This window comes from Pinus tabuliformis, chromosome 1_1, assembly GCF_031772625.1.
Source record: "Pinus tabuliformis cultivar Carrire ecotype Pingquan chromosome 1_1, CPIR1, whole genome shotgun sequence".
Lineage (NCBI taxonomy): Eukaryota > Viridiplantae > Streptophyta > Pinopsida > Pinales > Pinaceae > Pinus > Pinus tabuliformis.
This window is the reverse complement of record NC_142297.1, coordinates 41,477,558-41,621,736: the sequence shown is the minus strand read 5'-3', so window position 1 is coordinate 41,621,736 and position 144,179 is coordinate 41,477,558.

Genomic DNA, 144,179 nt, shown 5'->3' with positions numbered 1-144,179 from the left:
GCACTTTGCAACGTTGTCATGGAAGTACACTGGTTAGCAGCGCCGAGCCAATTTCGGAACTCTTCGCAACTGTTAGGAAATTTAACCACGCCAGACAGTAAAAGGCTTAACCCAGAAGACAGCGCAGGCATGACTACTTCGCAATTGTTAGAAAAATAAACAGTGATGACCTCAGATCAAAGGAAAAAAATGAAAGTTTGGTTGGGGCAAGGCTAGATCTATCACTCATGAGACTGGGAAGACTACATGAGTAGTCTAACAACTTCCAGAATAGAGGATTCTACCCAAACAATGAGGGAGACAATAAACAAACAAAACTAATCAAAACAAAAGACAAAAGACTAATTCCCCAGTCTGGTCCCCAACTTGTGACACCAGCAAGTTCCCTCTGTGGACAGAGGCAATCCCTCTAGCCCTAGAGTGGGTCTAGTCACTGCAAAGACAATACCAAAGAAAATTTCCTTAGAAAGTTGGTGTTATGAAGGCCTACCTTCAGATCGTCGTTCGATGAAGTCCTTGTCATGTTGCTTCAGCTCTTGTTCTTCTAGTCGCTTATACTTGAAAACAACATGTAGAGAAACACCACAAACGCAATAGAAAACGACCAAACAATCTACCTGAAGAGTCAAGGAACCTCAAGCTATCGACATACAATTCAACATACGATATAGGAAACAAACTATTGATTTGTATTAATATAAATCAAGGTAAAACTTACAACAAAGCCTTGACGTCGTAAGTCTCCTCGAAGGGTCCTTTTGGCATGTCTTCGTAAGCATTCACTTGTGAACCGTCTCCAAAGGGAACAAATAACTCTCTCTTTCATCCAAAAGTTTGATACTAGAAAATTCTCAAGCCAAATTACATGTGAGGCTACTTCCACACTCTAATAAAACTCTCTAACTCTACTCCTCTCTTAGAATCTTGAAGCTACCAAATTGCATCTAGCTATCATCAAATTACATCCAAGCTAGCTGATCTCATTCATGGAGGAGACATTTATAGGAGGGAGAGGTTCCATAAGAGATGGGAGGAAGAGCTTATCTCTTAGGTAGGTTGCACAAAAGGTGGAACAACTATCCCAAAGGAGAGAAACGAGCTCATTTGACCCAACAACCAGCCCTAGGACCACCCATGAAGCAGTTTCATCTCGAAGCTTCGATGAGTTGTTAAAAAACTTGCCAAAAGTAGATCATCACGGGTGAAACACAAGGACAGAGCGATGACTTCGCTAGGGCTAGTGCAAACTTGACCATCTTCATGGGTGGGACAACTGATGACCCACGACGACCTAGAAACTTAGGTAAAAAGGGGTCTGCTTCAGGGATAATGAACTGAAACATTCTTCCTAAGATTACAAGGAAGGTATTGACACATAATTGGCAACATGACACATAATAGATGTCAGTAATATGGACCGGCAGTATCCGGGATTAGGGAATGCGGGGTCGGTGACAAATTACTATGTAACAAAGAGAGTTGAAGTATTTTATTGGTTCTTTAGGTTCAACTTTCAAATTGGAGAGATCATTGATTAGGGTAGCCATGGATCTATCATCTCCAAATTTAGTTAAGAACTGCTCTTGAAAAGCATCCCAACTATTAATAGAACCTGATGGTAATGAGAAGTACCATGATCCTGCTGCTCCTTGTAAAGTATATGGAAATAATATTACAACTACATCTTCTTCTACTACTTCATTCAAGTTAATGGACAACATAAAATTGTTTATGTGTTCCTCAACAAGTAGGCCATTATCAGGATTGAACTTTGGTAACCATTTCTTTGGATGGGCTGGCAACGGATGTAAAGGTGCAACCATCCTAACAGCTCCTGGATTTTTCCATGGCCTTTGAGGATTTTGAGCCATTGTTGGTATCCGAGAAGAGGAAGATGTTGCAGTGTTTGAAGGTGATTGGGTAGAGGAAGATGGAGTTCCAGTACTTGTGTGAATCACGATCTGGGGCTTTGTTGAGATGGATGATTGGTCTTGTGATGATATGGATGGAATGAATGAATATGATGGTTGTGTTGATGAAAGAACCTCGATGTGAGATTTAAATGGTGTCTTCTTAGCTTTCTTACGGCTTGGTAGAGGGAATTTGAATGGTGGGATTCTAAACTTTTCACTCTTTTCTCTAGTTAACCGTTAAGATGGGGTAAACGGAGACATAACACTATCTTGGGATAACTCAGATTCCTCTTGAGATATTGAAATCCCCTGTAATTTATGAACCAAAGATTGGAATTCAGGGGCTTCAGTAGAAGAAGAATGATTTGGCTTCTTTGGGATTTCAACAGTGGGCTCTGTAGTTGTCTTTACAACTTCTCGCTTAGGATTAGGAGATTTGGAATGCGATCGAGAAGTTGGAGGTGATGGTGAGGGAGTTTTACTCTTAGAATGGCCTGTTAATTTGGATTTACTTGCCATTCACAGTCAGGCCCTCCTTCTAGCGCCAAAATGTTGAAGCCTCAAAAATCGTTTCTTACAACATGGGGGAAAACCACCTAGTCTAGACCTTGGTTGGTAGTTCCTTTTCCGTTTGGTGTAGTGGCTCTAACTGGGGATAATGGGACCAGTTTCCCAATATAAATTATGATAGTGTTGATGGGGTGATATATGATAGTTCAGAGGAATGTTTAAGCTAAAATTAATCTAATCTAAACTAATAATCACATGCATGTATCCTAATTTAAACACTCTCTAGCTATGACTATACAGGGGATTAAAATTGAAATATGTGATCTACAATAATGTCCTAGAGCAATTGGTAATAAAGATCATTCAACTGCAATAAGAACTGAAATCATTTTAACAATAATTGTTTCAGATAAATAGTTATCCGAAACGATTGTATCGCATAATAAATTATTTATGTATTCAACATAAAATTCAGGCCATCACCATACAAAAGTGCAATAATGCTAACCAAGATTTAAACTTTCATATATAAACAATTTGAAGAAACAAAATATTGATTAATACATACATAAAACAAAATCACAAGATAAAAGTATTATTTGTAATAAGTTATGCTCATGTGTTTCAGCAATATCGACCTACTTCCAATAAATCCAACATCATCTAGAAGTACAAAAGTGCAATTTTAGTAGAATATGCTAGATAAAATGAAAATAAATCATGTTCCATTCATTTCACCAGAACGTCCTCAAAGGGACATAAGTGCATGTTTTGAAGATTGTTTCTGATAAAATTTCTGGACCCCTCTCTAAATGCATGAGAGGGGTTTAAATACTAAATTATAAATCTTAAGAATAGATTATTACAAAAATAGTTGAGGAGGTTTAAACGACCTTCCTCAAATTATGCGAAACAAAAATAAAATAGAAATAAAACATGGTGACTAACTCCTTTGTGTTTGATCTTTGAGATCGAATATGTCTGTCATTATTTTGAGCTGTGTTGGTTGGTCGATTGCATATTTCAACTGCCCCATGAACATGGCATCGGTCAGTGCTGGCACCATTTTCTGCGTGGAAGTGGTTAGGCATCACAGGGTCATCCACTGGCTGTAAGGTTTAACTAAATATTGCCAGTATGCTTCCCAGTTTAACTTGGTCATTTGCCTAATTTCTTCATCTTTTTCCTCTATTTCCTGCCTCCACTATTGTTCGAGCTATTTGAAATTTGGAAGAAAACCTGGTACAGACTCTGCCACCAGGTTGGTGCTGTGTAAATTCTCATTGATGTTTTCAATAACGCTATTTGTCGCTACTGCTGCGACTATTGTTTCCTTTTCTTCTTGTCTAAGCTGAGATTCCCAATCTGAAAATAGAATTTCTCTATGTGACTCCTCCAGTTTAAGCAAATTGGCTTTCCTCCCATTGTGGAGGTTTGTCGTTACACCAAAACCCGCAGGTGTTGGTAAACATTACAAGCTAGTAATCCCCAGGGTGGAAATTACGGATTCTATAGAGGTGCGGTGATTCTTCCAACACCCTCCCTCAAACGCAACTTGGGGGAATCGAACCTGGGTCCAAGCTCTGATACCATGTGGAGGTTTGCCGTTACACCAAAACCCGCAGGTGTTGGTAAACATTACAAGCCAGTAATCCCCAGGGTGGAAATTACGGATTCTATAGAGGTGCGGTGATTCTTCCAACACCCATCCTCTGAATTCTGCCAGGTGATGAAGTCAGAAACTCTTTTCAAGACTTCATCATATTCAAGTCTCATGTCAATGACTTGACTCGTTAACTTGTCATTGGTCTCGCAATAAGAACTCAACTGCGAGACCTTCTGGCATAGAAGTTATTTTTGGTGCATTAGCTGGGAGTTAAGGTTGAGAACTTCAATTATAAACTGATCAATTTTCAGGTTGTCCTTATGCTTATCTATTATTGCTTGTATCTGCACTTCCTTTTCTACTAAGATTGCTTGATGTTTTATTTGCATCTTCTCAAATACTTGCTGGAGCTTGGCTATTTGCAATTCTGCTTGCTCTAACTGTTGTTCCAACAACAGAATTTTATTTTCCTTTTCTCTGAGCAACATTTGTATCTCTGTTGCTTTATCAATAGTCGTTGTAGCATAGTCTCCTACAAACTGCGATAGTTTAGTAAGGTTCTCAGATGGGTTGATGGGTGAATCTTTCCAGACAATATCCATTGATTCGTTATTGAGAGTAGTAGCAATTGTAGCATCCAAATTCCTCTTCTTTCTTTGCCTTTTCACAACAGCTTTGTGGGCTAGGCTATAGAACACATCTAAAGGAGGAATCTCCTCAATTCTCAAAATAATTTCAGAGGTAGGAGTGGCAGGAATGTGCTCTACCTCTTGAGTACTTACAATTTTCTCTACTATAATTTCTTGAGTTTCTTTATGTTGTGGAGTCTGTAGCTCAAGTGCTTGTCCCTCTGTATGGATATTTTTATTAAAATGTGCCCATTCTTTCTCTAAATCAATCACCGAGGGTTTTGTTGATTGGGTAGGGGTGGAGTGAATTTCAGTGTGTTTTTTAGCTGAGGTTTGCTTAGTTTCATTTTATGTAGATCTGAATGTATCCTTTTCTGACTCCTTTCCTTTACTTCCCCCATTCTGTGAATATTTTTCTAAGTGCTCTGACTCCCTGATAGACTTCTCTTGGGACTCTGCTTCAGAATCATCTTTAGAAGTTTCTCTGGAGCTCTCTTCTAGGCTTACGCTGGGACTTGGCTCCGTTATTGGCTCAATCTATAATTGGTCCAATGTGACCTCTAACAATCTCTTTTCTCTGTATTCATGAATGGCTTCAAGATCTTCTGGGTCAAAAAGTAGTGATTCCATGTGCTTCACATCTGTGAATGTTTCTTTCTATAGGAAGACGTCATCAAATGCATCTTCCTCATGAGTGAATGCCTTCACTTTCACCAGGGTAGTGAAGTCTTTGACAGTGCCATTTAGTTCATACTGCCTTCCTGGGAATTTAGGTAATTTTAGAGATTTCATGATATTCACTTCTTTGCATGCATGCCCAAAATCGTGTAGTGCAAATGCTCCATAGTGCAATGGAAATGTAGGCCAAATGGCCTTTTTCTGCTCCTTCAATCCTTTTCTCAGCCCACCCTCACTCGTTGTTTGGTAGGCTATCTCTCTAGCCATCAATTTTTTGGGGACATAGTATGGGAGGACATGCGGTGAGGCAATGCTCCCAAATACTCTGATATATGTGAATGTTTCCTCCCCAAACCATCTGGCCACTGGGAGGATATCTACTTCAGCTTCCTTAGAAAACCTAGGGGCATTTTGGTTGTAAACTTGTTTATGGATAGGCAGCATGACTCCATGACAAATTTTGTAAAAATGGGGGTGAAACTGAGACTCCCACATGTCCTTATGATATATATGAATGGGAAGTGGATCCTTCACAGTCCACTTCCATCCCATGATAGGAAATTTTGAACCAAAACAAATTGCATCCATCACATAGGCACTCATAAAAAATGGAGGGTAAACCCTCGAAGAGATACTCCTTTTCCTCCTATAATCCATTATCGCCTTTGCTAAATTATCAGACAAAATTTGGGCCCAATTCATTATGGTTGTGTTTATGGCTGCATCTATTAATGGCAGCCATTTTGGGGAAAATTTAGTGCTATAAAGCTTGCTGAACATCCTACATAGCATGGCTATTGCAAAACTATTAGGGGGAGAAATAGATGCAGTAGAGTACATAACTGTTTTGTCCTTTTTGACCTTGCCTTCATCTTTTGAGCAGGTCCACGTGACATCTGTTCGGTCCTCGTTCTCTTTGGAAAACATCTCGAGAAAATATTTGTTCTAGAGTGTTTGTGGCTCTGGTAGGTTGTACATAAGTCGTAGGTTGTCTGGAGAGAAAGATCACACAACCTCTTGGCTGCTATTCTTAAATTCTCTGTTTGAGATATCGACCTGATTAATTATCCACTTGACCATATATGTATAAGGGATTATGTTTGGTCACGCAGCTATGTGATGCATAAATGAACATGTCGTCTCAAAAATGGAGGCATTTGAGGAAAAATTACCGACAACTGTAACCTTTGTTTTCAGAGGTCTTGGTTCCTCTTCTTCAAATAAATCATACATGATTTCCTATGCAGAGGTTCCTCCTTCTCTGATGCACATAGTATCTGTGAATAAAGGAGTCATTTTTTATTTCTCAAACACAACTGCCTTATCCTTCTTTTCCATTGTTCTCAAAGAATCCTTTTGTGGATTTTTCCAAAAAATGGAGAAAAACAGCAGCTATCAGATATACAAAGATAATACTGAACGTAAGATGGAATAATACAGATAACTTGAAAAGGTGATAAGAAAGGATTTTTATTTGAACGCAATTGAGAAGATATCATATCACGTTGAACGACTTTTCACACATAAATGCCATTAACCTTTATTAAATGCCCACTAATGGTTTGTTATCTCTTAGCTTTATTTCTCATTAATGTCCGCATCGTAATTCGGGAAGAAAGCTTCTAGGGTGGTGAGCCTTAAATTGCGAAAATTTTGATTTTGCGATTGTGATGAAATATCACAGATCGCATTATGTTTATACGCTTTCCTTATCGTTTATTTTGTTTGTACGAGATGTGAAATGCAAGCCTTTTTCTATCATTTCCAAAACCTAGCTTATTTGTCAAGTTTTTTGTGTAAAGCCCTTTTTATTAATAAGCGAACCTAAATACTCATTTGTAACATATCCCGAGATTGGGTCCAGGTGTCGGATGGTATGTTTGCAGTGTTCTTTTTAATGTTGGAAATGCGATGCAATAAGGGAGATGATGTCATTGCAATTTCACATCTTGTACATTTTAAGGTAACTCATTAAGGTGTGCCTTCTATAAATAGCGATATGCGATGCGGGCCTTAGTTTTAATAAGAAATGCCTTAGGAATTAGTTTATATAAGAAACATAGAAGTTTTGAAGTGTTTAGCGTGGAGTCCTATTTTGATCGCTTTCTGCTAGTTTTTGTGGATTAGCAAGGCTTTCAATCATGCTTGTTCGTGCGATATGTGGGAAAGGCAGACATTTACTAGTTTTTGAAAAGATGTTTGATTAATATCTTGTTTTATTCCAAAATTTAATAAGGAAAATGCCTAAATCTTAAACTTATTTTTGGAAGGATTTTTTAAAGGGTCCCCATATATTAATATAATATTGGCTACTACTATTAACAAATGGGGGGTTGTTGAATAGCACAATAGATCCCTAAAAATTATTCCCTTAGCTTTTTCTCCATTGCAGTTTTAATGGACCTATACTATAAGATCACATTCCCTCAAAGAGCTTAGATCTTTGAAATATTTCTCCCAGAAGATGTTGAACTTCCTAAAAAGAATCCTCCCTATCCAGCATCCATGTTCCCTGAGAGAGCTAAATATATTACTTCCCTAGTTTCTTGCTTGTTAGGCTACCACTCAGATCAATGGGTAGATAAATCCATCTTAGGTTATCTATCCATTTTCTCTAAAGAAAATAAACCTTCCTTCATATATAATTGCACTCAATTCTTAGATGAAATTATGCATGACCAATTGATGAAAATTACTAATGAAGGAGTGTTTAAATACTCCTCTATGCTAGTACATATGATTATTTTTCAGCAGGGAGACAACTTACCTATTGTTCTACACAAGAAGGATGATCAACAAGTGAATCAAGCAGTCACACATTGGACTTCATTGATTAGGAAGAACTCAACTGAGTTCAAATTTTCAGACTTCATTAACTGTTTCATTCACCCAGTTGCATAGTTTCTCAGTAGCCAAAGTGAGCCTAGGATTAGTACAAAAATCAAAAGGATCATGCATCTCAGTGATCAAGTTAGAACAGGAGACTGGTATCTTTACCAGAATTATACAGAGATTAGAGTATATGGTTGTGAATTGGCTCCATATAAATTGCCCAAATATGTTCCAATGAGAATTTTCTCTCTGGAATATATTAGGCAAATGATTAATATGGATGAACTTCATTTTATTTCAGGGAAGAGGAAATCTCAGTTTAAGATAAAGTCACAGGTAGGATCATTCATTTGTAATGCTAGATCAGTAGGTATAGAAGCAAATGCAATCCTCAAACAAATGGGTTTCCAACCAAGCTTCACCTGGTCTTATGACCCATTCAACATTGTCTCCAAACGGGTGGAACTCAAAACCACACCTTACAATCATACTCCAAGACCAGAGATTGATAAGTATAGTAACCAAGAACAATGGGAGGAGAATACACTTCAAGAAGTAGAAAAACATATTTTATCTCCTTCTAAACTCTAGACTCCTACTTCTCAAACCAAGCATGACAAGAGGCCTAGAGAAGGATCTTCATCATCGAAAATGGGAGAAAATGAATTCATTCATTATCAAAAGAAATCAAGGATTGACTCCAAAGGCACTACCATTACTCAGAGATAGAAGGAGCATATTATCATCAATTTGGATGATACACAGGTTTCTACAGGGATAGAAGAAGCTGCAATCACAACTCCATCTTCTTCTTCAACTTCACAGAATTTGTTAGAAATTACCCAATCTGCAGGAGTTAGTGAACCAGAGGAGTCAAACATTTTTACTAATTTCCTTGAAATTAAGCAGAAGAATGAATCTTTAAAGGAAAATGTTTATGCATAGTTTTGGAAATAGACTTCTACTTCACAACATAGGTTTTTGACAACTTTTGAAAATGAAAACGGTAGAATGCAAATGGAATTTCTACAGGCTCAAGTGTCGTTTCCCAAGGCTTCTTCTGATTATAAGAAGACTGTATCTTCTTTTGATGCTAATCAAATACACCCAATTGATCAAATGGACATGCATAGGCAGTCTAGTAAGATGCATTTCTCCACCATGACCAACACTGCTATGGCATTATCAAAACTCATAACTTCTCTTTCAAACGTGCAGTCACAATTGAAGATTGAAAATATATCCCCTTTAGCAAAAGATAACAAGGTCAAATCATTAGAATATTTAGTGATTAAAATTGGGTGTGACCCCACTGATGTTAAAGCTGCAAAGGACATTATCAAAAAGAAGAATGCAGACATTACATCATTAAGGAAGTAGCTCAAATTGCCTTCTATAGAGGATCCTCAAACCAAGGAGATTGTAGAAAGTGAACAACATAAGGAATAAATGCTCAAGTTGATAATTGATAAGGATGTACAGATAAAGACCATGGAAGAGAAAATTGAGAAATTTCTTAAGGAAAAAGAGAAATCTACTCAAGTAGTTCTAGCTCCCATTACAACTATTCCTATTACAGTGTCAAGAATAGCAAGGAATCGACATCAGCAACAACATAATCTACATCAACATCAGGAAATCTAAATAAATTCATATAAGAGTTGTCTCTCCAGAGACAAGAGAATGAAAATATTCACAATAAATTCAAGAATCTGGAGACTCAGAAGATAAAAAATGACACTCTGCATATTGAAGAAATGCATAAGACCCACAAGTTGACCAAAAGGATAGAAGAGTTGCAAAGTGAGTCATTAATGGCTCAAACCTTGGCCCAAGCCAAGGAAAACATTTGGGCAGATATTAGGCAGGCCATAACTGAAGTATGGCCCTCCATACAGATCATTTTTTAGCAGGAAGAACTTATAAATAGATGTTAGATAACTATTGAATAAGTTAGAGAACTTCTTAAAGACAAATCGGGTGAAGCTACATACATGGTCAGAGTTCTTAATTCAAAAACTAGGGCCAAGTTGGAGCAGATTCAGATTCTGGATAGAACAGAAACCATTTTGGAGATCGATAAGGTTTTGAAGAAAAAGACTTCGTTAATTAGTTGGAGACCAAGTGCCAAGCCTTGAATACTATTGTTCGAAGGTTTCATTGTAAGTTTAATTTACTAAATCAGAGAGGACTACCAGGATTAGTGGCACCAAATGAAAGGTTGATCAGTTTGGAGGAATATTGCTAAAAGCTTTATGCAATAGCTACTAATAAAGAATTTTTTGTGGGTATAAAGGGTCATCTTACAGGGAAGCAAATGTTAAAGGCTTTAGATTAAACGCATTTTTGTAAATAAGCCCACTTTTGAAAAGTACACTGAGGTTGATGAAGTTTATAGGAAATTGGTAAATCTTTCCATACCAAGTGAAGATAGATGGGATCACTAATGTGAAATCATCAAGTAACTTCATCAACAACTGACAGACAGCTGGGCAACACTTTTTGGGGATCACATCATCAACAGATTCCTAAAATATAGTGCCAACACTTAGTAGTTTCTAGATTCCTATAGTTTTGTACTATTTTTGTAATTTTTGTTAGAAATATCTCTAGAACATTTTTATTTTTGTATAAATAACTCCTCCTTCGAGTTATTAAGGATAGAACCCTTGGATGAGCTTTCGAAGCATAATTGTAATCAAGTTGGAGATTTTCTATAGTTAATGAAAGGATTCTAAATTTTCCTTCTATAGTGTGTCTCCTTGTGAGTTTTTCTTATGTGCTTATTTCATTATGTCTTTCTTCATGTATTTAAGCCTTTATGTAGAAATCTGGGTAAGATCATACTGAGTATCAGTCAGTCTTAAATCCCTTGTGAAGTTATAAACATTAATTAGCGAATATTTTATAAAACTATCTGTTATTATAAACTCCTCTATATCAATTAATTGTCACAACCATTTGCATTAGTGTTGGAAATAATACTGAGAGGGGGGTGAATCAGTATTATCTAGCAATTTACCAAATCTTCCTTTTTTGATCTTTTGAAATATTCTTGCATATCAGTACCATAAAACAATGAGCATGAATAAAGAAAATAGACAGTCACACCAAAGAACACAAGATGTAAGGTGGAAACCCAATGCGGGAGAAAAACCACCTGCTGCAATAATGTCTCTATCTTCTTTCAAGAAATTCTTTTTACAATGATTTTGTACTGGTGCAGTCCTTTACCAGCACGCAGGCTGCAACCTGCAAAGAGCTACAACTCTTTCTCGTTTTCAGACTTCTCCTGGAAGGGAGCTACAACCCCCTACTTCTTTTTATGAAGAATCAAATGATCAACAAGTATACAACAGATACAGTCTACTACAGATATCAGATCAGTAATTACAGAAACAACCCAGAACACCTTATGAACAGAAATATACAGTCAACAGATCATCTTAAGACAGGGACGCATATTTTCTTTCTGTGGCCTGCGACTGGACGCAGTATACCTTATGCTGTTCTGCGTGCAGACACACTGTTCCTTTTTGCTTGTCTGCGACCGATGCACACATCAACACTATCGCGCCGCGTCTTTCACTTCAGAGACGCACCCAATACCACAGTCGCGCCGCGTCCTTCGCTTCAGAGACGCACCTGATCCTTTACTGTACTGCGTCCCGGCGCACTTTCCCTTCACTGAAACTGCGTCCCTTCAGATATAGAAGATAAGAGGACTTCAGAACCAACCCAAACACTCAGATCCACAGATCTGATCATGCGCCATATAGATCGTAGTCCATTAGAAGATTCGCCCTTATAGATTTGGACTAGATCTCACCAAGAGATATTCAACCAAGATGATACAAAATCCAAATGAACTCCTTTGCTTTATATAGGCAAGCTTCTCCCCAAAACGTGGAACAATACCACGAGCCGACACCATAGAAACACAAAACCGTCGGCTAGATACCACACAAGAAACCCCCACGTGCTTTTCTCTGCCTTGAAATGAGTGCACTGGGCGGACGCACCTCCTGAACGGCTGGCCTGCGTCCCTGGACGCGGGTTCTGTAGGGTATACCTGCGGGGACGCACTTTCTGAACATATTTCCTGCGTCCTTCTTGATTTACCACCTGAAAGAGTTTGCCATCAAGGACAACACCTGAATCATAATGCCAACAAACTCCCCCTTTGGACTTGATGGCAACCACATAATCTTCAGCTTCATCATTCCACATAATCTTCAGCTTCATCATTCTCCCCCTTTGACATCAAGGGCAAAGGGTATGCTCCCCCTATGCTCATGCTTCTCCAGATCTGTAACCAGAAATCCATCATGAAGGAGACAGAGACATATTGCAGCTTATTTCAAAGATCTCCTTCTCCATAATGCCAACAATGCATTATGTGCTCCCCCTGAGCCTATACCATCAATAGGAGGATGATCAACAGTGAGATGATGCATCAACAACCCCCAGCTTTTGCCTGAGGTATTCAAAAGTGTCCCTGGGCAATGGTTTGGTGAAAATATCAGCAACTTGTTCCTTAGAAGGAACATACTCCAACTTGACCTTCTGTTCAAGTACTTGTTCCCGGAGAAAATGGTACTTGATTGGTATGTGCTTGGTTTTTGAATGCATAACCGGATTCTTTGAGATGCTGATTGCACTTGTGTTGTCACATAAGATAGGAATAGGAGGAGTACAAGTGATTTGATAATCCTGCAAAGTCTGCATCATCCAAAGAAGTTGGGTGCAACAAGATGCAGCAGCAACATATTCCGCTTCAGCTGTAGACAAGGCAATTGAACTCTGTTTCTTGCTGAACCAAGATACCAGTCTGGGACCCATAAAGAATGCACCACCACTTGTGCTTTTCCTGTCATCCACGCTTCCGGCCCAATCTGCATCTGTATAAGCATGAAGAGTGAGATCTGTATCTCTAGGATACCATAGGCCATAATTTTGAGTCCCTTGAAGATATTTGAAGATTCTCTTCACTGCTTGAAGATGAGTCTCCTTTGGATTTGCCTGAAACCTTCCAACTATCCCAACTGCATGCATGATGTCTGGTCGGGTACCTGTCAAATATAGTAGACTTCCAATCATAGATCTGTAGGTTGGTTGATGTACTGCTGCAGATTCATCATTTGCACTGAGACTACATCCTGTGACCATGGGTGTACATACTGGTTTTGCATCTTCCATGCCATATTTCTTCAAAATCTGCTTGAGATACTTGGTTTGAGATAAAAGGATTCCTCCTTTCTTTTGTTGGATTTGCAAACCAAGGAAGTATGTCAGTTCTCCTAGCAAGGACATCTCAAATTCTTTCTGCATGATCGAGGCAAAGCTTTGACTCATAGCTTCTTCATTACTGCCAAAAATAATGTCATCTACATACACAACAAGTATTAGTAATTTGTCATTTTCAACTTTTATATAAAGATTGCTATCTGCTGAACCTTTTGAAAAACCTTGTTGATGAAGATATTTGTCCAACCGGTAGTACCAAGCCCTTGGAGCTTGTTTGAGGCCATAGAGGGCCTTTTTAAATCAGCATACAAGATTTGGATCGTTTCCAAGAATGAAACCATCTGGCTGTTCAATGTACACTTCTTCATCCAAGTCTCCATTCAGAAAGGCTGATTTCACATCCATTTGAAATACTTTGAAGTTCTGACAACTTGAGAGAGCAAGAAACATTCGGATGGCCTCAAGTCTTGCAACAGGAGCAAAAGTTTCTTCAAAGTCTATTCCTTCTTGCTGTGCATACCCTTTACAAACAAGTCTGGCTTTGTTTCTAATTACTTCTCCATTTTCATTCAATTTATTTTTGAAAACCCATTTTGTTCCGATAACATTCTTATCCTTTGGTCTAGGAACCAGCTCCCAAGTGTTGTTCTTTTCGATTTGCTCAAGTTCTTCATCCATTGCTTTCACCCAACATTCATCTTTGCATGCCTCTTTCACATTTTGTGGTTCAGTAGAGGAGAGTAATGCCAAATAACTTGAAGCTTCTGCAACCGTTCTTCTAGTTTGTATACCTGCTTCTTTTTGTCCCATGATCTGAGATTCTGGATGGTTCTTTTGAACATATCTGGATGGAGTCTTTTCTTCTATTCTTGTTCTTTCTTCTGCTTCTTCGTGAGGTCCGTCTTGAAATTGTTCTTGCGGTTCTTCTTCTTCATCATTCTGTCTTTGAGGGTAGCTTTCATCTTCTTCAATGTCTTCACGATGTATTTGCCTAGGAATGTATCCTTTCTCATCAACCACTACATCAATGCTGTCAACAATTCTGCCAAGTCTTTTATTGTAGCATTTGTATGCTTTGCTATGTGGAGAGTAGCCAAGAAGAATTCCTTCATCTGCTCTAGGATCAAGTTTGCCAAGCTTCTCCTCAGTATTCTTGATATAGCATTTGCTCCCAAAGATTTTGAAGTGCTTTACCGAAGGAGTTTTACCACTCCAGAGCTCATGAGGAGTTTGAGTGCTGTTCACTCGGACATTTGTCTTGTTGAGAATAATAACTGCCGCATGTGCAGCTTCACCCCAGAAGGTTGCAGGAGTTCCTGATTCATCAAGCATAGCACGAGCCATTTGCTGGATTGTTCTGTTCATTCTTTCCACTACTCCATTTTGCTGAGGAGTTCTAGCTGTAGAAAATTCTCTCCTTATTCCATGTTCATCACAGAAATCGAAAAATTCATTTGAAGTAAATTCTCCACCTCTGTCGGATCTGAGGCACTTAATCTTGTGACCTGATTCATTTTCAGCCAAGGCTTTGAAGGATTTGAATTTTTCGAAAGCTTCATCTTTGTGCTTCATAAGTCCTAACCAAACAAACCTGGAGAAATCGTCAATAAATAATATCAAGTATTCCTCTCCTCTAGGTGTTCTTTTTCTGAATGGTCCACATACATCTGTATGTACTAGCTCAAGAGGCATGCTGGCTGATCCTTCTTTCTCTGGAAAGTTAGTTCTGGTCTGTTTTCCAAACTGACATGATCTGCACATGGTGTTGTCAGGAATTTTGATATCTGGAAGATCGCGAACTGCCTGATATTTGCAAGCTTTCCTTATTTGTGAGAAGCTTAGATGTCCCAACCTTCGATGCCATAACCAGTGCTCTTCATCCTTGCTTAGATAGCATTGTTGTTGTTCTTCATCAAAAATGTATAGATTATTTGGAGTTCTTTTTCCTTTGAGAACTGTTTTACCTGTATCAAGATCACGAACAAGACATCCATTCGATCTGAATATAACCTCGGTTCTTTGATCACACATCTGGCTTACACTTAGAAGATTATGCTTTAGTCCATCAACAAACAAAACATTTCCAGCCTTAACATCTTCTTTTAAAGGAGCAATACCTTTTCCTTTTATAGTTGCAGGAGTATCATTTCCAAAAGAGACTTTCTTTCCCTTTTCTAAATTAGAATAAGATTCAAGTTTTTCTTTATCACCTGTCATATGCTTTGAACATCCACTGTCAATGTACCATAGATTTTCTTGTCCTTCTGCATAGAATGCTATCCCACATCTTTCTGTTTGAGGTTCCTTTATTTTCCATGTTTTGGTGCCTGAGGTTTGTTCCCTTTTTTGTTCTTGTACCTTTCTTTCAGGAAACCTGCTTCTGCATTCAAAATCTTCATGTCCAAAATTATTGCAAATAGAGCATTCAACTTCATTTTCAAGAGCTGAAAAATTGTTATAGGTCCTTTTTGTAATCCCTGTCATACTTCTTTGTTTTTGAGCTTCCCTAGTCATGATTGTTTTATACGCAACACATTGAGCTGCTTTGTGACCAAAGTTATGGCAAGAAAAGCATTGTCCATTGAAGAAGTTTCTGCGATTATTGAATCTACCAGCCAACTGATTGTAATTTCTATTTTCATCTATTCTTGAACCAAATTGAGAAGATTTTACCTGTGGCTGGTTGTGGCTTTTGTTCACCCTTAAGCTGGATTGCCCCTGATAGTTTCTGTTTGACGTTTGTCCCTGCTTTACCTGATGATCTTCCTTGTGCTCTTGCTCATTTCTTCTCGCTGCATCAAGATAACTTTTTGAAGTGGATGCTTGAGAAGTTTCTCCATTATAGCCCAGACCTGTCTTATTTAGAGGAGATCGTTGCACACTGATAATCTCATTCAACGTTTCAGATCCTTTGACAAACTTGAGATTAATAGTTTTTGTTTTCTCAATTTCTTTTCTAAGACCAACAATTTCACCTTCTAATTTTTCAAGATGTTTTTCCTTTTCATCAATCTGAAATTGTAGAGTATCAATAATCATGTTCTTTTCTTCTATACATCTCTTGAGTCTAGTAATTTCATCATAAAGGTTATCCACATCTACAGCATCCTCATAATCATCATCTTCAAATGCCATTAACAATCTATATTTGTTACCTTGTTCATCTTCATCACTGTTTGATAAGCCATCACTATCTTCATGGGTGTAGTAGCTTTTCTTATTTGTACCCTGTTTCTTGTTCCATCTAACTGGTTCCTTTCCTTTATCCTTATAAGAGCATTTTGCAGCATAATGACCTACTCTTCCACAAGCAAAACATTTGAAAGGTAGCTTACCTCTGAACCTTCCAGAACCCCTTTGAAGATTTCTGACAAAATTTGATTCTTCTTCCTCTTCTTCTGGAACATGACTTGCTTCATAGTGATCTTCTTTGCCTGATGCTTTAAAAGCAGCTTCCCTTCTGTCTGATGGACCTCCCTTTCTCATTTCATAAGCAGTTAGAATTCCATGCAGCTGAGACATAGTGAGAACACGGAGATTTTCCTTTTCTTCTACTGCAGATATTTTAGATTCAAACTTGGGAGATAAAGATCTTAGAATCTTTTGAACTACTATAGTCTCTTTTATTTCTTCACCCAAATTTTTCATACAATTAACAATCTCATCTACCCGAAGAAAATAATTAGCCACACTTTCATCATTATACATCTTGAGAGTCTCATATTGAATCCTGAGAGTTTGAAGTTTAGCTTCTTTTACCTGTTCATCTCCTTCATAGCTAGTGATCATTTTGTCCCATATCTCTTTTGCTGATTTGAAGTGCACGACCTTCATGAACTCTGTTTGAGATATACTTCCTAATAGAGTACTGACTGCTTTTGCATTTGTTTCATACTGCTTTTTCTCAGCTGGATCTGTAGGAGTAACTGAAGGAAAGGCATAGCCTGATTCTACAATGTTCCAAACTTCTGTACCAAGAGATTGAAGATATGCAGTAACTCTTACCTTCCAATAATTGAAGTTTGTCCCATCGAAGACGGGTGGCCTGATTGATGCTTCTCTCTCGTAGTTGCTCATGATGAACGATCTACCTTCAAGCGATCAAGCTGTTCTGAAGGACCTGCTCTGATACCAATTGTTGGAAATAATACTGAGAGGGGGGTGAATCAGTATTATCTAGCAATTTACCAAATCTTCCTTTTTTGATCTTTTGAAATATTCTTGCATATCAGTACCATAAAACAATGAGCATGAATAAAGAAAATAGACAGTCACACCAAAGAACACAAGATGTAAGGTGGAAACCCAATGCGGGAGAAAAACCACCTGCTGCAATAATGTCTCTATCTTCTTTCAAGAAATTCTTTTTACAATGATTTTGTACTGGTGCAGTCCTTTACCAGCACGCAGGCTGCAACCTGCAAAGAGCTACAACTCTTTCTCGTTTTCAGACTTCTCCTGGAAGGGAGCTACAACCCCCTACTTCTTTTTATGAAGAATCAAATGATCAACAAGTATACAACAGATACAGTCTACTACAGATATCAGATCAGTAATTACAGAAACAACCCAGAACACCTTATGAACAGAAATATACAGTCAACAGATCATCTTAAGACAGGGACGCATATTTTCTTTCTGTGGCCTGCGACTTGACGCAGTATACCTTATGCTGTTCTGCGTGCAGACGCACTGTTCCTTTTTGCTTGTCTGCGACCGACGCACACATCAACACTATCGCGCCGCGTCTTTCACTTCAGAGACGCACCCAATACCACAGTCGCGCCGTGTCCTTCGCTTCAGAGACGCACCTGATCCTTTATTGTACTGCGTCCCGGCGCACTTTCCCTTCACTGAAACTGCGTCCCTTCAGATATAGAAGATAAGAGGACTTCAGAACCAACCCAAACACTCAGATCCACAGATCTGATCATGCGCCATATAGATCGTAGTCCATTAGAAGATTCGCCCTTATAGATTTGGACTAGATCTCACCAAGAGATATTCAACCAAGATGATACAAAATCCAAATGAACTCCTTTGCTTTATATAGGCAAGCTTCTCCCCAAAACGTGGAACAATACCACGAGCCGACACCATAGAAACACAAAACCGTCGGCTAGATACCACACAAGAAACCCCCACGTGCTTTTCTCTGCCTTGAAATGAGTGCACTGGGCGGACGCACCTCCTGAACGGCTGGCCTGCGTCCCTGGACGCGGGTTCTGTAGGGTATACCTGCGGGGACGCACTTGCTGAACATATTTCCTGCGTCCTTCTTGATTTACCACCTGAAAGAGTTTGCCATCAAGGACAACACCTGAATCATAATGCCAACAATTAGATTAAATATATTTTGTTGTACAGGTAAACATCGTTTACTTGTATTTTTTCTTATAGCCAGTCAGATATTTTGTTTGAATATTTATCAAGTTATATTTCATCAAGTCTCTGCTAACCACCTACTTTAAATCAATTTACTATTTTATACAAATAAACAACCCTTTCATTCTATTAGACAAGTGTTAAGGTTCAAGCACCTGTTTTCAAAATTGTTCATTGCTATTGTGCAGCTACGACCACACTCCAAAATTTTGGCCTACACCCAATTTCACAGCCTCCCTTGAGAGTTTCACTTGATGACTGCACAGACTCGAGTTCACTTCGTGAGCTCGTGTGAGTCTTCGCACCCACCTTGCTTGATCATTTCACCCAAATTTTTGCATGTTGATGTCAAAGTCATGCTTGCGACCATGTTTTGGATATACTCAAAGTATTTTCTTCATGTGTACTTGTTGTGTTTGTATGAAAACATCTGTTGCACTCACAGACGGAGACACATTAACTGTTGCACAAGCTTCGTCATGGTTGACCAATGATCAATCACAAGTGTCGCGCTTGTCACTTACACCACCGGTCACTCATGTTGAGCATGTGTGTCTGGATGGTTGGAGTCGTCTCGTCTTCAAGTCATGTAAGTGTGTGTTTGCAAGATCATGTATGAATATTTTTCTCATTCACACACTGAGTCACTTTGTTGAAGTTCTGATGACTGGATTCTCCTCTGACAGTCGGACCATCGCCCTGCCATTGACTCAATTGACCGTTACATAGAACAATGCAGAAGCACCAAGCAAGCCATTTCAATCTGCGATGTCTGCAAGAAAATCAATCAACCTTCATGCTGGTCAACCAGAGAGTTTGACCTGGTAGCCACTTGAGGACAGACTCCCCTCAAAATTTTCACAGAGGCTGCAAACCTTGCTCTCTCTGCTGACTGATAAAATTGCGTAGATAGGCCGAACAGACACCCAGTGCTCGTCCCTGTATCCCTCATAAAATTGCACAGTTTTCCAACCAGCCCTCTCGACAGTCGACTGGCTATTGACCCAGAAAATTGTGCAATTTTCATGAGCAATTCCTCTACTGCCCAACCATCTGCTCAACTCAGAAACTTCCCAGAGGTGACCAACAGGCCAACCTCCCAACATCAATGCATTTTTTCTTGCCAACAACTCTCGACAACCGATTGACAATTCCCTCCTATTATAGACATATTTGGGCACTGCAACCCCAATCATATATGTAGATAAACCAAGGGATCTTTAACCCTTAAAAGTGTTGTTTCATACCCTAAAGTATCATGGTCAACTGATTACATCATTTCCCATAAGTTCCACCTGAAAAACCACTCAGAACTAGCCAAAACTGGATCATACTGACTGCTCCATGGTCAAGGTGAAATGCATACTAGCTGCTACACTAGCCAGGTGTGATGCATACTAAAAGAGACTTCTATGGGGTGCGATGAGCAAGAATAGACAAATGGCAGAGACAGTTTGCTAAGTGGATACCCAGGGAATCTTCTTGAAACTTCTCATATGACACTTGCCTCTCTGAATTCGCCCAGGGATGAATAAGAGATCAAAGAAATCTCCAAATGGAACCAAGAACTATCATTGGAATGACACTAATCAGAAACCCAGAGCTGACTCACACCCTTGCAAGACATTTATAAATGGATCCCTCATCTGAGAGATCTAGGGGCCAGAATTTTGTAATTTGTAAGGAAGTGTTGTTGGTTTATCTTTGAGAAGAGACATTGTATTGTTGGGTGATCTTGCTTTTCATGAGGTGAAGAGGGCTTTGACGCTGGGAGGATGATGCTGGATCAGATAGCTGGGTTGTAATCCTCTCTTCTACTATTAATAAATTTATTTGAGTTTTCCTCCATATAATCATGTATTTGTGAATCTTGTTATTTGTGAATGCAATTGTATGGTCAATGTATTTCTGATTCTGCATTGTTTATGGTATTATAGATCGAGATGCTTTGATGGTGTTTTGTTGCTTTGCCTCTACAGGTATTCTCTAAAGCGGGACAAGTAGGAGAGGAGTGGCAAGCTCTATCAAGGGAGAGAGGAAACAAGCAAGGAGCCAAGCGGAAGATCCAGGTTGGTCCCCTTTGCTTCTCTCTTATCTATCATACGTAAAGGAAATCGCAATTTGCTTTGATTGTTTGTTTCTAAGATAGCTACCCATCTTAGTGGGACTAGTAGATCGAAAAGACACTAGTTTTCACGGAAACACCTCCAAGAATTGTGTAGTTTCTGCTACCAAGCTCCAGCAGAGGACTGCCAGTTCCCTCCAGGAATTACACAGTTTTTGCTATCAGTGACCCAATAGCTAATTACTGGTTCCCTTTAGGAAATGCGTAGTTTTTGTTGCTAGTGACCCAACAGCTGACTTCTAGTTCCCCTCAGGAATTGCATAGTTTTTGCTACCAAGTTCCCGATCCCAGCTCGTTCCAGAAATTGTGCAGATTTTTCCTACCTAGCCTTCCCACAGCCCAGATTGTTCCTCCCAAAAATCCGCAGTTTTTTCCTCCAGATGAGCCAGACCTCATGGACAGTCATTGTTGATCCAAATTTCCCATATTCCACACCCAATGACTCTTGCACAGTTTTCATCAACAGTTTCTAGAGCCTCCATCCCGCCTCGCAACCTTGTGACCTCTCTCGGTCACCTACATCCAAAACGATCATGCATCATGGTAGACTAGGAGGTTTATGGATTTGATGTCATCTCTTCATCAGTGACTACAGACACAGGTACACAAAAAAACATGGCACAACAATGGATGGGATGAACAAAGGGAGCACATGCAGAAGGACAGGTTCTCTAATGGATGAACAGACAATGCATGCAAAGATATGTGCTTGCGAACAGATGATCATGCAAAGATGTGTTCATAGATGGATGGATGAGCAAACATGCAAGATGTGTTCATGGATATACGAACGAACGAACATGCACCTTTCGTGAATGGACGAACCAGTCAAGCTTACCAACATACAAGCAAGGAGAAATATGTGATTGCAACATCAAGCGAACCAATGACCATCAAAGACTCTGCGCACTTTGCCATGTGGAGGTGAAGCTGTGACACACCATGAGTACATCCATCACCCAACAACACTACAGCTCGACATGCACACCAACAACAGCCCGAATGTACCAAGACTGTCATTTTGAGTCATGTCACGAGTCATGTTTTCCACATCTCTACTGTGGGCCATACTATCAGTCAATGTAATCTAATGTGGAAGTCCAAGAGACCCACTTGTTGTATGAAGAGTCATGTAAAGTGGAAAATTCATGGGAGTTAAACAATCATGAGGGTAGTCTAACAACCACAAAGGTCAGTTTCACCCTTGGTTATAAATACCCCCTCATTTGTACATGGAGGATACTTTTCACCTCATCTCCTCCCACATAACCTTGAGAGTCTATAATATTTTATTTGAGGAGTAAGTAGTGGCTCCAACGCCCCTCACATGGGGTTAGTGATGTATGGTGCAACGACGTGTCTTGGAACTTTCGCTTAATTCAAAAGCCTGCTCATAGGCCAACACGTTTTCTCACATGTATTGTAACTTTTGTAAGACTAATATTTAACACTTGTAACGCATGTTTCTTTAACCTGTGTTTAACACTTGATCTAATTCACTTGTTGTAATACATATATGTTAATGAGAATGTGTTGCATATGCTATTAACATTGTCTCGCCCATGTAGACTACTCTCTTGGACATCAGGCAAACCTTTCACATAAAACTTGCTATAACAACCGTCTGTTATGCTCTTAACCTACAAAAAGATACCCAAATACAAAATATGCGAAGAAAGATACCCAGAACATAGAATAGTGAGAGACAACAACAAATATTTTATTATTCAGAAAGCAATGTTCACTGGCCTCTTCGAGGGGGCAACCTCCAATAGAGCAGAGCTCGATTCAAAAATAAGACACGATGCTCCTCGCAGGGAGTCTCTATCCTTTATATATGACTCATACATGCAATACCATGGGTTTTATTAATACCATCTATCTAATACTACGGCCCATTTGCAACTAACTGTGGTCCCGTCATTAATTGCGGGTTAACCACTTACAATTATTAATATGGGCTTTATTGACTCTTGACTATGACTTGATCCCATTACATAAATAAGGGGGTTAGGGTGGGACCCTAACACCGTCACACTCACATTGTTAACATTGTCTCCCCCATGTGCTCTCCCGAACATCAGACAGACCTTTCACATAAAACTTGCTATAACAACCATCACACTCATGCGAACTAATCCGTTGAGTGTTATACATGTTATCATCCCTTGTGAATTTTGACTGCCACATTCATGTGGACTATTCCATCAGAAGCTGCACATGTCTTGTTGTGTTGTGTGTTCCTAGCAGAGTTGGGACTTCTTCCAACCGACTTGGGACTCACTCCCACCCTCTCCCTCTACGTGAAAGAACCATTGACACAAGTGTCACTTACATTCACCAGGAATGCGAACCTCACTTCTCAAAAGACAAAGTAGACCACTTTCCTGTGCTTATAGGTAAGAGTTGAGGCAAATCTTTAAGATAATGGAAACCATGCCATCATACCGAATGGGACTACCACACCAAACGGTGTGAGGTCTAGTTGGGACTTCATACTAGGATGATCCCCTAAATGTTGGCGAGACTAGCACCGTCAACATTTCTGGTGCTAGAAGGAGGGCCAGATGACAAGTTGTACCCTCTCATCCTATTTTGAACCTTTTCACATCTATCTTGGAGTCTTGCACACTCAATCCTCCACGATGTTTTTCACATGCCCAACCTCTTTACATCACGAGGGAGTTTGTTAGGCCCCTATACTACTAGTGTAACCCCTTATTGTTATTACTACAACCCACTTATTATATTGATGTACCCATGTAGTGCCCATATTTTTACTATTGTGCCCCATAGAAGCCCACTATTGTTATTATTGTGCCCTTACATTATTATTGTTATGTCGGCTCTGATTATGTTATGACCCCTTAGACTTCTATATATAGAAAGGAGGTCTTTTCATTTGTATCATCGAAGAATTGTTCATTTATGTAATGTAAAGGAGGTTGCCCCCTCGAAGAGGCTGAATTCTAAGGAGTTGATCTATCTTTTCTATCTTTTCTTGAGCTGGTTTCATAACAGAGTTTTTTGATCTCTTGTCCAAATACACGTATGATTGTGAAGGCGAAGTGGCCTGGCCTATGTTCTTACATGACTTCCTTGCCATGCTTCATGAGGAAGCTGGATGTTCTGACAAACAGGCCAACTTGTTGCTTGCATACACACTTCGCGAATCCCCACTATGATGGCTTTGTAGCCTACCGGCTGACAACATGCTCTCACTCGACCATTTCTATGATCTCATTGAAGATACTTTCCATCATTTTGATCCAGAACATCTTGACCACAAACTGTTACAACAACAGAAGGTTCTGCATGAATTGCTTGATGATTTTTTGGCAGTGCTTCCGTGTTTTGCAGTTTCAAGCTCTGAAGATTTAGATGAAATTTCAGTATCTCATGGACAGATTTGAATATTTCCTTATCCAATCTGTCAATCCCAAGAATAAGTTCAAGCTAAAATGCTACTCAACATACTTCAGTGATGGAGCTGCGTAATCATAGATAGACACGGTCAGTGTCAGAAGTGACTGTGCGCCATCCCCTCATCAAACAGATCCACTATCGCAGAGTGATGTGCGAGAGCATGAACACACATTTTTTGAATAGTCACGTCCTCCTGATATTGCTCCTTCCGATTTTCACGTAGACTTGGTTGTGAGTCCCATACCTCGTCACATGTATTTTGTACCTCAACCTCTGTCTTCATATTCTCATCATCCTCTGGATGAAATTGTCTTGTGTTCATCCATTCTGGAATCTATACTTATTTTGAACAAGGATCGATCTATCAATGGAGTTGGTGTTTCACAACCAACATGCGCTATCATTCAAGAAGAGTGTGACTAGGAGTTTGAACATCCATCGACAGTAGAGAACCATCCCTATCCGTCTGTACCTCCTCCATTTTTTCCTAACATCCTTAGTGATCCTGCCATCCCTGATTGTTCATGTGTATCTTCATCCACGGATGCACCCATTTTTGATCATTCACAGGACACATCATATGTCTTCCCATCATCTGACAACAGAGAGTACCAATCATTCATTGAAAATCCACTTGATCTTTCATCTGTCTTTTCTGAAAATGCAGAGGATGAATATTCTTGCTTCTCATTTACCCCTTTGTGCGATCCATCAAATCATGAGGATGCCGACCAACATCCTGAGTTTTTTGATCTTGGTTGTCGTGATCTATTTACCTTATTATCCGATCAGGATGTTGATTCACTCATTGTTAATCCGTCTAAACCACTAGTCTACGATGATCGATCCGTCAATAAATTTGAAACCCCATAGACTATCGAGTCACTTTAGCCCGAGTTGATGGTTATATCAGGCCTTCGCTCTCTTGAGGTTTGTTTCACTTCTGATTAGAAAATTGTTCAAACATGTAAGTCTCCTCATCACTCATCTGTATGCATTGAAGATCAATCTAACACTCATATTTCACTTCTGCCATTTGAACTACACAATCCCATCGCTCATGCATTGGAGGAATCTTACACAACAAGCGCACTTGTGCAACATAAGTGGGCTACCTTTCTTGCATTTGCTTACACATCACAGTCAAGGGAATGCATACATTCAACATCTACACACATAGTAGCACAACACCATGGCAAGTCCATAGAATTCATGTCATGCGCTTTCACTCATTTTTCTTCTATGGATGCCTGTAAGCTCGGAGTGTGTCTGTCTTCATTGTTGTATCTTTCACATATGCTGGTTCGCACAGTTGTGTTGTTCGCGAACCATGCCTTCACTGACATGGGTCAACCAATGCGCCAATGGCTGCATTGGAAGTATCACTTCACATGAGACGACCCATGCACTGTTAGTTTAGGAGTAGGAGTAGTGTATGTTTTTTGAGTTTTCTTACACGTTTTGCATATGCATTTGCTTCTGCTTCTTGATTCTCTTTTTGGTTTGTCTAATTTTTTATGTCCATAGGTTAGTTTCGCATGGACCGTGTGTGACTCTTAAAATAAGCTAGGTGAAGTACATGAGGACTTGTACAACTATCAATACTTGGTTATTTGTCGTCCTGCCTCTTATGTAAGAACTTGTTGCCTTCAGTCCATGATAATGGAAAATACGTACACAGTCTAGGAGAAGCTTGGCCCACACATGTACCAGCTACAATCACTTGACAAGAGGGTTGACAACCTTCCTGTCAACGGCCAAGATCTCAAGCATTATTTACAATAGGCTGAGCCGTGCCCCGTGCCATGTACATAGTCTGCTTATTGCTTGTTGTTTTCATTTTGTTTGCCTTGCTTACTATCTTTGTTCTTATTTGGTTTGTTCTGCTTACTATTTTTGTTTACGTTTGTTTTGTTTGCTTGATACCTTACTATTTTTGTTTCCGAAAATAAGTGCTGCCAACTACTACGTTCTGGCTTTTGAATAGAGTATGTGGTTGAGATTTGAAGAAACTTGTGGCACTACAACACTTGGTGAGTCTTGTGTCCGTCTTCTTTATGCTTGGTTATAACCTTCATTAGATGAAGTATTCATAGAAAATACGAGCCATCTGTGAGGGAATTTTTTGTACAACCATGAACCTATGTCCACACTGGGGAGCCCCATGCCTGCACTTAGCCTTCTGCTCTGTGTGTTCAAGCTCATCCAACTAGTAGAAACAGAGAAGGGGAAAATCTAAATGAGAAAACCTATGTCAGAGGTCTTACATGCTTCTTTGAAGGAACAATCTCTTCTGATCTAAATAATTCGGGATCCCTCTTCTGCCCCAAAAATGAATAAGTACCTATGCAAAGTCTTCTTGAAAAATACAAAGGTGAAAGAAGAGAAAGGCTTCCTGCGTAGAGAGGTGAAGCATGCAACTCCACCGGGGTACTGACCAGGCTCGCTGGAAGTGGAGAAATGCATGTGTTCATGTGTGACTCGTCCCAGTACTGTCCAGGCCTGTTGGCAGTAGAGCAACACCAGAGATGAAAACATATACTCTGAAAATCTTCAACTCGCTATCTAAACTACCCATCCTGAATTTGAAACACTATGATCAAGCTAAAATTTTAATTGTGTTTGACTGAGTTGGCAAAAGGTGAACCATGCGTGTCCATGAGGTAAGTGGGGAAGTCAGAGTAACCTACACAACAATTCCATACTCCCCGAAGGACCAAGGCCCTGTGCTATCAATGAGCCAAAATAGAGAATTTGGAGTTCTACCAGTGTGTCTCCAAGTGTTGTATCAGCTACAACCATCCTCCAAAATTTTGGCCTGCACCCAATTTCAGAGCCTCCCTTGAGAGTTTCACTTGATGACTACACACACTCGGGTTTACTCCATGAGCTCGTGTGAGTCTTCACACCCACCTTGGTTGATCATTTCACCCAAGTTTTTGCATGTTGATTTCAAAGTCATGCTTGTGACCATGTTCTGGTTATACTCAAAGTCTTCTTTTCATGCGTACTTGTTGTGTTTGCTATGAAAACATCTGTCGCACTCATACACGAAATCACATTCACTGTCGTGCAAGCATCATCACGGTCGACCAACGATCAATCACAACTGTCGCGCTTGTTGCTTACACCATTGGTCATTCATGTTGAGCATGTGTGTCTAGATGGTTTGAGTCGTCTTGTCGTCAAGTCATGCATGCGTTTGTTTGCAAGACCACATATGCATCTTTCACTCGTTCACACACTTAGTCACTTTGTTGAAGTTCTCACAACTGGATTCCCCTCTCATAGCCAGACCATCACTCTGCCATCAACTCGATCGACTGCCACCCAGAACAACACAGAAGCACCAAGAAAACCACTTCAAGCTGCGTTGTTTGCAAGCAAATCAATCAACCTTCATGCTAGTCAACATGAGAGTTTGACCCGGTAGCCACCCTGGGATTGACTCCCCTCAAAATTTGCGCATAGGTTGCAGACCTTGACCCATCTGCTAACTAAGAAAATTGTGTAGATAGGCTGGATAGACACCCAATGCCCATCCCTATCTCCCTCATAAAATTGCGCATTTTTTCCAGCTAGCCCTCTCAACAGTCGACTGACTGCTCACCTAGAAAATTGCACAATTTCCATGAGCAAGTCCTCTGCTACCCAACAGTCCGCTCAGCTCAAAACTACGCATAGGTGACCAGCATTCCAACCTCCCAGTATCAACATAGTTTTTGTTGCTAGAAGCTTCCGGTAGCTGAATAATAGTTCCCTCCAGGAATTGCGCAGTTTCTGCTGCCAAGCTCCAACAATGGACTGCCAGTTCCCTCCAGGAATTGCGTAGTTTTTGTTGCTAGTGACCCAGCAGCTGACTGCCAATTCCAGTCGGAATTACACATTTTTTGCTGCTATTGACCCATCAGTTGATTGCTAGTTCCCCTAAGGAATTGTGCAAGTTTTGTTGCCAAACTCTCGTTGCCCATTCATTCCGAAAACTACACAGATTTTTCCTGCCCAACCTTCCCGTAGCTCGGACTATTCCTCCCAAAAACTGTGCAGTTTTTTCCTCCAGCTGAGCCAGACCTCGCAGACAGTCACTGTTAATCTGCATTACCCATCTTCATCACCCAATGACTCCTACGTAGTTTTCATCAGCAGTGCTAGGAGCCTCCATCCCATCTCGCAACATTGTCACCTCTCCCGGTCACCTACATCTGAACGATCATGCATCATGGTAGACTAGGAGGTTTGTGGATTTGATGTCGTCTCTTCATGAGTGACTGCAGACATAGGTACACAAACAAACATGGCGTGAAGACAGATGGGATGAACAAAGGGAGAACATGCAGAAGGACAGGTTCGTCAATGGATGAACAGACGATGCATGCAAAGGGATGTGCTCACGAATGCATGATCATGCAAAGATGTGTTCGCGGATGGATGGATGAGAAAACATGCAAGATGTGTTGACGGACGGATGGACAGATGAACATGCACCTTTCAGGAACAGACAAACCTGTCAATCTTACCAACATACAAGCAAGGAGCAATGTGTGATTGCAACATCAAGTGAACTAATGATTGTCGAAGTGTTACACAGTAATTTGTCGTTGACCCTGTATCCCCTGATCTTGGATAAAGTCAATCCATGAGCGACATATTCTCTGTGTCATACCTCAAACAAATGTGTCCACATCTTCCCACTCATTCAAGAAAATGAACAAATTCTCTTTAATCCTGAAGATTGATCCTTTTTACCCATGTTTCAAGATCATCGCAAGTAAACCTCATTTTGCCTACGATGGTTTCCTGTAATGAACTAGAGCGTTGCGTCATAGTCGCAGGGGTACATTTGTTCTCAGCGACAGTCGGATTTTAGGGCTCGTCACAAGTCCTCAATATCCTTCTTGCGACAATAGCTCTGAATACACTGTTTCCTCGCAACGTTGTCTCTGAGTCCTAGTGTTTGACTCATGACAATCTAGAGATGGAGAATTAGTTCGAATAGAATGCTTCTGGGTGGTTCTGGAACTGGTTGTTGGGTCAAGGAAGTTTGTCTTTCCTCCTCTGGGATGGTGGTTCCGCCTTTTGAGAAACCTCCCTTGGGGATAAGCTCCCTCTCCCTCATTTATGGAGGCTCCTCCTCTTATAAAAGCATTCCCCATTGCTATGATCAGCTAGTTTTTTGGTTTGGAGCAAATTAGCTAGCTTTGGTGTGAGATTGATAGTTTGTAGTGTGAATTATTGACAGTCTAGCAATTGGTTGTGGATTGCCTTAGCCTTGTACTAGTGCTTTTGAGTGAGAGAGAGAGTTATCAGCCTCTTGGGAGACCCTTTTGAGAGTGAATGCTTGAAGAAACATACTGGTTGGACCCTTCAAGGAAGCTTGCGACGTCAAGGCTTAGTTGTAAGCTTTGCTTTTATTCATTTTAATACAATCAATGGTGATTTCCTATGTCACGTGTAAATTATACTCGATAGCTTATGGTTCCTTGACTCTGTAAGTGAATAGTTCATTGTTGTGCTCTATTACTTATTTTGTTGTTCTCTTGTGTTGTTTTAGGTGAATCACTCATCGAGGAAAAGGAAATGATAGCTGAAGCGGTACAACAAAAGCTCCAACGAATACTGGTTTGAGGTAGGCTCTTTCCACAATGACTGTTTAAGGAAATTAGTTGTTGTTTTGTCTTGCTGTGACTAGACCCACTCTAGGGCTAGAGGGGTTGCCTCTGTCTGTAGAGGGAACATTACCTACATCACAAGTTGGCGACTCCATTGGGGAAATAGTGTATTCAGAGCTATCGTTGCAAGAAGGATATTGAGGACTTGCGATGAGCCCTAAAATCCAACTGTCGCAGAGAATAGATGTACCCCTGCAACGACGTCACGACGTTCTAGTTCATTACAGGAAATTGTTACAGGCATAATGAGGTTTACTTGCAACGATCTTGAAACATGGGTAAAAAGGGTCAATCTTCAGGATTAAAGAGCATTTGTTAATCTTCTTGAATGATTGGGAAGATGTGGACACATTTGTTTGAGGTATGACACAGAGAAGATGTCGCTCAGGGACTGACTTTATCCGAGATCAGGGGATACAGGGTCAGTGACAAATTACTGTGTAACAGAGAACAAATGTACCCCTACAACGATTCGAGAAATTGTAAACTGTCCAAATCAGATCGTTGCAGTTGTTTTAGAAACAGTTGCAACAAGCGTGAAAACACAAAAAATTAATTTTTACACCATTGTAGTGTATAAAAATGGATCAAACAATTTCTAATAAGAGAATGTTTGTATGTGCAGGGTGAAAAATGGCATTCTCATGGCAAGAACGCACACATGATGCAGATGACGAGAGAGGGGCAACTGATCCTCAATGCTTGCAGGTCCTTCGGAACTATGGACTGCTCAAATTCTTCCTAACACTGCTATTGAGAGTGCAATTAGACCTCCTAGAATTCTTAATTCGATCATGGAACCCAACAGAGGGTAAATTCATCATCCGAGGGTAGGAGGTTGAGTTTGACTCCACAGATATATATTTTCTGACTGGTTTATCATGACGAGGGGAGAGACCCCGCATGGGCAGTGTGTGAATCATCAGAGAGTCCTTAGACATGCTGATTGCATGAGCGTGCCCAGGGGCACGAAAATCATCCACCAGCGGTAAGTTACAGATTCCAACAGTGAACGATCTGTCACTGCGTGTATTGTTGTTCACGATCACGAGAGCAGCTGGTTCTCAGGCTCAACATGAGGCAACTAAAACACAACTGTGGTTGGCTTTAGATTGCCTCAATCCTACTATGTTTGATTGGGTAGAGGCAGTGTCTCTGAATATGAAGAGGCAACTGACTAAATTCTAGAGAGGTGAGACGAAGCAGTTCGAGTATGGGTCGATTATGATATCGCTCATGTTGGAGCAGGTACCCTTAATTCAGTTGCACGACATGTGCGTAGGGTGGCCCGGACCATGAGAGACCCAAATCACTCGGTGGGCCCATGTGATGCCGCGAGGAGGCAGCGGCCAGCCAGTATCATGGGGTCCTGACTTCATGGAGTGGCTACATCATCAACAGGTGGTGGTTGAGGATTGGCCTTATGCAGGGACAGATTTCAGGGGAGACCCGAACATGCTGCTTCCACCCGGAGAGCAGTGGGACGAGAGAGGTAACATACTTGGGTTGACCACCAAACTTTTATATTTTAGTTTTTATTGTTTTTTGAATTTTAAACGTATATGCCCTAATAATTATGCTCAACTTTTACAGATATCGGACCTGAGAGACCGATGGGTCTCGCTCCTACGGCTTGGAGGGAGAACAGAGAACTTTCCTTGCCACCTCCAGGTGGAGATGCGGAGGAGGAGATATCTCGGAACTTGGACGGCTTGACCGAGGGGATTCCTGATTACCAAAGGTTCGAGGAGATCCTGAGACAGTACCAATGACACATCGCGGGTGTGTTGAACAGGATTCATATACTGCTCAGATGAGTAGTTCAAGCAGTGGTCTACTATAGAGAGCACCACCCACAATAGTCTCCTAGGTTTCCTTTTCTGGAGTTTTGAGAGACATGTGTCTCAGATTGTAACCTGAACATATACATTATTTTTTGGACATATACACTATTTTTTGAGTGCCTCAATGCGCAACACATGATATACAGTTATCTATGTTTTATGGTCTCTTCTTGTTATGTATGAATGTTTGTCTATGATTTATAATTTGTGAAAATTTCCACTTAATACATAATTTACTAATGCATCAGCTAATATTCATAACATCTACATAAAAAACAAAAGACACAATAAGCAAGAAATCACTTAATGCACCAAACCAACAAGGGTACATCGGCGCACGGGTTCATTTCTACACAAGCTTGAACCATGGAGAACTATGATTGACCAAGGTTCGCATGCCCCCAACGTAATAATCCAATCGAGGTACATGCCCCCCAAGCTTCATTGCATTCAACAAAGTGGATGTAATGAAGGTTCAAGGACGAGATCGAAGAAAGACTCAATTGACAAAAGGGAATTGTTTCATTTTTTAATGAGGTTGACACAATGAAAGAACTCTCCTCAAGACTCCTTGATTCATTTTTTAACGAGCATGACACAAGATCTGGAACTATGCTCCACACCCCTTGTTTCATTGTTTAGCGAGGTTGACACAAGAACAAACAACCCTTGAACTCCTTGTTTCATTTTCGACACAAGATTAGAACTATCCTTAGACTCTTGTTCATGGGCCATACGAGAACATGACTCCCAAGAGGTATTCACTGGAAGGAAGAACCATGCTTTGGGAGGAACACATGTCATTGGGCACCAACGACAGATCTGGTTCCAATGCCCCCAGTACATGATGTACGAGACCATCTGCATCATGTGTGTGTTCTTTCCACGAGAATGCCATTTTGCACCCTGCACATACAAACATTCTCTTATTAGAAATTGTTTGATCCATTTTTATATGCTACAATGGTGTAAAAATTAATTTTTTTTGTTTTCCGCATTCATCGCAGCTGTTTCTAAAACAACTGCAACGGTCTGATTTGGACAGTTTACAATTTCTCGAATCGTTGCAGGGGTACAACACTTTCCTGCGACAATGCTGATTTTGTCCTGTTGGAAATTCGCGGTCGTCACAACCTCAAGGGGAGAATCTGCAACGACTGGGGCGAATCTTTGAAACAAAAATTCTCCCCAAGCTCGGCCAAAACGTTGAAATTACGGTTAAAATGAACTCAAAACACAAAGGAAAAGGCATAATACTTACTTGGAGAAGGTTTGGAACGCAATGAACCACCACAGCTCTGGAAATCGACACCCAATTTCGCAAGGTACGCGTTGTTTGGAGTTTTACCACGGTTAAAAATAAAACAAAGTGAATTATGTTTTTACCATATGCCTTGTTATAGCTTTTCTTTTGAAATTTAGGGATTTAACTATAGTTTTTTGGGTTTTTACTATAGTTTTTTGGGTTTTTACTATAGTTTTTAGGGTTTTGGCAATGGTTTTTAGGGTTTTTGACTTAGGTTTTCGAACATTAATCATGTATCCTTGTGGAATGGGTCTTATGCTTGGGTTTCTCTGTGCAGGAACAAGTGTGTCGGATGTGAGTACTGATCGATGGATGCTTGGTAAATACCGCGAAAATTTCTCATGAGTTCCCCTTAAGCTCTTTTTTGACGCGTAAAAGATGAAAAGATTGCCAAGTATTTTTCCTTTTTTGACTCGTTAAAGAGAATAAAAATGGAGGTCTACTTTCAGCTCTTTTCCGACCGTTTAAAAATGAAAAGATGGTTGAGCTCTTGTCATTTCGAGCTCGTTCTTGGTTACGAAACGTCGTGTCTCTAGTAAGTTTTCTACTTTTTCGGACTTGAAACACTATTTACAAAAAGTACTCCTTGACCGAAATGGTCAAGCGGTTCTCTTGAGTATCATTTTCTACCTTTTCGAGCTTGAGGGACACAAACTTATGAAAAGAGCCCCCCTGGAGTTTTCTTTTCCATGTCTTTTTCAAACTCTCCAAACATGAAAAGGACTTCAAGTTTTACCTATTTCGGACTCGTTAAACTCTGACGACATTGGACTCGTCACCATGATGAGACCCAAGCTTCTCCATGCTATCCCCTTCAAGCTTGTTTTTCAAAAATAATTGGGGTACTCCCCAGCAATAGTAGGGGAAAAATTTGGAAATATTCCATTGGTTACCTATGGCAGCTAGTCACTCTTGAACATCGACACTTTTTCCTCTCGCCAGGTTTGGGATATCCTCACATCGTCATTGGCCTTTTGGGGTTTGGGTTTGTCATTTTGCCTCATTCCATTTGATCCTTGTCATCTCCACCGGACCTTCGATCCCTTGGTACCAAAATGCTACCGCATTCTGGAGTCGTGTCGCTGATATGTTCAAGAGTTTAATCCTTCTGCAGTTTGCACCCTTACATCCTCCTCTGATTCTCTGTTTCATTCATCTTCATCTTGTTCCTTGTCTCGTGTCATTGATGTGGGAAACATTATGGCCCTCCTGTGATGGGTCACTTCCTGTCGACATCAACTCATTATCCAGGAAGTTGATCTAGAGATTCCTTTCGGGTACCTTGGAGCTTGCATGCCTCAATGGCAAGTTCTTCGCACTCGACGATAGGCTTGCATTATTGGTCTTTGATTAGGTGATTCCACAAGTGTTCAACTCTAGATCATTCTTCACACTTTGTGGATTGTACTGATGGCATCTTGAGAACCATTGACATTACTGGTGGTCTCTCTTGCGCTTGTTAATGGTTTACATCATTGGCCAGTAATCAAGAGATTTTCTGGTATGCTCAACTTCAATACATCTATTCGCATATTAGAAATTGTACTATGATCGGTTGGGATTCAAGACCCCGGACTAACATTACATAAGTTCGGGTTGTATGGATTGGTTCGTAATTGCGTACATGACTCTTTATTGGATGGTTGTGACCATACTTGAGTCTTTCTGGATGGCTGTGATGATACCTCTATTTTTATATGGTCTTATCAACTGGATGGTTGCATCCATACCATAGACCTATTCTATCTATCTTTTGGATGGCTACGCCCATGCCTAGACTACATGTATTTCTTTCACTGTTAGAGATATTAGTTGTACTTGCGCCTACAGGTTCTCAGTGATGGTGTTCTGATTCGGTTATGGTTTTGTAAAGCTTTTCACCCCTCCCACTCTCTTGGCCTTCATGCTTTGGGGGGCATCTGTTACACAGTAATTTGTCACTGACCCTGTATCCCCTAATCTTGGCTAAAGTCAATCGCTGAGCGACATCTTCTCTGTGTCATACCTCAAACAAATGTGTCCACATCTTCCCACTCATTCAAGAGGATTAACAAATTCTCTTTAATCTTGAAGATTGACCCTTTTTACCCATGTTTCAAGATCGTTGCAAGTAAACCTCATTCCGCCTGTGACGATTTCCTGTAATGAACTAGAGCATCACGACGTCGCCGTAGGGGTACATCTATTCTCTGCGACGATCAAATTTTAGGGCTCATCTCAAGTCCACAATATCCTTCTTGCGACGATAGCTCTGAATACACTATTTCCCCACGACGTCATCTCTGAGTCCTAGTGTTTGACTCGCGACGATCCAGAGATGGCGAATTAGTTCGAACAAAATGCTTCTGGGTGGTTCTGGAACTGGTTGTTAGGTCAAGGAAGTTTGCCTTTCCTCCTCTGGGATGGTGGTTGCCTTTTGAGAAACTGCCCTTGGGGATAAGCTCCCTCTCCCTCATTTATGGAGGCTCCTCCTCTTATAAAAGCATTCCCCATTGCTATGATTAGATAGTTTTTTGGTGGAGAAAATTAGCTAGCTTGGTGTGAGATTGATAGTTTGTAGTGTGAATTATTGACAGTCTAGCAATTGGTTATGGATTGCCTTAGCCTTGTACTAGTGCTTTTGAGTGAGAGAGAGAGTTATCAGCCTCTTGGGAGACCCTTTTGAGAGTGAATGCTTGAAGAAACATACTAGCTAGACCCTTCGAGGAAGCTTGCGACGTCAAGGCTTGGTTGTAAGCTTTGCTTTTATTCATTTTAATACAATCAATGGTGATTTCCTATGTCTTGTGTAAATTATACTTGATAGCTTATGGTTCCTTGACTCTGTAAGTGAATAGTTCATTGTTGTACTTTATTACATGTTTTGTTGTTCTCTTGCGTTGTTTCAGGTGAATTGCTCATTGAGGAAAAGGAAACGATAGCTGAAGCGGTACAGCGAAAGCTCCATCGAACACCGATTTGAGGTAGGCTCTTTCAACAATGACTATTTAAGGAAATTAGTTGTTGTTTTGTCTTGCTGTGACTAGACCCACCCTAGGGCTAGAGGGGTTGCCTCTGTCTGCAGAGGGAACATTACCTACATCACATGAAGACTCCATGCACTTTGCCATGTAGAGGTGAAGCTATGACACACGATGAGGACATTCATCACCCAACAGCACTATAGCTCGACATGCACACCAGCAGTAGCCCGAATGTACCAACACTGTCATGTCGAGTAATGCCGTCCACATCTTTATTGTGAGCCATACTGTCAATCAATGAAATGTAAGGTGGAAGTCCAAGAGACCTACTTGTTGTATGAAGAGTCATGTAAAGTCAAAAAGTTATGGAAGTTAAACAGTCATGAGGGTAGTCGAACAACCACAAGGGTCAATTTCACCCTTGGTTATAAATACCCCCTCATTTGTACATGGAAAGGACTTTTCACCTTGTCTCCTCCCAGATAGTATTGAGAGTCTATAATATTTTCTTTGAGGAGTAAGTAGTGGCTCCAACGCCCCTCACACGAGGTTAGTGATGTATGGTGAGGATTTCTCGGGTTGACAGGGTATTATCACAAGTTTAATAAAAATTATGAGAGAATAGCAGCACCTCTAACATTATTATTGAAGAAAGATGCATTTTATTGGAATCCAGAAGCAAGTAATACCTTTGAACATCTTAAAGAGACAATGTGCTAAGCACTGGTCTTAGTTATGCCAGAGTTCACAAAAACCTTTATTGTGGAATGTGATCCCTCAGGAAATGGAATTGGTGTTGCTTTAATGCAAGAAGGAAGACTCATTTCTTTTGAAAGTCATCCAATCAAAGAAAATTATTTACACAAACCTATTTATGAGAAGGAAATGTTGGCAATACTACATGCATTAAAGCAATGTCGACCTTACCTAATGGGAAGACACTTCAAGGTAAAAACAGAGCATGATAGCCTTAAATAATTTTTGGAAAAAAAATTATCTTTAGAAGAACAAAAAAAATGGGTTAAAAACATATTGGATTATGACTTTGAAACCATCTACAGAAAAGGGAAGAAAATTGTTGTTGCAGATGCACTCTCAAGAAAGGATGAGGACGTGGAAGGATTTCTTTGTGCCATTTCTATTATCCAACCAGATTGGATAACCGAAGCAAGGGATGAATCGAAGAATTATGAAGAAGTGCGGATGCTCATTCAAATGTTGCAGCAAGATCCCATTATACCTTATACATTTAGATGAAAAAATGATTCATTATGGTACAAATATTGCTTATAACTTTGTAATAATTATGAACTCAAACAAAATATTCTTTTGGAATTGCACACCTCTCCCTTAGGAGGGCACTCAAGATTTTTAAAAACTTACCAGAGGGTCAAGAAGGAATTTTTTTAGGAAGGCCTTAAATTTGATGTTCAAAATTTTGTGGCGGAAATTTTGGTTTGACAACAAAATAAAGTTCAGACAATTAAGACCCTGACTCTGTGTTGTGGTGAAAACACAGCCCCCCCATTATTGATTTGTTCACTTCAATTAATGGGGACCCTTTCTATAAAAATTTTGGCAAAACACCTTCTAAGATTTTTATTTTGATTATCCTACGCTTTTGTTAATTTTCCATTTTCTTTGGATTCTTGTTTTGATTTCTTTGTTAAAATCGATTTTTTATAAGCTTCCCATTGATGCTTGTTTCCCCTCATTTGATCAACTGGTTTGAAAATGGTATTCCTTTGAAGTCTCATAATTTATCTAGCCTGGGTTAAAAATGCATAAAATGTACAATATTACATTTTGTAAATAGATTAGTTCGATGATGCATTTATTTTAAATATTAACCCCTAGTTAGTTCTAACAAACATTTTTTCGTTTTTTTACTTATACAGCCAAATCATGAAGCAACTTGATTTTAATAATTTACTCCAATAAATTACTAATCTCAAAAAATCATAATTTCAAAGTAGCTGTAATTTATTTTTTCATTTAGTTTCAAAATAGCTATAATTTAATTTTCATTTTTATTAACAATGGCTGTAGTTTATAAAATAAACTTAAAAATAAAGCCAAAATAAAAATTAATCTTTAATATTAAATCTTAAATTAATTATTATTTAAAATATAATTAATTTAATTTAATTAAAATTTAACAGATATAATATATATATATATATAATTTATTTCGCAGTCGGAGAATCACATTCAGAATTTTTAATAAACACATCTCTTAAATCCCCGATACCCCTCCCAACGCCGATTGCGAAAAGGCATGTCACATGTGATCGGATCGGGACTCTCAAATGCAAACAAGTTTTATAAACATTCATTCCCCGATTTGCCGATGCGAAGGGGCATAAGGCACTAACCAAAGTTTCATAACCCATTTGTTTTTAAGTTTTAAAACTCATTCATACGAATGAGTTAAAAGTAGAGTGGTAGGTTAGTTTATTTTTTTTAATAGTTTAAAATATTTAATATTTAATATTTAATATTTAATATATCATATTAATTAAATTAATTAATATATAATATTTAATTAAATTAAAATTTAAATATTATTTTAAAACTCATTCATACGAATGAGTTAAAAGTAGAGTGATAGGTTAGTTTATTTTTTTAATAGTTTAAAATATTTAATATTTAATATATCATATTAACTAAATTAATTAATATATAATATTTAATTAATTTAATTAAATTAAAATTTAAATATTATTTATATTAATATTAATTAGTTTATATATAGTTAATATAAATATTATTTATATTAATACTAATTAGTTTATATATAGTTAATATTTTAGTTAGTTAGATATTAATTAATAAATAGTTTATTAATTAATTAGTTTAGTTCATAGTTAATAATTAAATTAGAATTAATTATTAGTTAATTAGAATTATAATTTAGGATTAATTTTTTAATTAAAATTTTGATTTTTAGTCCAGAAACAGAAATTCCAGAATTGTGCCAGTTTTGACTCATCAACTTTGGAGGCTCATAGATTGAGTTATACTTGGCCAAATGAGGCTCAGGATGGCTCATTGGAAAGATAAAATCAATGAGAACATTTCTGAGGAGGTTTCACTAATAGATTTGGTCATTAATTGGGTCTAAAATTATGCAGAAGATCAAGCTCCGAATTTCTAAAACAAAATTAAATTTCTGAGTTATTTTCTGCATTTTCATTTGTACTAAGCCTCTTCTAATTGCAGATTCGCTCATCAATAATATCCTTGGCCAATTAAACCATCCCAGACATCAATAGAGCTTATATTTTATTTTCAATTAAATTTGATTGGATTTGTTTTAATGCCAGAAATAATATTTTGATTTTATTGTTGCATTTTAATTCATTTTGATTTCTTTTTGCAGGAAAACAGTAGAAGAGATATGGAGAAAAAAAGATCTCAATCAATGAGAAAGCTCTAGCAATTAAAGATTGGAATTTTGAGCAAATAAAATTGGATTGGACAGATTTTTCTTCAACAAACTTTCCTCTCAAGAATTCCTTTGCAAATATTATAAATAGCAGATTGCAGAATGTAATAGAGGGCTGCTCTCCTCTGCAATTCTGGAATTCTAAAAGCACTTTTGTAATAGGGATTTAGAGTTGTAGGTGGGAGGAGTGGAATCTCAGATCTGGGGATTATTGAGGTTTTTCTTCTACATTCTAAGTTATGTATAATGAACAGAGTTTGCACTATTGTAGCTCTGGTTTTGAAAGCAGAAGCTTAGGCATTGTAAAGGACTATTAGAGACCAAAGCTGGAGAAATGGATTCAATAAATTGGTATTTCAAATACTATTATTTTAAATGCTGGTTTTATTTTATGATAACAAGAATGGTGTCAATTTACTTACATATTTGTGCACTTTTGTCGGTATGGGTAATTTGCTTCTATTTTATGTTGTTATTTATCTCTGCTCTTATGGGTTGAATTCTGATTTCTGAGTAACTATTTACTCATAAATCTGTCTTTTAATATTGGATGAATAAATAGTGATATGTTGTGAACTTCTTCCGCATATTATTGTTTAATAATTCAAGTTACTGATTAAATGATCAATATCATTTTGTGAACTTCTTCTTGAGTGTTGTTGATTGATTATTTTAGTTAAAAGGTCTCAATAGGATGTGTTTGGTATCCATAATGTTAGTTAATTGAACTACTTCATTAACTTGATATTGATTATAAATGAGACATTTAAATTTCAATATTTTAAATATTTGCTTTTGGTTGGGTTAGATTTATATCTGTCTAATTGAGATAGGATTAAGATAGTTTCTTTTGCTTGCATCTTAGAATAAGTTTGCATGTAGATTAATTTCACATAACTCTTCGTTAGAGAATCCAATTTGGCTCAGACTTGTGGCATTGGAAAGAGGACACAGAAAGCTACTACAGGTAGCAATTTCAGAATTGGATGATTTGAAATTACAGAGATACATCAGATTCAATATCAGGCTTCTATAAAGTGAAAAAAGGTGTGTAGTTTTTTTTTAATTTTTGTGTAAGCTTGGTTTAACGGAATTCAAAGGGCATAGTAAAGCATTATTATCGGTAACTGATGCCCCGAGGAAAGAAAATGCAAACACCTAGTAAGGAACCTGAAAGCTCTAGCATGACTCATGAAGAAGAGGAAGAAATGCTACATGATATATCAAAATTACAAGAACAAGTGCAACAAATGTCACGCTCACAAAAGCTAACAGAAGCTAAGATAAATGGCGTGGAATCTAAGATAAAGGGCATGGAAGCTAAGATGGAGGATTCGATGGCAAATTTGAAGATAGATTTGAAGACAGACATGGAAGAATTGAAGAAGTTGCTACAAGAAAGGGTCACTAATGGTGAAAAGGTAGTAAAGGAAACTCATGATGAGAACAAAAGAAATGTTAATCATGATTCCATAGACTCTAATGTTGGATCGAAGACTCACCATGTTTCAAAAATCGATATGAGGAAGTTTGATGGCAAGGATCCCGCCACATGGATATTACAGATGGAGCAATTCTTTGATCTCAATAATGTGCAAAACACACAAAAAGTATGTATGGCAACTTTATATTTGGAACCAAATCAGTTTGTATGGTATCAATGGCTTTGTTCTCGTAAACAATTTATCACTTGGGCAATTTTTACGGAAGAATTGATAGCACATTATGAGAATAAAAAAATAACACTTTTTTTAGCCAATTGATAAGTCTCAAACAAAAGGGTTCAATAATGGAGCACATTGAGGAGTTCCAAAAATTGAACATAAGGGTAAAAGATATTCCAGAGGAGCATAGGATTGATGTGTTCATAGGGTCTTTAAAGGATAATATCCAACATGATGTGCGCCTTTGGGAACCTGATTCATTAGAGAAGGCATTCAGGTTAGCAAGAAAAATGGAAAGCAAAATTATGGCAACTAGGAAGCATACCATTCACAACTATAAAGACGGAAGTGTTGTTGCCCATAGTCTTCCACAACCTACAAGGTTGACACCACAACAATTGGAAGAAAAAAGAGCAAAAGGGCTTTGTTACAATTGTGATAGCAAATACACAAAAGGTCATAAGTGTGCTGAGAAGAAATTATTCTACATAGATTGTGAAGAGGAAGAAGAAAAGGAGCAAGAAAGGTCAAAAGAAGAGGATATATTCCAGGAACAAAGCCTAGATGAAGAACAAATAAATCTGACCATATCTTGTAATGCATTGGCGGGAATTACCACTCCTCAAACCATCAAGATAGAAGGACAAATCAAGAAGAAAAAGGTAATAGTGTTGATTGATTCAGGAAGCACCCACAATTTTATTCATTGTAGGGTAGCAAAAGAATTGAATTGCTTCCTATATCCAGCACCAGAGTGTCAAGTGATGATTGCAAATGGAGGAACAATAAATTGTTCTGGAAAGTGCCATAATATCAAGCTATCCATGGGAGAATATGTATTGACTAGCACAATGCTTTCCATTCCAATGGGAGGTGCTGATGTTGTACTAGGAGTCCAATGGCTACAATCCTTGGGTACAATAGCTTTTAATTTTCAAGAACTTTTCATGAAATTTTCTGTGGAAGGAAAGGAAGTTGAATTAAGGGGTATTGCAGGGAAACCAGGAAAGATAATCAGCTCTAATGGCATGACAAAGCTTCTAAAAAAGGAGCAAAGAGGTGTAATTGCACAATTATGTTCGCTAGATGTTTCCACATTGGAATCATCTATTTCTCCAGATCTCCAAAAAGTCTTGGACAATCATTCCAAGGTATTTGAGACTCCCAAAGGTCTCCCACCTATGCGTGATCATGATCATGCTATTCATCTGATTCCAGGAAGTGTTCCTCCAAACATCAGGCCGTACAGATATCCATATGTCCAAAAAAGTGAAATTGAACGTATGGTTGCAGAAATGCTAGAGGCTGGTATAATTCAACCGAGTCAAAGTTCTTTCTCAGCTCCAGTAGTATTGGTGCACAAGAAGGATGGATCATGGCGCATGTGTCCAGATTATAGGGAGCTCAACAAGCTCACTATTAAAGATAAGTTCCCCATTCCTGTTATTGATGAATTACTGGATGAATTGCATGGATCAATTTACTTCACCAAGTTGGATCTTCGTTCGGGATATCATCAAATTAGAATGAAGATTGAAGACATTCCGAAAACGACATTTAGAACTCATGAGGGTCATTATGAATTTTTGGTCATGCCTTTTGGCCTTACCAATGCACCTTCAACATTTCAAGGTTTGATGAATTCAATTTTCAAACCATTCCTTAGAAAATTTGTGTTAGTATTTTTTGATGATATACTAATCTACAGCAAGTCTTGGAAGGATCATGTTGAACATGTTGACAGGGTGCTACAACTATTGGAGGAGAAACAATTATATGCAAAAAGATCCAAATGTTTCTTTGGAGTCCAGGAGGTGGAATATTTGGGTCATATTGTATCTCATGAAGGAGTTAAGGTAGACCCTAGCAAAATTAAAGCCATTAAGGAATGGAAAATCCCCACATCCATAAAGCATCTGCGAGGATTTCTTGGGTTGACAGGGTATTATCGCAAGTTTGTTAAGAATTATGGGAGAATAGCAGCACCTCTAACAACATTATTGAAGAAAGATTCATTTTCATGGACTTCGGAAGCAACAAAGGCCTTTGAACATCTTAAAGAGGCAATGTGCCAAGCACCGGTCTTAGCTACACCGGACTTCACAAAAACCTTTATTGTGGAATGTGATGCTTCAGGAAATGGAATTGGTGTTGTTCTAATGCAAGATGAAAGACCCATTGCTTTTGAAAGTCGTCCAATCAAGGGAAAGTTTTTAAGCAAAGCTATTTATGAGAAGGAAATGTTGGCAATACTCCATGCACTTAAGAAATGGCGACCCTACCTAATGGGAAGACACTTCAAGGTAAAAACGGATCATGATAGCCTTAAATACTTTTTAGAACAAAGATTATCCTCTGAAGAGCAACAAAAGTGGGTCACAAAGATGTTGGGTTATGACTTTGAAATCATCTACAAAAAAGGGAAGCAAAATGTGGTGGCAGATGCACTCTCAAGAAAGGATGAGGATGTGGAAGCATTGTTGTGTGCCATTTCTATTATCCAACCAGATTGGATAAACGAAGCAAGGGAGGAATGGAAGAATGACGAAGAAGTGTGGGCACTTATTCAAAAGCTACAACAAGATTCCAGTACTTCTGATACATTTAGCTGGCAAAATGATTCGTTATGGTACAAAGATCGCTTATACCTCTGTAAGAATTCCCAGCTAAAACAAAAGATTCTTATGGAATTGCACACTTCTCCCTTAGGAGGGCACTCAGGATTTTTAAAAACTTACCACAGGGTTAAGAAGGAATTTTTTTGGGATGGCCTTAAATCAGATATTCAAAAGTTTGTGGCGGAATGTTTGGTTTGCCAGCAAAATAAAGTTGAAACAATTAAGACACCAGGTCTATTACAACCTTTATCCATTCCAAGCCAACGTTGGGAGGAGGTTTCAATGGATTTTATCACAGGTTTACCCAAGTCTGAGGGAAAGAGTGTCATCATGGTGGTAGTTGACAGACTTACCAAGTATGCACACTTTTGTGCATTATCACATCCATTTAAAGCCAGTACAGTTTCTACTGCATTTATGGAAACAGTTCAAAAGCTACATGGAAACCCAAAGATTATTGTAAGTGACAGAGATCCCATTTTCACTGGAAATTTTTGGACAGAATTATTTTCTTGTCTTGGTACTCAGTTAGCTCATAGCTCATCTTATCATCCTCAATCTGATGGGCAAACTGAGATAGTAAACAAATGTTTGGAAGGATATCTTCGTTGCTTTGTATCTGATAAACAGACACAATGGGTCAAATGGTTGCCTCTGGCTGAATGGTGGTATAACACTTCCTTCCATACAGCATTTATGGCACTTTATGGGTATCAACCACCATCCATCACATCATATTTAAGAGAAAATTCTAAGGTTCAGGCAGTGGAACATCACATCGAACATCAACAACAAGTCCTCCAACTCTTAAAGGATAACCTCGTGTTGGCACAAAATAGAATGAAACAACAGGCAGATCAACATCGCAGTGAAAGAAGTTTTGATGTAGGTGATTGGGTATTCCTACGGCTACAACCATATAAGCAAATGTCCCTAAAGCAAGCTAAGAAGGATAATAAATTATCACCAAAGTATTATGGTCCGTACAAGGTGTTGGAAAAGATTGGTACTATGGCATACAAATTGGAGCTTCCTGCAGCTTCTCGATTGCACCCAGTTTTCCATGTTTCATGTTTAAAGAAGGTTATAGGTGACAAGCTCCCAATTCAAACAATATTGCCAGAACTTGACGAGGAAGGAAAAATTATATTTGAACCGGAAGCAATCACAGAAACAAGAACTCGACAGCTACGAAATCGATCAATTTCAGAGTATCTTATCAAGTGGAAGAACTTATCCGCTGAAGATTCCACATGGGAGGATGAGAATTTTATGCAGAAGTATCCAGAACTGCTCAAGCGTTGAGGACAACACTTTTTTGAAGGAGAGGGGCATGTTGGGTCCCTATAATACTAGTGATTACCCCATTACTATTGTAGTTATACCCCCTATTTATATTGTTGTGCCCCTATTACCCCCATATTGTTATTTATGTGCCCCATAGAATCCCTCTATTATTATTTTTGTGGCTTTATATTATTATTGTTAGGTCGGCTGGATTATATTGTGACTCCTTAGACTCCTATATATAGAAAGGAGGTTTTGTCATTTGTATCATCCAAGAATTGTTCATTTATGTAATGTAAAGGAGGTTGCCCCCTCGAAGAGGCTGAATTCTAAGGCGTGGATCTCTCTTTTCTATCTTTTTGTGAGCTGGTTTCATAACACATTTGCTACTGCATTTATGGAAACAATTCAAAAACTACATGGAAACCTAAAGATTATTATAAGCGACAAAGATCCTATTTTCACTGGAAATTTTTGGATGAAATTATTTTCTTGTCTCGGTAATCAATTAGCTCATAGATCATCTTATCATCCTCAATCTAATGGACAAATGGAGATAGTGAACAAGTGTTTGGAAGGATATCTGGAAGGATATCTTTGTTGCTTTGTATTTGATAAACAAACACAATGGGTCAAGTGGCTACCTCTAGCTGAATGGTGGTATAACATGTCCTTCCATAATGCAACAAAAAGGACCCCATTTATGGAATTTTAAAGATATCATCCACCATCCATCACATCATATTGAAGAAAAAATTATAAGGTTCAATCTGTGGCCACATCAAGAATCAACAACAAGTTCTACAACTATTAAATCACAACCTCATTTTGGCGCAAAATTGAATGAAACAACAAGAAGATCAACATCGTAGCAAAAGAAGTTTTGATGTATGTGGTTGGGTATTTTTACAGTATAACCATACAAACAAATGTCCCTCAAGAAAGCTAAGAAGGATAATAAATTATAACCAAAGTACTATGGTCCATACAAGGTTTTGCAAAAGATTGGTACTATGGCATACAAATTGGAGCTTCTTGCATCTTCCCGAGTGCACCCCGTTTTCCATGTTTCATGCTTAAAGAAGGTTATAGGTGACAAGCTCCCAGTTCAAACAATATTGTTGGAACTTGATGAGCAAGGAAAAATAATATTGGAACCTGAAGAAGTCACGGAAATAAGAACTCGATAGCTATGAAATCGATCAACTTCAAATTATCTCATCAAGTGGAAGAACTTATCCGTTGAAGATTCCACATGGGAGGATGAGAATTTTACACATAAGCATCCATAACTACTCAAACGCTGAGGACAACACTTTTTTGAAGGAGAGGGGCATGTTCTGTCCCTATACTACTAGTGTAAACCCTTATTGTTATTAGTGCAACCCCATTATTGTTTTGTTGTGTCCATGTAGTCCCCATATTGTTATTATTGTGCCCCATAGAAGCCCACTATTGTTATTGTTGTGCCCTTACAATATTACTTTTATGTAGGCTCTGATTATATTGTGACTCCTTAGAATCCTATATATAGAAATGAGGTCTTTTCATTTGTATCATCCAACAATTGTTCATTTGTGTAATGTAAAGGAGCTTTTCACCTCAAAGAGGATAATTTTGAATTCGTTGATCTATCTCTTCTTCTATTTTGTGAGTGGGTTGCATAACAAAATTTCGACGCAATGGAGGAGGAGAATTAAACCATTGCATATTGGAAAATAGAAATGCAGGTTATAGGAAGGATTTTTGAGGCTACCAACATAGTTTTGAGAGAGGAGATTAGTTAAAAATCCTAACGAACATAAATTTGGGGAAATTTTACAATGAAAATAATTTATGGTGGTTAAAGATATTTATGAAAGCTAAGCCCTTGAGCAACCCATAATATGACATACCAATAGAGTAACTCATTTTCCTAAGCTCTCTCTATGTGCCTCGTTTCAACATATTTTCATAGTCATCAAGATGACCTTTCTCTATGTGTGAATGGGGGTGAAGTAAATATGGTGTAAAACTTGACACCATCCAAGTAAATGAGAGAAATTGTACACCTTCTAAGACACAGAAAGTTGAACCTTGTGTACATGGACAAATTTTTGTGTGTTTGGGTGAAGTGAATATGTGATACAACTTGACTCCATGCAAAGTAAATGAGAATATGTAAACCTTTGTTGGGACCCGAGTGTAGCCTAGGGTACATATAGGTGGATTTGTGGTTATTGAGAAAATTAAATGTAAAGAAAATGAAATGTAAATTAAATGCACATCAATTTTTAATTAAGGGAAAAGTATGTGGCCTGAGCTTTTTATTTTAAAATATTCTCCTGCCCTCTCAAGTATGGTTTTAGAGTTTTTCATTCTATGATTTTACTGCTCGAGGAGTTTTTGGAGGTAATGTTGCCTCCCTATTTCCATGGCAAGGAAAGCCTAGTTGTTATGTAATTTTTTTAATGTAATGAAAGAGGAATCTAGTCTCCATATCTATGTTTTATTTGTAGTAGTTTTTACTAGTTAATATGTTTTTTAATTTGTTTATGGTTTTGTAATTCCTGGGTTAAACTTTTGCAATACTTTTTCTTTTTGTTGGCCCTCTTAGCGAGAGGGTTCCCTAACAAATTTGCACCAGCTCGGAAAAACTTGGTTCCCCTTGTTAAGGGAAAATTTCACGTTAGCCAAATGGTTTTTACCCAGTAGATCAAATGATGATCTACCCATATGTAAGTGTGTGACCATGAAAAGAGATCAATGGATCATGGGCCTCTAAATTAGATATAAATTAAGGAAAATGCCTCTAAATTAAACATTAATTAAGGCACATCTAACCATCCTTCAGCATATTAAACCTCTCTTTTTGCATTAAATAATGTATTTTTAACTTTAATATGTTCATTATGAAGGTTTATGAATAATTGCATATTTGTGCCTAATATTATTTATTTTTGTGGAATATTATGAGAATATTGGGCAGATTATGAAGATTTGGAGGATGAGATAATTTAGGGACTTTCTCCCTACTATAGGAGGATCAATATTAAATAATAAATCAACAAGATATTATCGAATTATGGCACAAATTGTGGAACTCCAATGATTGAGAAAATCTAGGAATGTGTTCCCTACCAATTAATGTAAATTCCTATTATTGGGAACCAAATCCACTAATCAAGGGGTTTTGGTCAGGGAAAATTTTAAGAACCCCCCCTAAATTTATAAATATAATAAATGGGCGAATCTCCATGGTATATAGGAAAAATGGAAGGAGATTTTATCAATAATATAATATGTATATATAATTTTTTGGCGAATCTCTCACCAGGCATGGCGAATATTTTACTTAATTATAAAATCTTGTAAGATCTTGGCGAGTCTTTCACTAAATAATAAAACTTTGTAAAGTCCTAGTGAATCTTAGCATAGGCTACATGTTGGTTTAATTCCCCCATTTAAATAGGCTACATTCCAGGTGAATACCATGGGTCAATACCATGTGCCCTTTTGGTGAATACCATGGGTCAATACCATGTGCCATTTTTATTTTTATTAATTCTAATATTAGCGTTAATAATGGTTTTTTGCATGGTATTAATAACAATCTAGTCCATGGTATTTGTCCCATAGTATTTTGGCCATAGGTTTCACCTAAATATAACCCATTTTTTGAGTGTTTGTAAATATAAGGTGTCTTATGGAGTAAATATAAAAAATGTTTTATTTGTTTACCATACTTCTCGTTTATTTATATTTTTATTAATTTACCATACCTCTTTTACAAATATGGTATTTGGCCCATAGGATTCAATTAAATAAAACCTCTTTCTTGAGCCTTCATAAATAGAACGAGGTTTATGGACTAAATATAAAAAGAGGTTTTATTTATTTACGATACGTCTAGTTTATTTATATTTTTATTTATTTACCATACCTTTTGAGTAAGTACAAAAAGACGTTTTATTTATTTACCATACCTCCACTTTACTTATATTTTTATTTGTTTACACCCTTACATGTATATAAGATGACTTATGGAGTAAATATAAAAAATGTTTTATTTATTTACCATACCTCTCATTTATTTATATTTTTATTAATTTACCATACCTCTCATTTATTTATATTTTTATTAATTTACCATACCTCTTTTATAAATATGGTATTTGGCCCATAGGATTCACTTAAATAAAACCTATTCTTGAAAATGGGCGAATGGATTCACTTAAAGAAAACCTATTCTTGAAAATGAGCGAATGGAAGGTTGTAAGTCCTAATTTCAAGGGCTACATTTACCTTTTTTACCCTCTCCCTTAAAATAAGGTGGGCTATTTGAGGTGATTTGTAAAAATGTACTATGATACAAAATATTCGCCCACTAATAATTTAAAACCCCTTAATTTCGCCAAAGGGCGAACATTCGCCCCTAAAATTATCCTTGGTTTTGGTGGGGAAAGCTTCCTCCTTTCATGGGGAATTATTCCTAATCATTTTGTATAAGTACCAAGCCAAATTTTCATCTAGTGGATTTCTATTAGTCTTCTTGTGGAGAGAACTCGTATTTTTGAAACTTCATTTTATTTTCTTGCAGGGATGTAATTGTATTGATGGAAATAATGAAGATTGGTGTCATGTTCAGATTCTAAGTCTTGGTCTCCTCCATAGGACTATGATTTTCCTTGGGCTTGGCCATCCCAGGAGCCTTAGAGCCCTTTTGTATCATTTTCTTTTCTTCTTGTCACTTCTTATTCACATTTATCTCTTGTTCTTGTTTCTTTCTATTTCTGCATTTAGGATTAATGATTTCTTGTTGTAGGATTGGGTTAAATGGTTGATGTAAATTTTTTTGCAATATCACAAGCATCATTTCATCATTGGAAAATATTTCGAAGGTCATAGTAATCATTGATCTATTTGGATTAGTCTTCTTATTCCCAAATCTAGATTTCTTAAACTCCTTTGTAGCAAAAAACAATAAATTTCTGCTATTTTTTAGAGCTTGCTAACGAGCTTCAATCGAGTTGGGTCCACTTGCACTAGATAAAAAAAACATTCTATTTAATAATAAAATTTCCCCATTGCATTTTCACTTGATTAGGTTATGCATTTGATAGATTTACTAGCTCACTAGTTCTCAAATTTCTGGATTTTAGACTAGTAATTTTCCGTTATTTAATAAATATTTCCCATGTATAGATGACTTTATGGATAGATGCAGACAATAATGTGTGTTGTTGCAGGAGCTTCTACGTTTAAGGGAGAACTCATCTCGTTCGCCTCATCCAAGCCTCATCCATCCATGTTCCTAATATCCACTAAAATCTCAATTTGAATTCTTGTTTTATAAGTAACAATTGTCATTTCCATTGAGAAAATCTACCTGTCTTGAAGCCTTTGCTTGAGTTTTGGGTGTTTCCACCACCTCCATGTCTTATTCTTCCATTATCCACCTTTCCCAAGATCCATTCCACCTTCTAGGCCACTTCTTAATCTTTCGGCCTATTTTTTGTAATAAAACAGGGGATCCTGTACGAACTAGTACATCCTCTAGACATCTTGTAGGAAATCCTATAGCAGCATGTTTTGAGCACGAATTGAGAAAAATCATCATTGAAGCTGGGATTAGGCCTCTACTTGACCTCCAAGCCATCAAAACCATTGTACCCCTCTTCCTCCACACCTGTCTCCCATGCCAAAGAACAAGAAAAGATTAGCATTTGCATTTATAAAATGAAAATATAAAGAAAAATAATTTTTTTTATTTCTTAATTAGTGCATGCATGCAGCAGTTAATACTCCATAGATCAGATTCCATTCTCAGTTAGTTTAAATCATCACATGTGATAAATAGGTTTAAGTTAGGTTTGTTTTACATTCAGTTCATGATCTTTATGCAATTAGAATATGTTTCTTTCCTTGTAATTTATTTCTTGCAATAGGTTAGGGTTTCCATTTCGAGCAGTTCATTTTCTGCAATTAGTTTACGATTTGATTTCAGTACATGCACTCCATTACATCATGACAACAAAGCAAGGACACATTGTATGTTTCACATATAGTGTCGATACCTCTTAAGTCTATACGAACCCCGGGTTGATAATTAAAGTCAGTAGCCTTGGGAGTTGCAACATTCTTGTTGTAATACCGAGACTCATCACTTTTTGGCGCTGTTGTCGGGTCGCTGTCAAAGTATGCTTTGTTTTCTTCCCTAGTTGATTAATTTGTTTTTACTTTTTGCAAAAACAGAAAATATTTGCATTAGGCATATTTCATTTCAAAAATAGAAAAGTGCATTGCATTAGTGTTTTCATTCAATCAAAAATAAAAAATAAAAAAAATCCAACACCAACCCACCCCCCCATTTGATCACATGGTGCAGTAAGAGCCATATCACCATCCACTTTTGCAGGTAGAATAAGAATAGATTGCAAATAATGGAGAAGAAATGGATGGAGAAGATAACATTTAGGAAGATCCTCTCGGATTCCCCATTCAAAATACTAATGTTAGTGTGCACATGAAGAACATCCCTCCATCTTTTCTTCCAAACTTTCATGGTCTAAGGTCAGAGGATCCGGAAACCTTTCTCTTTGAATTTGAAATTTTTTGTAGATCTTATGGTTACTTATTAAAAATTCAAAAATTGAGATTGTTTCCAGCAACATTGAAGGATAGAGCTCTTAAATGGTTCATGAGTTTAGGGACTAATTCACTACAATCATGGAATGATATGCAAAATATATTTTTAGAAAAATATAAAGATCATGATCTTAAAGAAGAAATCTTTAGAATGAATAAAAAGAGATGAGAGTCTAGAGGATCTAACATATAGGTTTATGTATAATGTTAAGAGGGAAAAACTACATCATTTAGGATTCGACACACTAAAAACCCTCTTACTTAGAACAATTAGGGATGAGTGGATTGATCTCCTTAATCTCATGAGTGGAGGTGATGTATACCAACTATCATTTGAAGAAATTAATGAAACTTGCAAACACATATCAAGAGGGAGTAAATCAACATCAAGATCGGTAATTCAAGCTATATTTGGAAATTTGCTTGATAACTTTAAAATAGAAATTCTTAGCAATCTAAGTGAACAAGTAGAAATGTTAAGAATTCAAAATGAGAAAAAAGAAGATACTAATATTTTTGTCATCCATGCAGAATGACATGATGTTAAATATTGCCCCTCATTACCAAGGTTGAAGGAAGTTTACCAAGAGGACAATTGAGCAAGTCAATTGCCAATGAAGCTATGTTATGTAGCTCCAAGAGGACCATGGCTGTATATTCAACCTAGTATGATGCAAGAACATAATCGACAATTTCAAGTTTATGCACATCCACCTAAAATTAATTGGAACACACCCTTTCCTTGGCAACATTGGCCATCTCAACCCCAAAAACAATCTTGGCAACAAGGTTGGTAATGAACTTATGGGAGTCATCGACAATATCCTCAATATTTTCCTCAATATCCTCCATACCCAACTCCATGTTATCCCTACCATTCACCTCCACCACTACCACATCCATCTCAAATATCCACTTCCACTCAACTACCTGTACCGCCATTTCCAAACCCACACAATGAAGTAGCTCAACCCACTTACAATGTTGAGGTACAACACTTCTAAATATCTCCTTTTGATCTCAATGGTATTCATCTCAGCTCAGGACGAACATTAAAAAAATAAGATTCTCTTGATGCCATTGAAGGACAACATGCAGAAAAAAAAGATTCAAAAGAGAAGATCAAATAACCATGGCCTTCACTTGATGAAGAGCAAACAAGAAAATCAGAGATTGAGAAAGCTCCCTCATGGTTACCATCAAATCCTCCATGTGCTCAAGAGAACAATTAGAAAAAAGAGAAAAAATTGAATTTCATGGAAGAAGAAGACATTCAAGATAGTCCAAATTAGCAAGTGGACTAAGGGCATCACAACTATATTGACATATGGTTCCAGACAGCCATTAAGTTGCAACAACACTCTCTTCTTCAATTGTTCTTGATCATTTCAAAGTCAAATCATTTGATATCTGAAATCCAAGTACATGTCATATCATATATTGTAAACCTACACATCAGTTTATCTATCATCTTGATGGGCACATGGCTCCATCGGAAGTATTCTTATACTTGAAAGTAATTTTGTTTTTCAAGAATGGTAGGGTAGAAAAAAATGAAAAATAAGAGAAAAAAAATAAAACCTGAGGTGAAAACCTCCATTGAAGTGCCTGAGTTTGGCTCATTGATGGAAAACCTCCATGAGGTGGTCAATAGGTTGGGAAAAAAAGAAAAAAGAGAAGAAAAAAAAAAGATCTTAGGTGAAAACCTCCTTTGAGGCACCTAGACAGACCTACTAGTTGAAAACCTCATTGAGACGACTAGCAAGCCTAAAAGAAAAAAAGATAAAATAAAAAATTATGTGCTCCATGTATCTCTCTGATGAATGTAGGTGCCCTTCAATATCTGCAAGGAACAAAAACAAGTTGGCACCAACAAAAGAAAATATTGGTCAAACCTAGTCAAAAGAAGTCAAATTTTAACTTTATCCTCCTTTGCAAAAATTCTACAACATGACCAAGGCCATGCAAATTCATCACCCTCATCTCTTTCCACTATCCACTCATCATTTCCAAGCTTCTACCGCTCATTTTCCTTGATGTCCTAAAAAACTATAGGAATGCTCTATTTTACTACATGAAACAGAAATACATAAACTAGTAAACAAATTTTGCCATATCTTGCAAACCATGTATCCATTGCCAAGCCGTTTTAGGGGGATATACATATGGATGATGGTAACATGCTCAAGCAATTTCAGCAAATTCTAGTGCACAATTTTCGCAAAATCAGTCTCCATCATCTACAACCATTTTTTAATTTTCTTGATATTCGTGCATCCATTTCAAAAAAATAAATCATGGGGAGATGCCTATGGATGTTGGTAAATTTCCCCAGAAATTTCATCAAATTCCCATACACAGTTTCTAAGAAATCAACCTCCATCACCTTCAGCCAGTTTTCGTTTTTCTCAATCTTTGTGCATCTATTGGCCAATATTGTTCTATGGGGAGGTGCATAATGATGATGGAAACATGCTAAAAAAATTTCAGGTCAATCCATTCTACCATTTGGGAGATATGGAAAAAACAAGTCTACTACAAGAGGTTGACCTGAATTACTACAGGATCTCTACATGAAGGCCGAGAAGAAGCTACAAGAGGCAATGTGATGGAGAAATGGGTCAAAAGGTCAGGTATTCTTTAGGGAAGGATGATATAGGTCCCCCAACACCTGCACGTCAACAAGAAGACAACCCATCAACAAATTAGATCAACAAAAAAAAAGGGCAGTCAAAAAGATGTACTTCAGTCATCAGTAGCACAACAACATCAACTCAGCAGTAGCATGCATGTCTCTCCGACAACCATTAGGTAGGTATAGGTATGAAACATTCTTGACCTCTTATTTTGAGCATGTTATAGTTAGAAATTTGTTTTCAATGCATGAGAGATGAGGTTTTATAAGTTAAGGATGGGTCAGCACTCTCGGCCACCTTCAACTAGTTAATTTCAGCTCACTAATTCACTCATGCAATGTGGAAAAGTCAAATTATGAAGGGTGATGATTTGAAAGAAAGGGGAAAATAGTTAAAAGAATAAATTTTTGCAAATGCCGAGTCACCACAGCACTCCAAGCCCTCCATCCACTTCATATTCACTATCTATTAATCATTCATCCATCCCATTTCATAATTTCAAGAACAAACCCTACACTCTGTCTCACCCTGAAAATTTCTTTAAAGAAAACAAAAAAAACATCCTCTCCATTTTCACAAACCTACACTACTCCCTTTGAGCCCTCGCATCATCCTCCAAACCCTCTACTTCATTTCTCATCACTCCCATACAGTTAAAAGACTCTAAAAGAGAAGGAATGACTGTTACAAGAAGACAAAATGTTGATACAAGAAGGAAGAAAGGAACAAATAGTGCTAAAACCAACAAAAAAGGTAGTGCCTAAGAAATACCTAATCAAAACAGAAAAATCCAAGGCCATTAGGCAATCATCTAGGCCACAAAAGAAAAGAAGAAGGCAAGCTAATGGTCTCAAGAAACAATGATTTTTATATGCACAAATATATTTTTGGGCTTGTCGTTGCAGAACTTACAACTAAGATTCTTAAGAGAAAGGATTGAGGAATGCACAAGAGAGAAGCCACCAGGGCCATGAATGAGGCATAATGAGGTCACTAAGTTTTTCAGAGGTATAAGTACCAAGTCAAATTCACCTCTAGTGGATTTTTATTAGTTTCCTTGTAGAGAGAACTCGTATTTTTGTAGCTCCATTGTATTTTCTTGCAGGGATGTAATTGTATTGATGGAAATAATGAAGATTGGTGTCATGTTCAGCTTCTAAGTCTTGGTCTCCTCCATAAGACACTGAGTTTCCTTGGTTTTGGCCATCCCAGGAGCCTCAGAGCCCTTTTATATAATTTTCTTTTCTTCTTGTCGCTTTTTATTCACATGCATCTCTTGTTCTTGTTTCATTCTATTTCTTCAATTAGTATTAATGATTTCTTGTTGTAGGATTGGGTTAAATGGTTGATGTAAATTATTTTGTAGGATCACAAGCATTATTTCATCATTGGAAAATATTTTGAAGGTCATAGTAATCATTGAGCTACTTGGATTAGTCTTCTTACTCCCAAATCTAGATTTCTAGAACTCCTTTGTAGCAAAGAACAATAAATTTCTACTATTTTATAGAGCATGCTAACGAAATTCAATTGAGTTGGTTCCACTTACATTAGATCACAAAAACATTCTATTTAATAAAAAAAATTACCCCATTGTATTTGCACTTGATTAGGTTAGGCATTTGATAGATTTACTAGCTCACTAGTTCTCGCATTTCTGGATTTTAGACTAGTAATTTTCTGTTATTTAATAAATCTTTCCCATGTATAAATGAATTTGTAGATACATGCAGACAGTAATATGTGTTGTTGTATGAGCTTCTACATTGCCAGGAGACCTCATCGCGTTTGCCTCATCCAAGCTTCATGCACCCATGTCGCCAAAATCCACTAAAATATCAATCTGAATTCTTGTTTTATAAGCAAAAAATTGTCATTTCCATTGAGAAAAACTACCCATCTTGAAGCCCTTGCTTGAGTTCTGGGTAGTTTCCACCACCTCCTCCATGCTTTATTCTTCCATTATACACCTTTCCAAAGTTCCATTCCACCTTCTAAACCACTTCCTATGCTTTCAACTTGTTTTTTGTAATAAAACAAGGTATCCTATAGGAACTAGTACATCCTATAGACATCTTGTAGGAAATCCTGTAGTGGCCTATTTTGAGCCCAAAATGAGAAAAATCATCATGGAAGCTGGGATTAGGCCTCTACTTGACCTCCAAACCATCAAAACCAGTGTACCCCTCTTCCTCCACTCTTGTCTCCCCTGCCAAAGAACAAGGAAAAATTAGCATTTGCATTTATAAAATAAAAAGATAAAGAAAAATAGTTCTTTTTATTTCTTAATTAGCACATGCATGCAACAGTTAATACTCCCTAGATAAGATTCCATGCTCAGTTAGTTTAAATCATCACATGTGATAAATAAGGTTAAGTTAGGTTTCTTTTACATTTAGTTCATGATCTATATGCAATTAGAATATGTTCCTTTCCTTGTACTTTATTTCTTGCAATAGGTTAGGGTTTTCATTTCGAGCAATTTATTTTCTGTAATTAGTTTAGGATTTAATTTCAGTACATGCACTCCATTAAATCATGACAGCAAAGGAAGGACATTACATGTTGCACATATAGTGTCGATACCTCTTAAGTTTGTACAAACCCCAGGTTGATAATTAAAGTCAGTAGCCTTGGGAGTTGCAACATTCTTATTGCAATACCGAGGCTCATTACTATCCCTTACTCCTTTCTACACAAGCAATCACATTCCCCACACTTGTATAAGATGTTGAAAAAGAATGGTTTGAGGGATGGTACCAGGCACCCTCACAGATCGGTGATGTCACTTGGGCCTAATATAGAAGAAAATCGGATCCTATTCGAAGATCTCACTTCCTCTTACAATAATACAAGACCCTGCACACATACACCACCAAAAAAACCCACAATAGCCTTCCGTGGTGGGCTTATCAATCTAAAAACAAGCATAAAACATAATCAAATCATAGATATAGGAAAGGAGCATAGATCTATTAATCAACAAATGGTAATATAAAGAATGTATACCTCCAAGCAATAAGCTCCTCTCCTCTAACTTGCAACTTGGCTTCCTTCTCCCAATATAACAAAGCTCTTGCACTATAATATGGATGTTAGCTCCTTCCCCCTTTCCTCTTGTTGAGATTATATAGGTTCATTCTATCCTCCAAGAGAATGTATCTAGGCACCTAGGGGCTTGAGAAGTTAGGAAACTTCTACAATAATGGACCACTAGTCAACTCATACACAAAGGGGTCAAGTTGATCTCCTTTGGAATGGAAAAATCTAGAAACATTTTTCATAATTATGATCTTTTTCTCAATTATCTCAATTATGAAATAATTATTATCTCGTAACTATAAAATTTTGACAAATTAATTATGGGAAATAACTCAATAATGTAATTCCACTCTTTTAACATGGAATAAATCTCACATAAGTAAAATAAAAGGTGAAAGTGGACGCATTCTAGCCAACAACTAACATAAGTTGAACTTGTATTTCTCTCAATATAATGGAGAGAAAAATAGGGTTATAACAAATGCCCCCTAGTGCATGAGGTCAAAAGAGAAACTTATGGCTAAAATTCATTACAACAAAACTCAAAGCTCAAAATGGGAGGAAGGAGCCAAGACTACGAAGCTGGATTGGAGGAACTCAAGTGTTGAAGTCTCAACTATGCTTATAACATCCCCGAGGTGGGCACACCCATGCTTGGTCATAAAGAGATATTGAACATGGACACCAAAAATACACTATGAATCCATGACATAAAATGGTAAGACATGGCAACGAACAATACGCACTGGATCCATGTGACACATCAGAAAGGTCATAGCCACCAGCAATATAATGTGGATATATGTCACAGTATACATCAATAGTACTATGGAACATTTGTCAAAGGTGGGCTGTAAATTATCCCCCATCAATTGATGTACAACAAATCAGAAATGACGTGAATGGATGAAGTCATGAGATGATGTAGCATAACTGACACAGGGATGACCGATACAAAAAGGTCATCAAGGATTGCAAATGAGAAACATTGTTGAGACTACCCTTGAACACATAATGGCATGACACAAAAGTGACATAGCAACATGACTAATGAGCACCATGTGATATTGTGCAACAACACAAGAGGCATTGAAGCACACTCCATAGTGACTAGAAGAGTAACCAACCATAGGAGTAGAAAAACTCATATGTATGGTACGACACCTAAGCAAGGTAAAACCCAACTGTAAGATAATGACATAGACAAGTGCAATTTTCAAGGGTAGTGTGATTGACGTTGCATTTTGATGACTGACAAAAATAAATGTTCCCTTCCCATTTTCTCTTTTCAATCTCCTTCATGGTTTAATGAGCACAAAAGAGAATACAAGTATGCTCAATAAGTTCCTTTTTCATAAATTTTAATGAGGCTGAAAAAGAGATAAAAGTACACTCGTACCCTTCTTGTGGTTGAATGATATTTAAGAATGGAAAAAAAATCACTCACTAGATTTCAAATTAATTAATGAGAAAGAAAAGACAAAATTTACTCAACATTTTCATATAGTTTTTACGATCATGAAAAGATGGGAAAAAGAAGCTTAGGATTATCATAAGTTTAATGAGCCATGAAAAGAAGACCAAAATGAACTTGACATTTTCATTGATTAACAAAGATGAAAACATGACTTAAAGCAAATCGATGCTTTATAGGGTTTAATGAGCATAAGAAGGGCACAAAGGAAGCTCGTCTTGGAGGAAAAAGTGGTATAAGGGTAGCAACTAGTTTCGATATGTTGGAACCACTCAAATCATAAAGAAGTAGAGATGATGGAAAATAAGACCACTCATCATAGTGGTTCTTCCAAGAAATGGTAAAACACCAAGTGAAAGTGAATGATAGGACAAACAGATGATGACAACGATGGTGAAACAAAACTAAGGCTCATCATGAAAAAGTAGGCTAATAAAATGTGGCAATCACAAGGGATAAAGTTTGGAATCCTCTTGGGGTAAGGCCAAAAAGTGATGAAGAAGAGAAGAATGTGGTTCATATTGTAAGTCATGGTGGGGCAGAAGGAGGATTTTGAAAAGGAGATAAATGAGACACTACATGGACACCAATAGGAAAAGAGGTGTTAAACTAGGGCATCCATGTACAGGTAATATTTATCGCCAAGTTACAATGTGAATATAAGAGATGGGATAATGTCACAACTAGACGGGGTCAAACCTAAGGCACATTGAAGAAGGCAGTGACAGTGAATAATGCAATGAAGATGGCGATATGTGACTTATCCTACATGGCAAGTTCAAGAGAAACACACCTAAGGTCCAATCGATGTCAGAATATAAACACCACCCGATCCTATAAAAACCATCTAGAGAGAGTAGATCCATGGTTAAATCAAATGATAAAAGAAATAAAACATGGATTAGGTAAAAGCAATACCATATATTTTGGGTTTTTTTGGTTTTAAAATTTTTTGGATTTTTTGGCATATATGATATACTATAATTTTTGTCACATAACACACCAAACCAAAAAGAAATAAAATATCACATTCCTATGTACAATGTGTACAAGCGCAACCTAGTCTAATATGTCACGTGAAGGTGTGCCCACTATCTGGCACATGCCAAGAATTTGCATACATGAACTCATGGAGAAATGGAAGTACCATGATGGGGCCATACTATTGAAAGTTGAATTGGCTGAATCCTAAAGGTTGATGATATCAAGGAAAGCATAAAACCATAGTGTTTTCAGGAATGACCCAAGGACATACACGATGAGTGGTCATGTGAGCTAGTGTAGGCTCTTGACAAGGATTATAAATACATAAAGAAGGTACAATACACTTGTTGATAGGTGGATGTGAGCTAGAAAATTCAATGGTTAGTTCAGCATTATAAACCCAAGACTTGACTTGGTCCATGGGTGGCACTTCTAAGGAGGGTCGAGAAGATGCTCCTTAGGTCGATTCAAGGTTTTGTGTTCCAATATCTACCCTTTTTGAATTTGGGAGACTAGATGCAAGAACATGCATAATCTCCCTAGGATTATCAATAGGTGAATCCATGACTTCCAAGATGACTTGTCGAGAAGAAGAATTGTCGTCAAGGGAGTCATGTGGAAAAGGAGGAGTGACGATCCATGTGGGAAAAGTGTCCTGGTCATATTCCATAGTCGGATGGAGTTTATGACCAGCGTTAGTTGGTACTTACGGGGCTTCCAAGGAGGAAATATCTTCCCCTAAGGGTGGCATATGATGACCATGTAGATCTACATCTATAGAAGAAGGAACCTCCAAATGGTTAGGTGACAGATGGGGTCCACAGGTGATAGAAGAGACCATGTGTGTGGGAATAGTGTTAGAAGAAGAAGGAATGTTAGGTGAGGGTAAAGGATATATTCACGTATGAGACAAATTTTTAAACAAATTTGCCCCAACACTCTTGTAGTTACTAGGGTTATCTCCAACGAATCATACAATAGTACCCGTAGTGGTAGTCTTAGTCGATGGTATACAATATTCAAGTTGGTCAATCGTGACAATATTTCCTTCATGGGGAAAGCAAAGCACATGAAATATCAAAGGCACAATAACACACATGGCATAAAATCAACTACGGCCAAGGAGTAGATTATAATCTAAGGGAGAGTTTACAACTTTGACATCAATATAGGTAGTTTTCCCCCCTAGCTCGATGGCAAACTTTGGAAGAACCCTCTTAGGGACAAAATGGTTTTTTTCAAAGACTTGTAAAGTGGTGGTAGACTTCATGAATGCCAGATATTCGATAGATTTCCAGCATGATGCTGACATGACACAGGTGGAAGACCCTTCACCCACCAGAATGCGATATATATCTCGATTAAAGACACACACTACAATATAAAAGGAAACTTGGTGGGAGAGTATATGACGAGGAGCATCAACATAAAAAGTGATCAGAATAGACTCTAAGGGATCCACCCTTCTGATGGCAGTCAACAAGGCCTTGCAGTTTTGAAGGAAAATTTGCAAAACCTCCAGGGCACACATGGCACATGGTACTTGGACAAGATTCTCAACAATACCATAGTGTTCGATAGTGCACACATTAGGTTTGTTTGTTGAATTTCAAACTACACCCTTAGATGGGCAATATATTGGTTCTATAGGATTATCAAACATAAGAGGTCCATGAGAAGCACTAGGGGTGGTCGAGTTTTGATCCGTAAACTGTCATGGATATTCCATTGGAAAGTTCGTCACAACAAATCTGATAATATTATATTAAAAATCTGAGATTCTACACTATTATAGTTTTATTTAATTTCTAGATCTATAAAATTAATTGTAATTAGTGCATGCCTGTGAAAGTAAATCAAGTAGAAAAGTAGAGAATGAAAAAATAAGCTCACACACACATAATAATCAAGATATGCTCTCTGGAAAACCCTTTCGGGAGAAAACCCAACTGGAAGGTGAGGTCACTTCGCTCTCTTTCTCTATCTGGAAATATGGCTGCAGATACAAAGAAGTAATGCATGTGGCCCGTGGGCTGCTATAGTGCACAAATCCTCTCTATGTGCTCTACCTCCTATTTCTCCTGTCTATATTTTCTTGGCTATGGAACAAAATTCTCTCGAAAGAATGGAATGCCTCTTCCTCCTAGTGGCCTAGTTATAACATAGCCCGATAGCCTACTAGTGGTTAATTTTGACTACATCAACTCTTAAATGGAGTTACAAAATAGAATCTTCTAGAGTCTTTTTACATCACAAACACGTGGCTATCCCCTTTTCAGTGAATAATGGGGGCTGACACGACATCCTCCCGAACTATAGGTGTGAAAACAGGAAGGTCAACTTCTGAGTGGCATAACTTTTGCATACGAACTCCAATTGACATGATTCTTACACCATTGGAAAGCGCTCTATGTGTAGAATAGCATGAAAAGTCACTACATTAAGGAGAGAAAATTTACCCCTAAAAAACTTCGTTTGAAGCCTCAAAACACTGCTGGAAGGTTTCGAACCCCGTTTTGCCAAACTGGGTCCCGCTAGTAAAAATGGTCCCGTGAGCTGATTCCTCCACTTTTTCCACTCCAAAGACATAAAGATGGATGAAAAATAATATAATGATCCAATTCATATCATACCTCCCCATTTTTGGAGGCATTTGGTTCCCAAAAGCTTTTACTGGATGAGGTGTAGAAAATTTGTGTAGGTTAACCCGATAATGCAATATAAATCAAAGCAAGATACCATAACCTACTTCTACTATCAATTTGCGGAAGCTTAAAGATCGAGCTGAACAATATAACCAGAAGAAGAAGAATCAATGGCACAATACACATGAAACTACTTTTGGGGAAATCCTCAGCTAAAAACCTCACACTATTGTATTATCATACATGGTGGAAATACATAGGAATTATACAAAGCCTTAGCTCTCACAGCTAGCCAGCTCTGAGTACAATCCTCACAGATGCTCACAGGAAATCTTGGCTTCTCTCAAGCCTTCCTCTCTGCCCTCCAAGCTCCTATTTCCTTGCGTTGTACCTCGTGGATGATTCTCCTATTACCAAGTGGAAAATAATCCTCCAAAACTACGCAATCCTCAAGGATAAATCCTTGACTGCATGCATGAGTTTTATCCATCTGAAAACACATGAAATTGATAGTACACTATCCTTGAACATTTATCTCGACTGGGTCGTTCTCAGAATAGACATGCATGAGTTTCTGATGAGGGAATCTTTAGTTAACTCGAGTAGCACTAGTTGTGTGCATTAATGCATCAACTGACTGTTAACTCACTATTAGTTCCTCAAATAGTTTGGAACTAATTTAACTGGACTTAACTCAATAAATTGAGTTAACTAATTACAACTCAAATATAACTCAATATTATCTCCTTAATTTAAGGGATAACTCTTGCATGACTTCAAAAATACTTCTAACTTGAATTTCTCCAACTAATTAATTTAAATTAAATTAATTAATTATTTCCAAGTAGCTGTTAAGACTAAATTCAATTTTAATTCAAAATTTAATTCAAGGACAAATTAAATTGGAATATTCTTGTTGCCATATTTCAACACTCCCTCTCAACAAGAAAGGGATTATTTGCCACCCCGATCTTGTCTCTATGGAACTCGAATTTACACTTTGACAATGCCTTTGTCAAAATGTCAACATCTTGCTCCTCTGTCGAAAGATACTGCAGCAACATGATCCTCTCAACCTGTGAAAAGCCACGGGCAACAAATCTTGCCTTATGCTTCTTCACACTACCATCGGTAGCTTGCTTTACCTTGTAAAGCCAACGGGAACTGACAACTCACTTGTTCTCTGGTCTCGGAATCACGTCCCAAACACTGTTACAAACTATGGAGTCATACTCCTTTACCATAGCATCAACCCAAATCGGTTGCTGCACTGCTTCCTCAAAGTAAGATGGCTCGGTCTCAACACATTCCCTAGCAAGGGCCATGTATCCATTGTACCTCTCAGGTGACCTCCTTTGTCTGCGCTGAGAAGATGGTGCTCCCACATTCTCTCTCGCATCCTTCAACAATCTATCAGCTTCATTTGTGCACTTTTTTCCATCTCTGGAAGACTCCGCTTGAGTGGATGTCTCCACTCCTGGAACCTTTGCACATGGCTACTCCACATTAGTCTGAGGCTCCTCCTCCTTAGAAACCAATAGTTCCTCCACAGCCTGTAGTTGGAGCTCCCTCTGAAGGGAAACTTGCATGGCCTTCTGCTGATCAAACTTGATATCTCTGTGAACCACTGTCCTCTGACTGGTAGGCAAGTACACCTAATAGTTGTGAGGCGTATCAGTGTACCCCACAAATATCCCCAACTCTGTTGTCGGCTCAAGCTTCTTCCGTACATCCTTTGTCACATGGAAATATACCGATGAGCCAAAGATCCTGAAGTGATCCACATCTAGTCTCTTACCGGAGAACGCTTCCTCTGGTGTCTTCATCCCAAGTATATAGTGTGGGTTTCTATTCTACAAATAGACTGCTGTGTTGCATGCCTCAGCCCACAAGTTAAGTGGTAGGCCTTGGTCATGAGACATTTCCTGTGTTGCCCCTACAATAGTTATGTTCTTCCTCTCGGCCACCCCATTCTGCTATGGGTTATGAGGTGCCGTCAACTCTCATTTAATTCCTTCTGCTGCACAGAAGTCCTTAAACTCTTGAGAGACATATTCTCCACCGTTGTCACTTCTCAAGGCCTTGATCTTCTTCCCTGACTCTTTCTCGACCAAAGCTTTGAACTCAAAAAACTTTGTGAAAGTTTGGTCCTTCTTCTGCATGAAATAAATCTAGCATTTACGAGAATAGTCATCAATGAAAATCACATAATACCTTTGCTTCGTTGTGGATGCCATTGAGAATGGTCCACACAAATCAGTATGAACTTGCTCTAAGATAGCCTCTGCTCGACTGTCTCGATCATGAAAGGAAGACTTGGTGTACTTTCCCAAGGTACAACCTTTGCATGTGTCAACTTGCTCAAGTTTACCTTTGGGAAGTCTTGTAGATATATGTTGCATTATCTTCAAAGCCCCATGATGCAAATGGCCCAACCGCCTATGCCACAACTCGCCAATGTCTTGGCTTTGCACCAATTCTTCTTTTGTACTCAATGTTTCACAATCATCTACCTCTAGTTTATAGAGATTCTTCACTCGAATCCCTATCCTCTTGGTCTAACCCGTGGCTATGTGTCTTAGGAACGCCTTTCCTTTACTGAAGAGAACATCGTAGACTTTGTCCTCCAACATCGCGACTGATACCAAGTTCTTCTTCAGTCCAGGCACATACATCACATCTGTCAAGGTGAGAGGAGCTCCATGCTCCCTCTAAAAAGCAACCGTGCCCACTCCTGAAACACTATACCTTCTGTCATCACCCATCTCTATGTGCATCTTGAGGTCTTTCTCCTCCAAGGCACTGAATAAACTTTTATCACCGATCATGTGGAATGAGGCACCACTGTCAAGATACCAAACACAACCCATCATCGATGACACCATGCATGCAATGAGGGTAAAGTCCATTTCGAACTGAGAGGCTAATGCCTCACCTTCTGATACTTCCGAGGATCCCTTCTTGCACTTCTTCAATGGAAAATTCGTCGCATAATGTCCCATCTTGTGATAATTAAAGCATCTTACTTTAGACACGTCACCCTTCTTCCCTCCATGAGAAGAATTCGATTTGAAATGGGAAGCCTTCCCCTTCCCTTTCCTTTCCTTACTTGCTAAGGCCAGATTTTCTTCATCATCATTCTTGGATGAAGAACCATCTCATGTGCTCCTCCTGATCTCTTCCTGCATAAGATCTAACCACAATCGTTCCCAATCCAGTAGTTTCTCCCTTCCATTCACAGAGTCCTGGTAGCTATACCAACTCTTTGGAAGGCAAAGGAGAGTGAGGCTCACCATATCATCATCATCAGTAATTATTCCCACACTTCCAAGCTCATCTCTGCAGGTGGTGAGCTTGTTTAGATATGTGGAAATAGTATCGCCCTTCTCCGTCTTGATTGTTCGAAGTTTATCCTTGAGCACCAATTTCCTCTGGTTGCTACTATTCTGGTAGAGGTCCTTCAATGTCTTCCATATTGAAAATGGAGTATCCTTCCCATGGAGACTCGAGACAATATGGTCTCGAACTCCCTCAAGGATGATCCTTCTTGCCTTTGCCACACATTTCTTCCACTTAGCCAACTCTTATCCATTAGTTGAAGCTCGCTTTTGGATTTCTTGATCAATGAATTCCTTCAAGCCATTGTCTTCTAATACAACCTCCCTTCTATCTTTCCATGTTATGTAATTTGAGCTACCTTCCAAGGCATACTCGAGTCTCAAGCCATAGAATTCCATTGGCCAACCTTGAAGTATGATATGAATTCGATTTGCACCTGTAACCCCGAACTTCAAACTTCAAATTCTCTTCTCAGTATACTGTTCACAGCTCCGATACCATGTAAAAAATCTGTGTAGGTTAACCCGATAATGCAATATAAATCAAAGCAGAATACTATAACCTACTTCTACTATCAATTTGCGGAAGCTTAAAGATCGAGCTGAACAATATAACTAGAAGAAGAAGAATCAATGGCACAATACACATGAAAATACTTTTGGGGAAATCCTCAGCTAAAAAACCCACACTATTGTATTATCATACATGGTGGAAATACATAGGAATTATACAAGCCTTAGCTCTCATAGCTAGCCAGCTCTCAGTACAATCCTCACAGAAGCTCACAGGAAATCTTGGCTTCTCTCCAGCCTTCCTCTCTGCCCTCCAAGCTCTCATTTCCTTGCTTTGTTCCTTGTGGATGATTCTCCTATTACCAAGTGGAAAATAATCCTCCAAAATTGCGCAATCCTCAAGGATAAATCCTTGACTGCATGCATGAGTTTTCTCCATGAGAAAACACATGCAACTAATAGTACACTGTCCTTGAACATTTATCTCAACTGGGTCTTTCTCATAATAGACATGCATGAGTTTCTGATGAGGGAAGCTTTAGTTAACTGGAGTAGCACTAGTTGAGTGCATTAATGCATCAACTGACTGTTAACTCATTATTAGTTCCTCAAACAGTTTGGAACTAATTTAACTGGAATTAACTCAGTGAAATGAGTTAACTAATTACAACTCAAATATAACTCAATCTTATCTCCTTAATTTAAGGGATAACTCTTGCATGACTTCAAAAAGACTTCTAACTTGAATTTCTCCAACTAATTAATTTAAAATAAATTAATTAATTATTTCCAAGTAGCTGTTAAGACTAAATTCGATTTTAATTCAAGGAAAAATTAAATTGGAATATTCTTGTTGCCATATTTCAACATGAAGTGAGGAAATGTTTCCTCCACCTTCTCTTTGGTGTACCATTTACCTTTTCCTAGAAGTTTTCCCTTTAACCCAATATGCCAAAGGTCTTGTTTCCCTTGTATTGTAGTTTTGGACCTCTTCTGCAAAATTGTATCTTTTCTCAACTCTGTGTGAGCATCTGGTGCCAAATCCTCTACAGAAGGTAGGACCTGTTCCTCATCCTAATTTAGCATGTAAGGCTCATAAAGTTTCAAATTCTCTACATTTACAACTGAGTAAATGCGCATATATGGTGGTAAAATGAGTCGATAGGCATTATCACCCACCTTTTCCAGTATCTCAAAGGGACCATACCTTAGAGCCTTGATTTTCTTACCAGGCCCCTACAACCTCTCCTTGTTCAACTATAGCCATACTCTGTCTCCCACCTTGAATGATTTCTCTATTCTATGTTGATCATTCCTAGCCTTATACTTCACCTACGACTTCTGCAGTGTTTCCTGTACCTGTAGATGGATCTGCCTAATATTCTCTATAAAATTTTCAACCCTCAAAGCATCTCCTATAAGGTCTTCCTTCACTCCTCCTTGCTGCCCATATGTAATATCCAAAGGTGAAGGTGGAAAATATCCAAAAAAAAATTTCAAATGGGGACTTTCCTATAGAAGTGTGGATTGCTCATTATAAGAATGTTGTATATATACTAGATTTTCATCCCAAGTCTTCGGATGCTTCTGGTTGTAACCCCTCAGAAGCTGCACCAAGGTCCTATTTACTACTTTTGTTTGCCCATCTGTATGTGGATGGAATTATGTCGATATTTTAAACTCCGTGTCCATCTTGTCCCACAATGTAGTCCAGAATGCACTGAGAAATCTTGTATCCTTGTCTGAAATGATGCTCCTTGGTATCCCAAAGTGTACCCAGACCTATCCAAAGAACAATTTTATTGCTTATTGTCCACTAATGGTATTTTTATAGGGCGTCATAACACACATCTTGCTGACCCTGTCAAATACCATGAATAGGTGTTCATGTCCCTTCCTGGTTGTTGGTAAACCTCCCACAAAGTCCATGGAAATAATTTCCCAAGGACAAGTAGGTACAGGTAATGGATGATACAGAACCTATTTCCAGTTGCTAGGCTTGCTGGTACAACAAAGCATGCATCCTCTTATGAACCTAACTACCTTCTCTTGCATCTTAGGCCAATACACATACCTCTGCAAGATAGCCACGGTCTTCCCTACATCAAAGTGCCCTGCAACCTTGGAGGTGTGAGCCTCTCTAATCAACTGCAAACACTCATATTTAGGAACACATAGCTTATCCAACATGTAGAGTAGCCCATCCTGGAGATGGTAGTCAATGGTGTTATCGCCATCATGTAAATGATTGTGACTTTGCAACTGCTAATACACCTCCTTGAAGTCCTCATCTTCTAAATATGCCTCTATGTATGCATCATGGGTGAATGGATCCATGTGCATAAGAGTCCCCAATGTTGTAACCTTTTATGTGGGTGGCCTTGAAATCATATCAGCCAACTTGTTTGTGATACACTTCTTATACCTAATCACCAAATGAAACTATTGTAAAAAACCCATCCACTTGTAGTGCCTGGTCTGTTGTATCTTATTCTAGCCCTGCAAGTATGGTAACAACTGGTGATCTGTGTGGATTATTGCCTCCTTTCCCATCAGATAGTGCTTCCACTTGTTCACAGCATTCACCATGGCATAGAGCTCCTTATCGTAGGTAGGGTAGTTAAGAATTTCCCCATGAAATACTTCAAAATGGTAGCAAACAAGCCTTCCTCCTTGCATCAAGAAAACTCCCATATCATACCCACTCATATTTGTCTCCACTTCAAAGGGTCATTGCAAGTTTGGAAATGCCATAATTGGTGCTTCATTGATCTTCTTCTTTAACTCACCGAAAGCCTTCTGCTACCCTTTTCCCCACTGGAAACTCTTGCCACTTTATGTTATGGAATGGAGTTGTGCTACTACCGTTGAAAACGAGGCTATGAATATCCTCAAGTACTGTGATACCCCAGTGAAACTCCTAACCTCAATAACATTAGTAGGCACCAGCCATTTCATGATGGAATCCATCTTGGAAGGATCTATATTCAATTCTCCTCCACCAATCACATATCCCAAATACACCAAGGATTGTTGTGCAAACTCGCACTTCTTGAGATTTGCTAGCAGATGGTGCTTCTTAAATGTTTCCAGCACCTACGTCAAATGTGAAATATGTTCCTCCCAGGTAGCACTATATACCAGTATGTCATCCAAATAGACAATAACAAATGAATCTATAAAAGGGTGCAGTACATCATTTATTAATCTCATAAATGTAGTTGGTGCATTATGTTATCACTGGGCTAGAAAGAGTTGGGTTGTCTCAACCTCTAACCTAGTGCAACTATTTCAGACCACTTGGACTGGAAGTTAGCCCTTCCAATCTGAGAGGGATCTCTCAAATGTTTATCAAATTCACTTGAAACAACTCAAACTACAAATGACTAACTCTGATTTATTTTTTGTGGTTTTGCAGGTGAAGAAAAATGTGATGATTGCCACCATTAGGCATGGAGTCAAATTAAAACAAATTATTGATCCGGATTTAAACAGGAATGCAACAAATTACAGAGATAACCATAAACACAGATATGCAGCAGAAATAATACTTCATTTCATTAATGTAAAAACACTGAAATATGCTTACAAACAGTAATTGAAATAAACTAGCTAGGGCAATGGTAGCTTATCTCTGAGAAGAGATGTGGCAGCGACATGCCTTTGAACTATCTTACAATGAGGCTTGAAGGCATATTTATTGTTTAGAAACAATGGAAAACCATAAACATCCAAAAACCTAACCCTAGAAGATGAAACGCCAAACTGTGGGCCCCATTTGGGTAAATTGGTACATCAACTTCCCGGGGTCGTAACTTTGGCATATGATCTCCGTTTGACGTGCACAATATCTCGTTAGAAAGATCTATCTGAGAACTACAAATTTAGAGAAACATCAGTCCATGAACCCATGTTGCTCCCATTTTTCCCAAAAAACGTCGTTTAGGGCCTCAAAACGACTCTGTAAGTTCAAGACCCGAAACACTGCTAAAAATAGTAAGTTGTGCTACAATTAAGGAAATTGAAAATGTTGAGAGAAACAATGGTGGGGGTCCAAGTTAACTTGGCAGGTGGCCACCAATGTCCACCTGGATCATTCCTCCCCCCTTAGGAAGCAATGGTCCCCATTGCGTTGAGTTCCTCCATGAGATGAGGAAACTTCTGCTAAACTTGGTCCCTGGTGAGCCACTTGCCCTGGTGAAGGAGTTGGCCTGCTTTGACAACTCGATACAGTTGGATATTCTGTTGGTGAGTGTTTTTGATCTGTGTGTCCATGATCTGATCAGTTGCAGCTTGTTCCATGCAATCTGGATTTAATTCTATGGGTGTGAGCTATTCTGCAATGTCGGATGTGTCTAGTAATGGTGGAAAGTATGGCTGAAGGCGGTCCACATTGAACACTGGGTGTAGGCCAAGGAATGGGGGAATGCTGAGCTCAAATGCATTGTCTCCCATAGCCTTAGTAATCGTGTAAGGACCATATCAAAGTGGTCTCAATTTCTGATAGGCTCCAGTAAGGCGTTCCTTTTGCAAATGCAACCATACTTTGTCGCCCACCTAAAACTTGTGTGGCACCCGATGTTGATCATGTCGCTGCTTGTACTTGGCATTTGATTTCTCCAAAATGTCATGGACCTGATGGCGAATATGTTGGATGTGCTCAATGAAGCTGGTTGCCTTGTCTGTTTCAAACTGGACATGAGCCGAATCTGTGTGAGTAGCTGCAAGTGGCATGGCCACATTAATGGGGCATAGTGGCTGGAATCCCAAGCCCACCTAAAAAGGGTTGTGGCCAATCGAGCTGTGAAGAGCTCAGTTGTAGCTGTGTTGAACATAGGGGAGGCTCTCGTCCCATGTGCGTGGATGAATTGAGTTGTACATGCGCAAAATGTGTACAATCATCTTGTTGACAACCTCTGTCTGGCCATAAGTTTGAGGATGGAAGGCTATGGACTTAGAGAGTTTGGTGTCCAGCATTGACCAGAGACTGGACCAAAATGTACTGAGGAACCGACTATCCCGATCTTAGATGATAGACTATCGGATCCCAAAGTGCACCCACACTCGTTCAAAGAAGAGTTTAGCAGTGGCTTCTGCTGTGATATTCTTCTTGCAGGCTTCCATAATGGCCATCTTTGAGAACCTATCAACCACCACAAAAACACAGTCATTTCCATTCTTAGTGGAAGGAAGGCCTGACATGTAATCCATGGAGATGGATTCCCAAGGTCGACTAGGGGTAGGCAGTGGGGTATAGAGGCCTTGCTTCTTGATGGTCGGTTTGGCAATGGCGCAAGCAGTACATGATCTGATGTACTTCCCGACATCCTATCGAAGATTCGGCCAATAGAAATACTTTTGCAGTATTGCCACCGTTTTCTCGATCCTGAAATGCCCAACAGCCCGACTGTAGTGTGCTTCCCAAATCATCTTGGCATGCTCACTTGAAGGAACACAAAGGTGACCCAGGTGGCATAACAGGGCAGCCTCGAGGTGAAAATCTTGAACATGCCGACCCTCCAAGAGTATCTAGTATGTGTGGCCGAATTCTGGGTTGCTTTTGTAGAGAAGTGGCTAATCATAAGTCTCATGTCCACAAGAGTTGAGCATGGTGGTTAACGCCATGATCGGTGGTCGACTGAGGCAATCTGCAACATTATTGGTGCTACCCTTCTTATACTTGATATTCAAATGGAACTGTTGCAGGTATGTAGACCACTTCTGATGGCGATCATTCTGCAATTTCCCTTGGGTCTGTATGAACTGCAGAGGTCGGTGGTCTGTGTGGATGATCGTTTCCTTCCCCAAAATGTAATGCTTCCATTATCGGCAGGCTTGCACAATGGAATACATCTCTTTGTCATAAGTGGGATATTTTTGGACTGTGTCTGAAAGTGTCTCACTATGATATGCCACTGGATTCCCGTGTTGAGTAAGGACTGCCCCAATAGCATAGTTAGAGGCATCTGTCTCGACCTCAAATGGTTGTTGCAAATCTGGTAACGCGAGCACTGGTGCCGTGTAGAGGCGATCTTTCAACTCTGTGAATGCCTTCTGTTGAGATTCAGACCAAAAGAATTTTGCTTTCGCTCCTCCCTTGGTGACTTGACTCAAGGGCAAAGTGATATGAGAAAACCCCAACACGAACCTGCGGTAGAAGTTGGAAAGACCTAGAAAGTTGCGGAGCTCTGTCAGAGTGGTTGGAGATGGCCAATCCCGAATGACTTGGATCTTGGCTGGATCCACATGCACCCCCTGTTCATCAATAATGTATCCCAAATACTGAACCTGGGTCAAGCCAAAAGTACATCTCTCCAAATTGGCACATAGCTTGTGTTGTCGCAGTGTTTGGAGAACCTGCCGGATGTGGTGGAGGTGCTCTTCCAAACTTTGGTTGAAGATCAAAATGTCATCCAAGTATACCACTACAAATGAGTTGGTGAATGGCCGCAAGATGTCATCCATTAGCCTCATGAAGGTTGTAGGGGCATTCGTCAATCCGAAAGGCATAACCAACCATTTGAAAAGGCCCTCCTTGGCTTTGAAGGCAGTCTTCCACACATAAGAGGGTTCGATTGGTACCTAGTGATATCCTGACTTCAGATCGATCTTACTGAAATATTTTTCCCCCTTTAGTTGGTCCAGGAGGTCATCAATCCGCGGGATCGGGTACCTATTACAGGCAGTGATCTTGTTCAGTGCCCGATAGTCAATACAAAGTCTCCAAGTCCCATCCTTCTTCTGTTCCAACACGATTGGGCTCCCACAAGGTGATGAACTCGGACGGATGTGAGCTTTCTGCAGTAGCTCCCGAATCTGACTCTTGATTTCATTGTTCTCCATAATGGAGCGCCGGTAGATTGGTCCATTGGGTAGCGGTGCACCTGGGATCAGATCGATGGAGTGCTTGATCTGACGGTGCAGAGGAACCCCTGCGAGGGAGGTGAAGATGTCCTCGTACTCCTCCACGACCTTGTCCATCTGTAGTTGTCATGCGGAGGGGCCCTATTTGGAGGTCGTGGGCACCGTCTTCTTCTTTCCTTGAGGGCGTATCATCAGGAAAATAAATTTCCTGATTTTGGAAATGAGCTTACTGCATTGTTTTGCAGTAACCAAAGAGATGGTGGTAGGCGGTGCTACCTCCGGTATCCTGTACAGCTTATTTCCCAATGTAACAATAACAGCACAGGGCCATGATTCATACACAACATGTCGCTTCCACAAGTATGGTTGTCCTAATAATAAATCACAAACTTCAAGAGGAATAATACTTCATTTCATTAATGTAAAAACACTGAAATATGCTTACAAACAGTAATTGAAATAAACTAGCTAGGGCAATGGTAGCTTATCTCTGAGAAGAGATGTGGCGGCGACATGCCTTTGAACTATCTTACAATGAGGCTTGAAGGCCTATTTATTGTTGAGAAACAATGGAAAACCCTAAACATCCAAAAACCTAACCCTAGAAGATGAAACGCCAAACTGTGGACCCCATTTGGGTAAATTGGTACATCAACTTCCCGAGGTCGTAACTTTGGCATATGATCTCCATTTGACGTGCACAATATCTCGTTAGAAAGATCTATCTGAGAACTACAACTTTGGGAAGAGAAACATTGATCCATGGACCGATGTTGCTCCCAGTTTTCCCAAAAAACGTCGTTTAGGGCCTCAAAACGGCTCCGAAAGTTTAGGACCCGAAAAACTGCTAAAAATAGTAAGTTGTGCTACAATTAAGGAAATTGAAAATGTTGAGAGAAACAATGGTGGGGGTCCAAGTGGACTTGGAAGGTGGTCACCAATGTCCACCTGGATCATTCCTCCCTATTTAGGAAGCAATAGTCCCCATTGCGTTGAGTTCCTCCATGAGATGAGGAAACTTCTGCTGAACTTGGTCCCTGGTGAGCCACTTGCCCTGATGAAGGAGTTGGCCTGCTTTGACAACTCGATACAGTTGGATATTCTGTTGGCAAGTGTTCTTGATCTGTGTGTCCATGATCTGATCAATTGCAACTTGTTCCATGCAATATGGATTTAATTCTGTGGGTGTGAGCTGTTCTGCAATGTCGGATGTGTCTAGTAATGGTGGAAAGTATGGCCAAAGGCGGTCAACATTGAACAATGGGTGTAGTCCAAGGAATGGGGGAATGCTGAGCTCAAATGCATTGTCTCCCACGTCCTTAGTAATTGTGTAAGGACCATATCGCAGTGGTCTCAGTTTTTGATAGGCTCTAGTAAGGCGTTCCTTTTGCAAATGCAACCATACTTTGTCGCCCACCTGAAACTTGTGTGGCACCCAATGATGATCATGTCGTTGCTTGTACTTGGCATTTGATTTCTCCAGAATGTCATGGCCTTGCTGGTGAATATGTTGGATGTGCTCAATTAAGTTGGTTGCCTTGTCTGTTTCGGATTGGACATGAGCTGAATCTGTGTGAGTAGCTGCAAGTGGCATGGCCCCATCAATGGGGCATAGTGGCTGGAATCCCAAGCCCACCTAAAAGGGGTTGTGGCCAGTCAAGCTGTGAAGAGCTCAGTTGTAGCTGTGTTGAACATAGGGGAGGCTCTCATCCCATGTGTGTGGATGCTTTGAGTTGTACATGCGCAGAATGTGTACAATCATCTTGTTGACAACCTCTGTCTGGCCATCAATTTGAGGATGGAAGGCTATGGACTTAGTGAGTTTGGTGTCCAGCATTGACCAGAGACTGGACCAAAATGTACTGAGGAACCGACTATCCTGATCTGAGATGGTAGACTGTGGGATCCCCAAGTGCACCCACACTCGTTCAAAGAAGAGTTTAGCAGTGGCTTCTGCTATGATATTCTTCTTGCAAGCTGCCATAACGGCCATCTTTGAGAACCTGTCGACGACCACAAAAACACAGTCGTTTCCATGCTTAGTGGAAGGAAGGCCTGACATGTAATCCATAGAGATGGATTCCCAACTTCGACTAGGGGTAGGTAGTGGGGTATAGAGGCCTTAATTCTTGATGGTCAGTTTGGCAATGGCGCAGGCAGTACATGATCTGATGTGCTTCCCAACATCCTATCGAAGATTCGGCCAATAGAAATACTTTTGCAGTACTGCCACCATTTTCTTAACCCTGAAATGCCCAACGGCCTTACTGTAGTGTGCTTCCCAAATCATCTTGGCACGCTCGGTTGAAGGAACACAAAGGTTACCTGGGTGGCATAACAGGGCATCCTAGAGGTGAAAATCTGGAACATGCTGACCCTCCAAGAGTATCTGGTATGTGTGGCCGAATTCTGGGTCACTTTTGTAGAGAAGTGGCCAATCAGAAGTCTCGTGCCCACAAGAGTTGAGCACGGTGGTTAACGCCATGATTGGTGGTTGACTGAGGCAATCTGCAACATTATTGGTGCTGCCCTTATTATATTTGATATTCAAATGGAACTGTTGCAGGTATGTAGACCACTTCTGATGGCAATCATTCTGCAATTTCCCTTGGGTTTGTATGAACTATAGAGGTCAGTGGTCTATGTGGATGATCGTTTCCTTCCCCAAAATGTAATGCTTCCATTGTCGGCAGGCCTGCACAATGGAATACATCTCTTTGTCATAAGTGGGATACTTCCGGACTATGTCTGAAAGTGTCTCACTATGATATGCCACTGGATGCCCGTGTTGAGTAAGGACTGCCCCAATAGCATAGTCAGAGGCATCTGTCTCGACCTCAAATGGTTGTTGCAAATCTAGTAACGCGAGCACTGGTGTCATGCAGAGGTGATCTTTCAACTCTATGAATGCCTTCTGTTGAGATTTAGACCAAAAGAATTTTGCTTTCGCTCCTCCCTTGGTGACTTGACTCAAGGGCCAAGTGATATGAGAAAACCCCAACACGAACTTGTGGTAGAAGTTGGCAAGACCTAGAAAGCTGCGGAGCTCTGTCAAAGTGGTTGGAGATGGCCAATCTTGAATGACTTGGATCTTGGCTAGGTCCACATGCACCCCCTGTTCATCAATAATGTATCCCAGATACTGAACCTGGGTCATGCCAAAAGTACATTTCTCCAAATTGGCACATAGCTTGTGTTGCCGCAATGTTTGGAGAACCTGTCGGATGTGATGGAGGTGCTCTTCCCAACTTTGGCTGAAGATCAAAATTTCATCCAAGTATACCACTACAAATGAGTTGGTGAATGGCCACAAGATGTCATCCATTAGCCTCATGAAGGTTATAGGAGCATTCGTCAATTTGAAAGGCATAACCAACCATTCGAAAAGGCCCTCCTTGGCTTTGAAGGCCATCTTCCACACATCAGAGGGTTCGATTGGTACCTGGTGATATCCTAACCTTAGATCGGTCTTACTGAAATATTTTTCCCCCTTTAGTTGGTCCAAGAGGTCATCAATCTACTGGATCGGGTACCTATTACAGGCAGTGATCTTGTTCAGCGCCCGATAGTCAATACATATTCTCCAAGTCCCATCCTTCTTCTGTACCAACACGATCGGGCTCCCATAAGGTGATGAACTTGGACAGATGTGAGCTTTCTGCAGTAGCTCCTGAATCTGCCTCTTGATTTCATCATTCTCCAAAATGGAGCGCCGATAGATTTGTCCATTGGGTAGTGGTGCACCTGGGGTCAGATCGATGGAGTGCTTGACCTGACAATGCAGGGGAACCCTTGCTGGGGAGGTGAAGATGTTCTCGTACTCCTCCACGACCTTGTCCATCTGTAGTTGTCGTGCGAAGGGGCCCTATTTGGAGGTCGTGGCCACCGTTTTCTTCTTTCCTTGAGGGTGTATCATCAAGAAAATAAATTTCCCGGTTTTGGAAATGAGCTTACTGCATTGTTTTGCAATAACCAAAGAGATGGCGGTAGGTGGTGCTACCTCCGGTATCTTGTACAACTTATTTCCCAATGTAGCAATAATAGCATGGGGCCGTGATTCATACATAGCATGTCGCTTCCACAAGTATGGTTGTCCTAATAATACATCACAAACTTCAAGGGGAGCAATGTCACACAATATCTTATCCGTGAAGGGCTTGATGTTGTATGGAAGGCGGCACTACTGGATCACGCGAAGATCCCATCCTTGGTGAAGCCACCTAATGGTGTACGGTTATGGATGTGATGTGGTCGGTAGGCCCAACCGCTTCATGACCTCTGCCAAAATGAGGTTCTTTTGGCTCCCGCTATCGATAATGAACTGTAGTGGGGAGCCCCTTGCCCACATCTGGGAGTGGAAGAGATGCTCCTCCTCCTCTGGATCTTTGGGTTCCTCCTTCTGTATCTTCGTGGTGGCAACGGTGGTGTTGGGCTTCGCATTGATAATCTGCTTCCCTTTGCCACTCCCCTTGTTGAGTTCTGACTCAGAGTCGGAACATGCATCTGATTCTGAAACCTTTAGCTCAGCCACCAGTGATTGCTTGGCCCGACACTCACTTGTGTTGTGAGTGGAGCTCTTATGGAACTCATACCATTTTCCCGTGTCCTTTTTCGGCTTCGCATCACTGTTCTTTACTTGCAGCTTTGGCGGGTTGTCTTGGGCTGCCCCACATTGGCTTTGTCCTTTGTTCTGTGGTTTAGGGGCACCTTTCCCTTGCTTCAGATTCATAGATCCAATGTCTCGCTTCTTCTGTTTAAACTTTTGCTCGACCTTGATGGCATATCGGTATGTTGTACCGAGCAAGGAGATGTTCAACTATTTTAGTATCAAATGTTGCTCCAAATCCTTGATACACAACTTTGTGTGAAGGGTATGGAAAAGATTGGTAAACTTCGGCATGTCTTGGTCCCTTCCTTGCCACAGCATGGTCCACTTTATGTATTAATCCTCATAGCTTCTGACAGGGTAGTACTGCTCCTTGATGGCATCCCGGAATGAATTCCAGGTGCGTGCGGCTGAAAATAGTGAGCTAATATTTTCATACTTTTTCTCGCAGTAGGTTTCCCACCAGTGCTTGACATGGGGGGCTGCTTTGAGAAGAGCGAAAACAATATTTTCCCGACTCGAAAATTCATGAACAGAAAAATAACCCTCTAGCAAATTTAACCATTTATCTATGGCATCTGGGTCTATATGACCCTCGAATATGTGGATTTCAAAATTAACTTGTACCTTAAAGGGTGTGGCATTTCCAGAGTAGCTGCTGGAAGCCGATGCGTCACTTCTGGGTAGCCGCTGAAGGATCTAGGCAAAGCTGTCCATCATAGCATTCCTTTGTCGCTCTAGGGCTTCTTCGAGCAAGATTTTGATAGGATCTCCTGCCCCCTCGTCTTTCTTCTCATCCGCCATGGGAGGTCGTCGGGATTTGCGAGGCTGGTCTTACAAAGGTTCGACCAATTCAAGCCCTAACTCCTTATATCCCGACCTCGTTGGGGACATGCAAAGAAAAACTAGAGAAAAAGCAGACCGCTCTGATACCACCTGCCAAGACCACTTGGATCAATTATGGCCAACAATAATTTTTAATGGAAGCTTATGCATCTATAGCTTTAAAACATATATCAAATTAACATCCAGAATCATACATAGTAAATGAACGAAATTGGAGTAGTTTGACAAGATTTCCAAGTAATCAAGATACTATGTAAAACAGAAAACAACATGGTAAGAACACACGAAAGCCATGACATGAATCTCAGGTACAAAAAATAGAGTTGCTAGAAATTTTCTATTAACAGGATTGTTTGGGTTTCAAAATGTCATGCAAATATCACTCATTACCATACATTTTTCACCCATGCTTCCATTATATCACTCAATATTCACCACCTTGTCACTCCATTTTCCCTATTATTCACCATTAATGGGTCTCATTTATATTTTCCAAATATTGTTTATTTTTAAGCATTTTTGAGAGAAATTCTTGATTAAATATTAGAAAATAATATATTTTACTTTATATATGGAAAGTGGGTTGTTTTTGTGACATGTGTAGGTGCCAAGGAAGCTTCCAAGACACCTTTATGTGGCCTTGAAGGATCAAATTCGAATTTGAAGAGATAAACCTCATGGAGAAAATGATGATCTCATGGAGAAGATCAAGAACAAAAGAGGGTTATGTGTCTAGATGGTTGAGAGATGTATGGAACTAAAAGAAAGATTAGTGGATGATCATTATGAGTTTGTTACTCATCCCATTGTATAAATAGGAGTATAATCTCCTCCATTTGGTAATGTTGAAGTTTTTGTAATCTTAGAATCTTGAAGTTTTTGTAATCTTAGAATTTTGGAGTATGTAATCTTAGAAGCTTAGAGTTGTAATCTTAGAGTTGGTTTGTAATGGAGATTTTGGAATAAAGGATCATACTTCAATTTTGCTTCTACATTTGAGTCTCCATTGAAGTGGTGTGCTTGTGGAGTTATGGAGGGCCCCCATGGCCTCAATTGCATGCTTATTTGCTTATTTTAGGTATAATTTATTTTATGTTTTTGTTTGATTTCAGCTTTCAAGTTTTGTTAAATGTTCTAATATTGGAAGAATCTTATTTGAAAGTGTTCTTGTAAGAGAACCGTAAGATCTCATACAATTATTCGATCTAGGTTTATTTCATTTCATCTTTTAATTTCTTATTAGATGTTCTAATGTTGGAAGAGATCTTGTAGAATATGTTCTTGTAAGAGAATCATAGATCTCAAACAATTGTTAGATCTAATTTTGATTAGTTATTGAAAGAGATCTTAATGAATATGTTCTTGTAAGGGGACTTTAAGATCTTGGACAAATTAGGAATCTTTCTAGATCTATATATTTTAGATAAGCACTTCTAAGTTTACCTTCCCGGGTTGACATTAATTGAACTCTGATTTGCATCCGCATTTTAGACCAAACATTTTGGCGCCGCTGCCAGGGAAGTGCAACTAGAAGGATTTAGTAATTATTTTATGCATTTGTTTTCAATGGGCTAATTTGTGGAACTCGGTGACAGCAAGTTCATAAAGGAGTTCAAAGTTTGGAGCAATTTTATTTTCACACCTAGCTAATTTAAATTCGGTTTTTATTTTAAACCCCCCATTTCTCACTAATCCATCTACGGATGATGAATTTGACAATGTTGAATAGGTACTTCTTGGAGAGCAAGGACAATAACCTTGAGCCAACTCTAAGACATGATTCTCACATACTTGCAAAACATAATGTAAAATTTTTAAATCTTGATGTGAGCATGTTCGAATTTTTAGTCCGTAGATGGCTTCATTGGAAGCATTCTTTTACTTAGAAAATAAAACATATTTCAAGTTAATGTAGAATATATTAAAAAAAAAAAAAAATGAGATCTTGTAGAATTTCATCATAGAATTTCATCGTAGAATTTCCTCATAGAATTTTCTTTTAGTCTTGTTTTTTTTAAAAATATCATCATGAATAAAAAGAGCTGCTTCATCTTTGCATTTCTATGTCTTGTTTCTGTATCACGGGTGAGCCAGGAGCCTGATTATCAGAAAGATTTGTCTTCCGAGAGTCTAAATGCCCCCACGACATTGCAGAAAGAGTATAGATAATGCAAGGTTTTGTCGCAGATCTTAATTGTGTTTTTTGTCGCAGATTTTAATGGTGTTTTATCCATCCACGCTAACCTGCATAAATAAAAAAAATCAAGAGATTAGTATGCTCTCTTCCTGTGCTTCGTGCAATCAGGAAGATCAAAAAATCTATTGATTTATTTCAAATAAAAATACTCTTGGTGGAAAACTAATCTGCAATGCGACAATAAAGAATTTTGTGAGTAAAAAAAACACACACACACACACACACACACACAAACCAACATCACGATTTGCTTAAACATAATGGGTTAAACTTGTTTGCAACCAGATTGTGAAGATTCTTATCATAACCAGATTCAACGCCTTCACAAATATCATTCTAGTGCTTGTTTCTTTGTGTAGATTTCTTCTCCTCCACGTATGTTACTCAGAAATTTTGCAGAACCAGAGGATTTTCAGTGCCAATCAACAAGCATCTAACCATTGATTTCTGATATCTGAGGATTGATAATGGATATCTGCAGCTGCAGCTGGAGAGGAAAAGTAGATGCTTAGTTGACGGAAGTGCTCACGGTGTCCCAGATCCAATTGAAGAATACACCAGGAAAAGACGCCATGAATGTTGCTGTAAAAATTTTCCAGCAAACCATCTATCATGAAGAGCACGTTGTGCACCAATTGCAGATGTTGAACCATCAAAATGCAGAATTGAACCACTCAGCACCTATGCCCCATGAAATCACTTAGCGGTCAGAGCTTTGGTGTTTGCTGAGATTAAAGGTCGTTGCCACAGAATTTGCAGTGCAGTTTGTGGAAACAGTAATTGCTAGCTCATTAAATCAGTAATTGTTGTGAGCTCTCCGCCAGGCCCAGCTTTCTGCAGCACTGAAGCCTCCTTATCATCCTTATCCAACTGATTAGAATTTTCTTTCATCGATTTTTCTTGAATCGACCCACGATTTTGTGGATTTGTTCCTATCACCCCAAAGTTCACGGACATGTCAGATATTTCACATGCTTTGAGTTTTTCACTTTTTTGTTTTGCGTTGAGTTTTTGTTTTGTGTTTTTAGTTTTGATTTGTATTTATTTTTGTTATTATATTTATTTTTATTTTTGTTCTATATTTAGTTTTAATTTGTTTTGATATATATTTTTAGTTGTAATTTGTTATTATGTTTGTTATGTAATTTGTTATTTAATGTTTGTTATCTTATTTAATTTTTATGTTTGTTATATTTGTATTAATATATTAATATATTAATTGTATTAACATATTAATATATTTATATAATTGTATTAATTGTTATAGTTGTAGTTTGTTATTATTTGTTATATTTAATTGTAATTTGTTATATATATAATTGTTGTTATGTTTGTTATGTTATATGATTGTATTAATATATTGTTTTATATTAGATATGATTGTCATGTTATGATTTAAAAATAAAAAATAAAAATTGTTATGTGTTTTGTGATTGTTTTGAAGCATTTAAAGAGTAAATATTGGCATGTGAAGGATATTGGCATAAAACAAAATTTTGGTGATATGCAAATTGAGAGAATAATGGAACTGGATGAAACTGCAACAGTTGGTACAAGGGCAAAATTAAAAAAAAAAACAAACACACTTTTCACAAAATTCACGCAGGTTTGAAAATAAATAATGGAACACTTGGAAACAAATTTTGAGGATCGATTTATCAAACATTTGGAGGATTCTATAGATGATGATTATCTTGTTTCGATAGCTTCAAGTTGGCATTAAACTCATAACATATTCATGTTGAATGCTTTTATATCACATACTAATATGCAGAACACAACAGATCTTTCTAATGCCAATCTTTTTGCCGAGCATATTTCATCTGACACAAACAGGGAGTATTACTTTTCATGGTTATTTTTAAGAATGGATTGATTTTAATATCATGATTAAGTCAATTTCAACACTTTGATTGTCCTTAATATGTTTTATTTGGTATGAAATTTTTGCGTAAGAATCATGAAGGAACTGGCCATTTCTTCTAGAGCACACTTATGTTTTCTTTGTATCAAGTTTTTTTACAGGTTACAGGATAATCAAGTATTCATTAAGGAGATTACATTGTGCACACAATTGGTCTTCAAACGACTAAATTCATGAAAAATTATAAACACAAATCCATTTCCACAACCACTACCTTGCACCTCCCTTTTTGCAAAAGATTTTTCCACCAATTGTCAATCCATAAAGCATACCATTTCCATGTCCATTTTTTTTTACAGCAAGAGTTCTTGTTCATTCACCATGTATTCCCATTCATCTATTCCTAACCCATCAATAAAATCCATTTTTCATTTCCATTTCATTTTTCCTACCATTTTTAATTTTCGCTAATAAAACCCTGCTTCTATGTATATCATTGAGTCAAAGTCCTAGAGTCTAATTATCTTTGTAAAAACACCTAGAGGCTTGCATGCCTTAATGGCAAGTACTCTTGCCAATGAACAATGGGAGTACATTAATATCCCTTGTTCGTTGGATCTTGTAGGTGACTCGACTACAACAAACTTATTCATACCTACAAAGATGTGTTAGGCATCTTGACTCCCATTGGAATCAATGGTGGGAGCTCTCGTGTTGGCTAGTGGCATCCATTAATGGCCACTAAGTCAACAACTTCTTGCTATGTTCGACACCAGCACATTTAATCACATAGTAAGATTTGTGCCATCGATCGTTGAAGACTTGAAGACCCATATTTTGTAGCAGATGAAGCAGATTTCCTTTCATTGTTTTTTAGTTTGTCATGACTTGAGGACAAGTCAATAAATAAGGTTGGGGGGAGGAAAATGTAACTTATATATTTTGTATACCTTCCAAGCCTTATAGATTTTCAGCCATATTCAGCAGACTCATCAGATTCATCAGACTATCCAGTAGCAGATACGACAATACAGATCCATCTTTCATCCACAACTTGCAGAAGAAGCTTCAGATCAGAATTGTAGCAGCTGAACATGCATGATTCATCCACTTTTGTAGGTAAGTAAGGTATGATGTTTTCTAACCTTTAATCTTGAAATTCTTTTTAGATGCTAAAATGATGATATTTGGAAAATATTCCACTATTTCACTATTCCCTTTCTCATTAAAAATTGCCAAAAACCATCAGTTGGGGAGGGGGGAATTTCACACTTCATTTTTTCCCTCATTCATATTACATCTTAACCCACATAGTCTTCCCACAATAAAAACTACTACAAAATGATGAGCATATTAAATGACTTCTTAAAATGATTGATCTCAACAAAGTAAATAATGATTGTAAACACAAGAACCAATCATTAAAAAGAGATCTCAACAAAGTAAATAATGATTGTAACACAAGAACCAATCATTAAAAGATGCAAATTCTTTGCAAAAATAAAAGTTATCCAAAGATGTGAAAAGTCAAAAGGAAGTCCATGATTGAAAGATGCTTATTACAGATGTGCAAAGTTAAAAGGAAGTCCATGATTGAAAGATGCTTGTTACACAAGAACCAAACATCTTCTAAAAGGAAGCTCATCCAAGAATCAAATTAAACAAGTCATTGTAGTATCTTGCATGAGGACATGCAAGAGCTTCAGTTGGGGAGTATGTTTGGGTTTCAAAATGTCATGCAAATATCACTCATTACCATACATTTTTCACCTATGCTTCCATTATATCACTCACTATTCACCACCTTGTCACTCCATTTTCCCTATTATTCACCATTAATGGGTCTCATTTATATTTTCCAAATATTATTTATTTTTAAGCATTTTTGAGAGAAATTCTTGATTAAATATTAGAAAATAATATATTTTACTTTATATATGGAAAGTGGGTTGTTTTTGTGACATGTGTAGGTGCCAAGGAAGCTTCCAAGACACCTTTATGTGGCCTTGAAGGATCAAATTCGAATTTGAAGAGATAAACCTCATGGAGAAGATGATGATCTCATGGAGAAGATCAAGGACAAAAGGGGGTTATGTGTCTAGATGGTTGAGAGATGTATGGAACTAAAAGAGAGATTAGTGGATGATCATTATGAGTTTGTTACTCATCCCATTGTATAAATAGGAGTATAATCTCCTCCATTTGGTAATGTTGAAGTTTTTGTAATCTTAGAATCTTGAAGTTTTTGTAATCTTAGAATTTTGGAGTATGTAATCTTAGAAGCTTAGAGTTGTAATCTTAGAGTTGGTTTGTAATGGAGATTTTGGAATAAAGGATCATACTTCAATTTTTCTTCTACATTTGAGTCTCCATTGAAGTGGTGTGCTTGTGGAGTTATGGAGGGCCCCCATGGCCTCACTTGCATGCTTATTTGCTTATTTTAGGTATAATTTATTTTATGTTTTTGTTTGATTTCAGCTTTCAAGTTTTGTTAAATGTTCTAATATTGGAAGAATCTTATTTGAAAGTGTTCTTGTAAGAGAACCGTAAGATCTCATACAATTATTAGATCTAGGTTTATTTCATTTCAGCTTTTAATTTCTTATTAGATGTTCTAATGTTGGAAGAGATCTTGTAGAATATGTTCTTGTAAGAGAATCATAGATCTCAAACAATTGTTAGATCTAATTTTGATTAGTTATTGAAAGAGATCTTAATGAATATGTTCTTGTAAGGGGACTTTAAGATCTTGGACAAATTAGGAATCTTTCTAGATCTATATATTTTAGATAAGCACTTCTAAGTTTACCTTCCCGGGTTGACATTAATTGAACTCTGATTTGCATCCGCATTTTAGACCAAACATTTTGGCGCCGCTGCCAGGGAAGTGCAACTAGAAGGATTTAGTAATTATTTTATGCATTTGTTTTTAATGGGCTAATTTGTGGAACTCGGTGACAGCAAGTTCATAAAGGAGTTCAAAGTTTGGAGCAATTTTATTTTCACACCTAGCTAATTTAAATTCAGTTTTTATTTTAAACCCCCCATTTCTCACTAATCCATCTACGGATGATGAATTTGAAGATGTTGAATAGGTACTTCTTGGAGAGCAAGGACAATAACCTTGAGCCAACTCTAAGACATGATTCTCACATACTTGCAAAACATAACGTAAAATTTTTAAATCTTGATGTGAGCATGTTCGAATTTTTAGTCCGTAGATGGCTTCATTGGAAGCATTCTTTTACTTAGAAAATAAAACATCTTTCAAGTTAATGTAGAATAGATTAAAAATAAAAATAAAACGAGATCTCGTAGAATTTCGTCATAGAATTTCATCGTAGAATTTCCTTGTAGAATTTTCTTTTAGTCTTGTTTTTTTTAAAAATATCATCATGAATAAAAAGAGCTGCTTCATCTTTGCATTTCTATGTCTTGTTTCTGTATCACGGGTGAGCCAGGAGCCTGATTATCAGAAAGATTTGTCTTCCGAGAGTCTAAATGCCCCCACGACATTGCAGAAAGAGTATAGATAATGCAAGGTTTTGTCGCAGATGTTAATTGTGTTTTTTGTCGCAGATTTTAATGGTGTTTTATCCATCCACGCTAACCTGCATAAATAAAAAAAATCAAGAGATTAGTATGCTCTCTTCCTGTGCTTCGTGCAATCAGGAAGATCAGAAAATCTATTGATTTATTTCAAATAAAAATACTCTTGGTGGAAAACTAATCTGCAATGCGACAATAAAGAATTTTGTGAGTAAAAATAAACACACACACACAAACCAACATCACGATTTGCTTAAACATAATGGGTTAAACTTGTTTGCAACCAGATTGTGAAGATTCTTATCATAACCAGATTCAACGCCTTCACAAATATCATTCTAGTGCTTGTTTCTTTGTGTAGATTTCTTCTCCTCCACGTATGTTACTCAGAAATTTTGCAGAATCAGAGGATTTTCAGTGCCAATCAACAAGCATCTAACCATTGATTTCTGATATCTGAGGATTGATAATGGAGATCTGCAGCTGCAGCTGGAGAGGAAAAGTAGATGCTTAGTTGACGGAAGTGCTCACGGTGTCCCGGATCCAATTGAAGAATACACCAGGAAAAGACGCCATGAATGTTGCTGTAAAAATTTTCCAGCAAACCATCTATCATGAAGAGCACGTTGTGCACCAATTGCAGATGTTGAACCATCAAAATGCAGAATTGAACCACTCAGCACTTGTGCCCCATGAAATCACTTAGCGGTCAGAGCTTTGGTGTTTGCTGAGATTAAAGGTCGTTGCCACAGAATTTGCAGTGCAGTTTGTGGAAACAGTAATTGCTAGCTCATTAAATCAGTAATTGTTGTGAGCTCTCCGCCAAGCCCAGCTTTCTGCAGCACTGAAGCCTCCTTATCATCCTTATCCAACTGAATAGAATTTTCTTTCATCGATTTTTCTTGAATCGACCCACGATTTTGTGGATTTGTTCCTATCACCCCAAAGTTCACGGACATGTCAGATATTTCACATGCTTTGAGTTTTTCACTTTTTTGTTTTGCGTTGAGTTTTTGTTTTGTGTTTTTAGTTTTGATTTGTATTTATTTTTGTTATTATATTTATTTTTATTTTTGTTCTATATTTAGTTTTAATTTGTTTTGATATATATTTTTAGTTGTAATTTGTTATTATGTTTGTTATGTAATTTGTTATTTAATGTTTGTTATCTTATTTAATTTTTATGTTTGTTATATTTGTATTAATATATTAATATATTAATTGTATTAACATATTAATATATTTATATAATTGTATTAATTGTTATAGTTGTAGTTTGTTATTATTTGTTATATTTAATTGTAATTTGTTATATATATAATTGTTGTTATGTTTGTTATGTTATATGATTGTATTAATATATTGTTTTATATTAGATATGATTGTCATGTTATGATTTAAAAATAAAAAATAAAAATTGTTATGTGTTTTGTGATTGTTTTGAAGCATTTAAAGAGTAAATATTGGCATGTGAAGGATATAGGCATAAAACAAAATTTTGGTGATATGAAAATTGAGAGAATAATGGAACTGGATGAAACTGCAACAGTTGGTACAAGGGCAAAATTAAAGAAAAAAACAAACACACTTTTCACAAAATTCACGCAGGTTTGAAAATAAATAATGGAACACTTGGAAACAAATTTTGAGGATCGATTTATCAAACATTTGGAGGATTCTATAGATGATGATTATCTTGTTTTGATAGCATCAAGTTGGCATTAAACTCATAACATATTCATGTTGAATGCTTTTATATCACATACTAATATGCAGAACACAACAGATCTTTCTAATGCCAATCTTTTGAACGAGCATATTTCATCTGACACAAACAGGGAGTATTACTTTTCATGGTTATTTTTAAGAATGGATTGATTTTAATATCATGATTAAGTCAATTTCAACACTTTGATTGTCCTTAATATGTTTTATTTGGTATGAAATTTTTGCGTAAGAATCATGAAGGAACTGGCCATTTCTTCTAGAGCACACTTATGTTTTCTTTGTACCAAGTTTTTTTACAGGTTACAGGATAATCAAGTATTCATTAAGGAGATTACATTGTGCACACAATTGGTCTTCAAACGACTAAATTCATGAAAAATTATAAACACAAATCCATTTCCACAACCACTACCTTGCACCTCCCTTTTTGCAAAAGATTTTTCCACCAATTGTCAATCCATAAAGCATACCATTTCCATGTCCATTTTTTTTTACAGCAAGAGTTCTTGTTCATTCACCATGTATTCCCATTCATCTATTCCTAACCCATCAATAAAATCCATTTTTCATTTCCATTTCATTTTTCCTACCATTTTTCATTTTCGCTAAGAAAACCCTGCTTCTATGTATATCATTGAGTCAAAGTCCTAGAGTCTAATTATCTTTGTAAAAACACCTAGAGGCTTGCATGCCTTAATGGCAAGTACTCTTGCCAATGAACAATGGGAGTACATTAATATCCCTTGTTCGTTGGATCTTGTAGGTGACTCGACTACAACAAACTTATTCATACCTACAAAGATGTTTTAGGCATCTTGACTCCCATTGGAATCAATGGTGGGAGCTCTCGTGTTGGCTAGTGGCATCCATTAATGGCCACTAAGTCAACAACTTCTTGCTATGTTCGACACCAGCACATTTAATCACATAGTAAGATTTGTGCCATCGATAGTTGAAGACTTGAAGGCCCATATTTTGTAGCAGATGAAGCAGATTTCCTTTCATTGTTTTTTAGTTTGTCATGACTTGAGGACAAGTCAATAAATAAGGTTGGGGGGAGGAAAATGTAACTTATATATTTTGTATACCTTCCAAGCCTTATAGATTTTCAGACATATTCAGCAGACTCATCAGATGCATCAGACTATCTAGTAGCAGATACGACAATACATATCCATCTTTCATCCACAACTTGCAGAAGAGGCTTCAGATCAGAATTGTAGCAGCTGAACATGCATGATTCATCCACTTTTGTAGGTAAGTAAGGTATGATGTTTTCTAACCTTTAATCTTGAAATTCTTTTTAGATGCTAAAATGATGATATTTGGAAAATGTTCCACTATTTCACTATTCCCTTTCTCATTAAAAATTGCCAAAAACCATCAGTTGGGGAGGGGGGAATTTCACACTTCATTTTTTCCCTCATTCATATTACATCTTAACCCACATAGTCTTCCCACAATAAAAACTATTACAAAATGATGAGCATATTAAATGACTTCTTAAAATGATTGATCTCAACAAAGTAAATAATGATTGTAAACACAAGAACCAATCATTAAAATGAGATCTCAACAAAGTAAATAATGATTGTAACACGAGAACCAATCATTAAAAGATGCAAATTCTTTGCAAAAATAAAAGTTATCCAAAGATGTGAAAAGTCAAAAGGAAGTCCATGATTGAAAGATGCTTATTACAGATGTGCAAAGTTAAAAGGAAGTCCATGATTGAAAGATGCTTGTTACACAAGAACCAAACATCTTCTAAAAGGAAGCTCATCCAAGAATCAAATTAAACAAGTCATTGTAGTATCTTGCATGAGGACATGCAAGAGCTTCAGTTGGGGAGTATGTTTGGGTTTCAAAATGTCATGCAAATATCACTCATTACCATACATTTTTCACCTATGCTTCCATTATATCACTCACTATTCACCACCTTGTCACTCCATTTTCCCTATTATTCACCATTAATGGGTCTCATTTATATTTTCCAAATATTATTTATTTTTAAGCATTTTTGAGAGAAATTCTTGATTAAATATTAGAAAATAATATATTTTACTTTATATATGGAAAGTGGGTTGTTTTTGTGACATGTGTAGGTGCCAAGGAAGCTTCCAAGACACCTTTATGTGGCCTTGAAGGATCAAATTCGAATTTGAAGAGATAAACCTCATGGAGAAGATGATGATCTCATGGAGAAGATCAAGGACAAAAGGGGGTTATGTGTCTAGATGGTTGAGAGATGTATGGAACTAAAAGAGAGATTAGTGGATGATCATTATGAGTTTGTTACTCATCCCATTGTATAAATAGGAGTATAATCTCCTCCATTTGGTAATGTTGAAGTTTTTGTAATCTTAGAATCTTGAAGTTTTTGTAATCTTAGAATTTTGGAGTATGTAATCTTAGAAGCTTAGAGTTGTAATCTTAGAGTTGGTTTGTAATGGAGATTTTGGAATAAAGGATCATACTTCAATTTTTCTTCTACATTTGAGTCTCCATTGAAGTGGTGTGCTTGTGGAGTTATGGAGGGCCCCCATGGCCTCACTTGCATGCTTATTTGCTTATTTTAGGTATAATTTATTTTATGTTTTTGTTTGATTTCAGCTTTCAAGTTTTGTTAAATGTTCTAATATTGGAAGAATCTTATTTGAAAGTGTTCTTGTAAGAGAACCGTAAGATCTCATACAATTATTAGATCTAGGTTTATTTCATTTCAGCTTTTAATTTCTTATTAGATGTTCTAATGTTGGAAGAGATCTTGTAGAATATGTTCTTGTAAGAGAATCATAGATCTCAAACAATTGTTAGATCTAATTTTGATTAGTTATTGAAAGAGATCTTAATGAATATGTTCTTGTAAGGGGACTTTAAGATCTTGGACAAATTAGGAATCTTTCTAGATCTATATATTTTAGATAAGCACTTCTAAGTTTACCTTCCCGGGTTGACATTAATTGAACTCTGATTTGCATCCGCATTTTAGACCAAACATTTTGGCGCCGCTGCCAGGGAAGTGCAACTAGAAGGATTTAGTAATTATTTTATGCATTTGTTTTTAATGGGCTAATTTGTGGAACTCGGTGACAGCAAGTTCATAAAGGAGTTCATAGTTTGGAGCAATTTTATTTTCACACCTAGCTAATTTAAATTCGGTTTTTATTTTAAACCCCCCATTTCTCACTAATCCATCTACGGATGATGAATTTGACAATGTTGAATAGGTACTTCTTGGAGAGCAAGGACAATAACCTTGAGCCAACTCTAAGACATGATTCTCACATACTTGCAAAACATAATGTAAAATTGTTAAATCTTGATGTGAGCATGTTCGAATTTTTAGTCCGTAGATGGCTTCATTGGAAGCATTCTTTTACTTAGAAAATAAAACATCTTTCAAGTTAATGTAGAATATATTAAAAAAAAAAAAAAAACGAGATCTTGTAGAATTTCATCATAGAATTTCATCGTAGAATTTCCTCATAGAATTTTCTTTTAGTCTTGTTTTTCTTAAAAATATCATCATGAATAAAAAGAGCTGCTTCATCTTTGCATTTCTATGTCTTGTTTTTGTATCACGGGTGAGCCAGGAGCCTGATTATCAAAAAGATTTGTCTTCCGAGAGTCTAAATGCCCCCACGACATTGCCAAAAGAGTATAGATAATGCAAGGTTTTGTCGCAGATGTTAATTGTGTTTTTTGTCGCAGATTTTAATGGTGTTTTATCCATCCACGCTAACCTGCATAAATAAAAAAAATCAAGAGATTAGTATGCTCTCTTCCTGTGCTTCGTGCAATCAGGAAGATCAGAAAATCTATTGATTTATTTCAAATAAAAATACTCTTGGTGGAAAACTAATCTGCAATGCGACAATAAAGAATTTTGTGAGTAAAAAAAAACACACACACACAAACCAACATCACGATTTGCTTAAACATAATGGGTTAAACTTGTTTGCAACCAGATTGTGAAGATTCTTATCATAACCAGATTCAACGCCTTCACAAATATCATTCTAGTGCTTGTTTCTTTGTGTAGATTTCTTCTCCTCCACGTATGTTACTCAGAAATTTTGCAGAACCAGAGGATTTTCAGTGCCAATCAACAAGCATCTAACCATTGATTTCTGATATCTGAGGATTGATAATGGAGATCTGCAGCTACAGCTGGAGAGGAAAAGTAGATGCTTAGTTGACGGAAGTGCTCACGGTGTCCCAGATCCAATTGAAGAATACACCAGGAAAAGACGCCATGAATGTTGCTGTAAAAATTTTCCAGCAAACCATCTATCATGAAGAGCACGTTGTGCACCAATTGCAGATGTTGAACCATCAAAATGCAGAATTGAACCACTCAGCACTTGTGCCCCATGAAATCACTTAGCGGTCAGAGCTTTGGTGTTTGCTGAGATTAAAGGTCGCTGCCACAGAATTTGCAGTGCAGTTTGTGGAAACAGTAATTGCTGGCTCATTAAATCAGTAATTGTTGTGAGCTCTCCGCCAGGCCCAGCTTTCTGCAGCACTGAAGCCTCCTTATCATCCTTATCCAATTGATTAGAATTTTCTTTCATCGATTTTTCTTGAATCGACCCACGATTTTGTGGATTCGTTCCTATCACCCCAAAGTTCACGGACATGTCAGATATTTCACATGCTTTGAGTTTTTCATTTTTTTGTTTTGCGTTGAGTTTTTGTTTTGTGTTTTTAGTTTTGATTTGTATTTATTTTTGTTATTGTATTTATTTTTATTTTTGTTCTATATTTAGTTTTAATTTGTTTTGATATATATTTTTAGTTGTAATTTGTTATTATGTTTGTTATGTAATTTGTTATTTAATGTTTGTTATCTTATTTAATTTTTATGTTTGTTATATTTGTATTAATATATTAATATATTAATTGTATTAACATATTAATATATTTATATAATTGTATTAATTGTTATAGTTGTAGTTTGTTATTATTTGTTATATTTAATTGTAATTTGTTATATATATAATTGTTGTTATGTTTGTTATGTTATATGATTGTATTAATATATTGTTTTATATTAGATATGATTGTCATGTTATGATTTAAAAATAAAAAATAAAAATTGTTATGTGTTTTGTGATTGTTTTGAAGCATTTAAAGAGTAAATATTGGCATGTGAAGGATATTGGCATAAAACAAAATTTGGTGATATGCAAATTGAGAGAATAATGGAACTGGATGAAACTGCAACAGTTGGTACAAGGGCAAAATTAAAGAAAAAAACAAACACACTTTTCACAAAATTCACGCAAGTTTGAAAATAAATAATGGAACACTTGGAAACAAATTTTGAGGATCGATTTATCAAACATTTGGAGGATTCTATAGATGATGGTTATCTTGTTTCGATAGCTTCAAGTTGGCATTAAACTCATAACATATTCATGTTGAATGCTTTTATATCACATACTAATATGCAGAACACAACAGATCTTTCTAATGCCAATCTTTTGAACGAGCATATTTCATCTGACACAAACAGGGAGTATTACTTTTCATGGTTATTTTTAGGAATGGATTGATTTTAATATCATGATTAAGTCAATTTCAACACTTTGATTGTCCTTAATATGTTTTATTTGGTATGAAATTTTTGCGTAAGAATCATGAAGGAACTGGCCATTTCTTCTAGAGCACACTTATGTTTTCTTTGTACCAAGTTTTTTTACAGGTTACAGGATAATCAAGTATTCATTAAGGAGATTACATTGTGCACACAATTGGTCTTCAAACGACTAAATTCATGAAAAATTATAAAGACAAATCCATGTCCACAACCACTACCTTGCACCTCCCTTTTTGCAAAAGATTTTTCCACCAATTGTCAATCCATAAAGCATACCATTTCCATGTCCATTTTTTACAGCAAGAGTTCTTGTTCATTCACCATGTATTTCCATTCATCTATTCCTAACCCATCAATAAAATCCATTTTTCATTTCCATTTCATTTTTCCTACCATTTTTCATTTCCGCTAATAAAACCCTGCTTCTATGTATATCATTGAGTCAAAGTCCTAGAGTCTAATTATCTTTGTAAAAACACCTAGAGGCTTGCATGCCTTAATGGCAAGTACTCTTGCCAATGAACAATGGGAGTACATTAATATCCCTTGTTCGTTGGATCTTGTAGGTGACTCGACTACAACAAACTTATTCATACCTACAAAGATGTGTTAGGCATCTTGACTCCCATTGGAATCAATGGTGGGAGCTCTCGTGTTGGCTAGTGGCATCCATTAATGGCCACTAAGTCAACAACTTCTTGCTATGTTCGACACCAGCACATTTAATCACATAGTAAGATTTGTGCCATCAATAGTTGAAGACTTGAAGGCCCATATTTTGTAGCAGATGAAGCAGATTTCCTTTCATTGTTTTTTAGTTTGTCATGACTTGAGGACAAGTCAATAAATAAGGTTGGGGGGAGGAAAATGTAACTTATATATTTTGTATACCTTCCAAGCCTTGTAGATTTTCAGACATATTCAGCAGACTCATCAGATGCATCAGACTATCCAGTAGCAGATACGACAATACATATCCATCTTTCATCCACAACTTGCAGAAGAGGCTTCAGATCAGAATTGTAGCAGCTGAACATGCATGATTCATCCACTTTTGTAGGTAAGTAAGGTATGATGTTTTCTAACCTTTAATCTTGAAATTCTTTTTAGATGCTAAAATGATGATATTTGGAAAATTTTCCACTATTTCACTATTCCCTTTCTCATAAAAAATTGCCAAAAACCATCAGTTGGGGAGGGGGGAATTTCACACTTCATATTTTCCCTCATTCATATTACATCTTAACCCACATAGTCTTCCCACAATAAAAACTATTACAAAATGATGAGCATATTAAATGACTTCTTAAAATGATTGATCTCAACAAAGTAAATAATGATTGTAAACACAAGAACCAATCATTAAAATGAGATCTCAACAAAGTAAATAATGATTGTAACACGAGAACCAATCATTAAAAGATGCAAATTCTTTGCAAAAATAAAAGTTATCCAAAGATGTGAAAAGTCAAAAGGAAGTCCATGATTGAAAGATGCTTATTACAGATGTGCAAAGTTAAAAGGAAGTCCATGATTGAAAGATGCTTGTTACACAAGAACCAAACATCTTCTAAAAGGAAGCTCGTCCAAGAATCAAATTAAACAAGTCATTGTAGTATCTTGCATGAGGACATGCAAGAGCTTCAGTTGGGGAGTATGTTTGTGTTTCAAAATGTCATGCAAATATCACTCATTACCATACATTTTTCACCTATGCTTCCATTATATCATTCACTATTCACCACCTTGTCACTCCATTTTCCCTATTATTCACCATTAATGGGTCTCATTTATATTTTCCAAATATTGTTTATTTTTAAGCATTTTTGAGAGAAATTCTTGATTAAATATTAGAAAATAATATATTTTACTTTATATATGGAAAGTGGGTTGTTTTTGTGACATGTGTAGGTGCCAAGGAAGCTTCCAAGACACCTTTATGTGGCCTTGAAGGATCAAATTCGAATTTGAAGAGATAAACCTCATGGAGAAGATGATGATCTCATGGAGAAGATCAAGGACAAAAGGGGGTTATGTGTCTAGATGGTTGAGAGATGTATGGAACTAAAAGAGAGATTAGTGGATGATCATTATGAGTTTATTACTCATCCCATTGTATAAATAGAAGTATAATCTCCTCCATTTGGTAATGTTGAAGTTTTTGTAATCTTAGAATCTTGAAGTTTTTGTAATCTTAGAATTTTGGAGTATGTAATCTTAGAAGCTTAGAGTTGTAATCTTAGAGTTGGTTTGTAATGGAGATTTTGGAATAAAGGATCATACTTCAATTTTTCTTCTATATTTGAGTCTCCATTGAAGTGGTGTGCTTGTGGAGTTATGGAGGGCCCCCATGGCCTCACTTGCATGCTTATTTGCTTATTTTAGGTATAATTTATTTTATGTTTTTGTTTGATTTCAGCTTTCAAGTTTTATTAAATGTTCTAATATTGGAAGAATCTTATTTGAAAGTGTTCTTGTAAGAGAACCGTAAGATCTCATACAATTATTTGATCTAGGTTTATTTCATTTCAGCTTTTAATTTCTTATTAGATGTTCTAATGTTGGAAGAGATCTTGTAGAATATGTTCTTGTAAGAGAATCATAGATCTCAAACAATTGTTAGATCTAATTTTGATTAGTTATTGAAAGAGATCTTAATGAATATGTTCTTGTAAGGGGACTTTAAGATCTTGGACAAATTAGGAATCTTTCTAGATCTATATATTTTAGATAAGCACTTCTAAGTTTACCTTCCCGGGTTGACATTAATTGAACTCTGATTTGGATCCGCATTTTAGACCAAACAAGGATCAAAAGATTACATAAGGTTAGTTCTTCGCATTATCCATCAACCCTTCTCAAAGTAAAAAAACTACCTATTTATAGAGAAAAGATCTCTTTACATCAACTTGCCACTTGGGCCAGATTCGATCCATTATCTAAGAGACCTATTCCTATTTTTCTTCTAACTAACAGAGTCGTCATAGGGATTTTCTATTTTACATAGTTGGTGTTATCACTTAAGAATTTTTATTTTTTTTAATTCTGAGCATCAGCTTGATTCCAAAGGATTGATGTTAGTTTTGGTCTAGTCTTTCCTTGGTTGTTTTAGAGTCTAATATCTAGAAAAGAGTCTTGTTGGTATGGTCAAATAAGGTCAACACTCTGTTCTTGCCTATCATTGGTCCCACATCACACATAAATTTCCATGTGTCAAACTTGTGTCAAGGTTTCCATGTTCTACGAAACTGTCTAGGATTTTTCGTAGCGCAAAACCCAGTCTAGGAGTTTTCGTAGCGAAAAACCCGGAATTTGCACTGGTTGTGCTACGAAATCGGGGATTCGTGTTGATTCGTGTTAAATTTCACCTAGTTGTCCAATTTATCTGACTCTGTTAGTCTTACATCATCAACTGTCAGTTCATACACCATGCCTATCACATTCAACCACTCATTCTCATCATTAGTTTCGTTAGGTGTCTTGGTATGCTCAAGTTTCAAATTTCAAAAAAAAGGATCCAAGTGTTTTCAGTTATGATTATGTTTGGGTTCATGCATGAGAAGAAAATTGAAAGGCATTTAATCCGAATTCTCTGAAGTTCAAGCGAGGCAGTTTCCTTGTTTATTTCAAGCAAGGCAGTGATCGAGATTAAGACGGTGTAAGCTCTTCAATATTTGTTTTGCAGCAATTCCATGGAGGTATCTACAGAAAGGAATGATCATAGGTTGGGCAGGTGTCTAAGGAATGAGCCTGAAGGATTAGATGTTCTCCTAAAGAACAATGAAGTTGAACGAGCTTTCAAATAGGTTGTCTATTGGAGATTTTGTAAAAAACTTCAAGGAGGCCACACGCAAGTCACCAAAGAATTCACTCTCAATTTCACAGGATTGAAATTGAAGGTTGGAGTGCTTGAATTACCAATCTCTCCAGAGGTCATATCTGCAGTCACTGAAATTCCAAGGGGATAGGAGAGGTGGTTCAAAAACTTCAAGTTTGATATGAATCCTTGCAAGGAATTCTTGAAGCCAGAGTTCATTGATTCAGACTTAAACAAGTCAGTGCCCAGGAGCTTTCTCAAGGATTCATATGCCAATTTACTTACCTGCATACAAAGATACTTCACCTGTGAGGGGAGGTATCATAAGGTGTATTCCTATCACTTCAAGCTTCTGCTTCATTTCACTAGAAAGATATCTCTGGATTTTCCTTTCTATTTGTTTCGTAGCCTAGGCAAAATGCGTGACAAGGTTCAGTTGAAGAAGGAAGCCTGTGAGACCTCGTTGTTTCATTGTGGTTTAGTCAAATTGATTGTTTTGCATGAGCTCCAGAAAATAGATAGGGAATGGTCCATTTTCTTGTTTATGTCTGGCTTCAAGAATGAAATTGGTCTCAACCCTCACGCTACAAAGATTTCTTCACCAGCAGTTAGTCATCGTGAAGAAACAAAATCAAGGAGATTCGTGAAATTGAAAGCTAGGAAATAGGTAAAGGAGCCCATGAGACCACTAGTAATCCAAGACACACCCCAACAGTCATAAAAAAGGAAAGGCCAGATCAAAGAGGGTGTACAAGAGCAATCCACAGGTGAAACGGTCTGAAGAAGAGTAACCAGGAGCCAGCTAGCTAGAGAAAAAGGTAAGACAGTGGTTACCGAAGGAAGCCCAATTTCAAAAGGAAGTTTGAATGATTTGCTTCAAGCTATTGACAATGAAGAATCTCTGTTAGGCCCCTATACTACTAGTGTAACCCCTTATTGTTATTAGTACAACCCACTTATTATATCGTTGTACCCATGTAGTGCCCATATTGTTACTATTGTGCCCCATAGAAGTCCATTATTGTTATTATTGTGCCCTTACATTATTATTGTTATGTCGGCTCTAATTATGTTATGACCCCTTAGACTCCTATATATAGAAAGGAGGTCTTTTCATTTGTATCATCCAAGAATTGTTCATTTATGTAATGTAAAGGAGGTTGCCCCCTCAAAGAGGCTGAATTCTAAGGCGTTGATCTATCTTTTCTATCTTTTTCTTGAGCTGGTTTCATAACATTTGGTATCAGAGCTTTGGATTCTAGGGTTTCGTTGCTCCAAACAAGTCATCGTGGCATTTTCGCTATAACTTTTTTTCTGCGACATTTCAGAAGTTGCAAAAAAAAACTCATTTGAGAAAAAATCACGCTGAACCTTGGGTCTGAATTTCAGAGCTGTTCGCGCTATATTTGCGGAGATATGATCTGAGGAAGTTGGTCTTTTTGCAGACTCTTGAATTACATTCCAAATAGGTGACCTAGGGAAAATCGTCATAACTTTGTCTCTGGGCATTGGATTGAAAATTCATAAGAAGCTACAGAAAGAGGACAGACTAATGTTTTTCAGAGCCAAAGGTCAAAACAGTGACACGTGGCATGTCGTACAAGTTCGCTCTACTGAACTAGTCTATAATCAGGTCACTGTGGGAGATTTGGCATAACTCTTCCTTGGAGAATCCAATTTGGGTCAGACTTGTGGCATTGGAAAGAGGACGCAGAGGGCTACTGCAAGTCACAATTTCAAAACTTAAAGATCCAAAAGTACAGAGTTACAGTCGTTTCAAGATCGAGCTCCTAAAATCAAGAAAAAGCAAGATGAGGAAGTTTGATGGCAAGGATCTGGTAAATTGGATACTTCAGATGGAGCAATATTTTGATCTACATGGTGTACCACTGTTACAAAAGGTATGTATTGCATCTTCATATTTAGAACCGGATCAATTTTTATGGTATAAAGGGCTTTGTTCTCGTAAACAACTTGTTACGTGGTCAATTTTCACGGAGGAAATGATAGCACATTATGAGGATACAAAGAGCAACACCTTCTTTAGAGCAACACCACAACAATTGGAAATAGTAAAAGGGCTTTGTTACATAATGGAAAGTAAAATTATGGCAACAAGGAAGTCTACCCCTCACAACTATAAAGATGGAAGTGTTGTTTCTCCTAGCCTTCCACAACCTACAAGGGTTACACCACAACAATTGGAAGAAAAAAGAGAAAAAGGGCTTTGTTACAATTGTGATAGCAAATGCACTAAAGGTCATAAGTGTACTGAGAAGAAATTATTTTACATAGAGTATGAAGAGGAGGAAGAAAAGGATCAAGAAACATCAAAAGAAGAGGATATACACCAGGACCCAACCCCAGAGAAAGAAGAAATGAACCAGGCCATATCTTGTAAAGCATTGGCAAGAATTACCACTCCTCAAACTCTCAAGATAGAAGGACATATCAAGAATAAAAAGGTGCAAGAAGTGAAAGATCACATCGAGAAAGAAGAAATGAATCCAACCATATCTTGTAATTCATTGGTTGGAATTACCACCCCTCAAACTATCAAGATAAAAGGACATATCAAGAAGAAAAATGTTCAAGAAGTGAAAGATCACATCGAGCATCACGAAATGAATCCGACCATATCTTGTAAAGGATTGGAAGAAATTACCACTCCTCAAACTCTAAAGATAGAAGGACATATCAAGGAGAAAAAGGTTCAAGCAGTGAAAGATCACATCGAGCATCAACAACAAGTTCTCCAACTTTTAAAGGATAACGCCATTTCGGTGCAAAATCAAATGAAACAACAGGTAGATCAACATCGTAATGAAAAATGTTTTGATGTAGGTGATTGGGTATTTTTACTACTACATCTCAAGCAAGCTATTTATGAGAAGGAAATGTTGGCAACAATACATGCACTTAAAAATGGCGACCTTACCGAATGGGAAGACTCTTCAAGGATGAGGATGTGGAAGCATTGTTTTGTGCTATTTCTATTATCCAACCAGATTGGATAAATGAAGCAAGGAATGAATGGAAGAAGGATGAAGAAGTATGGCCACTTATTCAAAAGTTGCAAAAGATCCCAATTCAAACAATATTGCTAGAAATTGAAGAGGAAGGAAAAATCATATTGGAACCTGGAGCATTCATAGAAACAAGAACCCGACAGCTACGAAATCGACCAATTTCAGAGTATCTCATCAAGTGGAAGAACTTACCCGTTGAAGATTCCTCATGGGAGGACAAGAATTTTCTACAGAAGTATCAAGAACTACTCAAGCGTTGAGGACAACGCTTTTTGAAGGAGAGGGGCATGTTAGGCCCCTATACTACTAGTGTAACCCCTTATTGTTATTAGTACAACCCACTTATTATATCGCTGTACCCATGTAGTGCCCATATTGTTACTATTGTGCCCCATAGAAGCCCACTATTGTTATTATTGTGCCCTTACATTATTATTGTTATGTTGGCTCTGATTATGTTATGACCCCTTAGACTCCTATATATAGAAAGGAGGTCTTTTCATTTGTATCATCCAAGAATTGTTCATTTATGTAATGTAAATGAGGTTGCCCCCTCGAAGAGGCTAAATTCTAAGGCGTTGATCTATCTTTTCTATCTTTTTCTTGAGCTGGTTTCATAACAATCTCCTTTGGTTTGAGCAGACTTAATGGAAGCAAGTAAAGGCAAAACCAAAAAAAGCCAAAACCTCTAAAAAGCTCAAATTTGATGATCAGACTTCTGAATTTGTTTTTAATCCAAGAAGACTCGTGACAAGGTGTTCAAAAGAGATACAAGAGGCATTTCCAAAAGCAAGTGAAACAAGGGAGGTAGTAAAATTTCATGAAGGACCTATGGTTTCATTAGAAACATCATCACAACTGCATAAAAATGACAGAGGTAAGGTAGTTATCTCTCAACAAGAGGAATGTAGTTTTGAAGAGTTGGAAAGGAAACTGAAGCTGGCAAATCTTGAAATTGCCAAACTGAGAAAAACCTCAAGGAAACATGCAATAAAAGAAGCTTATTTAAATAAAATGCAGGCTCTATGGGAAGATAGAACAATTTCAATACCCGAAGTGGTTAGCTGTAATGCTCGATACTTCACCTGGACAATCCCTTCCATAAAAGAAGCAAGATACATCAGAAAGGTCAATGCAAAGCTGAGAGCTAGAATTCGAATTATGAAGAGGCAAATCGAAGATCTGAAGATACAATTGAACCAGCCTGAAGGACATCCTCAACTAAGGAAAACTACATAGCAAGTAAGGATAAATCCTAAATTTTGATGTGGACCACCTTTTGAAGAAAGATATCAGTTTATTCAGTTTTGAATAGCTTCATGGCATATGCAAGAGCCATTTCAAAGGAAATAAAGCTCAAGGGAGTTAAATTTTAGCCTTAAAATGTGTTTTTTAAATTACACACCAGTTTCGTAGTGCGTTATGAAACTGCTGTAGGTGATGCCTAATGCACAGCAGTTTCGTAGCACACTACAAAACTACTGTAGCTGCATGTAATTATTTGGTGGACCAATTTTGAGAGACAAAAAGAAATCTTTTTGAAGAGGGGCTTCTAAAAAGGATTACTTACAAGGTGTAAACATCTAGCAAGGGAAAAACAAGTAAAGGAAGGACATCTATGAACTCTAAGCTCTATGTTATGAAAGTGGTCATTATTTCATAGCTAGTATTGTTCATGATGCTTCAAGCAGCATTAAAGAAGTTTTTGTCTTACCACGTGTATATGGGAAAGGTCTACAACATATGGAAAACAAGCTAATCCAATGCATTTTTATGTAATTAAGAAGAACAACAGGGATAATAGACTTCGAAGATCCTTTTGGAGACCAAAAGTAGAAAAACAGGAACGGCTTCCTAATTTCCAGGAACAGTCAAAGGATGAAGCATCAAGGGTCAGTAGGGAGTTTAAAGCCACCACCAAAGCTAAACTGAAGAAGGCCACTTGTTAGAGAACGAGTTTGAATTGTAATCAATGCTACTACCAACATAATGAGGAGTTACACTCCTAATTGTTTTAGGTCTCTAGAACTGCCAGTTAACAGTCAGTTACATTAAATAGTTGGTTTTAAGTGTCAATAGGTGTCAAAGTAGGAAAAATTCGAATTCCCCTCATGCTGGAGGAGGAATCTAAGTCATGTAATGAACTCTATATATGGGAGAAAATCTAATGTATCAAGGGTTGGAAATTTTCAGAGAAACTCTCATATTGTGCTTTGTGTAAGACTCTGTTTTAAGTAATACAGTATTTGGCTTTGCTTCTCAGGAATCAGAAGGAATTCAATGTTTAGAATGTCTTGTATTGTCCTCTTCTCATTATTTACAGTGGTATGAATGTGTGATTACTTAGAAATCACTGATTGTGCTCTAACTTCCTTCATACATTTATAAATTGTGTTGTCCTATATGTTTCTGATGTATTCTCCATGTGTTGAATTCTAGATGCCCTGACTTCCATGTAAAGTTAACATTATTGTCATACTGAAACATTTTTGACTCCATAAGCCCAATGAATATTTTCTAACTATGTTTCAACCATTTACACTTCTTCATTTGTTTCATAGACTTAGCCATCTTATTCATTATCAAAATCTTTAATCTAGTGAGAGAGCCCTCTCAGGTTGAGGAGGCTAAGACTCAGCCAAAAGTTGGTTTGAAATAGTTACTCAAGGTCTACCTAATCAACAGCTTGTTAGGGTTAGGTTTTGTGATAACATTTTGGTGCGTCTGCTGGAAGCCTGACGATTATTCATTTCCGAAATCAAGAAGTTGAACTTTTGAAGGTACCAGGAGCTTAGAAAACTTTTCGAAGCTGCAATCTACCTTGGTGACTCCATACGTTTTCAAAATATTAAAAGGTGGCTTCGAGAGGGAGATATACAAGGAGAAATCATGACCCAAATCCACCTACTCCTATGGAAAATCTTAACACTCTTTTGTTGTAGGGAAAAGTATCCAATGCGGAATGACCCTATCCCACTCTAAGGGTGATAGTACCTCAGCAACAACTGAAAGCAAAGCTATCTAAGATTTCTTCTTTGTGAAAGTAAAAAGGGGAGAAAGGGATCCACCAACCGATGTCTTTCGCTTAGTGCTTGATCCAATCTTCTCTCCTTGCTGCTTGCTCCTAGCTCCTTGCTCTTTCACCGGCCCAGCTACACAAAGATCCTGCAAGAGAACAAGAGATAGAAACTACAAGAAGCATACATTCACAACTGATTCAAGGATTAGAATAAATCAAATACAAAAGTATAGAAATACATCATTGAAACACATGTATATAGAAGAACCTCAAATGCTTTATTAATGGAAGAAGTAAAGTTCTGAGAGAGTTACAACCATAAGAGGCCCAATCCAGCAACACCTCCCAGCAGAAAGAAATCTCCTCTTCACCTCCTTCAAAGCAATCACCCAATAGTTCTAACCACAAACCAACAGCACTTCCTTACATACACAAAATTCCAGCCTCCTTAGACCTCATGAGAGAGCTCTATATATAGGAGGGAAGGAGAAAGGATGAGTCAGCTGGAGGCTGGCATGAAGCTGACTAGTGTCCTCTCCCACTTCAGTTAATCTTCAGTTCTTGAGTCCACTTGGAGATCCTTGCTTCCACTTGGAGTTTAAGAACCTCTTACTCATCATAGGGCGAATTCCCTGATCCAAGTGTCATTTTGGAAGCTTCCTGGGCATTTGACACCTTGCAGAATGACTGTGCCACTTGGCCAATCTCGCCCAGCGCAGGTAGCCTTCATTGGAGTTGACATTCAGCGCAGGTACAGAGTGGAGCAGTTGACATTCAGCGCAGATGCTCAGTGGAGCAGTTGACATGATCCTGAAATTGCTTGTTTTTGAGTGTTTTCAAGTGGAGAACTGTTTTGAAGTGCTGTGGTTTGCTGACCTTGTTCCTCTAGGGGTAGGAACATCATGTTTAGGGACTTTGGATCCCTCAAATTATGGACATTTCATGCTTCATGCTCTAAGGCACAAAAATGTCTATAACAGATGCCCCCTAAAGTATGAGGTCGTTTATCAGGTGAAATGCTTTATCCAGAGGATCCGAAGTTCATTCAATTGCTGAGAGGTGCCCTGTAATAAGATACAATACAATACATTATTTTTCATTCTGCTTTCATGATCTAGCTGAGGCGGGCATTCCCATGCTCAGCTTTATAAATTCATTTTAGTACATAGAACAGACAATCGTCTGATGGTAGACTGATAATTCTCTGCTGAAATTATCATCCTTTGAGTAGGATGATCATCTGCTGCAATGATGTACATGTCAAATGTCTTCATATTTCCTGAATATATATCGCAGCCCGGATGGATGAAACTAGATCCGGGGTCTTCAACTCGTTCGATCTTCACTCTAAGTACAAGTCGATCCATGTGAGAATTGCGCTGAAGTCGAACATGGAAAGACATCGCTTGATTACTGGTCAATAATGTAAACCGTTAACAAGCGCGAGAGGAATCACCGATAATGATAATGACCCTCAAGGTACTGCAGTACAATTCACGTGGTGTGAATAAAGGACTTGGCGTCGAACACCACGCAAAATCTTTCGGTCGAAGGTCATTGACGTATACCTGTCGCCGGAAGTGAGAAACTTGCCATTGAGGCATGCAAGCTTCAAAGTACTGAGGGGGGTGTTCCTAGATCAACTTCTTGGATAATGAGCTGGAGTCGACAAGAAGTGATCCGTCAAAGGAGGGCCTTAATGAATCCCACATCAGTGACACGGAACGGAGCTAATGATTTTAGTGGAGGTGAAAACAATCTGTGAGATATGATTCAGGGTGGCGATCATGGGTGGATGAAGGATAATGTATGGCAGTGGATGGGACACGGTTGACTCTTTCTGAACACTATCTCTTGAACATATAACGACACTAATGTGATGGATCGGTACCATTACCCCAAATGGATGGTGTGGCGAGGACCATGGTGATGAGACCGGTGAATGAAACAACCCAACCCGATGTGATACGGAAGACAAAGTGTCATGTTCAAGAGCGACTTGCTACCATTAAAGCTTTGAGGTTCTCCCAATTTTTCCCCAGTCATTTCTGACCAGTACCTCTTTATTTTTGTCAAGCTTGAGGAGGATAACATATGCTTGTTCTATAACCTGCCCTTCGGGCAAGCCCATCGCTATGTTTTAACGAGCCTAGCGATAGGGAAACTCGTTCTCGTCTAAAGACAAGTTTGTCGCTATTTAATCATTTTAACGAGTCTATCGACAAGGAAAACTCGGTCCTTTTCATTTTTAGAGAGTCTGAAAAGGTATAGAAAGTTAACTCCAAAATTCCTTTTTCGTCATCTAATCCCTTAGGTCCGAAAAAGTATAAAACAATACAGAAGGGATGAGTTTTCGGTACTTTTAACGAGCCGAACAAAACAAGCGCTCGATCTTTTTGTGCAATAATCCCTCAGGTCCAAAAAGATTAAAATCTAGAGGAGGGATAGCTCTTCCGGTCGTTTAACGAGCTGGAAGGCCAAAACTCGGCAAACTTTTCATATTTTACGAGTCAGGAGAAAAGAGCTCAAAGAAGACTCGTCTTTTGAGGAACGAGTGATAAACAAGGATAGCAGCAGATTCCAGGTACAGGTTGGAATTTTCCAATCACGGCAGTGTCACAAGGATGGCTAAGTGAAATCACTCTTCGCAGCTGTTCCTCAAAATGGGTAAACAATCATATGGAGGTGAACGATCGACCAAATGACGGTGGAGGTGGCGGGTGAAAACACGACCAAGGCTTTTATGGCTGATAAAATGATCACACAGGTTATTTACCGGGATAAGTTCGTTTTTTAAAGAGCTTGAACACTGCTCAAACTTATGTTTATTTTTTAACGAGCATGAACTATGATGCTAAAACTGCTCGGATCTTGCGTTTATTTTTTAACGAGCATGAACTTTATGCTAAAACTGCTCGTAATACCAGTCATAGGATAAGAAATGTCTTCCTGCAAGATTCCAATTTTTATAGAGCTTGCACCTCACATAAGCTATGCTCTTTGGCAAATTTTGACCTTTGCCCCACATCCTTTCTTTATGCAAGTTCGGAAACGACTAATCCAAAAAGCAGATAAATAACCGTTCTTTGCTTGCACTCCAAAAGGTTTGCATGCCCCCAGGTATAAAATACAATCTCAAGGTTGCCCCTCCTCTCCCCCACCTCTGTTTTTCTTTGGGTGTTCCCAACTACTTGTCGTCTTGCCAATCTAATGTTAACGATACTTGTCTTCTCATTATTTTAAGGGGTCTTACGCGGTACTTGTCTTCCCGTCGGCCCAACTTTTGACGAACAGCTATTTGCGACAAGAGAAGAACACTACTCAAAGACAAAACATTAATGTTATTGAGGGAGGCTTGCCTCTTTCTGGTTACCCAAAAAATGGTTTTATTTGCTGCCGCAAATGAAACTCTTTCTTCGGCGATGTCTATCATTAGGTTACTCAAAGATGGTTACAATTTGCTGCCGCAAACGGATCCCCTTCTTTGGCAGAGCCTACCTATTTAGACAAAGATGAATGACCTTTGTCAAACAAGTAACCTTGACAAAAGAATCCTGTTCCAGAACAACCCCTCTTCCTTCTTTCGGATGGGGTACGGACTAGTCATATTCTTTCGCGGAAATTCTACCTTATACCCAGGGTTTCTTCTGCCCGAAGAAGACCATGGTGCATGCCCCCTGGGTTCCAGTTCATCTTTCTGAATCACTCGCACTCATCGGGAAGAAGAACTGGGGGTGGAGACATTTCTTGAGTGAATAGACCATTGAGGGTTGGTATGTGACTATTTGCGATGCGAGATCCTGGAAATGAAAGTTGGTCTACGAGCTTGACCATCCTTCCTTCGTGTGGAAAACACATTACTCTAAAGAGTGAGGAGACTATAGCTCCCATGCAATATATATAGTCTCGTCCAAGGAGTAGGTTATAATCCAAGGGTCCTTGAACGACCATCACGTTCATTTGAACGGTCTTCCCTTTCAATGTAACAGGTACATTGGGGAGGATCCCTAACGGTCGACTGGTTCCTTTGTCAAAACCCGAGAGATTTCTTATCTCAGGTAAAAGCGCCTGGGAACCCAGTGCTTTCCAAGCAATAGAGGAAAGGATACTCACAGATGCCCCTTCATCAATGATAGTTCCAGCCATGACCATTCTGTATATTTGGACGATGATTCGGAATGGTATACTGGCTGGTAACCGGGGTCTGCCTAGTAGGTTCCAATCAAAGGACACAACCAGGTTGCTTGGCGGTGGGACCGAATATACGGCCGGATACGACCCTGACGATGTTCCTTCCTGCGATAAAGGAATGGGCGCATTGCCCTGATGCTCATCAGAGTCTGTGTGGATGAAAAGAATCTGGATGGTGTCATCCTTATTCTCTTCAGTGAGGGTGTCATTTGAAGATGAATCTTCAATGACGGTGTCATTTGAGGATGAAACCTCTGAAGGGAGAACCGGGTCAACTGCCGTATCGACCTTTAGACTTTCGTCTGGTCTGGATTCAGTAGGTTCATTTTCAATGACTGACACTTCAGCCGACCACTTGAGCGGGCCAGCTGGATTTTCAACCAACGAAGGACTTGGCACAAGTTTTTTGTATCCAGGAGGAAGTCTTAACGGTGAAACCGGGCGATCTTCCAAAACTCTCTTCGCTTCGTCTAAGAAGGGACAACGGTGGATGGCGTGATCGCCTTCACACAGTCTGCAGGGAGATCTTGCTCCCCTGCTTTGTCTTGAACCTTCACTTTCGCTGGTTGACGGTAAGCAATCAACATGGCTATCAGAGGTTGATGCTCCCGAATTGTGCAAACGAGGGGACCAGTCCCTTAGTATCCGGGGAATACAGGGACAATCTCTATGGAAGTGGTCTCCTCTACATATGACACATGGTGATTTAGGCCTGGTCTGTGCTGTGTGTGGATTTTTTTCAGATGTCTTTTGCTTGCCCCCAGTCGCCTTCGACTCCTTCTTCTTCTTCTCTCTCTTCTTCTTCTCCTTCTTCTCCATGGGAGCTTGGCTTTTGCCGGCTCTACCTTGCGAAGACGAAGGATTGGAGGAAGAGTTATAGGAAGTTGAAGGCTGGTGGACAGCTCTAGACTCATCTAACTGTTGACTCGACTGTTCAGGAACCATGGTGTTCTGAACTACACTGGTTGAGAATAGCCAAACAGGCAGGCCAATTGTCAGTCCTGGAAGCGACAATGTGGCCATGTGGGGCGCACCAACTTCTCCCCAAGAGGAGAAAGGACTAGGATTTCCATCATGTGGAATTCCTTGGTTGGGGCATTCCATGTTCTCAACCTAAAGATCAACGCGGGAATAGGAGGTGATTATGTTCCGTTTAAAATAAATTTTATAATGACGCTTTAGACACAACTTGCTTTTTCACTTTTTAAGAGTCGAGAAAAAGCTAAAGATGACTCTAGTCTCCTTCGATGTTTTAACGAGCCCGAAGTGACAAATGCTCGGATGGACTTTTTCAGTTATAGAGTTTGAAAAAGGCCAAAAGAAACTACTCTGGAGTTCTAGGCAGAGGGTGTGCCAAACCTTTCGCGAAACCACAGAATACGTTTTACGGTACGGGTGGTCAATCTTCGTGAATGTTGTGTTCACTGCATCGCGATCAGTAGGGCGGCCGACACGGCTTCCTATGGATAAAGGCTTTGTTCCTATAGGGGTCTCCCAATATATACGCGACGGTACGTGGGAGCACAAGTCCGTATTGATACTTATCGCTTCACCGTGGAGGAATCACCCAACCACTCAACGCTAAGATATCACGTTTAACGACGCCGGAACACGTCTCTAGCTTAGACCTCTATGTGTTTGCGTTATGTTTCAATGCGTTGTTATGTAAATTCAATTTATTTTAAGGTTGATCTTGTTTAGCAGTTTGCCTTTATGGATCACCACGAGATGTATGATAACACTCCTAAATGCAGTCTAAGATGATAAGCAAGCTTTTCAATCTTTCAACTTTGAAAATCTTAACTACTGAGGGAAAAGAAAGATATCATCTTTTCACACAGATCATAGAGCACACACTAATGCACTTTTTCCCAAATCAACATGCAAGCTGTCAAAATGCACATGCACAATGCAGGTATTTCTTTTCTCTTTCTTAATGTTGATGTATTACAAAAAGAAAGCTATTGTATAACTTTGAATTCAATTTCAAGTGAAAGCAAACAAGCTTGTCCAAAATCAAAAGACACCTTAAGATTTACTTGTTTCGACACTAGAAATATGCAAATTCAAACCATATGACGAAAGTAAAAGCTCAATCAATCAGCTATGAACAGCAAAAAACTAACTCTTAAGATCAGAAAGACACCTATCACAGGTCTAGATCTAAGAGGCCACAGCAAGACTAGTTCACTTTCGTTATGGGAAACTGTAAATGATGTAAGAAATAACAAAAGAACAAACACAGTTTCTTTATACAACCGAGGCGGAATAGTGGCAAGGAAAGTTGGTTTCAGATAGGTACATTGACTGGTAACAGGCAGCAAAAACAATGGTGAAAACAGGGCAAGAAACAGCAGGAAACCCTAGTAGCACAAGGCAAAACTGGTTCAGCGCAGGTGGTACACTGTCAGTTTGACATTCAGCGCAGGTAGCCCCTTCGGGAACTGCGCTGAAATGTAGACTGCCTTCACTGCACCTGCATTGAAGTACGAAACTTTCGTTTCTCTTGGTTTCCGGGTCACAGATTGCTCAAAAATTCACAGTTTTTGGCCAAATCAGAAGCTATCAGTCAAGTACACACTAAGGGATGATAAGGATGATGAAAAGCTATCACTAAGAGCTTATCAGAGTCCTTGTGGATCAGCTCTTCAAATCATAAACATGCCCAGAAACTGAGCTAGAGTAGCTGCCCTCTACTTTGCATTTGAAAGAATTCAAATGCAGTTCGATTCGGTACTCCCTATGTTTAAGAAATGGATAGCTAAAACACAAATAACCAACAAGACACGATCCCTAGTGGAGTCGCCAGTTTGTTGTAGGGAAAAGTATCCAATGTGGAATGACCCTATCCCACTCTAAGGGTGATAGTACCTCAGCAACAACTGAAAGCAAAGCTATCTAAGATTTCTTCTTTGTGAAAGTAAAAAGGGGAGAAAGGGATCCACCAACCGATGTCTTTCGCTTAGTGCTTGATCCAATCTTCTCTCCTTGCTGCTTGCTCCTAGCTCCTTGCTCTTTCACCGGCCCAGCTACACAAAGATCCTGCAAGAGAACAAGAGAGAGAAACTACAAGAAGCATACATTCACAACTGATTCAAGGATTAGAATAAATCAAATACACAAGTATAGCAATACATCATTGAAACACATGTATATAGAAGAACCTCAAATGCTTTATTAATGGAAGAAGTAAAGTTCTGAGAGAGTTACAACCATAAGAGGCCCAATCCAGCAACACCTTCCAGCAGAAAGAAATCTCCTCTTCACCTCCTTCAAAGCAATCACCCAATAGTTCTAACCACAAACCAACAGCACTTCCTTACATACACAAAATTCCAGCCCCTTTAGACCTCATGAGAGAGCTCTATATATAGGAGGGAAGGAGAAAAGATGAGTCAGCTTGAGGCTGGCACGAAGCTGACTAGTGTCCTCTCCCACTTCAGTTAATCTTCAGTTCTTGAGTCCACTTGGAGATCCTTGCTTCCACTTGGAGTTTAAGAACCTCTTACTCATCATAGGGCGAATTCCCTGATCCAAGTGTCATTTTGGAAGCTTCCTGGGCATTTGACACCTTGCAGAATGACTATGCCACTTGGCCAATCTCACCCAGCACAGGTAGCCTTCATTGGAGTTGACATTCAGCGCAGGTACAGAGTGGAGCAGTTGACATTCAGCGCAGATGCTCAGTGGAGCAGTTGACATGATCCTGAAATTGCTTGTTTTTGAGTGTTTTCAGGTGGAGAACTGTTTTGAAGTGCTGTGGTTTGCTGACCTTGTTCCTCTAGGGGTAGGAACATCATGTTTAGGGACTTTGGATCCCTCAAATTATGGACATTTCATGCTTCATGCTGTAAGGCACAAAAATGTCTATAACATCTTTCAAGGAGCAGACAAAGATTTACTGAAACACCAAGTACTCCATCTTATTCAAAATCTTTGCTCTTTGAATATTCAAGAAGTCCTGAGGAAAAAATAGTTGATGACAAAATTCATGAGGTGTTGTTTAGATAAGAAAAAAAAAGAAGAACTCATTGGAATTATTTTAGATTTGCAAAAAAGAGGAATTGATACTTCATCCTTAGTATCACAAAAAGATAAAGAGGAATTTTGGGAAATAGTTACATCTGAATTATTGTTAGAAAAGGAAGACTTAGATAAACTAAAAGAACTTGATCCTTTTGAAGTCTTGCTTAAATCTAAAGCTAGTTTACCTCTTCCCAATTAGATTACTTTTGTCACTGGTTTGCAGAGACCAAGTAGTCCTTTTCATATCAGCACCTCATCCTCTGCTTCTACTGGTCCTAGTGGTTTTCAAACACCAAGCAATCCTCCTCATACCAGTTCTACTCCCTCTGTCCCTTTGATACTTGTCATCATTGTTCCCCCATTAATCATGGTCGTACCTGCTAGGTATGCTCCACTAGCACTCCCTGTTGTTTTACATGACCTTCCTAACAAATATGTTGTAAGAATTCCAACATGGGGTGGTGATGAAGAAATCACAGTAGAAGAACATGTAGACAAATTCAATGATTTCGCTGATAGAGAGGAAGTTGATGATGAGGATGTGAAGCTAAGATTATTTGCACAAACTTTTATCGGGGAAATTAGAAAATGGTTTAAAGCCCTCCTAGCTGGAAGCATTCATAATAGGGTAGAATTTGAAGATAGTTTTCTAAGGAAGTGGGGAAATAGAACTAATCCAGTTGAAGCTCTCTCCGAGTACAATAATCTTAGAAGGGCACCTAATGAGACCATTCAAAACTTCTCAAAGAGGTTTAACAAAGTATTTAATTTAATCCCAGCTTGCTTAAAACCTCCAGAATCTTTAGCACAAATGAGATATGCTGAAGCATTTGATTCTGATTTCTCTCTGTTGCTTAAAGAGAGAGACTCTGCTACACTTGCTGATATGCAAAATGATGCAATAAAAGTAGAAGTAAATATGGTTGCTGCTAAAAAATCAAAGATGGGAAAATCTAAATTGAAAGAAGAAGAGAAACCTTCCTCTTCAGCTCCAGAAGATAAGATTGATTCAATGATGAAGACCATGGAGAGGTTGATGGAGAGGTTGGCTCTTGGAAATACCTCTGCTCCTCTTGTGCAGCAGGAGCCTCAATTTAGAAATCCTCAGTTTAGAAGATCTCAAAACCAACAAAGGCCAAGAGAGAATAGGAATTAGCAGCCTGATGCTCCAATGAGACCTCCTTTTCAGCAGAACTTGGTTGATGAAGAAGACGAGCCTGAGATTCTGTTGAAGCCCCGAAAATCGGGTCGACAACAAGGGGGATACCCGCCCGGTCCGGACCTTGGTTGGCAGCTCCTTATCTGTTTGGTATAGCGGGTCCGACTGGGGATAATGGGACCAGTTTCCCAATCTAAGGGTGTGTGTGTGTAGAGTTGGATGATGCTGATCTAAAAGTTCTAAGCTACTTTAATCTAACTCTATGCTAATGTAATCTAATGAAAACAGCACATCTAATCTATGCTAACCCGGGATGTATTTCTTCTATTATGCGATCTAAAGAGATTTCAAATAATAACTGGTAATAAAGATCATTCAGCAATTATAAGAAAGGAAATCAATTAAGATGAACCACTTTGCATAAAAAGTTAGGCAAAACAGTTGTGAACAACATATCGCATAATAAGTTATTCATACATCAAACATAAATAAATGGCTCCACCGTACAAAAGTGCCAAATGGTAACTCAAACATTCATGCAATAACATATAAACAACTAAAAACTGTATATTAGTTTAAGAATATAAGCAGAAATGGTCAAGAGATAAAAGTACCATTTTTGACTGGTCCTACTCATAAGCTTCAAGCAACAATGATGTATCTCTCCTTGTTCTAATATCTACCAAGAGTATAGAAGTGCAACATCAGTAGCAGATATCAAATGCAAACATAAATAAATCTTGATCCTTTCATTCATCAAAACCTCCTCTGAGGGTGCAAAAGTGCATGTTCTGAGGACAAGTTTTTGACAAATTTCTGGACCCTTCTCTAAATGCATGAGAAGGGTTTAAATACTGCTAACTAAATAACTTAATTACATAAATTTAGGATACGATTTAAATGACCGCCCTTTTTCTAAGCAAACTTATTTCTAAAAAATTTAATCTAATTCCTAACTATTTCTGCATTTGCTCCTTAATGTTGCGAGCATTCAACATTTGCCTGGGAAGAGTCGATTGGTTGCCTTGCGCTTTTGTTTGAGTTGAGAAAATAGAAATGGCAAGCGCTGGCACCATTTTTTAGTAAATTAGAAGATATTTTTGGGAATCATCCTCTGGCTAGGTGAATTTACGGTGTATATACTTGGTAACAACCCAAATTTCCCTGTTATATACCTAGGGGGGATAATATGGGGTACCGAGGGAGGTACCCAAGGTAATAATGTAATAATGGGATGGGCCATAGTAATAAATAAGGTGGTTAACCCATGTCATGTAAGGGACCACAAGTAGTTAATAATAATGTAATGGGCCCATGGTATTAGTTTGCTGGTATGAGGGAACCATGGTAATGATCCATGGTATTGTATGTATGAGGCCTATATAGAGGCTAGAGACTCCACATGGGAGATAGAGAAGGATTATTGTATGAACAGGCATATGGCTTGTGGAGTGTTCTCCTTCCTTAAGGAGTGAATGTATGGTGTTGCCCTACCTTAAGGGTTTGATCAATAAAGAAGCATTTCTATCTATTCTATCTTGTTCTTTCTTGGGTTTATTTCTGTTATCATATATTTCTGGGTTAGATCTATAACAAGTGGTATCAGAGCACTTTCTTGGGCACAACCGTGGAGAAATTTTTTTATTTTTATTTATTTTTTTATTTTTATTAGGCCAATCAAAATTTTTATGAATTAAAAGATATATCAGAAAATAGATAGAATAAAAGGCATAAAAATCCAGCTGGCTGAGCATTTTTTTTCATTTAAGACACCCAAAATAAATACATATCTAGAGGATCAGCAATTAACTCTTTTCTGCTGTAAATTTATATTTGAATTGGTTCTAAGAGTATTCTTGGTAAGCAGACCCGAGATTGAAAATTATTGCAAATGCAATCAAGATTATGAAAGGGATAATTAATAGCATAGCTTCTGATGCTAGGAAAAGCTTACTCTCTCTGTGCGTCTTTCTGTGCAATAAAGTTAGATAAATTGAGAAAGAGGAACATAAATATTCCTTGTCAGCAATAAGAATATTTTCTCTCCATACAGGAAAAAAACATATATTATGATAAGAGAATTTCATTGTCACTAATTCAAGATAGTATCTGATAGTCTGAAAGTTTCCGCTGGATATTCTCTACGATGAGATCAGGTTCCAAAATAGCATCTACGCAAAAGACACTTTCTGCATCATCAATTTGTAACAAGTCCATCTGAGATTGCAGGAGAGCAGGAGACATAAAGTGGGCACCTTCTTTTGCCCTGCCTTCTAGACGTGATGCAATCAATTCTACCGGGGCTTGAAGACAAAAGAATACAACCCTTTTTGAGAACAAGGCTTTTGCACAGTTTCCCACTTCAATAGACGTAGAGAATGAATGTCCATATATTGTCTCACATGAAGTTCCATCAGAGGATAATATGGGGTACCGAGGGAGGTACCCAAGGTAATAATGTAATAATGGGATGGGCCATAGTAATAAATAAGGTGGTTAACCCATGTCATGTAAGGGACTACAAGTAGTTAATAATAATGTAATGGGCCCATGGTATTAGTTTGATGGTATGAGGGAACCATGGTAATGATCCATGGTATTGTATGTATGAGGCCTATATAGAGGCTAGAGACTCCACATGGGAGATAGAGAAGGATTATTGTATGAACAGGCATATGGCTTGTGGAGTGTTCTCCTTCCTTAAGGAGTGAATGTATGGTGTTGCCCTACCTTAAGGGTTTGATCAATAAAGAAGCATTTCTATCTATTCTATCTTGTTCTTTCTTGGGTTTATTTCTGTTATCATATATTTCTGGGTTAGATCTATAACATTCCCTCAAATTGCTTCTGCCTTTTCTATCTTGGTTTCTGGACTTGTGAATGACTAAGCAAGTTAGGGACTTTGTTTTCTGAACATTTTTCTTAGCGATGCGCTATTAGCGCTAAGCGCGCATCGAAAACTGCCTCCGTTCTTTGATCCGAGCCTTTCTGGTGCGTTTTCCGTCTTTAGCGCCTTTTCCTTTACCGAGCATAAGCTTCAGAATTTTGTAAACATGCTGCTTTTGTGAGCTTTTGACCTTGAGTGTTGAATCCCCTATTGATATCAGCATCTGTTCAGTCATTCATTTAACTATGGTTCATTACTGACAGATTAGCAATGGGTAGTTCAGTAGTGCTCTTGAATTTGCGGCTTTGTTGCATACAGTGTCCGTTTATGAGGGCATCTCTTTTCTGTTTCCAAACATTGACGCTTTCCCTTTTTCCTCATTCCTGCAGTTCACGCAAAGGTAAAGAGTAATGATAATAAATATTGACATGAAAGCTCTAAGTTCTATGAATGTATAAAATCATGCCACCCATCATGAACTAACTCTTCGAAAAACACAAAACTGTCCTTCATTAACACTTTGGCGTACATTAATTAATTTTATTTAAGGCGCGCATCCAATTTTTTGGTTTATGGACAGCTTTTCTTGAATGTTGGGCCGAGGAAAATTTTGCGATGAGCAATTTTTGCAACTCGCATCGCAGCATCGCGTCATCGCATTATCGTGTTTTCAACAAGAATCGCAAGATCGCAGGATCGCAAAATCGCAGGATCGCAAGATCGCAGGATCGCAAAATCGCAGATCGTTAAATTATTATATGTTGTTTATGCGATGTTGCGATTTGCGATGTTGCAATATCGGCCATCGAAGATTTCTTAAGATCTTCATTTATGGGCGCTTCTTAATGTATGCGATCCAATGAATTTCGCGTCGCTTTTTTGCAGTTTTTATTGTGCTCATAAAGAAATGTTTTACTCTCTCCGCGCGATGCGATATATTTTTAAGGAGTATAATACATGAGTTTTTATTAAATTTTTTGAATTTTTTACTAAGGGTCCCCACTTGCTTAGTGTTATTGCTAATACTAAATAAGGAGGGGGGTTGTTGGTGGCCACAATAATGGCAATTCACTTGGAAGAACCAGTTATCTCTGCTTTTCTATTGAATTTCTAAAACTTCCAAAACAGAAAAATTTTCATAAATCTAAATTTTGTTATGGACAGATAGAGTACATTATGCCTTATCCTATCAATGATATTTTGTTTCAACCCTTTTCTATTCTAATTGCTTGCTTCCTCAGGCTTTTCCTCGTATTTACATCAGCCATTACTTGGTCTTGTAAAGATAAAATAAAGTCTTCTCTGTGTACCAGTTTTAAAATATGCTCGTTTGTCGTAGGTAGAGCCTCTGCTGCTAGTAGGCGTTCATAGCCTCGACAGGGTTACCTGTTACCCAGCAATGATCCTTTATCCTGCTTAAGGTGATCTACAACTTTCAAAGAAAAACCCACATTGACACTTATTGCTTTGATTTTCTTTTTAATTCTTAAAGAACAATGTCTTGGTTTGGTAGCCAAATTATGACACAGTCATTCACTTGATTTACACTTTTGTTGAACAAGCTGGCTCGTGATGAGACCCCTTGTCTTTTGATTTCAACAATCTTGAGTCATTGCCCTGTTTTGGTGGACAGTATTGGCAAAGTCAGCAAGTTATAATATCTGTGATCCGGATAAGCCGGCTCATGATGAGACCTCTTATTCTTTAAGATATAGTGTTTCTTGGATTGTTCCTCTGAATGCTGCGATTTTCTTTAACAGGGAGGAAGTCATTGTTTTCCTTAAGAAAGCTCTGGACGACAATAATACAGTTTGAAAATAGTTGTTTTACAGAGAATCTTTATTTTGTTATTGATACCTTTCATTGTGCTGATATAAAACAATTTTTTTGCTAAAGGTTGCTTTTCATCCAATTTTTTTTTTGAAGTTGAAACTAGTATCATATCTAGGCTAAAGTTTTTAACTGTATTTGTCAATAATAAAGATCAGATTTAAAAAAAACAAATTGCTATTTATACAAGCGAAAAGCTCAAAATCTGAAAGAGAATTGGTGTCTTTTCTGTGAATACCTATAGTAACCATTTACAACTGGTTTTATTATGAAAAAAGAAAAAAAAAAAAAAAAATATTTTACAAAATAGAAGAATAATCTTCTATGGAAAATATGTTTTAAGGATTTGTCCATTAACAGGCAAAGAATCCCTTCTACCTGCTAAATCCTGTAAGACAAACGTTGATGGACCTATGACTTCAACAATCTGAAAAGGACAAAGCCACATCTTTTGAAATTTTGTATGTTTGCCCTTTTCTTCATGAGCCTTATCCCATTTTAAAACTAAATCTCCCATCTGAAAAAAAATTCTGGTCATTATGTTTGAATCAAAAGAGGATTTTATTAGCGCTTGATGATGAGCATGGGTTTTCTTAGCTTGTTCTCGCTGTTCTTCTAATTTAATTATTTCCATTTGTCTTAGTTGTGTGGAGGAAGTAGGTACTTCATCAATGTATTGTATTAAAGACAAAGAGGGAATGACTAAGTGAGTTGGAAGAACCACTTCTTTCCCTTAAACTAAATTAAAGGGAGAAGTGCCGATCGAAGCTTTTTTCATTATTCTATTTGCCCATAAAGCATTTACCGAAGCTTTATGCCAATTCTTTTGGTTCTGGTCAACTGTTCTTTTAATAATCCTGATTAGGTTTTTATTTGTTGACTCAGCTAACCCATTACCTTGGGGATAGTAATTGGCCGAATATTTCAGTTTGAACCCTCTTTTAAGTGCAAATTCAATCATTGCATTTCCAGAAAAGTATGATGCATTATCAAACATTAAAGCCGATGGCAATCCAAACCTAGTGATTATAAATTGATCTATGAATTCAATAATATTTTCAGAATTAGCTGTCTTGAGAGGAACTGCTTCTACCCATTTAGTAAAATAATTTTTTGTCGTGAGGATGTATCTATGCTGCTTAGAAGAGTGAGGAACGATCTCACCTATTATGTCCAAGCCCCACTGACTGAACAGTTGCTCGATGTTTACCGGCTGTAGTGGCGGGGACGGTTTCTTTTGTCTTCCAACAGTAGTTTGGCAGACTTGACATTTCCTCACGTAACTGTGTGAGTCTTTGAACAGCGTAGGCCAGTAATATCCTGCACGTAAGATTTTATGTGCAGTAGCATCTCCAGCATAGTGTCCGCCTAATGGTCCATCGTGGAGTTCCTGCAAAACTTTTTCAGCTTCAGTTTTTTCAAGACATCTAAGGAGAACAGAATCATAATTCTTTCTAAAAAGAATATCATTTATGAGCTGATATTGTTTAGCTTTCAATCTCAGAGCTCTTTTCTTAGTGTGATCTAGGTGTGATGGAGCATATCTGTTCTTAAGATAATAAATGATGTCAGCATACAATGATTCTGCATCATTTAGGCTTACCTCATACATTTGTACCTCTTCAGATGAAATTTCAGAAATTTGCGATGCTCCAGCCAACATTTTGCAGAAGCCTTGACCTCTTACAATGTTTGCTGGTTTGATCTCAAGGTCGTATTCCTGTAAAGCAGTGACCCAATTGGCCCTTTTCTCACCCACATCCTTCTGTACTAGAAGATTTCTTACCGCTGGAAACGGTACTATGATCTTAGTATGGGTTTTAAGTAAGAAAGGTCTGAAATATTTGACCGCTTTGAAAACAGCATAGGCCTATTTCTCCACGTCTGAATAATTGAGTTCAGCACCTTGTAAATTTGAGCTAAAAAACGCAATTGGAGCTTCCGCTTTCTCTTGATTTGCTTGAGTTAGAATTGCAGCATATGATTTCTCTGAGGCAAATGTGTATAAAAGAAAAGATTCTGAAAATTCGGGGTTGCTAAAGATGGAGCATTAATAATAGCTTGTTTGATCAGGTTGAATGCTTCATGTTCATCTTGACCCCATTTAAAATTTGAATTCTTTTTAATCATAGTTTGCAAAGGAGACACAATTCGTGAAAAATTTGGGATGAATCTCTTTACAAAATTGATTTGACCAAGGAAAGATTGCATGGCTTTTTTATTATGAGGTAGGGATATTTCAGAAATTTCTTTGATTCTGTCAGGATCAATGTGAATACTGGATTTTGACACTATGAACCCTAGAAGTTTCCCTTCACTTAATGTGAAAAAAGATTTCTTTGGGTTAAGTGAAATTCCATACCTTAAACATCGTTGAAAGATTTGTTTTAAGTCTTTGAGATGGTCACTTCGTTTCTTGGAGTACACTGTTATATCATCCAAATAAATTACTACAGACTTATTGACTAAACCCTTGAATGTGATGTCCATGGCTCTCTGAAATGTAGCGCCAGCATTAATCAAACCAAATGGCATCTTCCGATATGCGTATGTGCCTCATTTAGTTCTGAATGTGGTTTTCAAGTGATCATCAGGATGTACCAGTACTTGATTATATCCTGAAAATCCATCCAAGAAAGACATCAGTTCTGAGCCTGCTACTGCCTGTAGTATTTGTTCCATAGGTGGAAGAGGAAAATTGTCTTTTTGACAGGCTTTGTTAAGATTCCGAAAATCGATACAGATTCTAATATCTCCGTTTTTCTTTCTAACGGGTACCATATTGGAGACCCATTTGGAATGTCTGACGGGGAAAATTATTTTGGCTTTTAATAACTTATTTAGCTCAGTTTTTATCTGATTTTCTAAATTGGGGTGGATCTTTCTCAGTTTCTGTTGGACAGGTTTTTCGTTATCGATCATAGGAATAGTATGTTGAATGATAGAAGTGTCGTATGTCTTCAATTCATCATAATTCCAGGAAAAAACATTTTTATATTGTCTCAAAAGACGAATATACGCTAGTTTTTCTTCAGGGACTAGGCCGAGGCCTAGGTTAACGTTTTGTGGTTTATCATCGGTTCCTAGGTTTACTAATTCGTAGTTCAGAGTTGGACTGTAGAGCTTTGAATTGGTAGACCTTTTAAACCGATTTTTCAAATCGTATTAGTCTTCTAACTTAACCACCGATTTAGGTATAGCATTATCAGTGCTATTTTGGTGTATTTGTCGATCGTGATGGTCTTCATCAATTATTTGATTGGAGTAGGATCCTTCAGAAGTGAGGAAATTTACAATATCAGGATCGTCATTGAATACTCTCCAATTCGTAATGTTGTCAGGGATGGACGGTTTAAAGATTAATTCTATTGAGAATCTATCTGGACTAAAATCTTCGGAGGGAATAAGCTTAGAGGCTACGTTAGCCAAAAGATCTGCACTTGCGTTTTGGAGTCTCGGGATTGAAGAAATATTAAATGCTATGAAATGCTCAGTCAGATCTTGTACTAAAGATTGATAGTGTTTTAAATGACCTGATAGGCAATGTATAGTGTTACGTACCTGTTTGACGATAATCTCAGAGTCTCCGAAGACTTGAAGATACTTGACGTTCAACCCGATTGCTTTGTACAAGCCTTGCACCAAGGCCTCGTATTCTGCTGTATTGTTTGTGCAATCGAATTCGAGTCTGCACGTAAGCATGGTCTTATTTCCTTCTGGACTAATCAGAACGCATCCTGCTCCTGCTCCTTCGTTAGATTTAGAGCCATCAAAATATAATTTCCAAAACAAAGATGTATTTACAGGTTTATCTAAAAAATTAACACACTTTGAACTATCAGTTTGGGAAAAAATTTCGACTTGGGACAAAACTGAATTTTCTAAGTAGGGTGATGTATGAGCATTGAAATTGCCGAGGAAAGAATCTACCGAGTAATTGCCTATGATACTGTTGTTATACGCTACTGCGTCATTTTCTCCTTCTAATTCCGTTACTATGTACTTTTGGTGTAACTCTCGTTCAACCTTTATTTGATTTGGTTTACCTTTGTAGGGTAACCACATGTGTGACCAGTCGGTTGCAAAGTATCCATGGAGTTTCTTGGACCAATCCCTGCTAAGAATTAAGCCATAGAATTTTGGGATATCAGCCACTAGAATGTCAATAATCTGACATACCTTCGGGTTGGATGACAATCTTATGGTTACTTGATTAAGTTCACCAATCACTTCGACTTGAGATCGATCAAGCTGAACTATGCGCACCGCGGGTTTTTGTGGTTGAACATTTAACTTGGCACATATTGATCTGGGTAAAATATTCGATGAAGCATCGGAATCTACCAAACAATTGTGCACATTTTTATTGAAAATTTCATAAGTGAGAAGAAACGGGGGAGTGTGAGATCTTGATCGTCCTCCAATCAAGGCGATGTCATTTGGATCAATCTTATTGATCGCGTTAGTTGGAGGTCTTCCCATGTTGTGGGAAGCTTGAGAGAGTACAGTGGTAGGCAAAGGTGCAATAGGCATGGCATGTAATTCTTTCATCATTATCTTCTGTTGATGTTTCAATTTGCTCAATTCGTAAAGGGTAATCTAGCCCTAGTCTTTTTCATGTCATCAATAATATTGTACTCCATTTCATCCGACACTATCATTGTTTTTGATGGAGTTGTTTGATCTGCTTGGATTGGGCTAGATTGAGTCGCTTTAGTGGTCGTTTTCTTTGTTGCGACTTTATCTTTTGTTGCAGGGCTTGCGCTCTTCTGCTTAGAGGTAATTTGGGGAGGATCAAGCTGATTTTTGCTTCGTGTGCTAACTGGAAATACTTCTTGATCTTCTTCTTGTGGGAGGATGAAATCCCACATTCCTTGTAATTCCACAACTTCTTCGTCATCAGTCTGCCCTTCAGTGGCACTTTCTTCTTCTTCCTCTTCCTTGGATTCAACATTTGAAATGGCATTGGGTGGTTTTGCATCCATTGAAGGACCTCTTTTAAAAGCTCTGTAGGGATTTTTTGAAGAAGTTTCTGCTACTTGTTTTTTTATGTCAACCATCTCATTAGACATGGTCTTTAAAACTTTCTGCAATCCTTCCAAATCGAAAGGGTCTTTTGCTTGTTTCTTCTTGGAGTCTTCCTTGAAGGTGACTTTTTTAGACTTGCGTTCCTCTATCGCGGATCTCTTTTCCAGGGCTATTACGCGTTTCTCTACTACTATCGCCTCTGTCATGTTTTCAACTAAGGTTGTTTTATTTCCTCTATCCATGAAGATTGTTATGTTTGATGGTAAAGTAGTAATATACCATTCACATCATACTTCTTCGCTGGGTTGGGAAGCAATGGGAATTTTGTTGAGAATTTTATTGAACCGTAAGTTGAAATCTTTGATAGGTTCTTTAGCTTCGGCTTTAAGATTGGATAGGTCATTGATTAACGTTGCCATTGATCTGTCATCACCAAACTTGGTAAGGAATTGATTCTGGAAGATATCCCAACTTGTGATAGACCCGGAGGGTAATGAAAAGTACCATGACCCGGTTGTCCCTTGCAGTGTATAGGGAAAAAGCCGAACAACAGCGTCTTCATTAGTAACTCCATTGAGATTGATAGAAAGCATGAAATTGTTTATGTGTTCTTCTGCTAGCATGCCTGCTTCTGGATTGAATTTGGGCAGCCATTTCTCAGGATGGGCCGGTATTTGACTCAAGGGCGCAGGCATTAAAACTGCCCCAGGGTTGTTCCATGGAGACTGGGCCATCGTTGAGCTGCTAGTAGAGGAAAGTGCAGAAGATGATCCCTGTGGCTGGGAAGATGAGGATACTATGATCGTAGATGATTGAAGAGGGGTTGTGGGAGTTTCGGTAGACGGATGGATGATGGTTTGGAATGGAGGTGTGGGTGGTTGACTTCGCGGTGAGGTAGTTGAAATGGATGATGTAGACGAAAGAGTCTCACTGTCAAACTCTTGTGGTGATTTCCTAGCTCTTTTCCTGGTGGGAAGAGGCAATTCAGTTGGCTGGATGCCAAATTTTTCACTCTTTAACCTGGTTAGGGGATGAGCAGGATTGCACTGAGAAGTCACACTTCTTTGAGATTTATCAGACCTCTGAGGAGAAATGGAAAATCCCTGAAGTTTGTGAATCAAAGTTTCAACTTTAGGAGGTTCAATGGTAGATTGGTCTGAAATATTAGGGTGTGTAGCAGCAGTTGATACTCAAGCGACTTCTGACTCTGGATTTAAACGTACTGGGGAAGTCGGTGGAGATGATGAGGGCGATTTACTCTCAGAATGGTATTTAGATTTTGATTTAGGTGCCATTCATAGTTCAGGCCCTCCTTCTAGCGCCAAATATGTTGAAGCCCCGAAAATCGAGTCAACAACAAGGGGGATACCCGCCCGGTCTGGACCTTGGTTGGCAGCTCCTTATCTGTTTGGTATAGCGGGTCCGATTGGGGATAATGGGACCAATTTCCCAATCTAAGGGTGTTTGTGTGCAGAGTTGGATGATGTTGATCTAAAAGTTCTAAGCTACTTTAACCTAACTCTATGCTAATGTAATCTAATGAAAACAGCACATCTAATCTATGCTAACCCGGGATGTATTTCTTCTATTATGCGATCTAAAGAGATTTCAAATAATAACTGGTAATAAAGATCATTCAGCAATTATAAGAAAGGAAATCAATTAAGATAAACCACTTTGCATAAAAAGTTAGGCAAAATAGTTGTGAACAGCATATCGCATAATAAGTTATTCATACATCAAACATAAATAAATAGCTCCACCGTACAAAAGTGCCAAATGGTAACTCAAACATTGATGTAATAACATATAAACAACTAAAAACTGTATATTACTTTAAGAATATAAGCAGAAATGGTCAAGAGATAAAAGTACCATTTTTGACTGGTCCTACTCATCAGCTTCAAGCAACAATGATTTATCTCTCCTTGTTCTAATATCTACCAAGAGTACAGAAGTGCAACATCAGTAGCAGATATCAAATGCAAACATAAATAAATCTTGATCCTTTCATTCATCAAAACCTCCTCTGAGGGTCCAAAAGTGCATGTTCTAAGGACAAGTTTTTGACAAATTTCTGGACCCTTCTCTAAATGCATGAGAAGGGTTTAAATACTGCTAACTAAATAAATTAATTACATAAATTTAGGAAATGGTTTAAATGACCGCCCTTTTTCTAAGCAAACTTATTTCTAAAAAATTGAATCTAATTCCTAACTATTTTTGCATTTGCTCCTTAATGTTGCGAGCATTCAACATTTGCCTGGGAAGAGTCGACTGGTTGCCTTCCGCTTTTGTTTGAGTTGAGCAAACAGAAATGGCAAGCGCTGGCACCATTTTTTAGTAAACTAGAAGTTACTTTTGGGAATCATCCTCTGGCTAGGTGAATTTACGGCGTATATACTTGGTAACAACCCAAATTTCCCTCAAATTGCTTCTGCCTTTGCTATCTTGGTTTCCGGACTTGTGAATGACTAAGCAAGTTAGGGACTTTGTTTTCTGAACATTTTTCTTAGCAATGTGCGCTAATCGCGCATCGAAAATTGCCTCTGTTCTTTGATCCGGGCCTTTCTGGTGTGTTTTCCGTCTTTAGCGCCTTTTCCTTTACCGAGCATAAGCTTTAGAATTTTGTAAACATGTTGCTTTTGTGAGCTTTTGACCTTGAGTGTTGAATCGCCTATTGATATCAGCATCTGTTCAGTCATTCATTTAACTATGGTTCATTACTGACAGATCAGCAATGGGTAGTTCAGTAGTGCTCTTGAATTTGCGGCTTTGTTGCATACCGTGTCCGTTTATGAGGGCATCTCATTTCTGTTTCCGAACATTGACGCTTTCCCTTTTTCCTTAGATGTTTCCTGTTTTTCATTCCTGCAGTTCACGCAAAGGAAAAGAGTAATGATAATAAATATTGACACGAAAGCTCTAAGTTCTATGAATGTATAAAATCATGCCACCCATCGTGAACTAACTCTTCGAAAAACACAAAATTGTCCTTCATTAACACTTTGGCGTACATTCATTAATTTTCTTTAAGGCGCGCATCCAATTTTTTGGTTTACGGACAGCTTTTCTTGAATGTTGGGCCGAGGAAAATTTTGCGATGAGCGATTTCTGCAACTCGCATCGCAGCATCGCGTCATCACATTATCGCGTTTTCAACAAGAATCGCAAGATCGCAGATCGCAAGATCGTTAAATTATTATATGTTGTTTATGCGATGTTGCGATTTGAGATGTCGCAATATCGGCCATCGGAGATTTCTTAAGATCTTCATTTATGGGCGCTTCTTAATGTATGCGATGCGATGAATTTTGCGTCGCTTTTTTGCAGTTTTTATTGTGCTCATAAAGAAATGTTTTACTCTCTCCACGTGATGCGATATATTTTTAAGGAGTATAATACATGAGTTTTTATTAAATTTTTTGAATTTTTTACTAAGGGTCCCCACTTGCTTAGTGTTATTGCTAATACTAAATAAGGAGGGGGTTTGTTGGTGGCCACAACAGATTCCTGAAGAATTCATCCATTGTCTTGATGAAGAAATGTCAAGGATTTTCTTGGCTAAGGAAGAACATGATGAGTCTAGTTTGACCAAACAAGGAGAGGAGCCTTCAAATTATTTAAAGGGTTATCAACATGCTATCATTGAAATGCAAAAACAGTACAATCTGAGGAATAGAAATGTGCCAATTACTACAAACCAAACACAGCCCAAGAAGGATGCTCCAAAGGCTGTTGAAGCCAAGAGGGACACCCCAAAGGCTGTTGAGGGTAAAAATGATTCTCCACTTGGTAAAAAGGACATTCAACCTCCATCTCCTACTAAAGAAATTGAGAAAATTGTTTCTGTTTTTAATCTTGAGAATGAAATTGCAAAAATCAAAATATCAGTCCCGTTTAGTGAAATTCTCAAGGTAGATAAATACAGAAGTAAGATTGTAGAGATGCTTAATTCACAACCAGTAGCTGCTGATATCTTAAATGTACGAGAAGATAATCCTACTATATACTTGGTTCCAAGACTTGAAGATGATCAAAATGAAGAATTTCCTCCTTTCTATGTAAGCATTAGTATTCATGATATGACCTTACATAATGCTATGTTGGATTCGAGAGCCTCTCATAATCTTATGCCTAAGGTAATCATGGAAAGGTTAGGATTACAGATAACAAGACCATATAAGGATTTATTCTCTTTTGATTCAAAAAGATTCCAATTCATTGGTTTAGTTAAAGATGTTGTTGTTGGTATAACACAAATCCCAACAAAGACAATTGTCATGGACATTGTTGTGGCTGACATTCTGCCAAAGTTTGGGATGCTGCTGTCAAGATCGTGGGCAGCAAAAATCAAAGGCACAATGCAGATGGACCTTACCTATGCTACCATCCCTGTTTTTGGTGAGCAAAGGAGACTATATCGGGATACCAGAATGGCCTATATGGTAAGCAGCAAAGACAAACCTCAAAATTTTCCTATTTATTCATTTGATACTGGACTTGGATCGACCATCCTTTTCAATGAGTCAGTTGATAGTGGATCGGAGGAGATGCTTTCAGAAAATCAGCAAGAATATGAGAAAGAAACAATGAGATGGTGGTCATTGTACTTTGATGGATCAACAGGAAAGGAAGGGGCGGGATCTGGAATTTGGATCACAAGTCCAAGTGATGAAAGTAAGTTTTACTCTTACAAACTAAACTTTGATTGCACAAATAATATGGCTGAATACGAATCTCTGATTTCGAGCTTTAGAAGTTTTGTTAAAGTTGAAGGCTAGAAGCATTTCTATTTTTGGAGATTCTGAATTGGTGATTAAACAAGTGGAAGGTGCTTATCAAACAAAGGATGTAAGGATGAGAGCATATAGAAATTTAGTGTTAGATATGTTGGAAAAGTTTCAAGCATATTCTTTCACTATCAAAACTAGAGATCAAAACTCCATTGCAAATTCCCTTGCTGTTTCCGCCAGTCTATTTGTCATTCCTATTCATTCTTCTGAAAAGTATGAGGTGGAGGTTCGTCATCGACCAGCTATACCAGATAACATCACTAATTGGGAAGTCTTTGAAGATGAGCAACAGGGAAAGAATTTCATTGAATTAAAGGAAGAATTTGAAAGCACTCAAGTGGATGAATAAAATATGTTTATGGAGTCAAAGGAAAAGTCTGAAGTCTTACAATTAAAAAACAATTTAATATCTAAGGGTCTCATTCCTCTTGAGAAGTTGTTTGATCAAAATGATGTGTTCAAAGCTCCAAAAATATAGGCTGATGAGGAGGAAGTAGAGAGCTGCAATTTAGGGACTTCAGTTGTACCTAAGATGGTTAAAATCTCAAAGTTTCTTTCAGCTGATATGAAAGCCAAATATGTTGAGATGATGAAAAGGTTTGTTGATGTTTTTGCATGGAGCTATGCTGATTTAAAACAATATGATTCTTCTATTATTCAGCATACTATTCCTATTAAAGAGAATGAGAAACCTTTCAAGCAAAAGTTAAGAAGAATTAATCCTCTTCTCACGCCATTGATTGAAAAGGAAATTAAGAAACTATTTGATGCTAAAATCATTGTTCCAATCAAATTCTCAAATTGGCTTGCAAATTTGGTTACAGTTAGGAAGAAGAATGGAGAGATCATAATTTGTATAGACTTCATAAATTTGAATAAGGCTTCATTGAAAGATAACTATCCTCTTCCCAAGATGGATTTAATTCTACAAAATATTGTTGGTTCACAAAGGATGTCTATGCTTGATGGTTTCTCAGGGTACAATAAGATTCTTGTGCATCCTGATGGTCAAGAGAAGACAACCTTCATAATGCCATGGGGTACATTCATGTACGCCAAGATTCCTTTTGGTCTCATGAATGCAAGGGCCACTTTTCAAAGGGAAATGGATATTGCCTTTGCTAAAGAAAAGGATAAATCAGTGGTTGTTTATCTTGATGACATCACAGTTTTTTCAAAGAGAGAAGAAGATCATTTGAAGCACCTTGAAAGAATTCTGCTGAAATGTAGAAGGTTTAGTATTTCTCTTAATTCCACTAAAAGTATCTTTGCTTGAACATCAGGCAAGCTACTTGGTCATATTATTTTTGAAGAAGGAATTAGGATTGATCCTAATAGAGTTAATGCAATTCAAAAGCTAGATTTGCCAAGAAGTAGGAAAGAGGTCCAATCTTTTCTTGGAAAGGTGAATTTTATTAGACGCTTCATTCCTAATTTTTCTAAGATAGTCAAGAATATAACAAAGATGTTGAAGAAAGGAGTGGACTTTAAGTGGACAGCTGAAGCAAAGAAATATTTTGAGGAAATCAAGAAGGTGCTTACACAAGCACCGGTACTTATCAGCCTAGATTTTACTAAGGAATTTCTTATTTTTACATTTGCTTCTGAAGATACAATTGCTAGAGTTTTTCTGCAAAAAGGAAATCAAGGTATTGAACAACCTATTTCTTTCTTTAGTAGCACATTAGAAAATGCTGAATTGAAGTACAATATTCTAGAAAAGTAAGCTTACGCCTTGGTGAAAGCCATAAAAGATTTCAAAATCTATATTTTGCATTCTCATATTGTTGCTTATGTTCCTAGTGCTCTAATAAAAGATATCTTAACACAAGTAGATCTGGATGGAAAAAGGGGCAAATGGATAGCAAAATTGCTAGAGTATGACATTGACATCAAACCTACCAAATTGGTGAAGGGTCAAGGCTTGGCAAAGCTAATGACTCAGTCAAAACTGGACTGTCTTGACATAAATTTGAATGCAAAAATCTCATAAATTTCTGAGAGTGAGAAGGAATTGGTCCAAATCAATGAGAAATTCTTTGTTTCAGAATGGTACAAGGATGTGGCTTTTGTTCTACAACATAATAAAGCCCCTGCCAATATAACAAAGTCGAAAGCAAGGTTTTTCAAGATGAAATTTTTAAGATATTTTGTATATGACCAAAATTTGTTTTGGAAAGATGTAGGAGGGATTTTGTTAAACTCTCTCCTTGAAGAAGAGGCTGATAAAGTGATTGAAGAATTTCATAAGGGGGATTGTGGAGGATACCATTATTGGAAAGCTACTGCAAATAAGATCCTAAGAGGTGGATATTTTTGGCCAACTATGTTCAGAGACATTTACAAAAGGGTAGCTGCATGTCATGAATGTCAAATATTTGAAGGAAAGAGGAAACTTGTGCCTTTGCCTTTGGTTCCTATATATGTTGAAGCGCCTTTCCAGCAATGGGGATTGCATTTTATTGGAGAAATTCGTCCTCCTTCATCAGGACAACATTGCTGGATTCTCATAGCCACGGATTACTTCACCAAATGGATAGAGGCGATTCCAACAAGGCAAGCTAATGATTCAGTAATTATTTCTTTCCTAGAAAATAATATATTGGCTAGATTTGGCTGCCCAATGAAGATTATAACTGACAATGCTCAAGCTTTTAAGTCCAAGAAAATGATTAATTTTTGTCACCAATATCACATTACTCTTGGACATTCTACTGCTTATTATCAGCAAGGAAATGGCCTTGTTGAATCATCAAACAAAAGCATTGTAAGGATCATTAAAAAGGTGCTGCAGGGAAAAAAAAAGGCTTGGCATTTGAAATTGAAGTATGCCTTGTGGGCTGATAGAATTTGTACAAAGAGATCTATTGGTACTTCGCCATATGAGTTAGTGTATGGTGTTGAAGCTATATTTCCAACATCACTTGGAGTACTTGTAATGAAACTAATTCAAGGACTAGAAGAGGAACCAAATGCTGTACAAAGGAGAATCAATCAGCTGATAGCCCTGCAAGAGAAGATAAATGAAGTGTATGACAATCATCAACATAGTCAGAACATAATCAAGAATACATTTGATAAAAAGATCAAAGAAGTTAGTTTTCAGATCAATGACAAAGTGCTAAAATGGGAGGCCAAAATCGAAGAAAAAGGCAAGCACGGCAAGTTTGAGAATTTGTGGAAAGATCCTTATCAGATTGCTGCTTTCCATGGAAACAACACTTACATTCTGCAGGAAATTGATGGAGAATCATATGCTAGAGGACCTGTTAATGGCAGGTTCCTAAAGCATTATCATTGTTGAAATACTATCAGTTTCTCATAACATTGTATATATCCGTTTTATCCATTTTTCTTTTTTTTTTGCTAATAATGACAAGCTGAAACAGAAGGCTTAAGCCCGAGGTGAAGGCCCAAGAAGCTTAAAGGGGATTCTTGTCAAAAAAAAATTGTTCATCATAAGAGAATAAAGCACTGGACCTGCGAGTTCTTAGTGTACCACAAGGGTACACTATCCCAAGTGGAGCCACTGTTATCACTTAAGATTTTTTTTTTTTTTTTTTTTTTTTTTGAGCATCAGTTTGATTCCAAAGGATTGATGTTAGTTTTGGTCTAGTATTTCCTTAGTTGTTTTAGAGTCTAATATCTAGAAAAGAGTCTTGTTGGTATGGTCAAATAGGGTCAACACTCTGTTCTTGCCTATCACTGGTCCCACATCACACATAAATTTCCATATGTCAAACTTGTGTCAAGGTTTCCATGCGCTACGAAACTGTCTAGGAGTTTTCATAGCACAAAACCCAGTATAGGAGTTTTCGCAGCGCAAAACCTAGTCTAGGAGTTTTCGTAGCGCAAAACCCAGAATTTGAACTGGCTGCACTACGAAATCAGGGATTCGTGTTTGATTTCACCTAGCTGTCCAATCTATCAGAATCTGTTAGTCTTACATCATCAATTGTCAGTCCATACACCATGCCTATCACATGCAACTGCTCATTCTCATCATTAGGTTCGTTAGGTGTCTTGGTACACTCAAGTTTCAAATTTCAAAAAAAAGGATCCAAGTGTTTTCAATTATGATTATGTTTGGGTTCATGCATGAGAAGCAAATTGAAAGGAATTTAATTAGAATTCTCTGAAGTTCAATCGAGGTAGTTTCCTTGTTTATTTCAAGCAAGGCAGTGATCAAGATTGAGACGATGCAAGCTCTTCAATCTTCATTTTTCAGGAATTCCATGGAGGTATCTACAGAAAGGAACGATCATAGGTCGGGTAGGTGTCTGAGGAATGAGCTTGAAGGCTTAGATGTTCTCCTGAAGAACAATGAAGTTGAACGAGCTTTCAAATAGGTTGGCTACTGGAGATTTTGTAAAACACTTCAAGGAGGCCACATGCAAGTCACCAAAGAATTTGCTCTCGATTTCACAGGATTGAATTCGAAGGTTGGAGTGCTTGAATTACCAATCTCTCCAGAGGTCATATCTGTAGTCACTGAAATTCCAAGGGGATAGGTGAGGTGGTTCAAAAACTTCAAGTTTGATATGAATCCTTGCAAGGAATTCTTGAAGCCAGAGTTCATTGATTTAGACTTAAACAAGTCAATGCCCAGGAGCTTTGTCAAGGATTCATATGCCAATTTACTTACCTGCATACAAAGATACTTCACCTCTGAGGGGAGGTATCATAAGGTGTATTCCTATCACTTCAAGCTTCTGCTTCATTTCACTAGAAAGATATCTATGGATTTGCCTTTCTATTTGTTTCGTAGCCTAGGCAAAATGTGTGACAAGGTTCAGTTGAAGAAGGAAGCCTGTGAGACCTCGTTGTTTCATCATGGCTTAGTCAAATTGATCGTTTTGCATGAGCTCCAGAAAATAGATAGGGAATGGTCCATTTTCTTGTTTATGTCTAGCTTCAAGAATGAAACTGGTCTCAGCCCTCAGGCTACGAAGATTTCTTCACCAGCAGTTAGTCATCGTGAAGAAACAAGATCAAGGAGATTCATGAAATTGAAAGCTAGGAAACAGGTAAAGGAGCCCATGAGACCACTAGTAATCCAAGACACACCCCAACAGTCACAAAAAAGGAAAGGTCAGATCAAAGAGGGTGTACAAGAGCAATCCACAGGTGAAACGGTCCAAAGAAGAGTAACCAGGAGCTAGCTAGCTAGAGAAAAAGGTAAGACAGTGGTTACTGAAGGAAGCCCAGTTTCAAAAGGAAGTTTGAATGATTTGCTTCAAGCTATTGAAATTGAAGAATCCCCTCTGGTTCGAGTAGACTTAATGGAAGCAAGAAAAGGCAAAACTAAAAAATTTAAAACCTCTAAAAAGCTCAAATTTGATGATCGGGCTTCTAAATTTGTTTTTAAGCCAAGAAGACCCATGACAAGGCATTCAAAAGAGATACAAGAGGCACTGCCAAAAGCAAGTGAAATAGGGGAGGTAGCAAAATTTCATGAAGGACCTGTGGTTTCATCAGAAACATCATCACAACTGCATAAAAATGACAGAGGTAAGGCAATTATCTCTCAATAATAGGAATGTAGTTTTGAAGAGTTGGAAAGGAAACTGAAGCTGGCAAATCTTGAAATCGCCAAACTGAGAAAAACCTCAAGGAAACATGCAATAAAAGAAGATTATTTTAATAAAATTCAGGCTCTATGGGAAGATAAAACAATTTCAATACCCAAAGTGGTTAGTTGTAATGCTCAATACTTCATCTGGACAGTCCCTGCAATAAAAGAAGCAAGATACATTAGAAAGGTCAATGCAAAGCTAAGAGCTGGAATTCGAATTATGAAGAGGCAAATCAAAGATCTGAAGATACAGCTGAACCAGCCTGAAGGACATCCTCAACCAAGGAAAACTACATAGCAAGTAAGGATAAATCCTAAATTTTGATGTGGACCACCTTTTGAATAATGATATTGGTTTATTTAGTTTTGAACAGTTTCATGTCATATGCAAGAGCCATTTCAAAGGAATGAAAGCTCAAAGGAGTTAAATTTTGGCCTTAAACTGTGTTTTTGAAATCACACAACAGTTTCGTAGCGCCATGAAACTGTTGTAGGTGATGCCTAATGCACAACAGTTTCCTAGCGTGCTACGAAACTGATGTAACTTCATGTAATGATTTGGTGGACCAATTTTGAGAGACAAAAAGAAATATTTTTGAAGAGGGGCTTCTGAAAAGGATTACTTACAAGGTGTAAACATCTAGCAAGGGAAAAACAAGTAAAGGAAGGACATCTATGAACTCTAAGCTCTATGTTATGAAAGTGGTCATTATTTTGTAGCTAGTATTGTTCATGATGCTTCAGGCAGCATTAAAGAAGTTTTTATCTTACCACATGTATATGGGCAAGGTCTACAACATATGGAAAACAAGCTAATCCAATGCATTTTTATGTAATTAAGAAGAACAACAGGGATAATAGACTTCGAAGATCCTTTTGGAGACCAAAAGAAGAAAAACAGGAACAACTTCCTAATTTCTAGGAACAGTCAAAGGATGAAGCATCAAGGGTCAGCAGGGAGTTTAAAGCCACCACCAAAGCTAAACTGAAGAAGGCCACTTGTTAGAGAACGAGTTTGAATTGTAATCAATGCTACTACCAACATAATGAGGAGTTACACTCCTAATTGTTTTAGGTCTCTAGAACTGCCAATTAACAGTCAGTTACATTAAATAGTTGGTTTTAAGTGTCAATAGGTGTCAAAGTAGGAAAAATTCGAATTCCCCTCATGCTGGAGGAGGAATCTAAGTCATGTAATGAACTCTATATATGGGATAAAATCTAATGTATCAAGGGTTGGAAATTTTCAGAGGAACTCTCATATTGTGCTTTGTGTACGACTTTGTTTTCAGTAATACAGTATTTGGCTTTGCTTCTCAAGAATCAGAAGGAATTCAATGTTCAAAATGTCTTGTATTGTCCTGTTCTCATTATTTACAGTGGTATGAATGTGTGATTACTTAGAAATCACTTATTGTGCTCTAACTTCCTTCATACATTTATAAACTGTGTTGTCCTATATGTTTCTGATGTATTATCCATGTGTTGAATTCTAGATGCCCTAACTTCCATGTAAAGTTAACATTATTGTCATACTGAAACATTTTTTACTCCATAAGCCCAATGAATATTTTCTAATTGTGTTTCAACCATTTACACTTCTTCATTTGTTTCATAGAGTTAGCCATCTTATTCATTATCAAAATCTTTATTCTAGTGAGAGAGCCCTCTCAGGTTGAGGAGGCTAAGCCTTAGCCAAAAGTTGGTTTGAAATAGTTACTCAAGGTCTACCTAATTAGCAGCTTGTCAGGGTTAGGTTTAGTGATAATAGTTGGAATTTAACTAGGACTCTACTAGTTTTTAAAACTCTAACCACTTTATGTTAATGAAGATAACCAATCTCAACTGCTTGCTAAACTTGTTGGAGTGTCTTTACTCCTTTGACATGTTGTTGATGACTAAATATCTTTTTGTTGACTATCTTCTTTAATGCGCTGCCTCTTATGCTGATGTGGCTATGTGCTGACTTGGCATTTTAAAAAATAGGATGTTTTCATGATGAAGTGGACACCCTACATTATCTATAACCATCTATATTTTGGATGCTTGATATTCAAAAACTTCAAAAAAGGCAAAAAAACAGAGTTTTTTGTAGTTTCGTAGCAAAAAACAAAGTCTTCATCAGTTTTGTAGCAAACTTTGGTAGCAACTTCAAAAAACACCCTTATGCTACCACTTTTCTCTCTTTGCTGGTTCTGAGGTCTTCTTTGATATTTTTTAGCTAAACATATGCCTTTAGAACTTCCTTTACTAAGTTTTAGACCAACCGTAACCTCCATAAAAATCTATAGCAGTTTCGTAGTAAATTTTCAAGTTCATTATGGGGAATTGCTACAAAATTTCAAAATTCTAAGTTTTCCAAATTTTCATGATTCTTAATGCCTCTTTATTACTCCTAATACGATGTTGACTATATATAAGGTTGATTTTACTGGGTTAGGTATAGTTAAGACAAAATTGAGAATTTTACCATATCATGGAGTAACATCTACTTCAAGAATGATCTTGAGATTTATGTTTTTGAGTTCAACCTTGATCATTTCAATTTGGGTTTCCAGTGCTGTGACTTGTCCCTGTAAGATTTTCCTGTCTGCTTGTAACCAGCTATTCCTTTTATACATGTGCTTCAACATTATGTGCAAAGGAAAAGTCCTCCTTATCATCCTTTTAGATTTGTCTGCAGTTTCATCATAAAATTCTATCTGCTTTGACACTTCATTTTTCCATTCTTCAAACTCAAGTTTGGATTTGATAACTTCTTGTCTAGCTTCTCTTAACTGTTCTTGTAGAACCTCTATTTCACTTTTTTCTTGAACAACCTCCTTGCATTTCTTTTTCTTTGTTGGCTTCTTTGATGGTTCTGTTTTATCCAATGGTACTTCAGGCATCTCCCCAACTTGCTGCATTGATCTTGTGACAGGTTTCCTTGGCCTAAAAATGAAACCCTGTTCTTCTTGAGTAAACTCTAACTTCTTAGCCCTCTTGCTTTTCTTCTTGGTTTCAATTTGGGTCACTTCTATAGGTTTCTCAACTGGGCTTTCTTCAATTTCTATAGCTTCTAGAATATCAGTTAGCTTGCCCTTCTTTGTACTATATTCTCTATTTTGTCTTCTAGTCATCTTCCTTTTGGTGCTTGTGGAAGCCTCTATTACAGGTTGCTCTACCACTGGTTGTTTCTCTGCTGCTGGTTGTTGTTATTTTCTAGGGGTTGTGGATTTAGATTTTGGAGTTCTCCTAGAGGGGGTAGCAACATCTACTTCATATGCACTTAAGAATAGGAAGGTAAGCCAATCTTGGTTTAACCTATTTAACTCTACAACCACCAGCAATTTGATAAGTCCATGATGAAAAACAAAGGTAATTCTTGTATCTAGTTTAGCTTGAACATTATCATCCATTTTCCCTAGACTTCTGAAGAGATAGAAAGGGGTATCTAAGGGTTGTTTACCTATGAAGTGGTGCAACAACCTGAAGTGGTACTGGTATACCATATGGAATCTTCCTTCACGTGTAAAATATTTTTGAATAACCATCAAAAAATTGGAAAAATGTTCTTTAAGGCAAGTTCTGGAGATGCCTACTGTCATATCAATCCCTCAATGTTCTTCCTTCAAAAATTCATCACAATTTTGTAGCTGGAACTTCTGGAATTTAAACCACATCTCCCCTAACCTTGGGATTTCAGTAGCATGGGAAATGGTGTCTGGAGAGACAGTCAAACTCAAGATGCCAACCTTCGTACCAATCCCGGTGAAATTGATGGTGAAGTCTTTAGTAATTTGTGCATGAAAACCTTGCAATTTTGGAAAAATTGTAGACATCCCACGTTGGCAAATGACTGTACAAAAGTAGGGTCTTCTTCAAGCAATTTCATATCTGTGGGCTCATAACACACTACAACACCTCCTTTACTATTTTCTGGATGCCATTTTATCAACACGTCAGGAGCTACTTGTGAGTTGCTTCCTCTTTACCTGCAAATCAATTTGAGAACACCTAAACCACACTCAGACCATGGCTAGACTCATTTCGACATCACTTGTGAACTTTTGGTAGTAACGGATGGTATAAAGTGGAAAAGGAAGGGTAAGGATGAATAAAAAGAAGTGGAGGGCACGAGAATAGAGCCATTTTATGACTTAGCACAACTCTGACATCACTAAAAATCATTTAAAATAATACTGTTACACAACAATGGACTTTCGTAGCGAGACAAGTGTTAGGATGGACCGTTTTTCTACGGAACTATCAGAAACTTTCGTAGCAAATTCTTGGTTTTCTGAACTGGAGTTGTTGTGAAAGTTTGTAAAACTGTCAGATGACTCAATTATGAAACGATGACCTCTATACAAATGGAATCATGACCTTTCCTCTTTTATGATGACCCTATCAAACACTAAATGTACCATATGACAGATTTTACATGAACCTAACCATAAAACCCTATATAAGATGACTAATCATACTAAAAATCATTTCTAGGGGTTATCATGGATAACACATTACATAGGCCAAATGGAATAACTAACCACTCATACAAACCTTTCCTGGTTTTGAAGGTGGTCTTACATGTATCTTCTTCTTAGACTCAAACCTAGTGATATCCAGACTTCTTCTTTGACTCAACTTGGTGAAAAACTTTGCTTGCTACAACTGATCTAGTAGACTGCATATCCTCGACAGGGGGTATCTATTCTTGGGTGTGATTTTATTCAACGCCTTGTAATCTATACACATCAACCAAGTCTGATCCTTCTTTGGCATAATCATGATGGGTGACCCCCATGGTGATGTACTCGGTCGAATGACACCTTGTTCTAGTAGTTGCTGCAATTGCTTCTTCACCTCACTTGCTTCTATAACAAACTACCTATACAACCCATTATTTGGCAATGGGGAGTCTGGCAATAGCTAGATCTCATGCTCCACTTCTTTCTTAGGGGGTAACCCTTTAGGATCTCATAACACGTCCTTGTATGCCTATAACAACTCCAATTGTTTTTTTTGTTTCTTATTACACCCCTCTAGGGATGCCTTGCCTCTTATTGACTCCTCTACAAACTATATTTCTCTTAAAAACAATAAAACATACTTCTTACTAGAACTAATCAATTTCTTGGCTTGGTTGGTACTTACTAATGAAATTTTTTACTTGCCTTTGTGCATGTTGTTGATGAACAATTTTCCATCCTTGATGAGTCAGTATTGGTTAGCTCTCTTCATGAATATTGCATCATGCATATACATGTATGGAATCCCAAACACAACTCCACATACATCAAGGGGAACCACATCTAGATCTACTTCATCAATAAAATCAACACTGATAGAAAATCTAATTTTACACTATTTTGTTACCTTCAGCTCTACATCCTTATGTACCCATCCCAGTGGATATGGGTTTGGATGATCATGAACTTCCAACCCCAACTTCTTGACCAGATCTGCTGCAATGAGATTTTCTTGCGATCCTGAGTCAAACAGAGCATCAATCTTCATCTTCTTGACCTGTATCTTTACATGGAAGAGTTTGGTCATTTCTTTCTCTTCCTGTTGTTGAAGGCTACTCAGATTCACCTCCTTATGCACTGATGTAAAAATGATCTTATCATCCATGTCCGAGTTGCTTTCAACTTGGTTGTTTGAATCAGTGGCCATGAGATTCTTCTTATTATTATATTTCTTCTTGTTCTTCAGGTTTAGCTCTGGATGCAACTTCCAATACTTCTCCTCTATATGGCCATCAATGATATAGTGGTTGCTAGGATTTCTGCACCGGTGTGTTGTGGCTACCGTATTTTTATGTTTTCCCCTTCTTTTCTCCTTCTTCCCCTCCTTAGAAGCGTCTTGTTTCTCCTTTTGCTTCGATCCACTTGATTGCGCTCTTTTCAAGCCTATGTACACAAGCCTCGTCCACCATTTTGGGCTTCAACAGCATCACTTGCTCACGTAGATGGTGGTGCAAACCCCCCAAATACTTGAGGAGTACATCTGGGTTCTTTGAAGAGATACCCAACATTATATCCATCTTTTTGAATTCTGTGGTGTACTCCTACACGCTTTGGCCTGGCTTTTGCCTGAAGTAATGCCACCAGATCCACTGGTCTTCCACGTACCCAATGGGATAAAACTGTGACTTAATGAGGGTTTTGAAATCCTCCCACTTAGTCACTGGAGGTTCTCCCTCCAACCTTAGGGTTTCCATGTGGCTCTCCCACCAAGTCAGTGCATGGCCCTCTAATTTCAGCTGTGCGAATGTGATGCGGGAGCATTCAGCCAAGGGAAATTATTGTAAATAATAGGCATAGGGGGTCATGCATTCTTAGAATTATTTTCCTAAGTTACAAGTCATTTTAATATTTAGGCTGATAAATGTGATTTAAATTAGATATTCTCAAATAAATAAATAAGAGCATGAGTAGTTCCATGATTCTAGAAGTAAGGGAGAGCTTTTAGGCATAAAAGTAATGAATGTGGATCATTAAGAGATAAGGAGGCTTTTTTGTTTTAAAACAGAGAAAAGATAGAATAAAGCCCCAAGAGGATTTTTTACCATATATGTATGCATGCAGAAGCTTTAGGCTTTTGATACCAATGTTTATTATAAATATGTATGTAAGCCTAAGGGCAAGGGAGAGCCCCCAGAGGAGAGAATTTGGCTTGTGAGAGGAGAGCCACTAGAGTGGAGAATTTGGCTTGTGAGAGGAGAGGCACCAGAATTGATAATCGGGCCTGTGAGAGAGGGCAGCATTGACTGTTAGGCCTGCGTGCCTGTGTATGTGTGTGTATGTATGAGACCGAAGTCTCAATGTATTTCATGCTTTTATATTAATATATGCAGTGTTTTAGACTATGTAAAACAGAGAGAGTTTGTTACTGTGTAATGAATATGACTTAATGGTTATTTCCCTTTAACTGCTGCTTCCACTGACCCTTTGAGTTTTTATAATGTTCTGCGTATAACTTTGTTTACACAGAGAAGTGCAATATTTTTCCTTAAGTGGCACTGTAGCGGACATGAATTATTATAGTGGCTAATTAAGCCCTTGTCGAGTCCGAACCCTATTGTCGGATAGGAGGAGAGCCTTTTGGGATCGCCGAAGTGTAAGCTCCAACAGCCGGAGCCGAAATTATTATAAGCTTAAACAGAAGTGACTTCGGTTCCCTTGTTTCGGAGGTGGAAAAGTTCTTATTTGTGGCGACTGCCGATAACCGGACCCGCCGAAATATATTTAGCGTAGCACATAACCCTTTCAGGTCTGAAAGGAACCCTCGGCACGAAGAAGTTGTGCACTCCGAAATCCGGAGCCAAGTATTATATATTGGAGTTGAAGGGGGTCGTCGGGTCCGCAAGTTCCATTACACTATCAAATCGCCGAAAGGGAACCCGCCGGTATACATCGGATCCGAAACCAGAATAAAGGGGAGCTTAAATTATGTCGGGTCCGCACCTTGTCGGAGGTCAGGCTTAAGAAGTTATTTGAGACTGCCGAAATCCCGGAACTGCCGAAATTTATGAAGGCGGATATATAAGGGCTGAAGTCCGGCATTTGACTTTAGTGGGTTTTATTGCTGGCTCTGTGTATATATATATATATATATATATATATATATATATATATATAAAGCCTGTGTGGCGGGTTGATTAAAGCGCTCAGTGATGGTTGATTAAAGCGCTCGGGTGATGGTTGATTAAAGGCTCGGTTGGTGGCTTCCGATGGGTGATTAAGAGCGCCGATAAAAAGGTGGCAGTGATTCTAAATAAGTCCATTATTTTAAAAGGCTTATAGCCTAAGGAAAGCTTCCGATATGACTTTGTGACCATATCCACAGGTCCAAGGTTTTGGGGATTTATTTAAGAAAGGGGATTTTGGGCTTGTACCAGATCTCTTTTCATCAGGTGGTATCAGAGCAGGGAAAGTTTCCTGCGGGGGAAAGAATTCCAGAAAAAGGAAAAGTTGATATCAGAGAAGGATTGAGGTAAAAGCAGCACTACTGTTAGAACAGAAATAAAGCAGGGAAGATTTCTGTGAAAAGGAACATGCACACAGGAAAAGGCAATGAGCTGAATGATGGAAGACTACAGTGGGAGATGTAGCAGTCCAACAGAGGATTGGAGTAAACAGGAATAGGTAATTCCTTAAAGGAAGGCGAAAGCAAGATTGCTTAATGTAAGATCTGGTTGGTTTCTCAAGCAGAGTACAAGCCATTCAAGGTGCAGAAGAATGGAGGTAATATGTTATGCTTTGTTTTAAATTAAGAGTGTGTTTTATGCTAATGCACAGGTGATAGCAAGAGAAGCTATGAGAGAAGAACCAAGTGAGTTCTTAAAGACAGAGTAAGGAGAATACTCTTATAGAGAAGTGGCAGTGAACCTGAAGAATCCAATAAGAAATTGGATAGAGAGGACAACTGAAGTGTTCTCAGGAAAGAGTGAGAGGATTGCAGAAGCCTAGAAGGAGCAAAGGTGTTGCTCAGGAGAAGGTTTCAGACATAGGACCCGTGCTTACCAAAAGACTAAGTAAGGAGAGATTAGTGAGGTAAGATTGCAGCCAGGAGGACTAGCTGTTGCAGAGGCTTGTTGCAAAGGAGAATCAACAGAGGTTGAAGAAAGTTGTAGATGAGAGAATCCTGAAAGAGCAGTGGAGAATGCTCGAAAGGTTCCAGCAGAGGACCGGTGATTACCAAAAGACCAAATACGGAGGAAAGGATTGGTGAGGTAAGTGACAGCAAGAGAGTTTGTTGTTGTAGAGGCTTGATGCAACTCATGGGTGAGAAACTCATGGCGGAGAAGATGACTACTGATAGTCATAGCAGAGGTTCAGGAAAAAGCCACGGTAGAGGACATAAGAAAGAGGATGCCAAGGTAAATGGCAAGAAGATGAGTCAAGAGGAAGTTGAAATGGAAGAATACATTTGTGAACCAGAACAAGGAGAATTTCTGGGAGATAATGAAGATGAAGACTTGAAGACTGAAACTTCAAGTAAGACCAAAGGGTCATATGGTTTTAAATCTGACAATTGGTGGATGTTTGCAGGTGAAAGACAATTGGCTAATATTGTCATGAAGAAGGAAAGAGACCAGCAGAATCAAAATTCTGTTCTGGAAAAGCATAAGGTAGATAGGTCTTATATACAACTGGAGAAGGTGATCATGGAGAATCAGAGAAGAGGTCTAGAGAAATGGCACATAAATGGGATGACTGCAGAAGTTCGAGAAAGAGAGATTGCAGTAATGAAGGTACAATTGCAGGTACTGGAAGAATGGCTACAAGAGCAGAAAAATCAAAATAGAAAATGGATCTTTCCACTGAAGGGAAAGAGAGTGATTTGGCGACAATTGCAGAGGAAGTTGGGGAAAATTGAGATTGCCTTGCTAAAAGAGGAACTTAGAGTTCTTGTGCCAGAGATGGGAATTGAAGATTCCAAATGCAAATTTGTTCGAAAAGAAGCAATGGAGGAAGCAGTCAAGACTGAAAAGCCTTGTGGTTTTAAAACTAATGAGTTGCGCATGTTTGCAGGTACAGAACATGGAGATGAACAGGGTTTAGAGTTTGTCCAAGAAGAGTTGAAAGTGGAGGTTTCCATTGGTGAAACAGAAGAGAAGATCATTGATGATTTCTTGAACTATTGGGCAGATCCAGACCAGCGGGATAATGCGAACTCTTGTATTTTTGTAGATAATAATTGTGATGTGGTTGCAGGGACTGAGGAAGATGCGCAATCTTGTGAAGTTGTCGCAAGTGTGAAAAGAAGTCTTTCAGGAGATAAGTACTCAGAAGATAGCAGTGATGATAATGATCCATTGATTTTATTAAGTGATGGACAGATAACTGAATTTATTGCAGGAGTTGAGAATCAGAATTATGTTCTGATAACAGATGATGAGATGGTGACAACAGAAAGCTTGGCTGGTGAAAGTATTGAAGATTGTATAGAAAGTTTCTCAAAGGAGATGACAGGTTTATGGCATGAGTTACAGGTTCTGGAGTAGAGACTAGAAGCACAGAGGATAAATATTCAAAGTATAAAAACAGAGATGAGTGGAAATAAAGAGGTTCCAGGACACAGAGGTATTCTCGGAGAAGATGATGTTTAATAGAGAATAACTGATAATCTCAAGAAGGATTGGAATCAGCATGCTGATATGCTGACAGAGGAGAAGGAGAAAACAGGGCAGCAAATTGAATTATTGCCAAAAGGAGATAAGGCACAACAGCCTTATGTTTTTAATTTTAACAAGTGTTTTGTGAGTGCAGGTGATGAGCAAAGGAATGTTGCAGAGGGACAAGAAGTTTGGGAGGCAGCAACATTTATGAAGGCAACGATAGCAACATCTGTGAAGGCAGCGATAGCAACATTTGTGAAGGCAGCGATAGCAACATCTGTGAAGGCAGCGATAGCAACATCTGTGAAGGCAGCAGTAACAACAGGTATTATGGAAGATGCTGGAGAAAGTCTGTTAGACAAAGAAATTGAAAAAATATGGCAGCTGATGATGCAGCAATCCAAATGGAGGAAAATAGAAATAGCAGCAAGCAAGATCAATCAGAAGTTGAACCTGATTGACAGAAAGAAGAAAATGGAGCAAAGGACAGCAGAAATGCAGCGACAGCAAAGGAATAAAGCATTTGGACAGTTGCAGAATAAGATATGGGATCCAGGAAGACCAAGACCACAAGACACATGATCAGGAGATCATGAAAATTTTCTACCTTGGGAGTCTGATGCGGGAGCATTCGGCCAAGGGAAATTATTGTAAATAATAGGCATAGGGGGTCATGCATTCTTAGAATTATTTTCCTAAGTTACAAGTCATTTTAATATTTAGGCTGATAAATGTGATTTAAATTAGATATTCTCAAATAAATAAATAAGAGCATGAGTAGTTCCATGATTCTAGAAGTAAGGGAGAGATTTTAGGCATAAAAGCAATGAATGTGGATCATTAAGGGATAAGGAGGCTTTTCTGTTTTAAAACAGAGAAAAGATAGAATAAAGCCCCAAGAGGCTTTTTTACCATATATGTATGCATGCAGAAGCTTTAGGCTTTTGATATCAATGTTTATTATAAATATGTATGTAAGCCTAAGGGCAAGGGAGAGACACCAGAGGAGAGAATTTGGCTTGTGAGAGGAGAGCCACTAGAGT